Raw genomic sequence first — 110953 nt, 5'->3', positions numbered from 1 at the left:
ATGGCCACCCTTGTCATACAAAAGCTCTTCTACCACTCAGTCCGGCAGAGGGGGCGTGTTCCAGAAAGTGACGTCAATGCATACCCTCTTTAAGAGCTGTTAAGATCCACAAAATAACAAAGCATTATAAAACTGCTCCATGTTACTTGTGAGCTTATGAAACCATATGATATATTTGTGTAATTATAATAACGAGACGAGAAACAATATAATTGTAATCATTTTCAGAAAAAAAATTCCCAGCTGATGAGTGATAAAGACATTGAGAGACAATCAGAATCCACTTGAGAGCTTTAAAGCAGCAGACGACAAAACCACAGCACGCTTGGATGCTATAATTATCGTTCTTGGTGTGAACGGGCCTTTAAAAGGCATAACTACAGCACATTATCAGGCGTTTGTGCGGACACTATATAGTTATCGTTGATGTGAACGGTCCTTTAGTCTCTATTAACGATGGTTACGAGACATGCAAGATCCAATCATTGACATCAAACACTTTTGTGACGATTATGAATATGCAAATTCAAGAACTAAGGCAGAGAACATGATGTTCAATGATTATAATGTCTCGTTCTGTTTCTTGTTGGATGCTTTAGAATACAGCGTCATAAGAACTACTTTCTGGAGCTTTTTTTGTCATTTTCACAGCTTGAAAGCCCATGGTTACTGTATTTGTTCATTGTATAGGGAAAGTGCAGCTTTCTTCTTGGACATTCTTCTCATTTTGCGTTCCATCTGGGAAACAGGTTTTGAACAACATGAGGGCGAGTATAAGTGACAGCATTTTCATTTTTGCCTCAACTAATCCCTCAAAAACGTCTCAATCTCTATCAGCGCCTCTCTCATTTTATTAAAGTCCTCAGCGGCGAGATTGAGTTTTATTGCCGCCTCAGCCCTCAGACTTATTAAGAAGAATGGCCTCTTTCTCAAACGCCTGGGCTCAGGGAGCAAGTCGCCCTTTTAGCACACAAACCCAGCTGCTGTGGAGGAAACCAAATCTGGTCTCATCTGAGCATGAAAGGGCATCTACAAAAATATATACAAACAAAAAAAAAAAAGGCCAGTGTGACTTCACTCGACCTGTCAGCTCTGTGAGAAGGCGGTGGTATTTCCAGCTCTCTCCAAAGGCTGCCTGGTAAATCAGTACCCGATATCCCAGCTATCGTGGAGGATGTTTAGATATAAAAAGCAGCATCTCTTGTGAGCTTTTGTTAACCGAACTCAACATTTCACACCCCACGCCTCTCTCCCGCTAGTCCCATTAAATGGCAAACAATTCCCTACTGCCCCCTGTCTGTGATTCAAAGCACATCTTGAACAACCACCAAGAATCACTTTTTTTTTCTCCATGTGTGATCTTTATTAAACGTCCACTTTAATGTCTTTGCATTTGCTTTCACGAGTCATTTTTAGGAACACTCTCAATAGGAAACCAAAACAGAAACAAGGAAACAACAAATGAACCTCTCAATTCACTTTAATTTCTGAAGATAAAAAAATGTCAACAAATCTTTTCCATCTCAGAAGTAACACACAACACAAATAAAGGACATTGACAAAGATATCTGTCAGATTGGAAAGCGTATGCACAGGAAAAACAAGCATGGCAGTGAAATGCATAGACTTGAGAATTCGAATTACAGAAGGGGGAACATTCTGGAATAGCAAGCGCGTCCTGTGTTGGGTGCCAAAATCGGTTCCAAAGCAATCGGACAGACGTTTGGCACTCCGTACTCGGAGTTCCTCCTGAGGGGAATTATCTTCCTGATAGGACGCTTTTCTGGAACTTGATTAGCTGGAGAAGCCGGCTGATGGTCTGACTGATGTAAATGGACGTGGGCGCTCTACAGAGAGATAATCAGCCCGTGGAGTTGAAAGCCAGAGAAGTGAGAATATTTTTCTGTCATTTAAAGCAGGGACAGATTTTCCTGGGTTAGACAGACAAGACAGGCTGGGAGAGGCGAGACACGAGACAACACGATGGGTTGACGGACAGACAGCATTTTCATGTTGGAAAATTGTCAGATTTAAGCAAACCGAGGTGACAGACAAAAGCCAGAAGGGACGACTGAGATGGCTCTGCTACACATTACGAATGGGTTTCCGACGGCGAGATAAGGCCTAAATGCTTTTTCATGTGGGAAATTGCCTAAGTCTGACCAAGGGAACCCGTTGCTACCCGCAACGGTACCTTTACCTGAAAATACTGTGAGAAGGTATATAAAGCGAATATATTGATTTCCAGGTAAACTCGTAGAATGATCTAGGTCTGCATATCTTTGACATCTGACCCCGAACTGCATTGAAATACGGCTCAAACCTACATATAATATGACAAAATATAAACGCACATTCTGCGGCGTATAGAAAATGGTCAAAATAGCAAAAACGGTGTTGCAGATAATCCACAGCTAGCTTATTAAGCAGCTTTATTCATTAACAGAAAATACAATGGAAAAGGAAGGAAAAAGATAGTCGGCTCTCATCATGCGATTTGAGTCATAACCTATAAAAAAAATAACCAATGACGGAGCTATCTGAAGGCCTGACCAATGCTGGAGCATGGACGTCTTCTGCTGTCAGCGAGGTGTTGCGAGCCATCCTGAAAGAAAAAGCTGTAAATGCCGCGTCTGTTACAGCACTGACAGTCTTCGCAGGCCGAGTGTGGTGATTGACATTCATAGAAAAAAGAAAAACATGTGGCCGCCGAGCGTAGGCAGATATGTCCACAATAGAGATAAAGAAATGAAGAACTGCATGAGCTCAAACGACAATGAGACGGATTCAAGCATAGCTTCCAAGGCTTTAGGAGTCGAAAACAAATTAAATGGAGAAACAAAACGGCAAGAGAAGCTTCACATATTGCACTGAGTCCCACAATTTTGTATAGATCTAGTTGTGAATGTAGCTTTTGAGATATTTACATACAGTATGAACTCCAGGGATGACAGCATGATGAAAAGAATGCGAAACGGTGGGCGGTTCCAGCCAAAGACAAAAGGGGAAAAAAGCAAGGCGACATAGCAAACAACGGTCGGCACAGCTGGAATAAAAAGATTGTGACCGATTAGCATTCTGCCTGATAAAATCCTCACACACACAAAAAAATAAGTACGGACATTCTTATCTCAGCACCCGGACTGGCTACCAAATATGACTTTGGCTGGAACGCTCTCATCCTCAAGTTCCCCCCCTCCCCAATTTTGAGGGTTTAGTTAGCGCCTTCGTGTTGATTCAGATACATTAAGTCTGGATAAACGATCTCCGAAAGAGTCCTCTGCTCATCCAGCTGTGGTTCTCTGCTTTAGCACAGGCTCCAAGGGTCCACGCGGAGAGCCCGGTTTTGGTGCAACATCACTCTAGCACAGCTTGAGCTTGTAGGCGGAGATCTCCATTGGCTCCAGATTGATGGAGGAGTCGTTAGAGAGCGGAGGCTGAGAGTGCATTAGAGACAGAGACATGGGCTGCAGGAGTTGGAGATCCAGCCCACGGAACAGCCCAGAGACGGAGAGCTGGTAAGAAAGATCAGAAACTCAGAATGACTAAATATAGCCTTTATCAGACCTACATGCATCATATCAGTGGCGAGCGGTGACTGGTTATGCTGGGTGGTGTGTTATGTCAAAAATATGCCTGGTGCAGATCCGTTGGATGGGTTTATAATAAGCGAGTCGCTCACGTTCTCTCTAGACAGTGTGTTAGCTACTCATTTGCTTACTTTCTTGACACGTAGCAACACAGCTAAAGCTGTCCTAATATGTTTGACCTTTTATTGAATGTACCTGTTGATGCCTTCACAAGCACCCGTAAAAGCGGTTGAGTTGTGTTTAAGTCAGGCACGAAGCGCAAAGAGGGACAAAATATGCTGTTTTTGTCATTTCTAGGTGGCACTAATGTCGCTACATGCTTCACCTTTATATGGTACAGAGCATCAGCCAATGACTCCTCTAAATTAGACGACAAATAAGAAACACCAAGGCAGGTGTCAATTTAAATAAATGCCAGGAGTGTTTTTTTTATTAAAGCTGCACTATGTAACTTTTCCGTCGCCTATTCAAAACAAAGGCGTAGTTTGATGACGGCAAGTTTGAGCACGGATTCATGGGACATGTGGTCTTCACCTCACAGCGGTGGAAAAGAATCGGGATAGGACTCGAGCAGAAATCATGTTTTTGGATGAGATTATTAACGTTACTGTAGTATGAAGCAGAGCAGGACCGAGTGTTGTGGACCTGAGCAAGGCCTGAAAAAGTCCGAATAAGAAGAGCGCAACACACGCCTTGCGAGCAGCGGGACTTTTATTATGGCATAGTCGCCAGCGGGACTTTTATTATGCTGCAGTCGCCGGCGCCATTTCCGCTCTTCCGGTCATGAGTATGACGTAACGCAGCTCTGTTTATCATATTAGATCCATCTGAGTGTGTTAAATGATGTTATGACGTTACTCTGTGCGTTCGCTCGGCGGCTGCTATGACACTTGTTCACACTGCAGTGAGAGTAAAGCGTTTCTGCAAAATAAAACTGGAAACCGAGGGTAACGCGGATATGACGCAATCGACAGGCGACTCCCTCACACGTCCCAGTTCCTTGGGTAAAATAGCAATTTCTCACGATTTACAAATAGTTGGAAACATTTGGGATATTGTAAGTACTCAACTGAACAAAATATATAACACTGGCCTAGTGGTTTTTGGATATTTTACTGAAAAAAAATTTACATAGTGCACCTTTAAGAATTAAAAATAAGTAGCCTATTATAAATAAAATTTAAGTTAAATATAAGTATTCTTTAAAAATAAGTTGACATAATGCAAATTGATGACTTTAACTATCCGAGGCTGTTAATCGATAGTCTATGCGTTTGTTACAGTAGGTTTTCGTTAAAAATACATTTCCTTGTGGAGAAAATTAAATTAATAAAAAATAGTTTCAGTTATGATTTTTTTTTCACTTGATTTAGTCTATTTATTTTTGTATCAAATACAATGTGATTTCGTTGATCGAGATCTGGCAGCAACAGCACATTTTTCCTCTTGGGCGAGCGATGCGCGGACAGCTTTCCCTGAGCATAAAATCGTCTCTGTAACGTATGTCAGGGGTTTTCAAACTTTATGATGCCAAGGACCCCCAAATATGATGAACCTTTATGAGGGATCCCCTTCCTAAAATCCATCTATTTTTATGTACGAAAAAACATTTAAACTGTTCGATAAATAGTAAGTGTGACATTATAAATACAACATATTGTTTCCCAACTTAAATTGGCTATTTATGTTGGATGTATAACCCCGAAGAATATTTTCAATGAAAAATTATTTGTATAAGCAACTTTCACAATAAATGTATGCAAGCAGCTTACGTATTGTGTTAAGAAAACTGCCTTACAACCCCAGTGAGCGAGATAAAGCGGACTATAGTGAGACAAACTCACTAGAAAGATACAAAGCAAAAATATACAATTCTGGAATGTATACGGCAAGAAAGGAGAGAAACATTTAGAAATGAAACCGTTAGAATATTCAGTAGACTTTATCCATTTTTGCTTTGTCTTTTTATTCCCAGAAATTTTCTGGGGACCCCTTAGAACCTTCAGGAGGACCCCTGGGGGTCCCCGGACCCCAGTTTGAAAACCCATGACGTATGTAACCCTTGTTCCCTGAAGGAGGGAACGGAGACATTACGTCAGTGACTGACGAAATGGGATCCCATTACGCAAATATGATTCACTGAAAGGGAACCCCCATATGCCAACAAACCAATGAGAACGCGGGACTATGATGACGATACAGAACAACAGCGCGTAGGCGCCCCTCCAATTACAATCAACCAATCAGCTGTCAGCTGTTAAATTTAAGTACACAATTAGATAATAGCAATTAAGGTCAACCAATAACCAAACAATGCTTAATTTTGTTCAGACTGTGGTGTAATTACTTCAGCAAAACATCAAAGTGTCGGACTCATTTTGGTCCCAAATGTTTATCAATGGTACCAGTAGTCCACTGTATTAATCATTTTTGGGTATAATACGTCACAGTTTACTTTATTTTGCTATCCTCACTTACATCATTGAAGTGTGTGCTCAACGTTTAAAGTCTTTTAGTTAAACTAGTTTCCTCTCAAAGGACACTGACCTGGCCTTGTGTGGTAGAGCAGTTGAAACCAGGGTTCTGGGCCTCCAGACCACAGTCCAGGCCCAGTCGATGGAGAAGCAGAGCCGTATGGGGAGATGAAGAGTGAGCGTCCTGCTGAGAAAAAAAAAACAATATGAAACAAATGTCGATGAAAATAAATCTCCCACCAAACACACCCACAATAAAACCACCAGACCACAAGATCTCAAACACTCAAAGTGATTTTTTTCCTCATTACAAGCTCAAGTCCTCATCAGTTGCTCGGCGGGTGAAATCAATACGGACACACTTTCTGCTCCCCAGGACTCTCATTTACCGGGCTCTGGATGCTCCTGAGGTTCAGCAGGTGGAAGTCGCAGGGCAGGGTGCCAGCCAATGGAGCGAAGGTGCGCATGGGTGGCACGCCATGTTTCCTGGGCAACACAGGCAGTGCCAGCACCTCGTGGTTCAGGATGGTGGAGGTCATGTGACTGAGCAGCGACGGGAAGCTGACAGGTCTACTGTCCACCGGCTGGAAGACACAGACATGCATCAGGAAACACACAAGTAAAACGACATGATAAAAGTGTACTTACCTTTACATGACATACTAAGGCCACAAAAGAATTAAGATATGCCTCTACATACTAATGGCCTACTGTCTGTTGTACTTATCCACCTTATTTTGCAACATGAAAGCAGCAGGCTATTTTCTTTGAATGTGTGAGACTTTCGATTCATTAGCCACTATTTGTAAGTAACTAGAAGCAGGGCGGTAACCACCATTAACATTTAGGGGGGCAAGTCCCCCCAAATAATAAGTCATGGCAAAATTGTCCCCCCTAATATTTGATATTCTTGATGCTATTCTGCTGTACTCCATTACGCGCCGCCCTGTTTGTTACTTGGATGTAAATATTACATTTTTTCAGTTGGTCTGCCTCAGCGGTCTAACAGCGCTCATCACTGGTGACCAATCAAATCAAAGAAGGCGGGGCTTATTGTTAGTGCGCATTCCAACGTGACACTTTAGTGAAAGATACGTCGTAAGATGTAAGTAGCTAAACATTTAATATTTAACAACTGTTTTACGATAAAAACATTCAGCGACCAACAGTAATATCAAGTGATGCAAACTACTTGACATTTTGTAATGAAATTTCACCATTTTGAATTGAAAATATGACGTTATTTATGTAAATCATAACTGAATTTGACGTGACAAGAAACGTTTCGCATTTTTATATATTAGGCAGACGAAAATAAGTGAATGTGTGCATATTTTTAAAAAATTTATATATATTATTTGCAAATACTTCACTTCATAACTACAACAGAACTGGAACTTTTACCATTTTCTTATTTCTTTTTCTTTATTTCCTTAAATCCCTTTTAAAGGTGGGGTAACTGGTATTTCAAAACTGCATAGAAAAGTGACTCGGGCCGAGTACCAAAACAAACGTATAGCTAATCAGCAGTAAGGGGCGTGTCTTCTAATGACGGGGAGAAGAGAGCGCTCAGTGCGCGTCATTTTTCAAAAGACACGACACACATGACAGACATTAGCTGAGCGACGACAGAAAGAGAGAGATGGAAAAAAAAACACACGTGGAAGATGTCTGTGGAACAAAGGAGACTTCACGATCAAGCGTTGGAGAGAACTCAAAGAGTGAAGGCCAAGGTTGCTTTATTTATTCTCCATAGGCGAGTAACATTGATTTTGTTTTGTTTCACAGAACCAATATATGCTGGCTTTTGCTTGAATATGCTGATTTTGTTTTGTTTCACAGAACCAATATATGCTGGCTTTTGCTTGAATATGCTCATGTGTCATGTTCGCTTGCTTGTCTATTTGCAGTTATATTGTCGTTCACTTCAGCGATGATCATTACCCATTCATTTCCACCGTCTGTTTCAAGCGTCGGCTCCAAAAGTGTGTCCGAAAAGTAAGATAATAAACTCCTAATATATGTTTGGTTCCTCTTTTAGTGATCGATATAACCCTCTAATCTTGCCATAATTGTAATATGTTCGTTAGTTGGACTGTCGTGCTCCTGCTATCGAGTTGTTCATGAGAACTGTGTTTGTGTTTTTGGGATGGAAGGGATGAATTTTTCACTGAACATTCGTCCTGGATTACCATAGTAACACACATTGCTTTGACTTATTAATGACATCATACCCTCGGCCGGCTGGCACAGCTCGTTGCCTGGGTTATGTACGTGTGGGGCGGAGCTATCAAAATAGGGGCGTGTTTGTTTAGGTGATTTGAAATCAACATCGGTTACCAGAAAGCACTTACTTTTAATCCTTTAATAATTGAATTCCTTTAAATAAACCAATAAGACCACAAAAAAATTGGTCCCCCACACATGGTTACGGCCTTGACTAGAAGAATAAAGTGCAGTAACGATAAATCTATTTGCACTACAAACTATAACGGACTGCAAATGACACCAGAAGCCTAGCACATTCAAAGAACCAGTGGCCTCGCTTGCTCTTACATTAAAAATAAGGCGAATAAAAGGTTTGGGGGGGGGGGTCTCAGCAGCAGAGGTACAGATAGCGGACAGGCAACAACCTTTGGCCTCTTAATCCAGGTGGAAACCTGTCGCTTGTTGCTATGGTAACAAGCTGAACTAGGGCTAAAAACTGCTACAGTACTACTCCACCGTTGCAGTGATGTTACCTCTTCCTGGCCGTCTCCTAAAATACCTGCAATGATTTTGTTTATCATGTTGGTGACTTTGGCATAGGAGCCAGCAGGCTGCAGGCACGAGGAGAGAAAGACATGATGGTAAGCGATAGACAGACAGGAACAAAAAACATAAAGAGGTTGTGAAATGCATGAGGAGGGCTGTAATGAAAAGAAACACAAGGGGGAGCTCCGTTAAAGCCCATTCCTATATCATTACCCAATATAAGACACTATATCATGTATAATCTTTCAGGCGACAGCATGATTTGAATGAAAATATATATTATTCAAATCAATTCAAGTCGGCGTGTAAAATCTCTAAAGCCCATTAACTATTATTACACACTTGCCAGCTTTTAGACACTAGTCTCAGAACCATACTGTCCCTGGAGCTTTCACAACCCTCTCATGAGCAACGATAGAGAGCCCCCTGCAGGCCACTGAGTGAAATTAGAGTTTATATACTGCTTCAGGACACTCATATTTTGGTATGCATAACAATATCTCTCTTGTGAAGCTGAAATTGCAGGCTCCAATCAGATTAATCAACTGCTACACAAATCACGCCAGTCAGAGTGCACAGGTTTTCAAATCAGGCAGCCAGGAAACGTATTAAATTAAAAAAAGGTATTGGGCTGCACTTCTGAGAAAGAACCAGCCATGGTTTGTTTCATCTAATACTTTGTATATTTTTCAATTTGATTGAGGCACCCAGTAGCATGTAAACTTTGTTCAGATTTTTTATTTTATTTATTTGATTTAATAATGACTTTTTATTTAGAAATAAAACATGCCCCTACTCACATTTTTTTTTTTTACTTTAAAAGAAGATTTATTATATTTTCATTTAAAGGTTCACTTCAAAATAAAGAATTCCTGATAATTTACTCCAAGATGTTCATGTCTTTCTTTCTTCAGTGGAAAATAAATTACGTTTTTTGAGGAAAACATTCCAGGATTTTTCTCGACATAATAGACTTCAATGGCAACCAACGGGTCAAAGTTCCAAATCAAGTCAAGTCAAGTCAACTTTATTTATATAGCGCTTTTAACAATGTAGATTGTTTCAAAGCAGCTTTACAGTGTTAAACAGGAAAATAATGCAGCATAATTTTATTCAGCTGTATAGCCATTCTGGAAAAAACGCTGATCTCATCAGTTCATTTCAATTATCATACAGTGACAGTGTGGGCTTTAGATCAATAATTCGATCAGTAATTTCGTTTAAATGGTTAATTTAGTTTATTAATTAGATTTATTTCGATGTTTAGTTGAAAATCAATGCAGTTTCAAAAGGGCTTCAGAGGCTCTGCACGATCCCAGACGAGGAATAGGGTCTTATCTAGCCAAACCATCGGCCATTTAAAAAATATATATACTTGTGTCCCACAAATGCTCGACCTCGGTGTTGTGATTCTTCACGGCGTATGACTTCATCACGACCATGACGTAGGTGGAAGTACCGACCCAGTGTTAAAACGGTGTCTGACTATTTGAAAGTTGGTGGAGAACATGAGATGGAGTTTTTCGGCACTGGGTCGGTACTTTCACCTACGTCGTCACGCGTGACCTTTCCGGTGAGATGGCGTCATACGCCGTGAAGAATCACAACACCAAAGTCGAGTGTAACGCGTAGAAGCGAGGTCGTCATTAAAAAGGAGGAAGAAGGCAGGAACCGGCTGACAAAGTGAATTTGAATGAAAATAGAAAATAAAACAGTGAACAGGAAGCACACATAGTGTAAAACATAACACAGGCCTGGTCCTCTCTCGTCCTTCACTGGTGTCGCTCGTACTTATATGCCACCGAGCTCCCTCATGAGAGGACTCGCTCGCCCACCTCGCCACATCCAGCATTTGTAGTTAAAAAGACAGGAACTTGTTTTTTTTATTTTGTTTTAATATGACCGATCGTTTCGCATCATTTCGCCTCTGAAGCCCTTCGAAACTGCATTGATTTGGACCTTCAACCCGTTGGTTGCCATTGAAGTCTATTACATGAAGAAAAATCCTGGAATATTTTCCTCTAAAAACATATCTTTCTTTCTTCAGTAGAAAAGAAATTAACATCTTGGATGAGATGGGGGTGAGTAAATTATCAGGAAATTTTCGTTTTGAAGTGAACTAATCCTTTAATTTAATTTGAACTTGATTTAATTAATTTTGTTTAATGGGCTGCTTTACATGTCTGTCAGGCAATCTCTTCCTGTCTAAGTTGGCGGGAATAAGCGTGTACTAACCTAAGTCTGGGGAAGAACTAGTAAGGGATTTTGTCTTTTAATTCTTAAAATATATTTAGTTTAGTTTGAGGCATTTAGTAGTGAGTAAACTATGCGTTATAAATTATTATCATTACATAATATCATTACAGAGGACTCTTAAAGGTGCTGTATGTCATTTTTTTTACTGTACTAAAAGCACAAAAATGCCATAATATGTTTGCAGATATTTAGGAAACATGCTTCACATACTTATATTATACTATGAAATGTGCGTTCCGTGTCGGAATGTCTGTTTAAAGTTTTGGTCTGTGTGATCCCGCCAGCTGCCAATTTACCTAATAGTATTTTGACACCCTGGGTTGCCAGTTGGTGAAAAACACTGAGTATCAGCCACGGAAACCAGCAAACAAACTAGGAGTGTAACTCGTCGATGGTCTCACTATTCAGTTCGATTACGATTGTCATGTCAACGATTTGTTTCGATTAAATATCAATTTTCAATATTACTGCACATGGTTACATTTTTGTCAATGAATAAAAGCAGCCAGATATATGACCTCCCATTCTATTTTATCTACTCCAAGAAAGTACACTTCCTGAATGTAGCAAACATCAAACACGTCTGAAGACAGGAGCATTTAGAACTAAAAAACATTAGTAAATACTAAAAGCGCATGAAACTGTAGTGTACTTAAGTTACAATAACGCTCACACACATGCAGCCTTGCACGCACACACACACACACACACACGCACGCAGCCTCGCACACACACACGGACACACACTCGCTTGCACACACATACACTTATGCACACACGCTGTAAATGTTAAAATAGTGAGTGCATTTTTTTATTACTTTCTTTTGTGCTTCGTCATTTTACGCTAACGCAAGAAGCGCGAATGTGACGAATTATGTCAGTAGGCTATAATCGATTATGGTGTATTACTGCATCGATGTAGAATCGTCCACGTCCAAATTTCAACACCGCTAAAACAAACGAGGTCAGAAATCGCAGGTTCTAAAAGGGCCTAAAAGGCCTCGGTATCGATCTAAAAAGCTGACCAGAGGCATTTTAAAACTCAGATAAATCCATTGTCAGTTGCCATGCATTTATTCTGCATGTCCTCATAACTGGCAACCAGTGTGAGCGTCGGAACCGAGGAGGAGGGAGCGGAGAAACAACCCTCTCCAATAATTTGAATTTGGACTGCAGTCCCACTAGCTGTCGATCTTACATACCGCACCTTTAAATGTCATTTGTGTGATTGGATTAGTAGTACATGCTTATCCTGACAAAAGAACCACCAGCTGACTGACATGTAAATCAACCAAAGTTTGAACCTGGAAATCCTTGTGCAATCAGAACTCACCATTCCACTGCTGCTCCTCCTCTCCAGCAGAAGGCGGAAGCGGTTGGCCGTTCGTTTGTTGTCCTTCAGTCCCTGCCCTAGACCCCTGTTATCGTCTTGCATCAGTCTGCGGTCTAGGATCACCTCCAGCTGACCTGCAGAAGATGGAAAGAGCATACAAGGGAAAGATGAAGAGGGAGAGGAGGATAATAGGATAGAGTGAGGCAAAGCATTAGACAGTACACACACTTCATCTTCATTATGGGATACATTGCATCAAATCAATACAGAACCAGAGCGCCGTGTCCCACTGTTAGTGTTTTCCACCTCCCTGCCGTCTCAGCCCCTGATTCATGTTCCATCCTACTAAGAACTCACCGCTATGGACCTAAAAAGAACTGGTACTTTGGTACGAAGTCGATACTAAATTGAAAACAGCATAATGAGGCAAGTTTTTCAACAGTACTGGCAGCTCGATTTGGTACACAGGTGTAAAAAGTTTGAATCCTACTATGCCAAAGGCTCAACATGTGTATATTAATTAGGACATGATTCAGGAAGGTTACTGCGAAACAAAAGCATAAATTAATATTAATAAGCCAATTAAAAAGTTAGGCTGCATGCTGTCATTTTAAAGTTTATGTAAATAATATCCAATATCTGATATATTTTGTGCAAAATGGTCAATGATTATATAAAATATAATACAAATCAATGTGTATCAATAAAAATAATAAATAAAAGTTAATTAAAAAAAATCTATAACACTGGACAATAAGCAATATGGTACCTCTGATGCATATGGCACACTTTTCTGGAAACACTTCACAGGAGTTTCGAAGTCGTCATCACCAGTCTGTTATTGCATCGACTTTACATTTTCACGCCCCTAAACATGACGCGTCAAAAATCTAAATGTGATTGGTTGCGTTTAGAGTTGGGTACCGTTCACATTTTAACCGATATCGGTACCGGTACCCGGAATTCGGTACCGGTACCCAACGGTACCTTTTTTCGGTACTTTAGGGATTTACATCAATAAATATAAATAACCTGTAAGTCATTTATAGAAATGTTATTGACATTATGCCAGAGCTGCCCTGGTCTCTGTCTGCCATTGTCTGTAGGGTTGGGCATCGAGAACCGGTTCCAACTTGGAACCCTTTAAAAAATAACGATGCCATTGGAATCGTTTAGAAATTTTGTTTTCGATTCCGATCATCGGTTCCAAACGCGCAAGTTTTCGGAAGTGCTTGGCGCGCCCGTTTGTTCTGTTGCAGCCATAGAGCACGGTAAGCGGCGCTCAAAAGTGTGGCTTTATTTCACTTAAAAAAAAAGCCTGGGTCGGCACAGTGCAACACAAATGACAAACTTATTTCTTGCACGGGAGGATGTACTACAAATATGTGGTGTATAAATTAACGAGTGTAGCGTGTTTGAAATGCTGCAGGTCTGTCCTCCTCGGGCAACCCTGCGCTAACCAACGCTATTAAAGGGATAGTTCACCCTGAAATGAAAATAAAGCCTTCTTTTACTTACCCTGATGTTGTCCCAGTGCCCTATGTCCTATGACATTTAAAATACTGTTCCTGCACGCGCTCCTTCCTATTATGGCAGTGAATGGCGATCAGCTAAAACATTACAAAAAATAAACAAATGTATCACGCAACGATACAGGGAGACGCGCGCCGTATGGAAAGTGTTCAGGGGCACACTATAAGGTTTTGCGAGAACAAACCCGTATTATTCAGTCAAAACACTGAGCTCGGCCGTTATTCTGAGCGCGCTCCTCTGTGTACACTATGAGCCGTCAGCAGCCGCCGGAGCTCATGCCTACTATAATAACTCGCACTGTTGTCATTGCAAACAGGATAAGCACACACACACACACACACACACACACACACATAACCATGTTGAGAAATCAAGCTCAATAGAAAAAAACGCGACTCTCGTCTTTTCTATAACGTATATGATAAGAAATAATATTAATAATATAACCTCCTTAAGTGAATATTGTGTACCGGTTGTCATGAGGCTACTGCGGCTTGGAGTGTGCGCACACACAGGAACACGCGCATTTGAACAACAGCTGGGTGAGTAAAAGATGGCTTTATTTTCATTTCAGGGTGAACTAACATTATCCCACCTCGTCATAATCAGGTAAGTGATTGTAGTGTAATAACAAAGCCCTTGACCAAATTGCGAATTGTGGTGAACAACAACGTTACTGAAATTATTTTTCCCCCTCGTAGATAAATGTAGCTATACGCAAATTGCCCACCCTAGTAGCAGTCCTAATATGACTGCTGTTAATGCTATTGTAAACCGGGACTCATGTGAAACTCCATTCACCTTTGCAGCAAAGCAAGTGAAAATGCCAGCGGAGAAAGTCCCAAAACTAAAACTCATTATTGAATCAAAATGCAATTTTCCTCTGTGAAATGAGCCTGTGACATGTTGTGACTCCACCCCTCAAAGAATCGGAATCGAGAATCGAAAAGAACCGTAATCGAAACTAAGAATCGGAATCGGAATCAGAATCGTTCAAATCAAAACGATGCCCAACCCTAATTGTCTGTGATGTTTATACTGTAATATTTACTAGATAGTAGGCTACTAGGTACTTACATTTAATTAATAAAAACAACCATATTTTTTTATTTTTTATTTCATTTCTATGAAAAGATTTCCCACAAATTATGTGCTGTGTATTTTCTGGTAATCAAATGAAGCCATAAGACATTCATTAAATTTATCTTTTAATATAATTAAACTTTTTTTGTCAAAAAAAGTTCTGCACAACTGAGCTTTATACGGTTAAAATTAAAACATTAAAACAGAATTTTTTTTATTTATTACTTAAAAAATAAAGTTTTGATTATTATTATTACATTTGTGTTAGTATTATTAATTGAGACATCTAAATTCTACTGTACAACAGTGATGTATTTGTCAAGATAAACCGGACTTTTATTTTGACGGGTTGCCGTTCCTTTGAGTTTCTGTGTTTATGATATGACGGTAGTTTTTCTCAAATGAAACGGTAAAATGCTCATAAAGTGACTCTCAGTGGCTCTGGCGATGACGTTCGTGCGTTCATGTCCTCATATGAGACGGCAGAGATGGAAACATGCGACCTTCATAGTGATAGTGAGCGCGATAGTGTGTGTGTGTATGTGTGTGTATGTGTGTGTGGTAAACCACGCTTCTACAGCATTCATTCGCACAGAGACACGCAGGATTCGTATTTAAATAGTCTTTTTGCGGTTTTAATATTCACAGACACTAGTCTATATCACCAGATGCATTCTCAGGTACCGAAATTTTGTACCGATTGATTTAATGTGAATCGGTACTCTGTAGTACCGACGTAATTCGGTCGGTGCCCTTAAAAGTACCGAGTTCGGTACCCAACCCTAGTTGCATTACATGTCAGTCAAATGTCCTCTTGGGTCGGTCTTCAACCACTGAAAGCTGCAAAAGAGTCCAGACCTTCTGCCCTCAGTCTGAAGGTCTGGCTACACGAGACTATCAGTATTTGTGAACCCTACTCACCGCTGGCCAGGCTGCTGACCCCCAGTGCCTGGGCCGCGTGGAGCGTGAGCCGATACTGGCTGTCCTGAATATATGCCGTGGTGGGCATGGGGTAGAAATTAGCTTGCAGTGGAAGTTTCGGGAGGTACCGTCGAGGCTGGATCTGAAGAGGAGGGAAATTGTGGAGCGTTAGCTTGACTATCTGGTAGAGTCTAGGCCAAACTATCATGAACCTCTGCTCTATGATGCTTTATTTTAAGTTTAGTTTAAAGACTCCGAAGAACAAAGCGGCAGTTCGTTTGAACCTGACAGATTAAGAGTTTGTAGACGTGGACTTCACCTGGAAGCCGTTGAGGTCGGTGTAGAAAGTGTCTCCGCTCTGGATGTCGGTAACCAACCGCATGGCCAGCTCCTTGTTATTTTGATCTCTAATGTCCACCATGGTGGTGATGTCCACAGAAAGACCATCAACTCCTGAACGACAGAGACACAGAGTGATGTCAGGAATAATTGATCAGACAGGGCAAGATGTCCTCACACGATCGTGCTTGTGTGCGGAACAGATGGACGCCAAAAGATGGAGGGAGTACCTGGAACATTATGAATGCGGACCGTCTGCTGGAAGTGTTGATAATGTGCCACAACCTCAGCGAAGAGAGGACCTTCCACCACACGCACTATAGGGGCTTCTCTCTGCGAATAGGGCTGAGAACGAGCAGAAAGGAAGGTGTTAATTCACCCCACGTTGTTTGATAAATTGCTTTTCACCCCAGTCAAGATTACCGGAGACTACCTTGGCATTTCCGTCCGGCAGGAAGAGATAGGCCCCGCTCTTGTCCTTGGTGGGTCGAGTTCCGTATGTGAGGAACTGAATCTGTACCCTCACCTCCTGGGGATCGTCTTTACGTCGAATGCTCTGACGGAGAAAAGAGTGTGTGTGAGAGAGAGAGTGAGTTAATCATTGTAGACTTATCTGCTGACTCAGATTCTAAAAAAGGACACAACAGCATATGTACTACAAAAATAGGGCAGGGATGCGCTTCATGTCATTTGGCAACCAATAAGAAAAAAAAAAACTAAAAGTAGACTGCTGATGTCATAGCTTGGAAACTTCCTTTTTTATTAACTTGCTATATTTGCTCAGTGGAGTTGATTTTCAGCATTCTTCAGGGCATTATTCCCTTTCCTTTCAAATATTTTCAATATTTTCTAGTGATGCACAATTCTGGCTGATACCATCAAGCTGATAATTATCGTTACAATTATTATTATAATTCATATTATGGCCGATATAAATATTCAGTACTGGATATTCATAGTGAGATTTGCTAAAGATTACATTTAACAGCGTTAATGCACAATTAAGGGCCCTATTTTAATGATCTGAGCGCATTGTCTGAAGCACATGGCGCAGGTGCACTTAGGGCGTGTTCGAATCCACTTTTGCTAGTTAAAGACGGGAAAAACGGTTGCTGCATCAGGCGCATGGTCCAAAAGGGTTGTCCCTAGTCTCTTAATGAGTAATGGGTGTGTTTTGGGCGTAATATGAAATAAACCAATCACAGTCTCATCTCCCATTCCCTTTAAAAGCCAGTTGCGCTTGCACCATGACGGATTCGCTATTTACATGGCGGAAAGACTGAACGCTTCTCCAGAGAGGAATCCTTTTATTTTTAATATTACCATTTTTTTGTGTGCTGCTGCGTGTACACCCTGTGTGTGTAATAAGCAGAGTGTACGCACGTGCCCCCACCTAAAGACGCATATTACTAACACAGCCTTTAAATAACACATCAAATACTGCGCTATTGACTTAAGACCAGGATCTTGTTGGTCAATGGCGCAGTCGTTTTCAGTCGCCTCAAAATAGCAACACGCCAATAATGCGCCTGAACACACCTTGTTTTCAGACCAGCATGCCCATTGGCGAACAGATGGGTTTGCTATTTAAACAACGTGGTGCTGGATGTGAAAATGATAACTGTCGGGCTGAAACTAGCCAAAAAACGTTGTGCACCAGGTGTAGGATAGGGCCCTTAATATCCAATATCAGCTGATATATATACACACCATATAGACCAGTGGTCTCAAACTCGCGGCCCGCAGGATGATATTTTGTGGCTCCCTTCTTGACATCAAAGTTTAGTGTTAGTGCGGCCCGCGCGTTGCTCTGAAAAGCACATTTTTGCTGAGTTGTTGCGTGCATAATGTTACATTATTTAATTTCTATAGGCTATATTTAGTTCAAATACAGAGGAACAGTTCATGTTCAGAAGAAACATTCATGTTGAAGAACTGTTAATAATAAAAATTGAGAAGATTGGATCAGTTGTGCTACTTTTTTTGGAATACTTTAAACACTTTTATGTGTAATTCCAGAGTCTACCCCCAGGTAAAATGAGTTTGAGACCCCTGCTTTAAACACTTTTTATGTGTAATTCCAGAGTCTACCCCCAGGTAAAATGAGTTTGAGACCCCTGCTTTAAACACTTTTTATGTGTAATCCTTGATGCGGCCCAGCCTGACCCAGAGTCTACCTCCAGCGGCCCCCAGGTAAAATGAGTTTGAGACCTCTGATATAGACTGATGTCAATAAATAAAAAATCTCTAATATTGGCTGATAACTAATTCTATACTATTTAGCCAAAATAAATAAAAAATACAACTGTAATGAATCATTTTAAATGCTATAAGTGAATTTAGGCTTCACAACATAAATGTACGGTATATAAAAGAAAATGTGGGAAATGAGCATGCGCAAATATATAATGTCAGCTATATATATATATAGACTGATGTCGAAATTAAACATTTCTAATATTAGAAGATAACCTATATCTTGGACATCCCCGTTTATGTAAATTCACTAAGAATTAATTGTGCCATTGACTCAATCAATGCGTATTCTGTCCGTGTGGATTTAGCAGTTGATTCTCCCTTTACTTCCTGCAAGGTAAAACAAAGGCAATGCATAAAAAAAAATAATCTCACCTCCAACAGGCCTGTGGTTCCAGAGAAGCCTAGAGTGAGAGCCTGGCTCTGGATGTAGAACGGTTGGGCGTCTACCGTTTGCGATCGCACGGGCAGAGGATCCAAACCTCGTATGCTCTGACCCCGCCCCGGTATCCTAAGCAGCGTATCAGAGCGCAGGGTCATGGGCGAGTCAGCAGAGTCGTACAGGTGGAAGACGGCCAATCCCAGAGCGGGGAGGCGGGCCATGAAAGAGGCCTGAAGGAAGAAACAAGCATATAGGTTGAGGCTACATTTATGTGAGATGCTTCCAAGGAAAAAAAGACACAATTGGACGCACCAGGTAAACCTCTCCACTCATCTCAACGGCGGACATCCACTGTGCGCTGAGTTGAACCGGTAACGTTTGCCCGTCTTCTGTGAGCACCCTCACTCTTGCCGAATTCACCAGAACGGTGACCACACACAGACGCTCCTGCTCGACAGGGTTAAACAGCACTAGATACCTGAGGAGGAGGAAGGACGAAAATCATATCAGCACACAGAACAAAATGACCACATTTGAGACATTCAAGATCTGTTGATCTGTCACCTGGGAGAAGATTCCAGCTCAATAAGTGTCCGCTGCGGGAGAGAATCCTGTGTGGCACGTCTATCGTCCTACGTTCACATGAACAGAGGTCAAAGGTCAAACTCTTAAACACACTTGCTGATTTTAGAAAAACCAACACCGCTCCTCACCGTCTCTAAGAAAGGCTCCGTTTGGTAGAAGCGATAAATGTCTTTATTTTTTATCACCAGGAAGTGTGCAGCATTAATGATCACTCGTTTCAGACCGACCAGAGAACGTAATAGCCTGCAGAGAGGAAAAGAATCGAATCAAGAACCGCTTACAAATCTAAAGGCGGAAAATGGCCCATCAAAGATATCACAAATATCACCCTGAGAGACTTTCTTCGATTTCTAAACGTCCTCAATCAGTTAATGAGGATCAAATCTGCTAGCTTTTATCCAGAGACCTGTTTCCATAGTCGATGACAACAGCCTCCTTGGCGGTGCCCGTGATGGCATCATGGTGCTGGAACAGCCCTATGTTGCGCCTGGCGTCGGTCAGGAGGGAGTAATCTGAAATGGGGTAACGGCCTTCCATGCCCGCACGTCTCACATGAGCCACCGCCAAACTGTAGAGAATTTCTGCCCCTCTACAAGAAACAAAGACAAACACAAACCCAAACAAACATTCAGTCTTAAAATGCAATGGTGCATGACACTTGACAAGCTGACAAACCAATGAAAATAGAATTGAAAAAGCAAGTAATGACAATAATGACGTGCTCAATTCAGGAGAAAAACTTTCACCCAGGTGGAGAATAACTATTTAAATTATTCCCCAGTAATACCGCAGAGAACAGGCCATTATTCAAAGCATAATTGAATCTCTGGCAAATAAAACCAGACGCTTTCCAAAGTTGCTAAAATAATGGATTCAATTCAGATATCCTCAACAGCAGTTTGTTAGTGCACATTTAAATGTTGCCAATTAAAACATTAAAAGGCTTCCACAAAACCTTGTTAGCAACATTTTTGACTGAAAGCTGCTTGTTGAATTGTTAACAATGTGTTAAATAACAGCTTTATGTAAAAATGCTCTTCAATCCCAGCTTAATTTATAGACAATTATAAACAAACCATTTGTAGTTTGATTCTGTGAAACATTAAACACTATCCACTGATTAAAATTACATTTTGATAAAATGTTGGCCAATGGGGATAAATACATAATTATGTTCCATGTTATAGCCAAAAACCAAAAAATAGCCACAATTAATAATACTTTTTTTATATAAAATAAAACTAAATTATAATTTAAATGATTAAATATTTTATTACATTAATATTAATTACATATTTTAAATTCAATTCAAATAAAACAATAAAACTACAAATCAAATCATTTTAAATGCTACAAGTGTTGTTAAATTATTCATGTTTAAAAATTAATAAGTGGCTTTAGAAGACTAGTTTTCAATTAAAAATAAAACACTAAAGACTGCAATACAGTCATCTTAAATGCTACAAGTGAATTTAGGCATCACAACATTATAATGTACAATTAAAAATGCATATTAATATTAGATTTTCTAAAGATTACATTTAACAGTGTGATAAAATCATTAGTGTTTTTAACAGAATAACGTTAAGTGAGCATTAGATGATGGCAAATGTGATCTACATGTAAAAATTGGGAAATGAGCATGCACAATTAAATATCGTCCGATATCAATAAATGTAAAAAATATATATACACTCACCGGCCACTTTACTAGATACACCTGTTTAACTGCTTGTTAACACAATTATCTAATCAGCCAATCACATGGCAGCAACTGAATGCATTTAGGCATGTAGACAGGAGCTGCGTCCGAAACCTGGGAGATGCTGCCTTCGGAGGACACATTTCATGGCAGGAAGGCATCAAGGCACGTCCGAATCTAATGTTAGCTCCACTTCCTGTCTTCAGAGAGACCTTCATCTGATCGATTTTTGAAGGTAGCATATTTGTATCCTTCGCTGCTTTTGATATCCCACAATCATGTGCTTTCCATTCTGTGACAGTTGAGCAGGGGAAAAAAAAAAAGGCGTCCGAAAGTTGCGTTTGCTGGTCAGTTTGTGTGTAAATATACGTTTTTTACCAACATTTTCCACTTCTGATGTCATTTCTAGAGAGAAATTACTAATGTAGTAATTAAATATTTGTGTAGTTCTCACCAAAGCTCTCTCTATTTTGCTGTAGATCATTAAACGGTTACACTGCCTAAGAAGTCTGTCCTAAATTAGTTTTCGTGAGGTGCCTTCATGCACAAACGCTGCATTTGTCAGATAAGGCAATGAGTCAGCTGCCTAGGTTTTTGGACGAAGCCATGGTCAAGAAATCTGCTGAAGTTCAAACTGAGCATCAGAATGGGGAAGTACGGAGCCCCGCACATGACATGCAAGAAGAAGAAAAAAGTCAATCGTGCGCACAATTTGCTAATTCATTCCCGAAAGGCTGGTCTGAATATTTCAGAAACTGCTTGTGGGCAAAAATACCTTGATGTCAGAGGAGAATAGCTAGACTGGTTGGAGCTAATAGAATGGCAACAGTAACTCAAATAACCACTCGATACAATCAACGTCTGCAGAAGAGCATCTCTGAATGCACAACACGTCAAGCCTTAAAGCAGATGAGCTACAGCAGCAGATCATCACACCTGTGCCACTCCTGTCAGCTAAGAACAGGAAACTGAGGCTACGGCACACCAAAATTGGGCAATAGAAGATTGAGAAAACATTGCCTGGTCTGATGCAACGTTCAGATGGTATGGTCAGTATTTGGCGAAAAAAAGCATGCACGCTTGGATCCATCCTGCCTTGTATTAATTAAATGTCCAAGCTGCTGATGGTGGTGTAATGGTGTGGGGGGTACTTTCTTGGCACACTTTGAGCCCCTTAATACCAACTGAGCATTGTGTAAACACCACAGCCTACATGAATCTTGTTGCGGATGTCAATCCTCCAAGTTTCAGCAGGATAACACGCCATGTCACAAAGGTCAAATCATCTCAAACTGGTTTCTTGAAGATGACTGAGTTCACTAAACCCAAAAGGCCTCAGTCACCACATCTCAATCCAAAAGAGCACCTTTGGGATGTGGTGGAACAGGGGTTTCGCGTTATGGATGTGCAGCCGACCAAATCTGAGTGATACCATCGTGTCAATATGGACCAAATTCTCTGAGGCACCTTGTTGAATCAATGCCATGAAGAATTAAGGCAGTTCTGAAGGCAAAAGTGGATCCAACTCGGTACTAGCAAGGTGTACCTAATAAAGTGGCCGGTGAGTGTATATAAGCTACTAACTATAGTACCGATATAGCATGCATCCCTAGCTAATTCATCTATTACAGTTGGATGTTTCTCTGACTAACCGTAGGTGAGACTCTAACACACGGTCCAGGTTTTTATAGAAGGGACGTGAGGTGTAGTATCCACTCCAGTAATGGTCCTCTCTATCCGCATAGGCAAAGAAGTCTCCGCTCAGCACAGGGTAATCGGGTGGTCTCGTCCCCTGGGCAACTCCTTTAGCCTTGTACACCGCATTAAAGTAGTCTGTCAGCGTTGCAAACTGGGCCTGAGAACACAGAGATTTGCGTTTAGGGCAATTCCAATTAATTCAGCATTTTCCAAAATCAAAAACATCCTCAATCTTTTCTTCACTCACAAACAAGTTAAATTATTCATTTAAATTATTCCTAGTTCAATGCTGAGTTAGAGCTGTGTTTGTTTACAAAAAACTATATTTTTGACACTGCAGCGATAGATCTAGACCTAATTAAAGCATCCTCATGACAAACATACAGAGAGTTATTGTAGTTTTGCATCGATAGATAGGTCAGAGCCTGTAAACGTACCTTTACATGCATTTCTGGGTGGGAGTTCATGTAATCAAACAGTTTCTGGTAGTTCAAGTACTGCTGGTCCCACTCTAATGCTTTATCGTAGCGGAAGTCGTCCCCCAGAGGAATCAGCAACACTTTACTACGAAACAGCTTGGATTTTTTACGGTATTGATCAAGCAGAACCCCAGCTCTGAAACAGAAAATGTCAAATATGAAGTAAATCCACTGGATTGTTTTTTTAATGAAAACTATCAACGATTAAAAAACAATTAAAGCATTAAATAGAGAACAAGTTTGGGCTCAGTACATTTAAAAAACAAAAACAAAAAAAAGGTATACTTTTATTCAACAAGGATGCATTGAATTGTTCAAAAGGGACAGTAAAGGCATGTATAATGTAATACAAGATTCCTATTTCTAATAAATGCAGTTCTTTTAAACATTTTATTCATCAAAGAATTATGAAAAAAGTGTATGACAGTTTCCACAAAAATATTAAGCAGCACAACTGTTTTTAACATTGAAAATAATAAGAAAAGTATCCGCATGTTAGAATGATTTGTGAACATGTGACACTGAAAACTGGAGTAGTGATGGTGAAAATTCAGTTATTTTAAATTGTAATAATATTTCACAATATTACTGTTTTTACTGTATTTACTGTATTTTTGATCCAATAAATGCAGCATTGTTGTTTAAAATTCTCTTAAAAACAAAGATTCTTACAGATGGTAGTGTATCACCCAATGGGTCAATGACAAATAAGGTTTTTAAGATAAATAAAATAATAATTTTAAGCAAAAAACATGTATGGACAGCATTAATTCATTATTAAACAAGATTTTACCAGCCAGAAAATGTCAGGTGGTGCGACCATATATTAATTTAAAATAATATACAATATACATATGAATCATTGTAGTGGGGCGGCAGTGGCTTAGTGGTTCATGTAGTTTGTCTACAAACCGGAAGGTTGGTGGTTCAATCCCCGGTTCCACCTGACCAAGACACCTAACCCCAGCTGCTCCCGACAAACTGGATGGCACCTTGCATGGCTGACACCGTCGTTGGTGTATGAATGAGTGAATGGGTGAATGTGAGGCAATATGTAAAGTGTTTTGGGTGGCCATGGGTCTTTTGAAAGCGCTTCATAAATGCAGTCCATTTACCATTTAAAATGCATATCACATGGTAAATTCCCTTTCCATTTCTTTATGTATTGCCCTTTTAGTCCAACTCATAGAAACGGACACTTTTCTATGTGTTCAAACACCCAATTTTCCATAAGGAGTTTTTATGTTTTGTTTTTAACTGTAAAAATTATTTGTATACATTATATAACGGATTACATTATATATTTCTTATATTTCTTACTTCATTTTGCTATTGCAGTTTTATGTCGGTCGCCCTCCCTGACATTTGGAGAAGTACATTTTTCGGACAAACGTTTTTTAAGTAATAGAATAGTTTTGAAATAGGACTGATACACTATTTCCCCTCATTTAAAATCATGCCAAATTATTTGATTAAGAATTTTATTGAGAAAATTAACCTTTTTATTGCAGTTTTGTTTTCTGCTTGTACGTTCGGACGGTCGCACCACCTGACATTTTTGGTCTTTCAAACAAAGTAAATTGAATTTCAAAAAAATGCAAAGTTTTTCTTATAAAGGAAACATTGTAGATCAATTTGATATGACATGTATTTATTAAAAATCTTTTTAGGAAAATAATGAATTCAGACAAATGTATTATCATTATATTATAGTTTTCATCTTAGCAGTTCAATTTGTAGTCATACCAAAAGGAAGACAACATGGTTGATCATTTGGGAGGAAATGACTCATGAAGCTAAAAGTGTACCCATAAAACCCTTTGCCTATTCAGTAAACCTCAAAGACCTCTGAAGTGTAAGGACAGGTGCATACTAATTGCTACAAGCTTGTTAATATCCTGGTTTTCTTCTGTGGAGCGAGAGAGAGCGTGATTTGGGTTTGAGCCCAGTTCAAGCACAACCCATATAAATACAGCTGACGCCAGCTGGGTGATGGACAAATGAATTTTGTTGGCTAACACAGGAAATTAACCCACATTCATTCTTTGGCTAAACTCCCCCGAATCAAATGAATTCCCAGGTTTCATATTAATCAGCCCTACAGCCTCACCTCTCGGCCACGTTGGCATCTGTTATGGCGCGGGGCGGCACCTTCCAGGGGCAGTTGACTCGACTGCCCGGCAGCCTCTTGAAATCAAACTGGCAGCAAATCTTCGGGTCTGGGCCACACGTGTGAGGCACGTCGTAGCTGTAAAACGGCATCATGTGGCAGAACATGTCTGTGCTCGATTCTATATCTGTAGATAAAAAATAAATAAATAAACTCAGATGTGTAGGTCTCAAAGCCACTGAGATGGGTTGGCAAGACTCGCTGGCAAAGCTTTCAAAAATGGTTGCCAAGGATTTGTGTTTTCCTAAACCTTCATTAGACATTTCAAATGCCATTTCATGCATTCTGACTCACTGTTAAAGAGTTGGATTCTCATTCTAAACACGGCCAAAATGTTAAAAAAAATTAGTTTGATGTATGACGCAGTATTTCTGTGCCAAATACACTCTTTCAGGATTCGAATAAGTTTCAGAAGGTTTTTTTTTTTTTTTTTCAGGTATGGCCCTGTATGACGTCAAAGGGCGGAATTCCTTATATGGGCACTTCTCCCAGAAGTTCGGATTAGACCAGGTTGGTTAGTTTTTAGACCAATAAATCAACAATGTCACTAAAGAAGTGTGTTTTTGGTTGTGAGGGAAAGAGAACCTTGTTCAGCTTCCCAAATAACCCAGCATTAAGGGAACATTGGATGCAGTTTGTTTTTCCAGAGTAGCAACGGAGTTCTGCAAGTGTTTGTTCCCGGTCATGAGTCAAAACCGCAGGTGGTGAGTGAAACTGCATCAAATGTCTATGTTTTAATGGTCATAAGCGCATATAATGTAAACAACATGAATGTATAGTGGATCGAAAGCTATCCAGGGATCATAACTCCATGAGTTCGGCTGTTTTCGGAAAGAATCGGTACAGCGTATTTGTCTTTTATAAATATGATAAAACTAAAAACTCTTTGGAGATATGAAGGATGAAATACTACTCAATAGGTACACAAGATTAACATGAGTGTGTGTTATGTACCCACATGTAGATAATGATTACAAATGCTATATTCTAGTTATAGATTATTATATATAGAAGATTTTTAAATTTTTTGAAGAAACGTGAGTGGTACTTGTGTAACTGCTCAGAGCAGGATCCGAACCGCCCTCTCTGGCATGTAAGATGGGCACGTTAACTAAACTAGGACACTAAAGTCCGCAGTCTCAAGCGTCAGTCGCTAGTACGCCTCTTGAGATCAGGGGAGTGAGGTTTACCTGCACAGCTTTATACTAACTGGCCTCCATTACACTCACCCCCCTAAACCTCACTCACATCCGGGTCACGACACCAAAAAGAACCAGTTGAACTCGACCCCCTCCGAGCGGGATCTGAACCGCCGTCTCTGGCATGGGAGGTGAGCACGTTAACTAGGACACTAAAGACTGCATTCTCTAGCGTCAGCCGCTAGTGCCAGGGAAGTGAGGTTTACACACACAGCTTTTTACTAGCTGGCCTCTCTTACGCTAACTCATGCAAAACACACTGCCATGATGCTGGGTTAGTTGCTAAGGTGTTGCTAGGCACTTCCTAAGGTGCATATTGCTATACCGTTTCTAGGGCGTTGCTAAGCAGATAACTGGCCCAAGTCAAGAGCACATCCCCAAAGTCTCTCCAGATATGGCTTTGGTCTATTCAAAGAGAGTCTAATGGATTTTTTTGAAGTATCATTCATGTCAGTAGCATATAATTGTCAATGATCAAGCAAGTTGTTGACTAGTTGTTGTTTTTAAATATTGTCTTGCCAACTAACTGAAATAAATTAAGTTGGAGTACTAAAATGACTAAAACTGAAAAAAAAAAATCAATTAAAGCAATAGAAAAACTAAAAAAACGACAAAAGCATATAATAAAATTACTCAAATAGAATCTGAAAATAAAAAATAACACTGCTAATAAGGTAACTTCATTCATTTTACCTGTATTAATTTGATTTTGCGTGGATTAAATATCAATGCATGTTTTGTATTTGCAGTCGTTTACCCCAGGCCTGCCTCCACATGAACTCAAGGCTCCGTGTGGCAGAAAAGTGCTTCTTGATGGAGTAATGGACCCTCTGGATCAGCATGCTGGTCATGTTCGCCCGTTTCAGTAGGTAAGGCATCGTGGCGCTGTGCCCGAACGGATCAACGGCCCAGGCTGAGCGAGGGATCACACCTGCAGTAACACACCAATTAAAATATTCCACTTTTAGGATCAAACCCGCATCTCCCATATCTAGAGCAAATGCCTTAACCACTAAGCCACACCACCCGAAAAAACAATCATACCCAGATTTCTCTCCAGCCACTGATGTCCTTCAATAAGCTGATCGATCATGGCGAAATAGTGAGCGGTGGCTTCATCCGTCATGACCCAGCCTCCCGTCACCATCTCGAGCTGTCCGCCGAGGATCAGCCTGAAAGAAAAAAGGTTTAAGGAGGATTCTTAAAACTCAAAGCACAGATCGCAAGACGAGGTGAGGAAATCCACAACATTAGATCAGGCTATATAAGGAGCATCTCGCATGTAACCACACGCAGATGGACTAATTAACCTTAAGCAGATTACAGAGTTAAGAAGATGAACTGAACAAGAATGGGTGCGCGGGACCGTATCAACACAACATTGCAGAGACACATTTTTCATTCGACTATTGCAGCTCAATCAAAAATGTATGACAGGTACACTACCGTTCGAAATTTTGGGGTCATATTTTTTTAATCGTTTTTTAATGTTTTTAAAAGTCAAGTCAAGTCAAGTCAACTTTATTTATATAGCGCTTTTAACAATGTAGATTGTTTCAAAGCAGCTTTACAGTGTTAAACAGGAAAATAATGCAGCATAATTTTATTCAGCTGTATAGCCATTCTGGAAAAATTTCAAGTATCATACAGTGACAGTGTGGGCTTTAGATCAATAATTTGATCAGTAATTTAGTTTAAATGGTTAATTTAGTTTATTATTTAGATGTATTTCGATGTTTAGTTGAAAAATTTAATCTTACACTCATCAAGGCTGCATTTATTTGATCAAAAAATGCAGTAAAAACTAATATTGTGAAATATTATTTCAATTTAAAATTTCTGTTTTCTATTTTAATATACAGTACCGGTCAAAGGTTTGGACATTACTATTGGAACATTACTATTTTTAATGTTTTTGAAAGAAGTCTCTTATGCTCATCAAGGCTGCATTTATTTGATTAAAAATACAAAACAAAAATAATTAAATGTATAAAAAAAATTATATATATATATAATATAATATAATAATATATATAATATATAATTTTTATATACTTTAAAATATGATTTATTCCAGTGATTTAAAGCTGAATTTTCAGCATCATTACTCCAGTCTTCAGTGTCACATGATCCTTCAGAAATCATTCTAATGTGCTGATTTATTATCAATGTTGGAAACTTTGTTGATCTTTTTTTTTTTAGGATTCTTTGATGAATATAACGTTAAAAAATGACCAGCATTTATTTAAAATAGAAATCTTTTACAATATACACTACCGTTCAAAAGTTTGGGGTGAGTGTTATTTTTTTAAAGAAATTAATATTATTCAGCAAGGATGTGTTAAATTGAAAAAAGTAATAGTAAAGATTTATATTGTTAGAAAATATTTATATTTTGAATAAATGCTGTTGTTTTTAACTTTTTATTCATCAATGAATCATGAAAAAAGGATCACAGGTTCCAAAAAATATTAAGCAGCAACTGTTTCCAACTGACTGATAATAAATCAGCATATAATTATGATTTCTGAAGGATCGTGTGACACTGAAGACTGGAGTAATGATGCTGAAAATACAGCTTTGCATCATAGAAATAAATTATATTTTTATATATATTAAAATGGAAAACCATTTTTTTATTGTAATAATATTTCACAATATTACTGTTTTTTTCTGTATTGTTGACCAAATAAATGCAGGCTCGATGAGAATAAGAAGCTTTTCAAAAACATTAAAAATCATTTCAGAAGATAATTACATTTTAATAATAGATTACAAAGACAACATTAGAAAAAACAGTGTAAAGAATGTTTATTTATAAACAAATTTAAATGACTCACTTGCGCATTGCCTCTTGTTTATGTTCATCCGCACTTTCCCACCATTTGGCGAAGAATGATATTTCCGACCAAATGAACTTCCGACGAGGATCTTCCGCCAGCTTCACCACCATGTTGTTGAAGATATGCTGGGTCTGGTCATTGTAGTACTTGTCAAATGTTTTGATCCATCCTGTCGCAAAAGAAGTGCAGCATGAAATCACAGTTCAAATCCTCCAAGGAGAGCATACCGATCTGATGTAGTCCCGCCACCCCAGAATGAAGTGACAGCAGAATCTGTGCTAAAAACGAATGCTCTTTTGATAACACACACAGAAGAAAGCAGCCGTTTGGCAGCACTTTATTCCCCAAAGAACAACCTGTTCAGCATTCAGAGGCACTGCTGATCTTTGTGTCTGACACGGAGAATGTCCGAAAGACATTGAGAATTGCGGAAAATTGAATGAAATATATTGGAACGCTTTCAGTATTACACAATGTGCATTACACAAGCATCACCACAAAGACCAGTGACACATTACAGACTCCAATAAAACAACAGGGAATCGGGTCACTGACTTTAAAGTATTAGATTCAGCACTACAGTTATTTCAATAATAACGCTGCAAAAAAAAAGCCAACTGCAGGGGTTCGCAAGCATATTTGTTAACGTATCTGTCCTGTGGGTGATGTTGAAACTCATTGTGTTTTTCTAAAGGTGCTTCACAAATTGTGCCAACGCTGCAAAACGCAAGCCAAGCAACTGACCCACTTTACCTGCACGGCTCTGGCGGATACACATAGGTGTTAGACTGAGGATGCTGCATCAACAACTCAAATAAAATTAATGCATCCACTTAAGGGCTGTGGGTGAAAACTTTATGGGAGAGATTGAAATTTTACATTTTTAGATTGCTTAAAGTAATTTAAACTTCAAAAAAAGAACGAAAATGATCATAAAATGTGACCCTGGACCACAAAACCAGTCATAAGTCGCACGGTTATATATTTGTGGCAATAGCCAACAATACATTGTATGGGTCAAAATTATCTTCTTTTTTTTAATGCCAAAAATCATTAGGATATTGAGTTAAGATCTAGCCTGGATGCCAGCCGAATTTTGCCCCGCCCACAACCTTTGAGTTCGGGAAGTTCGGTCTGGACTTAATCCGTTGTGGAGCAACTATGCTCGAACCAGAGCTGATCGGACCAATCAAATTGTCAGGGCGGGCTTTATACGATGATAGACAGATGATCAACAGTACCGTAATCATCCACGTCACCAAAGAGCGCTTGGGTTGAATTCGTTCTAATCCTAAATGGAGAACTTGTTCGTATATGCATCACCTTTACTATTTCTCTCAGAAATGATGATCGTGTTGGTAAGTCCCCCTTGTAACCTTAAATTCTTTTACAACACCGGCAAAGATCGTTTACACTCCTCTTCTTCTTCTACTTCTTCCAGCGTACGCGCAGATGAGTTCTGTTGACAACTATGCGTCGCTCCGTTGCTCTGATTGGTTGTAGGTCTATCCAATTGAGGTCTTTCCTGGTTCGGTTGAAACACGCCCCATAATCACAGCCCAATGGAGCAGCATCAGACTCATATTCTGACTAGAATTGAGTATGACGACGTCAGGCTAGTAAAGATCATGTTCCATGAAGATATTTTGTAAAAAATGTAAAATATATTATTAGTAGTAATATGCGTATACTTCATTTGGACAATTTTTAAAGGTGATTTCCTCAATATTTCGATTTTTTTTGCACCCTTTAGATTCCAGATTTTCAAATAGTTGTATCTCGGCCAAATGTTGTCCTATCCTATCCTCCCCCAAATGGAACATCAATGGAAAGCTTATTTATACATTTTTCAGATGATGTATAAATCTCAATTTCAAAAATGTGACCTGTGTTACTGGTTTTGTGTTCCAGGGTCGCAAATATGTCTTTAACAAAATATTATCCAAACCATGCTGTTACAAAAGCTTTCTATTTCAAATAAATGCTGTTCTTTTGAAATTTCTATTAATCAAATAATCCTGAAAAATCCGGTAGAAAAATAATTTTAAATTGTAATATTTCTCAATATTACTGCGTTTTTAATGATTTTTGATCAAATAAATGCAGCCTTTGTGAACATGAGAATCAATAATGCACGTTTATAAGGAAATACGCTTACAAATAGGTGTAGTTCAAATTAATTTGACGTGTATTATAGTTTTTTTTATTATTAATTCATAATAATATTTTTATAATATTCTATATAGTTATTTTTCATGCATTTCATTTAATATAATACATTATTATATAATATAGTTTAAATTAACCAATTCATTATAAATATCTAAATATTGAATTGTTGTATTTATAATGGCACTTCCTGCCTTATTGTGTTGGATGTTGGTAATATTACTTTTTTCCTTTAATGAAGGAAACATGCACTTGTAAGAGAGACTGAACAGCTGCTTCTGTTAATAGCGTTTGCTCCAGATTTTTTTTTTTTTAATAAAGACTTAGAGATATATCCTTCCTTATAACTAGCGTTATTATTATTATTTCGCCACGTCTGCTTCAGCTGTTGGCGAACATCAAAAATAACAGTTATGCAAGCTGTTCATAGTCTTCATACCTCTCATACTCAAGTAGATTTGCATCCAAATATCGATCAGCTTTGTTCTCGTGCAAGTTGAAAGATCACCAATAGGAAGTGATTATGGGTTCATTCTGATTAGCAGTCATGTGATCGGAGCATTGCAACATAAAGGTCCATACAACTCATATGCTTCTGAAGCCAAATGAGAAATTTAATTTGTTTATTCAATGAAAACCTTCTCCAGTGGGAGGTTAACCGAAAATCTAGGGCAGATATAAAGATTATTGGTGAATTAGTGAAACCTTTGATGCTTCTATGGTGCTTTTATGTCCGTTTTGAAACTCCAGTCCCAGTTACATGGCCAACAGAAATGACAAAACAATAGTTACACTTAAGACTAATGCATTATGCATGTAGCAAGAAATCCGATAGCAGGACAACAGCACAGCTAAAGGCTTGACTCTTTCAAATTTGGCCTGGGTAGAGTGAATCCTCACCCACGTCAAAAAAGAAAACTTATACCGGAGCTTCATAAATTCTTCAGTACGAGAGGTTAATGCACCAAACATGAGTGAATGAAGTTTCAATCCCTACCTGGATCGTTGTGCGAATGAGGGACCACAAACACTTGCAGGGGCTCGTCGTCCCACTCGTTGGCCTCGTAGGTGATCTCAAAACCTTGCTTCCAAACACCTCCGTCCACATTATCGAAGTTCAGCAAGGAGTATACATCCAGCATCTATGGCCAAACAATCAATTCAGAGTCATTCCTCTGATTCATCTGGAACAGTCTTGATCCATTTCAAAAATCGAAATATCTTTTTTTTTTAAAGCCTCAGAACCTCCACTTGGAGACACAAAAATGTGATAAACATATTCAGCAATTTTCCACAAAACTGGGCATGGTGCGGACTTCCTGATAAATACCACATCTCATGGCAATTTGATATAAATGACAGATGACAAGGGAACTGTATTTAGTGTAGGCGTGACTGCCTGAAGTATAACAATTAGGGTTGGGAATCGTGAGGAATTTTCCGGTTCCGGTTCCGGTTCCGATTCCGCCTAACGATTCCGGTTCCGATTCCGGTTCCATTAAAATTATTAAACAAATAGTGGTAAAGGAAAAAGGCACAATACGCAACTCAAACAATCCTTTTTGTGTTTATACTTGCTCTAAAATTAATTTACAGGTTGGCAATGTCAAAAAAGTCCTGTACTGTACATATATTACAGTTTTAATTAAGCCATTCTTGCAACACATTGTTTTTCAAATGAACACCTGAAATTGTCTTATTACATTTTATCTCTCTGTCTCTGAATAAAACCAAGTTATAAATTATATTTATTAGTTATATTTATTAATTAGTTGTATATTAATTTAATAGTAATTCAGTTATTCAGTGAACTTGTAAATAATAAATTGCAATTCAGCATTACAAAGGTAATTGTGCTTAAACGCTTACCTAAACCATGGTGACTCAACGGTTGACAAATTATATATATATATATATATATATATATATATATATATATATATATATATATATATATATATATATATATATATATATATATATATATATATATATATATATATATATATATATATATATATATATATATAATATATAGTCCTTTCACTATAAATCTGGTATAAGCCCTGTGGCACTGTGTGCTGTAGCAAATGTTTTGTCAAATTGCTAGTGCAGCCTCCTTTGCATGTTATTAACTTTACACATGTGTTACATTTTGCTTCATTATCATTCATTCTTTGGAAATGAATCCATACTTGTGACTTTCTCTTCGCCATGCTGGTGGTTAAGGAGAAAATATCTGACGCAAAACCGTAAATGTGTAGCGCGAGGGCTTTCAGTGCTGAACTGCGTTACACTCCTGGAAGCGGCAACGTAATTAATATTCATGATGAGGTGAGCCAGGGTTGCCAGGTTTTTACAAAAAAAAACCCCACACAATTGCACAATCGCTTCAACCCGCGGACATGAAACACAGCTCGCGGCAACAGTGGAAAGCGGGGAAAGCGGGAAAACCACGGACTTGGCAACACTGGCTGTCACTCGCTATGAAAGGATACGCTTCCAGCGCTTCGCACACACATTGCACCAGAACCGTTTTCGGAACCGAAACTTAGGAATTTCGCGCGGTTCTGGTATTTTTCAAAAATCAGTTTCGGTTCTGCATAAGAACCGGTTCTCGGTTCCCAACCCTAATAACAATGCACCCAATGGAGACGAAAAGTGCCTGTTCACAACATGTCAGGTCTTAAATGTGTTTTGTGTAGATGTTTTTTAATACACTCAATAATACACAATATTTCAAAATTCCAAGTATCTGAGGATTCCAAAAATACTATTTAAAAAGGCACAATATGTAAGATTTTTGGATTTAAAATATCCAAAAACCACTAGAACAATGTTATAAATTCTGTTAACTTGTTACATTACCCCAAACATTTCCAACAATGTTTAAATCCAGAGAAATACGCCATTTTAACCGATGTCCGTTCGTCACCTATCAAAGACATCATATCCGCGTTACCCTCGATTTCCGATTTTATTTGGTAGAAACCATGGAAACACCAATGACATTTAATATATTATGTGTTTTATTAGACAGGTGAGCAACTGTTTGAATACATTTATCAACATATGTCATCATTGTTATAGCTCAACACACAGTAAGTCTTATTGTTTAAATCTGGTTTTCTTGATTTACCGCGAGTACCATGTTTTACCATGCCTAATATCGATCTAGCTCACTGCAGTGTGCAACAAGTGTCTCATAGTAGCCGCCGAGTGAACGCACAAAGTAGCATTATAACATAACTTTCAACACTTTCCCCACATACACATGACTAGAAGAAGCGGAAGTGCTCGTCTGTGGCATAATAAAAGCTTCACAGCTCTTGAGCCGTGTGTTGTGCTCATCTCTCATTAGCAATAACTCCAGCGGCTTTTTCAGCTCCACCTTGCTTCATACTACAGTAACGTTAATAAATCTTTAATACATTAGCTCATCAATGAATATGAATTCTGCCTGAGTCCCGTCGGATTCTTTTCCACAAAGTCGTTTTTTTTTTTAATGTGCTATTCAAGATGTTGTGCTGTTAAAAGTGGATCGGACCGAGCAGCACAACACACTTGTAGCCAATCAGCAGTAGGGAGCGTGTCCACTCATGATGGGGAAGGAGAGAGAGTGAGCAAGAGGGAGATTTGAGAAAGATTGTTGAAAGAGAGATGGCTGAGACATTACAAAAGAGAAAAGGTCAGAGGAATATCACTGGCAAGAGCTTTAGGGCCCGCATTAATATTAGAAAAGCTTTCCAGCGCTGGAGAGACCCAAGCGGGTAGGCCTAAAAACAGACGCAGAGATTGCGTTGTTTCTGCTCCATATGCGAATAATATTGGTTTCACAGAACCAAGATATAAGACATAAAAATAAAGACACATACATTATGTGTTCATAAGCAATGAAGGGAGGGGTGTGTTTGTTTGGGTTGATTTACATTTGATATCATGTTGACTTAACTTGTATATTATGTGTAGGATTCACTGAGCCCCACGGCAAAGCATAATAGATTACAATTGTCATTCTGTCACTAGTGTTATGGTCATATTGTAAAATACAAGTCATCACTATTAGTTATTACATGAGTAAATGGAGGAAGGCAAAGTCAAAAGTTGCCTCAAAACTGTGTGATGATTACTGATGTAATTCTTGGGAGGTATAACCAATAAACTCTTAAACAGAGTATCACAACTATTCTGTTTAAGCCTGACCCAGAGATTGCATTATTTGGATATTCTTTCTCTCTGTCAGACTATGTCTCTGTACAAAGTACCTTTATTTACGGAATGATTGAGCATCATTCTAATGGTGATGATACAAAGGGCAACTTTTTGAGCAATGTTACTAGGCAATGTTGCCATCAACAGGCAACCAGGTAAGAAACAGGGCCCATGACGATCTAAAGTATCCAGATAGAAATTTGTTGCCCATTCCCAATGGGAAAGTGGCCAAGCAACATTGCTTTGTAACATTGCCCAGCAATATTGCCCAAAAAAGTTGCCCCATGTATCATCACCTTAAGACTCTGAAAATCCGTTGATGTTCCTCAGTTCAAGACCTGGTTGACCTATATTACTGGAATATTGCACATGGAGAGAGTCCGGTATGGAATTATGGGTAACCTTGATAAATTTTACAGTATATGGCAACCATATAACCATATATTGATGTTGATGATAATTATTCATAATGTATATTATTATACTATGATTCATTGATTTGTTGAGTTTCTAAATGTGTCTTTTCTTTAGCTTTTTTGTAAAATGTAAAAATCCTAATAAAAATACTATTAAAAAAAAAGAGTATCACCGCTATAACCACAACAAGTGAATCCCAAAGCCACACTGCAATCCTCTCCCAGATAACACTGCATTAAATTTGATTCCTTCCACACACACTCCAACCCACTGAGACGCCGTTTTGATTCTCACCTGCAGGTCAGTTTGGCTCCTGCGGCCCAGTGCGAACTGGCAATCCAGTGGCTTGACGGAGAGAAAGGTGGGCCTGCCATCAAAGGGCAGCACCCAGGAGCCATTGGCGCTACGGAAGGGGAGATGTCCGCTGGGAGAGATGGCCCCCGTATCTGTGAGCTCCAGCACAGAGTCTTTGATGTGGCTGATGATCTGATGGTTCTCCTCTAGGAGCTGCTCCAGCTGCTCGATGCGGTTCTGCAACACCGAAATCTGGCTCTGAAAACAAGGAGGGGGATGGAGGTGTAATCTATCTACCACCACAATCTACAGCATCACATGACTGACCTGAGCGCTCTAGAGGGGACGGCACACCAAAGCACACAGGACTGGCTAACCTGTAAGATGTCTACAGTATCATTTACAAACAAAATGTTAGCTTTTTTCGAAAGAGAATTTGAGTAGTGTCCGCAGGTGCAAAACTCACCATCATGATTCCGATATTAAAATTCTTCCCGATAATGTATTTGTAAAGTTATGGCTGAAATCTGATAGGGCTGCCCACTAATAGCCGACTAAATGTTAGTCAATGAGAAGAGGTTTGGTCGACTACATTTTAATAAGAAAAAAACGTTACAGGTATTGGCAAAGTCATTATCACGGCTGGTTAATTCGGTAATATGCAGTGCAGACAATCCAAAGTACTGTGGGAACATTTCGAGAGGGTAAACAATGACCACAAAAAGGTGACTTTTCATTTGGCCGCTCGCTCTAATGTTAACCTAGATAAATGTGCGCTAATATTAGGCAATACAATAGTTGCTGCACAACATGTTTAACTTCCACATCCACACCATCGGAGCACTTCTCAAATCATCTCAAAGGCCGTCTTCATTGTGAGCAAAACACGGAGCTCAATTCTCCCCGAAAATGTGGTCGAACTGGTTTTCCGGTCTCATAATATGAGAAGATTGAAATTAGAGGAAATAAATAGTCAAGTATAGCCTAATTGTCCACATTGTTGTTTCAGTTGCCGCTATACATTTTGTTTATTAGTCATTTTTATATAATGTATATTTATTTTGTATCTGACCTCTGAAAAAAGTTTAGTTGTTATAGTTGTGGTTATAGTTATAGTTGAAATAAGGATAGTTCACTCAAATGAAAATGAGAATGTTTTACGCCTCTCGCAGTTCTAAAAGCTTACGCTACGTCATACAGTGAGGAAAAGAAGTATTTGAACACCCTGCTATTTTGCAAGTTCTCCCACTAAGACATCATGGAGGGGTCTGAATTTGTCATCGTAGGTGCATGTCCACTGTGAGAGATCTAATCTAAAAAAAAAAAAATCCAGAAATCACAATGTATGATTTTTTTAACTATTTATTTGTATGATACAGCTGCAAATAACTTTTATTCTGGATGTGATTCAATCAATTTGACAGCACTAATATAGTTTTTCTATGTGCACTTATTTATTTGAAGCGTTTCTTAATAGACAAAGTCAAAAGAAATGATATTCTGGTCTGTCCTAAGATATGTCTCAGGGATTTGTCTGGCATTTTATCATCCCCCAGGCGGATCATAAGTCTGATGGCTTAGAAAAATAATATCACACCTCTCCCCAACAAACTGCATGATTTGAGGCATCATTCAGATCCGTAGTACAAAAGGTGAGGGATGAGTTACATGTTAACATATAATACTTAGGAGTGGGAGTTTGTTAAAATCCCTTGCCTTAGCAAGTATTACTAATATCAAGCGTCACAGCAGCTGTAAGTGTTCGCTGGTGCAAAGCTCGCTGACAATCATATTGAAAAACGATTTAGTACAGGCTTTAAATACAAACAATATCTGCATTTGCATAATGTGCGTTATTTTTCTTGAGGCTTACGATATGAAGCACATCAAATGTGCTAATTCCCACACCATCAACTATGTGTCATCCAGCATGCAATTTCTAGAAGAACACCAACACATTTTTCTAATAATTAGGTTTTTTGAATTTTAAAAAAGCCTTTGGTTTGTGATAGAAAAAAGCCAGCGCGCACACACGCACCGAGTCATTCACTAGCTAATTTAGTAGTTAATTAGCTTGAGACAGAGCCAGAAACAAATTGGTCACATCACTAGCTTTACACTTGCTAGGCTGAATAAAAACCCCACCGAAGGCTTTTGACAAATGGAGCCATTCAAACGGACCAACACAGCAAAAAAATGTAATCCAGGACAAAGAGAATTCATCAAGAAATCACAGACTCACCCTCGGAAAGTTCCCGGCGCTCTGTCTCCTGGCGGGATCGTGCTGGACACGGTCCAGCATCAGGTAGAGCGAGAAGACGGCCACACAGAAGATGGCCCCACCGCAAACGGTCACCTGCTTCTTCAGTTTCATCCTCCTCTGCTTATCTGACGGATGCTAATGTCGAGGTCAGGGGAGCGGAGACAAAAGAAGAGAATGTTAACATGTACAAATGAGGTGTCCCAAAAGTGAAAAAGTGCAGTGTTGCAGGAAAAAAAACTCAGCAGGATTGTCAGCGCTGTTTAAAGTCCACCTCTGCTCTCCAAATTCTAGAGCAGGGGCTCGTGGGATTGGGGAGGGGAAGGGGAAGTGGTGTATATACACACGGGGGACGCCGATCAGTGTGAGCCGAGCAGCAGTCTGTCAACTGCGACCAAACCACAGCCAATTTCAGCCTCCTTCAAAGTGCCCCTTGTCCTCAACCATTCAAACCCAAGAAAGGGGGGGGGGGGGGGGGGGGGGGGGGGGGGGAATAACACAGGTTCTAAACAGTGGGAGCCGAGACAGGGATCTAGTGTCCCTCCGGCAAAGCTTGTCTATCTGTGTGTGTGTGCATATAGATGTCGTTAGGGTGAGGACATGTCCCCAGCACTTTATCAAACAGCTTTCGACAGGGGTGGATGTAATACGAAGGACACATCTCCAGTTCTTGAGCAGTTTTCGTTTTGTTAGTAGGTTATGTTCTCTCCTGCTGTGCTCTCAGACGCGCATCGCTAGACTGAAATTACAAAACCAAATGCAAACAAATGTGCGGCCACTCATGAAATCCATCAAATGATGTTCAGCGACAATTTGAGTTAAAATATATATATAGGGGCAAATTAGAACCCAGAACCCTTAAAATAAAGTTGATGAAAGGATATTAATATATTAATATTAATACACATAATACATTTTTTTTATAAAATAATAATAATAAATATATATATATATACATACATACATACATACATACATACATACATACATACATACATACATACATACATACATACATACGTGTGTGTGTGTGTGCGTTTTATATTATATATATATTTTTTTTTTTTAAATACATAAAACACACACATGCATACATAAATATACAATGTGTGTGTGTTTTTTTTTATATTATATATATTTTTTAATACATAAAACACACACACATACAAACATAAATATACAATGTGTGTGCGTGTGTGTTTTTTTATATTATATATTTTTTAATACATAAAACACACGCATACATATACATTATATATCGTGTGTGTGTGTATGTATATATATATATATATATATATATATATAAATAATGTGTGTGATTGTTTGTGTGTGTTTTATATTAATATTTATATATACAATTATTTGTATTTTTTTATACATAAAACACACACATACACATATGTAGGTGTGTCTGTGTTTTATATATATATATATAATGTATAATATATATGTGTGTATGTATGTGTGTTTTATGTATTTAAAAAAAAGCATTATATATATATATATATATGTTTTTTTATACATAAAACACACGTGTGTGTATGTATGCATGTATGTATGTATGTATGTATGTATGTATGTATGTATATATATATATAAATGAGAGAGAGAGAGAGCTGTCAAGTGATTATCGCGATTAATTGTATCCAAAATAAAAGTTTCTGTTTTCATAATATATGTGTGTGTACTATGTAGAATTATTATGCATGTATAAAAATACACACTCATTCATGTATATATTTAAGAAATATTTAAATGTATATACTGTATATAATTGTATAATTTATATCATGTATAAATATAACAAGTATTTATATATGCATAATAATTCTACACAGTACACACACATATATTATGAAAACACAAACTTATTTTGGATAGAATTCACCGCGATTAATCACTTGACAGCACTACACACACACACACACACACATTTATATTGTATTTACTGTATGTATGTAAGTATATATATATATATATATATATATATATATATATATATATATATATATATATATATATATATATATATATATATATATATATATATATATATATATATATATATATATATATATATATATATATATATATATATATATATAAACAAACTTTTATGTTACAATGCGATTAATCGATTCGACAGCACTAATTTATATTCATTAAATACAGTTTTAATATTGTTTAAACAGTGTTGTTATTAACTAAAACTCAAATAAAATATAAAAGAATTGGTTATTTGAAATAAAGGTGAAATTAAATAAAATATAAATATTAGGCATATAACTTAAATGAAAATTAGAAATGGTGCCTTGCCGACTAACATAAACAAGTGTTTCAGATTAAGGACTAAAATTTCTAAAACTACAATAAAATAAAATAAAAAAAATAAATAAACATACAATTGGGGGGGGGGGGGTATTTATTTATAAATACTATAATATTATAAAAAAATAATACTAAAACAAGATTAATGTTTATTGGATTTATAATTATACTATTACTTTTCCATGTACCGTTGCCTGTTTTGGTTTTGACTTGGAAATGAGCAAATACTTAATATTCAATAGCGACATCTTTTCCAATTCATGATGTCACAACCAACACATCAGTCCCACCCAAGTGTCTTCACCTTGTGATGCTCGTGTGTGTGTGTGTGTGTGTGTTTACTCACTCACAGGGTTGAGCGTAGTTCTTCACACGGCAGTGGTCGCTCCTGTCTGAGTTGGTCGAGGAGCCATCGCAACGAATGCAGGTTTCCACCAAGCAGAGAAAGGACCAGAGTGGAATAAGAACGACCTGGCTCAGTACGCCCCCTCTTTCTTAAGCCTTTTTTTTTCTTTCCAGCTTGGCTGATGGGTCTCCTCAGACACTGATGATGCAGATCAGCTTGTCCACTATGCTTTTAACTCCATAATGTATCCAACAAAGTCCCTTGCGTTATTATTTTGCAACCGAACACGAGCAATGTCCCTTTTCTGCACTCAAGGACGACTGACCTTGATTCTGAATGATTTTGGATTATGAAGTCCTGCAACAGGAGGCAATTCTGGGAAGTGCACAAATTGTGCCAAATTTGACAATGGAAAGTGGTGTCTCGCATACAAGATTCAAAAAAAGCAAGACAAACCCAGAGCAGCGTGGATCTGGATTAGCTAGTAAAACAAGCAGGTGTTCTTCCTCCTTTGTCTCACAAATCTAATATGAAGGTAATCCTGTCAGCTCCGAGTCGGGCAGTGTCTTAGCGCTCTCCAGAAAGACTTGGGATTAAGCCTTTCCTCCAGCACTGCTAAACGGCTCAAACGATCCCACGTCCAAAATGGAGAAGTTCCAGGAACGGCTACAAAAGGGAAATTAATGGAACAGCTCTTGATGGAAGATAGTAAACCTAGTTTGAGAAAAGTAATGAATAGAGTTGGTTTGAAGGTCTTTCTTCCATGTTTCCTATTTTGAGCTCAGATTTCCACAGTAAGTCTCAGAAACGGAGAGCCGGGCACCTGTGAAAACAAACAATCTCAGTAAACAGTGAAGTTTAATGGTTTTCCCAAATATACATGAAATGCATCGATTACATGCATACCTACTAAAGCGTAAATCTAAACAACGGCAGTCAATCAATAAAATTAAAAAACACACATTATTCCCAATACAAAAGTAGGGAAATTTCATTGACTATAGCCAGTATTCATATTTTTACATTATATTACATTACTTTTTTCTTTTTTATAATTGCTGAATTATCCAAGTCAAGAAAATAGGAAAATATTAAATATTAAATAACATCATTTATAACATATTTTAAGTTATATATTGAAAACAAATCTATTTTAAATAATATAATATGACAGAAAAAAAACATACTATTATTTGTTATTGCTGATCTACCAAAATTTCAGCAAACAAAAAATGTTTTGCCTAAAACGGCCAAAAAATTGTTTTAAAGATTATATATATATATATATATATATATATATATATATATATATATATATATATATATATATATATATATATATATATATATATATATATATATATATATATATATATATATATATATATATATATATATATATATATATATATATATATATATATATATTCAAAATTGTTTTTGTTAATTGAAATAAAGCTGAAATGGACTAAAATATAAATATTAGGAACATAAACATAAATGTTTAATAAAATAAACTAACAAAAATGACAAAAAGCACAACATTTGAACAATAAATGTATAAAATCTATAATATAATATAAATAATAATCAATTACCCAAAATTAATTACAGAAACTTTATTTTCCTTCCGTTTCGGTAAACTCAAATAAAAATAAATGTAATTAAATATTTTTAAAAACTAATAGAAATTACAAAAAGCACAAAAAAATAGTACAAAATAATGAATAAATACTATAATAGTATAGATTAATAATAATCACTTACCCAAAATTGATTACATAATCTTTATTACGATTTCTGTTTCGGTAAAAAATACAACAACAAAAAAAAAACATATTTTGATGCATCACTAATAGTTATCCGTTATTCATATCATACATTAAAATATCTGAATAAAGCATGAACAAATTATTGATTGATTTACTTCACTGTGAACTATAAGTCCGATATATTGGCCAGGTTGATTGATTAATTGACTGCTATTCGATAAAGTTGCCTCATCAATGGGTAATACACATTTTTAACACATTTTGAATGAATATTGTGTAACATGGTTTTCTTTATATTGGTCATCCATTACCATCCTTCATAAAAAAAATCCCACATTGTTAATATAGATAAAAACAAATGATATTTGTGCATCCCTGAATCACTGACTGCTTTAAAATAAAAATAGGTTTAAATATATACAGATACAATACAAGATAAACAAAAAAAACAAGTGAGGAAAGAGATCAGCAAAACTACAGCAGTCTGATCTTGCCCTGAAAGTCCCAAAGACCTCAACATGACTGCAGCAGAATTGCTTGCCTACTTCCCAGGAATTATGCCGGAAATATCGTCCTGTTGTGTGGGAATGTTATCAGCACTGATATCACACAGATCATTTAAACACACAGTTCGTCATTAAAGCAGCTTGTTGCCATAGACAGATCCCCTGATATCCACTGCAACCCTTAGCCTAGATCTGCATATGCATATGGAGGCAAGTTACTCGTTTAACGCTTTAGATCCGATCTATCCACCTCTAACTGACATTCCCACTCGAGATCAGGCATGTATAAGAGTTTATCAGCTAGATCCGCAGCTAAGATCGCATAGTATTCGCGTGCAGCATGTAAATACATTGCCTCTGGTCTATTCTTCAATACAAACGCGCGATCAAGCTACAGAAAACACCTTTCTTACGTTTAAAATCATTAGAATGCACTTCTATCGCCTTTTGAAACGTCTTACCCGTTCGTGGCAAGGATTTTAAACGAGAAAGCAGTCACGGGACATCATATATTTACCCGTTATTTCCTCCCGAAAGACGTCTGTGATCCTGTGCGAGAGCTTGAGAATGGAGCAGAGCATTGTGGGAAATGAAGTTTTCCAACGGATGAGGCGCACTGGCCTCTGATTGGTTAGATTATTGGTGGCGTTAAATTGTACACATATACAATTCAGATGATTTATCATTATTTGAAGAAGTGTAAGTTTATTTTTTGTCAATTTCTGTATAGACAGACAGACAGACAGACAGACAGACAGACAGACAGACAGACAGACAGACAGATAGACAGATAGATAGATAGATAGATAGATAGATAGATAGATAGATAGATAGATAGATAGATAGATAGATAGATAGATAGATAGATAGATAGATAGATAGATAGATAGATAGATAGATAGATAGATAGATAGATAGATAGATAGATAGATAGATAGATATTCAATGGAATTCTAACGTTGGATGTTACTGGACTTATATGGGCAAGACGAGCAAATGAGGCGGGGCGTCGAATCCTACAGCAGTCCAGAGGCGTTTCTCATGAATATTAATGAAGTAACAAGACCGTTCGACCAGTAAGATTCGGGAGCGTCATCATCGCGCATCAAAACCAGGAAGTGTACAGGCAGAACAGTCGAGAACAGAGTGAACAGAACTACTGCAAATATTTGGACCATTTGAAATATTTTACGGCGTTTTTTAAAAGAAACAAACAGTGTAGACTGTATTAAAAATACGGACGTTTTTTTTTATCTGAAAAGTGAAAACAAAGACGCAGAGAAAGGTGAGATTGTATGAATGTATGGTCACCATAGTTCACCATAGTTACTGTTACAGCTCTAGACACAGATGTTATGATGCCTGCATATTATACTACACATAAAGCAATGTGTATTATTTGCTAAAAAAAAAATTGTCACATAATTCAACGCTTTTGTGTATTTCCTCTTCTTGTCCTTTATTTTTAGATGTATTTGTGTTGAACAACTGTACCTATTCAGTATGGTATGATTTCAGTAGTCCCAGTCAAGTGTCAAAAAAGACCTGTTATATTGTATTGTATTCTATTCTGTTTCCAAATGTAATGTGTTTTTATGAACATTTAGATGACCCAGGACTCCTCTGCGCTGAGGGAGGAAGGAAACAGCCATTTTAAAGACGGTGATGTGCAACAAGCTCTCAGCTGCTACACCAAAGCTCTGAAGATCAGCGACTGTCAATCCGAGAGTGCAGTTCTTTACCGCAACCGGGCAGCATGCTATCTTAAAATTGAGGACTATACCAAAGCAGAGGCAGATGCCGCCAAAGGTAAAAATGATTTTAGGGGTGGGTATTACCTTCATCAGCAATCTCATGTTCATCACTCTAACCGAGTTGTGTTCCTCAAGCTTTGGACGTAGATCCGGGTGACATCAAGGCACGATTCCGTCGAGCGCAGGCTCTGCAGAAGCTCGGACGGTTGGATCAGGCGTTTATGGACACTCAGAGATGTGCACAGCTGGAACCCAAGAATAAAGCTTTCCAGGATATGCTTAGACAGCTAGGAGCACAGATCCAGCAGAAGGTGGGAGGTCGTGAGGGATGCTTGCAAAAAAAAATATCACTGCTATTGTTTATGATCTGAAAATGAAAACATATATTGTGTTTATACATAGGCAGCACAGCTCTCCTCCACAGACTCACGAGTTCAACAGATGTTTAAACTCCTTCTCGACAGCTCCGCACCGATTTCAGACAGACAGAAGGTGGGCGAGATCACCTTTAAACTTATTATGATTTTTAACATGCAGTCTTTGAGATGTTCTCTGCTTATATTCCCCTTTTTAATCAGGCTGCACAGAATCTGGTGTTTCTTTCACGGGAGGACGCAGGCGCCGAGCAGATCTTCAGGAATGATGGAGTCAAACTTATCCAGAGGCTTCTTGAGTCCCAACAGGAGGAACTGATCCTTTCTGCGCTCAGAACTCTGGTTGGCCTGTGTACCGGACACCAGTCGAGGGTGAATAACTTCCCGTTATAATCAAGTTTGATAGTTAAGCCCACAGGTGTCATATCTGAAGCTTCTCATATTATTTTTGTGTTCGTAGACCATGGCCATTGTGAACGAGCTTGGTATGGACCAGCTGTGTGGCGTCATGGGTTCTGCAGCTTCCACCGTGTCTCTTTCAGCATGCCATCTGCTCCAGGTGATGTTTGAGGCTCTTACGGAGGGCATGAACAAAGAGATAAGAGGGAAAGACGAAGCCATATTGCCAGGTGAGACCGACCTTCACTTTGATAGCTCAGTTCAGCGACCTACTTTAAGCCCATGACAAGACCAGAAATAATTTCCTGCAGAGAATTTCTGTTCTACTTCTTTAAGACTGGGTTATGGCAGTGTAAAGTCTAAAATGAGTGTTTATGGCCGTTATTGCAATATAATAATAGGTGGATCAGACCCCCGACATGAAACAGAGGTGGATTTGTATCACCTCAAAGGGGTTTATTTTATGAAAATGATTAGCTTACAGTACATTATCACACTTATTACTTATTACTACTCAAATAAGTAAACGGGTGAATGACGGATAAGGATTTAAAATTTGAAGAAGAAAAAAAACTGGCAAAAATGTCAAACTTTCTATACTTATTAGAGGTTTGTGTGTATATAATGCAATGGCATGTACTCATTTTAAGAATGTAATTAAAAAATGTTTTGGTGAATCAGCTCTTTTTCCCCATGAAAATGTCATTCCTGTGTAACGGTAATCAGTTTTGAAATTACTTACATTTCTACCATTGTTGGCATATACAAATGTACTGATATCCATAATTGGTGCTCAACAAACAATTAAATGTAATCACAATTAATATAATCAATTTGGGATTTAATATAGACATGGGCTCATTTTTGGCTGATGTTGACTCAAAATTCAGAACCAAATTGGGAAAAAAAAAACTGGAATATGTTTAAAAATGTTTTCCAATAAAGTAAATAAGACTTGTTTTATCATTAACTCAACAAAAAAATAGAATTTTGTAATCTAATACACAATTGTTACAAACATTGTTAGCCGGAATGACATGCTGTTAGACGGAAGGACATTCTGCAATATTTGTCAGGATTACCATGAAAACCATCCTCATATATATACTTTTCAAAATAATAGATTCATTTCAAGATGTAACATTAACATGACGGTAATTTTAACGTAGCTCTTGTAAAAATATAAAGCAAAACATTAAATTGTAAACGACTAATATTTTCCAAGTCGACTGACTAGCAGCATCACTATCGTTTAAATTGACTAGTCAGCAAGTCTTGCACATCCCTAATAATAACTATGCTGAAAATGTTACAAATATTATTTAAAAACTAGATTGATATACAAATGTCATTCTGGATAATGGATGTCATGTCCTGGCTAACAGGTTTTTTTGTTATCCTAGAATGAGAAAACAAATATTTTTTCTTTATAATCAGGCACTAACTTAACCTGTGGAAAACTACAACTTAGCTATCATCACTTTAAGGTAATCTTAGTAAATCGTTTTTTATATAAATACATTATAAATGTTTCATTAGGGTTATCCAAAAGGACACATGATATTGCTACAAAGTGCACCAGTGACCGAAAAGGTCAAAATATCAACATTTTAAGAGACGCTTACTGGTCTTTGCATGTTTTTGGGCTCCTTGAGGGTCTTCTTTTTGATACAATATTATGTCATGATATACCAAAATGCATTATGGTCCAAAATAGTCATTGATGTCTGTTATCCAGGAGTGATATTGGAGAAATTACAATTTGGAGAAAAATTTATTTCTGTTATAAAAATGTAAATAAGCTTAGTAGTATCACTATATTTGTAGGTATCATTGAAAACATCAATACAATTATGCCCAAGTAGATTATACATTTATCATAGATTATAAATTTTTTTTTATTTTTTTTTATTATTTTTTTACATTTTTGTGGTATTTTTGTATTCAGATTTGACCCGGAATGACATTTTGGTACTTTTGAGCTCAATAGTTCCTTAAAGATTGATTATTTATAATGAATACTCACATGAGCAATTAAGAAGGGGAAGTTGAGTCATTTAATGTAGTGTATTTAAAAATGTAAATCTATTTTTAATATTATGAATATGCTATGTCATTGACCCATACAAACATAAACACATAAATATTGATGAAATGTTGATAAAATATAAATGAAATATTGATTTTGAGTTTTTTTTATTGTATTACACAAGAACAAATAGTGATATGAAAAATAATCAAATGAAAAACTAGCACGGCTGGGACAGCAAAATTTAAAACATTATAAATTTATATTTCTTCCAGTCTGCAAACCTTTTAAACAGTCTTTAAAACTTAATATAAAATAAAACCAAAAAAACGTATTTAAAGAAATAGGAAAAAACTCTAATAATACATGAAAAACACCCCTTGGTATTATATTAATACTATTAAACATTTCTGTTTTCTTCTGGATATGAAATATGAAAATAACTGAAAGTGCATACATTTTGAAAATGCTTTGTATGTGTTGCAGAACCCTCCCGCGAGCTGCGTTCCATGTTGCGTCATCTAATTGAGATGCTCCCTGCATCCAGCGTGTCTGGAGGCGGACGGGACAGCGCCATCAACCTGCTGGTCAAACAGGTGCCGCGGAAATCTTTGAAAAACCCAGACAACTCGCTCACACTGTGGGTCATCGACCAGGGTATGTATGACCACAAGATCTGCCCTCATTTGAGATTTAAGGACCCGATATACTCACTGCAAAATTCTTTTCTGTTCTTCGCTTAGGGGTAAAACGGAAGTTCGAAATACGGGACCTGCAATATACTGTTAGCGAACATCCGACAATGCCCACACTAATGAGAACAGAGTTTAGATGAATATGTAAATATATGTGCTGCACGCTACCCTCTCAATAACAACAATAGAATTTGTTTTAATAAAACATAAGAAAAGCATCTGATCATAGCGATGTGGGTATGTTTGCACAAGCTCTGCAATTCGGCACTCTAGTAAAGTCACATCACGTTTATTTATATAGCACTTTATACAATAGATTGCTTAAAGTCAAGCAGCTTTACTGTATTAAACATGAAAAAAACCACCTAGGATGGCTTGAGGACGAGTAAATCATGGGCTAATTTAAATTTTAACATGAACTACTTTTTTCAACAAATGATTAAGATGTATGGAAAAATGTAACATTGGTGCAGAGTCAACAGCACTGTATATCGGATATCAAAGTACTGTATATCAGGGCCTTTAGTGTAGACTGGTTTTTCCCTGTGGACGTCACTGTTGTTAAAAATTCTTTGACACCTGAACAGATTATTTCATGGTTTTACTTTTCCTATAAGGGCTAAAGAAGATACTAGAAGTAGCAGGAACTGTTCCTGAGGTCGAGGGTGGGCCGCCGCTCACGGACAACACTCCCATGAGCTGCTCCGTTCTACTTAATAAGCTTTATGATGACCTGAAGAGTGATAAAGAGAGGGAAAACTTCGGCAAGCTCTGTGAGGAATATGTCCAGTAAGTGACATAAGTTATGTAATATATACTGTATTGTATTATATCTGTTATTGTATGGTAGAAACTAGTTCCTTTTTACCGCCCATTCACGTTTTCTACAGGCATCACTTTGGCAGCTCAAACATGGAGAGGAAACTGCGAGCGATACAGACGGTCTCTGTACTGCTGCAGGGCCCCAGTGATGTGGGAAATCTCACCCTGGAGCTGAGCGGGATCATGGAGGCCGTCATCTCCCTTTGTGCGTCTGAAAACATCACTCACCAGCAGGTGGCAGTGGAGGCGCTCATTCACGCTGCGGGCAAAGCCAAGAGAGCGTCCTTCATCACAGCCAATGGTGTGGCTCTGCTGAAAGACTTGTACAAGAAAAGCGAAAATGACCGAATACGCGTGCGAGCGTTGGTGGTGAGTATTCAGACTCAAAGACATCTGTGTTTTGAGTTGTCGTTTGTTTGCTGAATTCTGTATGGGGCCCCTGTGTGTGTGTGTGTGTGTTTTCTAGGGGTTGTGCAAACTTGGCTCTGCTGGAGGCACCGATTTCAGCATGAAGCAGTTTGCAGAAGGTTCAACACTTAAACTCGCCAAGCAGTGCAGGAAGTAGGTTTTCAGCTTTGCTAATAGCATCAGAGCGATCAATTTTGCGTATAGAGACAGAGTGTATTTAGGCCACGCCTACACCGGGGGGGGCAATCCAACGCTCTCCATTGACTTTGCATTGCGTGAAGCTGCCTCCTTGTCATTTCGGACTTGTAACAAAAAACAGAACAATGTTTAAAAGCTGATATGTGACAAGGTGTACAGCAAACAAGCTAAAAAACACAGAAATACGTTTTTATAAGCTGTCGACCCAAAAAAACGAGCCTTTAAAGGTGCACTTTGTAACTTTTCCGTCCACTAGAGGTCACCTGTTCAAAACAAAGGCGTAGTTTGATGATGCCACGTTTGAGCGCAGAATCTTGGGACATGTGGTCTTCACCTCACAGCCGGCGGAAAAGAATCGGGATAGGACTCGGGTAGAAATCATGTTCATGGATGAGATTATTAACGTTACTGTAGTATGAAGCAGAGCAGGGCCGAGTGTTGTGGAGCTGAGCGATTGTTAATAAGAAGAGCAAAACATACGCCTCACGAGCAGCGGGACTTTTATTATGACACGGTCACCGGCAGGACTTTTATCATGCCACAGTCGCAGGCGCCATCTCGGATTTTCCGGTCATGAGTATGAGGTAACGCAGCTCTGTTTATCATATTAGACACATCTGAGTGTGTTAAATGATGTTATGACGTTACTCTGTGCGTTCGCTCGGCGGCTGCTATGACACTTGTTCACACTGCAGTGAGAGTAAAGCGGTTCTGCAGAATAAACCCGAGGGTAACGCAGATATGACGCAATCGACAGGCGACTCCGTCACACGTCCTGGTTACTTGGGTAAAATAGCAATTTTCTCACGATTTACAAATAGTTGGAAACATTTAGGATATTGTTAGTACTCAACTGAACAAAATATATAACACTGGCCTAGTGGTTTTTGGATATTTTACTGAAAAAATGTTACAGAGTGCACCTTTAAGGAGACAAAAGGGGATACAGGCAATAAGACGTGAAGCTTCAGGAGGAAGAATGGGTACATTTTGGGATCCTGACACTCAGTATGCCTCGGTATGCCTATGTGTGCAGTAAACATTTTGTCAACTTTAAGTCAAATATCCAAATGTCAGTTTTATATATTATATTTCCTGTCACTGATTACGTTCCCCTCCAGTGGGTGTAGTTCTCAGTGTAATATAACATGTCGCGCTCTCTCTCAATTGCCTGTATCCACTTTTTTTTGTCCTTAAACGCTCGTTTTTCGGGTCAACAGCTTATAAAAACTTCTGGGTTTTTGGTTCTGGGTTGTTTAGCTTGTTTGCTGTACACCTTGTCACATATCAGCTTTTATACATTGTTCTGTTTTTTGTTTTAAGTCAAAAATGACCAGGAGGTGCTTCACGCAATACAAAGTCAATGGAGATGGTTTGATTGTTTTCCCCCCGGTGGGCGTGGTCTTCAGATTATGACGCGTGTCGCTCTGTCTCTATTAAACAACCACTCGCATTTCTTTCAATGGAGTAAAAAATCTAGTTTGAATGAGTTTTCAAACTGATGTCAGGGGGCTGAAAAAACTGATTTATCAAAAGGTTTTAGGCACTGTCAATGTTAACATGTTTGCTTTATATATTAATATGTTTAAAGAAATAATTTATAATATTTGTTCATTAATGTATTATTTATTGTTATTCAGCAAATATTTAAATTGTTTTATTATTTAATAATTGTTTTTTATTCTATTTTAATGTGTTATTTAATAATTATTTGATTTATTATTTTAAATATAATAATATCATATAAATTAATTAATATAATTTATTTATTTATTTTATATTATATTATATGACAATATAATATAAAATACAAAATATAAAATTATGTAATATTAGAATCTATATATATATATATATTATATAATATTATATATATTTTTCACACATTACCATATATTGTTTCCTTTATATTTTAAGAAGGAGGTCTCTCGTAATTGGGGAGTTTTTACTAATCAGAATCTGCTCTGAGCTGCATGTACCAGAAGCATGAAACGCATGCAGACGTTTTAGTTTTGCAGCTGCAGCAAAAGCAATTGTTGCATTGGAGTACATATGTAAATTTGACCCCTTTAAAAAAGCAGGTTGATCTATAATTGCAAAGGTGTTATGTGCAGGTGGCCTTTAGCTGTCGTTCTCTTCCAGGTGGCTCTGCAACGAGGCACTTCCTCCAACATCCCGGCGCTGGGCCATCGAGGGTCTTGCCTACCTCACGCTGGACGCCGATGTGAAAGAGGACCTGGTGGAGGATAAGAAAGCCCTTCAGGCCATGTTTGAGCTGGCTAAGGTACAGCCCTTCCTGCTGTTTTGGAGATACACATCCCCCATTATACTAATGCTTGACAGCAACTGTATGTTCTCGTTTTCTTTGCAGTCTGAGGACAAAACAGTGTTATTTGCCGTGGGATCTACGCTGGTTAACTGCACTAACAGCTATGATGTTGAGAAACCAGACCCTCAGATGGTGGAACTAGCGAAATATGCTAAACAACACGTACCTGAGGAGCATCCAAAGGTAACACATATAACCACAGAGATGATAGATGCGTCCACCGAAAATGAACATGTACAATCAGCATTTGTGTAATCTGATTCCACTTGTTATTTCAAACCCATATCACTCATTTTTTTGGTGTTCACTCTGCTCTCTTCTGTACAACAAAACTAAAAAGCACCATAAATGTGGTCCTTGCAACATATTAATTTGTGAAAACAGACCAAAAGTCATTATTTGCTCATCTCTTTCCTGTTGTTTTGGAAGAAAGAAATGACATGAGGGAGAATAAATGGCCAGATTTTTAAATGTGTTTTCTCAATGTGTTTTCGTGTAGGATGCCCAGTCATTTGTAGAGAAGAGGGTGGTGAAGCTCTTGGAGGCTGGTGTGGTGTCAGCGTTGGTTTGTATGGTGAAACAGGAGAGTCCCGCCCTCACGGAGGCCTGCAGAGAGTGTATCGCCAGGTCTGTCCAATTTGATGCTCAATCAATTAGGAAAATCCTGGCACAATTCAAAGGCTGCTACTGTAAAAGTACTTTAATTGCACTCCAGTTTTGGCCCTTTCCTACTGCTGGCACAACTACTGTCCCAAATTCATATTAAGCCTTGGATCAATTTGCTCCATCAGGGGAGATTGTTTGAAAATGGATTTTAGTGTGCAAATTGGTTGATTTCTGTCCAAGGAAAGGGCCCCTTTATCAAATGAGCGACTCTCTTTCTCTTCCTGACAGGGTGATTTTGGCTCTGGTAGAGAGACATGAGGACAGAGGTTTAGTTGTGGCACAAGGAGGAGGAAAAGTAAGAATATTATCTCACCATGCCTGTTAAGCTTCAGTTCCTCCCAGGACCAGAATGAGAACATATCACACCATTATTTTAATACATTGCAGTTAAAGGTTACACTTTATTTTAAGGTGACATGGTTACATTGTTCTTACTTAAATAAGTACTGAGTAAAATTGATGAACTACATGGATTTACTATAGAGTTAGGGTTTAGTTTAGAGTTAGTTACTTGTAATTATGCATAATTTACTGTACATGTAGTGAGTTATGTAGTAACATGTAACTACGTCAACTTAAAATAAAGTGTTACCCAGTTAAAAAGTTTGTGGTGAGGTAAGATTATTTAATGTTTTTGAAAAAAGTATCTTATGCTTACTCCATTTATTTGAGCAAAAATACAGTAAAAGCAGTAATGTTGCGATTATAAAATATTACAATTTAAAAATAACTTTTCGGTAACACTTTACAAAAGCGTTCATTAGTTAACATTAGTTAACTACATTAGTTAACATGAACTAATAATGAATTGCACGTTTAAAGCATTTATTTATCTTTGTTAATGTTAATTTCATCATTTACTAATGCATTATTAAAATCTTGTTAACATGAACAGCTGTATTTTTATTAACCAACATTAATAAATATTAACTAATGCTGAACAGAGGTGTTGTTCATGGTTAGTTCATGTTAACTAATGCATTAACTAATGTTAACTAATACAACCTTATTGTTAAAGTGTTACCAACTTTTCTATTTTATTTGAATATATTTTAATGTTATTCAGTGTCACATGATCCTACAGAAATCATTCTAATATGCTGATTTGCTGCTTAAAGGAACACAGCAACTTTTTGGGACTTTAGCTTATTCACCGTATCCCCCAGAGCTAGATAATTCCATACATACCATTCTCATCTCCGTGCGTGCCATAACTCTGTCTGACGCACCCACCGCTAGCCTAGGCGCTGCGTAATATCATTGCACCGCTGCACTCATGGTACGGCAGCAAAGTTCCTTGATTATTACGCAGGAATGAGAGTATAGTTCCTAGCCATATCGGTCTAGAAAATCACAACTTTTCATTTTCCATCGGTCTTATGGTGCGTTCACACCGGACACGAATGACGCAATTCGTGCGAGTGATTTACATGTTAAGTCAATGCAGAGACGCGAAATGGCATTCTGCGGCGCGAATTGAGCGTTTTGAACGCGCGATTCGCGCAAATTGCTCAATTTGAATTTTTTTTACTTTGGCGGATATTCGCGCCGCATTAACCAATCAGGAGCTTGCTCTAGGAGTGACAACAATGAGGAGAAAATCTGTGTATTAATATCTGGTTCAGACAATATGATTATCACTGTGATAACATTAAATGACATGAAACACAACCCAGTCTCTTTTTGTTAAATGCAAGTTTATGTTTGATCAATAATACAAAAGTATAAGTAAAAGGTATAATAAGCTATACATGAAATAAAGCAAACATTTCAGTCAAACATTCAAAGTCAGTGCTAGTCGGCTACAACTGTAACATAAAGTTATAGCCTAAAAATAAAAAAGTAATGAAACTTCACTTTACCCTCAGCCTAAACGATTTGCCAGGGAACAAATTATAGATCCATGAGACCAAAGATCGGCCGTTACATATACACAAGATGAATTATAGCTCGAGACACCACAGAGACATCAGAGGCAGCGGCAGACGGCAGAAGGACTAGCTGAGGAAAGGCTGCTCTCGCCGGAGTTAATGAGCGCGGAGCGCCGCTGATCCACTGGAGTTCACAACTCCGAAAACGCCAGATAAAATGTTCAAATAGTCACTCTTTTTATAAATAAACCACAGATTTGAGCTTTAAACAACTACATTATTGCCTGAAAAAGTCTTAAAACTAAGTTTTGTCACACATTAACAGTAGATTTTAAGAAAAAAAGACGTGTAAACACAGCCCATGTCAGCCATTTCTCAACGAGACGAGCCGGCTGGCAGAAGCCCCTCCCATGATGCGAATTTGCGTCTGTTGTGCAGTGAATGTCACACGCAAATGAAGCGAATTTCACACGCAAATGAAGCGAGTAAACTCATAATGTTCAAGCGTCAATCGCGTCCGGTCTGAACGCCACATTAGCACACGATGTAACTATACACATCACAACATGTAAATAGGAAAATGTTGGCGTTATTTTGTCACTTATTGAGCAGTAGGCTAGCTGGAGCCGTTTACCTCCAGTCTTTGTGCTAAGCTAGGCTAGCGGTGGGTGCGTCAAGACAGAGTTATGGCACGGAGATGAGAATGGTATGGACTTATCTAACTCTGGGGGACACGGTGAATAAGCTAAAGTCCCAAAAAGTCGGCGTGTTCCTTTAAGCAACTTTTCTTATTATTATCAAAATATAAAACCGTTGTACTGCTTTATATTTTGGTATATAAAGCAGTTATATACCAAATTTTATATTTTATATTTTTTATATTTTATATTATATTTTATATTTTACTGGTCACTAACTTTTGAATGGTTCGCTTGTTTTTCTTGATGCAGGCCTTACTACCGTTGGTTTCTGAGAGCACAGATCGGGGTAAGATCAAAGCAGCCCAAGCTCTAGCCAAGATCACCATCACATCCAACCCAGAGATCGCATTTCCGGGCGAGAGAGTACGTCCGCACCCTATTTAACCTTTCTCACTGATTTCAATCGGGAATTAAATGTATAATATGATGATTTATGTGTTTGTGCAGGTCTATGAGGTGGTGAGACCCCTGGTCAGTCTTTTGGCGCTTGACTGCACGATGCTGCAGAACTTTGAGGCTCTGATGGCCCTCACCAACCTGGCTGGCTTCAGTGAGAGACTCAGGTTAGCTGTCATCGACTAAAATGGATTTGTGATGTATATCAGAGTGAAACTGCTTCTTGCACAAGAAAAAATTAAGGGCGAGTCCATCAGGAATTGATTGGATGGTTGCGGTTTGCTATTGGTAGATCTCATGTGAGTCAAGTCAACTTTATTTATATAGCGCTTTTAACAATGCAGATTGTTTCAAAGCAGCTTTACAGCGTTAAACAGGAAAATAATGCAACAGAATTGTATTCAGCTGTATGGCCATTCCGGAGAAAACGGTGATGTCATCAGTTCATTTCAATTATCATACAGTGACAGTGTGGGCTTTAGATCAGTAGTTATATAATTAATTTAGTTTATATGGTTAATTTAGTTTAATAATTAGATTTATTTGGATATTTAGTTGAAAAAATGTAGTGTCCCCAACTGAGCAAGCCAAGCCAGAGGCAACAGTGACAGGTTTTCCCGCCCTCACACCAGTAAACACATCCTCAGAGAAGAGAAAAGATGAGCTGCAAGAGAAAGTTTAGTTTGATTACAGATTACGAAGGCACATGAATAAAAAATAATAATAATAATCTGCACAGATTTATAATAAACACTGCAATATTCCATTTAAAAAATAAGAATGATGCATTTTGCTTACATGGTGACTTTAAGAACAACCCCCAGTCAAACCACATTTCAACCCCACAGGCAGAAGATCATTAAGGAGAAAGCCGTGCCTAAAGTTGAGGGCTACATGTTTGAGGAGCATGAGATGGTCCGTGCTGCCGCCACAGAGTGTATGTGCAATCTGGCCTTAAGCGATGAGGTACGTCATTTGACAGTATTCAGTTTTTGGACCTAATTTTGAGCTAATTCCTTCTGAAAAGACTGATTGTTATGGTTTTGTTTGATGCATCAGGTGCAGAAGGGTTACCTGGTTAAGGACAGTGACCGTCTCAAGTTGCTGGTGCTGTACAGTGGTGAAGATGATGAGCGACTGAGGAAGGCTGCGTCGGGCACGCTGGCTGTGCTAACAGGGGAAATGTCCGAGCTGTGTACACGTATTCCTGACACAGTGAGTACCGCTTTGAGTCTTACTTGATTAAAGTGCCTCTATTATGTATTTTTTTTATTATATACAAAGTCTCCTAACTTTGTTTTGAAGTCTCCTACAATAGTTTTACATGCATCCAAGGTCAAAAAACGCACAAAAAAATTCATAATATACATTGCACATAATTTCTCACAGTTTCTGAAACGGTTTGATCAAGGATCCGGTCTCTCTAAACCCCTCCTTTCCGAGAGCCTGCTCTGCTCTGATTGGTCAGATGGCCCAGTCTGTTGTGATTGGCCGACCGCTTGCAGCACGTGTCAGAAACGAAATACCCATTACCATAACTGAACTTCAGCTCTGGATCTTCCTCAGCACTTGTAAACACACAAATAGTGAGATATGAACAGTAACGACGGTATCGGTTTTCCCATGTCAATTCGAGTCCTCATCCATTGGACAGGCATCACAGCATAGAAAACAGTGTCTTCTCAACATGTCAACAACACAAACTAAACTCTTCCAGGCCTCAGCTACAGCTACAGTGTTTGAGGGTCAGAGTAGACATTCATGGGCAGCCAATGAAGACCATAGGCATTATGCAAATTTGTTACAAACCTACATAGGTTCAAGCAGGAAGTAAGACTGGAATTACTGAGGACTCGTTTCAAGCAGTTCAGAATCTGTTCTTTTTTTGTGATACAATAGCTGCCTTTCCATTACCCTTAGAATTGCGCAAATTAAAATAGCGTGCTGAAAATACGCCTAATGGAAACATGTCAATTTCGCAAAAAAGTTTTTGCGCTCGCATGAGGTGGTTTTTAAGGCAATTCGAAAAAGGAATATTTCGCAAAACTGTAATGGAAACAGTTTTTTCCGCGTTTACAGGTCGCTTGGTGTATGTAAAAGTCACATGATCATTCTTTAAAGGTGCAGTGTGTAGTGTTTATGAGGATCTATTGACAGTTTTCAGTGGTGTATAAAGACCATAATTAACAGTTATGTATTTATTATCTTAGAATGAGCCATTTCTATCTACATTCACCGCGGGTCCCCTTACAGTGATGTCGCCATTTTGCACCGTCATGTTTCTACAGTAGCCCTAAACGGACAAACTGCTCTACAGAACACTAGTCACTCTCTGCTCTCTCCGATGACGACATTTTTGTCCCGTGTCGGCCACCGTAGCTTCTCTATGTGCTTCGAAAGGGAGGGGTGAGCAGTGGGTGATTGCAATTCACAACCTCACCACTAGATGCCGCTAAAATCTACACACTGCACTTTTAAAGATGGTGTTTGGACAGAAGATGGATAACACACCTACGTCTCCTTCGATTAAAAATAGAGGCTAGTGCGGTGGCTGGGATATTTTGGGAATGACTTATTGCGAGAGGAAAAAAATATGTTTTAGTCGCATAGCATCGTTTAATGGAAACACTGTCATTTCGACATTTAGAAAATATCGCAAAAGTTTTGCGCAGATCTGTACTGGAAACAAAGCTATTTTACACACTACATGACAGGTAATATCCGAAATGGGCACTTTAAGAATTCTCCCATTCTTCATCTCAATCCACTTTTTCCTCCTCCTTTTCTCTAGACGAGTCACTGGCTGGAGATCTTCCAGGCTCTGTTGCTCAGCGAAAGTCAGGACCTGCGGCATCGTGGAGCGGTCATCATAATGAACATCATGCAGGCCGACAAAAGTTTGGCAGAGAAAGTGATTGAGAGTGAGGCACTGGAGATCCTGTCTGTCCTGGCTAAAGCAGACGATGCCAAGCAGGACTCCGTTCGGAAAGCCGCCCAGCGCTGCTTGGATCTGGCCATTGAGTACGGCCTCATCCGAGACAACGAGGGAGGAGCTAATGGTAATTCCATGTAATGCAGTCTAACGGGGAGGGTTTGGAGCCTTTTATCCACTGCGGATAAAAACCTAGCACACATTTCATACTGTCTAAAGAGACCAAATATTGAGTTTATTCACTTCCATTCCATTACGTGCACTCAATTTATTTCACAAGCACATTCCAAGATATTATACGATTATTCTACTTACATGTGTGAAGAGCACACACTGAAAGGATTAATCTTATGTTATTTATGCTTTGGCACATTTGTTGGACCGCCATGTATAGTCAAGTCTTAATTGTTGAATGTGAAATGATTTATTCTGGTTTTATATAAACACTACTTTTGTTTGAGGTGTGGGGGTCTTGTTTTTATTCTTGCTTTTGTTTACAGATTAGATAGTAGATTTGCTTGGGTTTAACCATGTTGACTTTTTCACACTGTTTTGCAACTACCAGACATTATGTGTAATGTATGTAATATGTAAATAATAGAATTTCTGTATTTCCTCTTACATGGGAATTGGTTTGAACATTTCAAAGGCCATTTTCTCGTGGAAGTTTGCTCATATATTTTACCTAATATTTCATGTTTCATAATGGGTGAAATAGGATAATAGGTGAAAATTCTTGATTTTTAGAGTGATATTGCTGTTAATTTAGAGGGGTTTTCATTAAAAGTGAAAAAAAAAACATTAATTTAATTTACATAAAACATATTTTTAAATATGTTGTTGAAATAAACATTTTAACTGATTTTCTGATAATAGAACAAACAAACAAAAAACTTTTCAGTGGGGTCACTTTTGATGTTTTTTGCAAATATATGCATATTTAACTAAATTATTATTTGCATTCACTACCATTCAAATCTTTGGGATCAGTAAAATGTTTTTAAGAAGTCCCCTATGTACACCAAATCTGCATTTATTTGGTTAAAAATACACTTTAAAAGAACTGTTTTCTATTTTCATATATTTTAAAATATAATTCATTCCTGTGATGCAAAGCTGAATTTCCAGCATCATTACTCCACTCTTCAGTGTCACATGACCCTGCAGAAATCACTCTAATATGATGATTTGATACTCAATAACTATTTCTGTATTATCAATGTTGAAAAAAATATTCTATGATTAACAGAATGTCCAAATGAACAGGATCTGAAATAGAAATTTTAAAACATAAATATCTATACTAGTTCAATGTAATGCTTCTTTTCTTAGTCAAAACTTCTGAACAAAAGTGTAAGAGAAATTGAACTTGCTAAAGCCAAAGAGGTATAAAACTACAAATCGCGTTAGAAAAAAACGGCACGAGCCCTCTCACTTTCCTTAGTTCCCAATTGCGTCATGTGACTCTTCGTGACCAATCGTCATTGTCATTACTTCTGCACACGTGGACGTTATTGGCATAACGGAACGATTGTATACAAGTGAAATGTCACTATGGCTGATTTTGCCATGTTCACCTACACTAACAAGGACTTTATAAATGATATTTGTTCCGAAAACCAGAGCCGGTCAAGATTTGACATCGCGCTGCGGTCCGGGTGGACCGAGAGGAAGAACGCCGGGTTGTTTCGGTATCAGCTGGACGAGCTGGAGACGCGGATCCTCCCTGGTCCCTGCGGCTACATCGCTCAGCTGAACATCATGAGAGGCGTCGAGAGACGAAAGCCTCAGGAGATCCTGAGCGTCCGGCAGAACTTTGACCCAAAGCAGTTCAACTTCAACAAAATCAACCCCAAAGAGCTGCTCTTTGAACTACAGTGTGAAGGCCATCAGAATGCTTCAAAACGGAAGTGCAAAGTGATAATAAACGTGAGTCCGCTGGAATTCGGGCACTGTCTGCTCCTGCCTGAACCGGACCGGTGTCATCCGCAGATACTGACCCCTTTGGCGGTCCAGATGGGGATAGAAACGGTTCTTCTGAGCGCTGATCCAGGTTTCAGGGTTGGCTTCAACAGCCTGGGTGGGTTTGCCTCAGTTAACCATCTCCATCTCCATGGCTACTACCTAAAGCACCAACTGAGGATTGAGACCTCCCCAGCAGAACTGGTCCTGCCCCAAAAACACTTGCATCGCCTCCTGGACTTCCCAGCAGGCTTTCTGTTCTACACCCAGGGCCCAAACCTGGATCTGACAGTCAATGCTGTATGCAGTCTCACTGATATTTTGGTGGACAGGAACATCGCACACAACCTCTTCTTCACCCGAGGTTGTCCTCCACGGAGGGAGTGTGACCCGCCTTCATCACGAATCGGGGTGAGGGTTATCGTATGGCCCCGGTTGTCTTGTTTTGGGGCCAAAGAAGAGTCTGCCTTCAATGTGGCCCTATGTGAGCTCGCCGGTCACCTTCCCTTCAAAAACAGAAAAGACTATGACACAGTGACTGAGGACGGAGTACAAGACATCATCCGCAAATATCTGCTGCCCCAAGAAGAATTCAGTGAATTGCTAAAGCACGTCATGAAATGTTTATAGACGACACTTTTATTTTAGGCAAAAAGTCCTGTATCAGAATTTCAGGGAATATATAATAAATGTTGATGTATTAGCCTAGATCAGATTGTATTAACACATGTCATTCTGCCACTTGAAGTTGCTGCTACACTTACATCTACACTATACATGAAAGAGTGTGTATATGAAAGAGTTTTATGAGTATGCATTAATTATATGTGTATTTTTTCGTGTGTGTGCGTGCGCGGTCAAACCAAAATGTATTCAGAGACCTTCCACATTTTCTCACATTATCACAGTTCATTCGCTCTAGTTTAGAAAATGGTAATGAAATATGACAAGAACTCACAGTTACACTGTCACAACAAATTCATCTTGATAATGTCAGATACCTTTGATAGAAAGGGATTTAATGGATTACAATTAACCAATCAGCTGTTGAATTTAAGTACACAATTAGATAATGGCAATGTAGGTCAACCAATGACCAAGCGATGCTTCATTTTGTTCAGTCTGTGGTGTAAAAGGTCGCATTAGCAATTAAAGAATAAACACTTCAGCAAAATATGGTCAGGTCAAAGTGTCTGAATCATTTTGGTCCCAAATGTTTATCAATAATACCAGTAGTCCACTCCACTGTATGAAGAATTTTTGGGTATAATACGTCACAGTTTACTTTATTTTGCCATCCTCACTTACATAATTGAAGTATAGTGTCCTGCACCCACTAGAAAAAATATATATTTGGTTTGACTATATAATATATAGGCCTGTATATAAATTATATATACAATTGCATTTAACATAGATATGAAATGTGTATATATATGCAATTGTATTCTGTCTACTGTTGTTTTAGAAAAGGTGACCGTGCCATCTACAACAATAAAACAACAAACATTTCAAACAGTTGTGTGCTACGTTTGTTTATTTTAAAAAAGAAAATGCACATGAATTAATATGAGCACTTGTGTCCATCATGTTTTCATCTGCAGTCCCTATTGTGTGACCGAGTCATCACTTTGTGTGTTTAATTCGCAGACAGGCATTCAGATTCTTGCATAAAAACATACATTTTGCCATTTATTCCAATTTTGTGTAAAAAAAATATATATATATCTTATTTGACTGTCAGATCAAATAATGAGTCAAAAATAATAGCATTATACTACTATTTCTGCCATTGAAAGATATGGTAAAAGTAGTACGCTGTCCCAAATTCAGAATTTATTTGAGAAAATATAGCCTATTTGGGAGATCTGGGTATTCTATACATCCAAAAAAAATATGTGCACAACATGCATGGTATATTCTACAACAATAGTAAAAGTGGTATCTATGCTTCCACACAACTCAATACTTGATATGCTTCTCTATAGCTCTCTCTAGTGGTCTGTGAGTTTGAATCGTGGTTAAAATATTTAGACTTGAAGAATAAAATAAGCATTTGTTTGCTTAGTAGTATCAAAGGGATAGTTCACCCAAAAATGAAAATTCTGTCATAATTTGCTCACCCTTATGTTGTTCCATACCTGTATACATTTCTTTGTTCTGCTGAACACAAAAGAAGATATTTTGAAGAATGTGGGAAACTGAAAAGCTCTGGGGCTCCATTGACTTCCATAGTATTTTTTTTCTTTCTACTATGAAAGTCAATGGTCCCCCAAAGCAGCCTGGTTACAAACTTTCTTCATATCTTCCTTTGTGTTCATCAGAACAAAGAAATGTATACAGGTTTGGAACAACTTGATGACAGAATTTTCAGTATTGGGTGAACTATCCCTTTAAATATTTAATTTATTTAGTTATAAAATGACATCAACCATATATATATATTAATATATAATTAATAGCTAGTAATATATATATATATATATATATATATTACTAGCTATTAATTGCGTCTTCAACAGTGTAATTAGATTACTGTACTAATTACTCACTCTAAAAAAGTATTGGATTACTTATTACTAACTACTTTCTAAATCCCAGTTGAACAATACAAGGATATACAGAAAACTACACTTTTGCTTTTTTCAAATAAGCAATATAAAATTGCATAAATTATTCTTGAACTGACCAAAGTGTGTAAAGGGAGATGGTTACATTAAAAACATACATTTTAACATTACAATTATGTTAAATCCACTATTGTTTTATACAGTATTGTTGTTCTATAGTCTAAACAGTATTTACTGCAATTACATCAGAAGTAACATTAATCAAGAGTAATCCGTTACTTTACTTTGTCATGGGGAAAGTAATGAAATTACTTAATACACCCAACACTGTTTAGGATTAATACGCTATAAACATGATTTCTGATAATATCTCGGTTCCATAACAGAATGTTCCATCCCACAACAAAGAGCCTGACGTCTGAACTGTACACAATGGCAGGCAGCATTTCATAGAAACGACAGGTAAGTGGACACTATTTTGTCTGAATCAGTAGGCCTATGCTTGATCAGATCGTGATGAACACGCACCGCCCCAACTAACGCGCATTCAGGCACGCGGTGTGTGTTTCTTCGTTACAAAAGGAGCCTGAAAGAGATGCTAGTTTGATGGTGAAAAGATATCAATCTTCCCTTGTGGCTCGTTATAGTTATTCAACAGGAATTTCACCACAAAGCACAGTTTGACTGCCCTGTTTACAGCTCAGTCAGTGAGGTAGAATATCCCTCCCACGTGTCGAATCGAAACCGCACGCCCGAGAGGATCCAACCCAGACAACGTAAACCCACTCTGGCGTAGTTTAAACGCTCGGTGGCCTCGAATACCTATTAATTCCAGGTGATGGTCGCTGTAACTAACACTAAACCGGTCTGAGGAGACCTGTGTCATCTGTTTCACACCACAACAAAAGCCCTGCTGTGCATCTTGTATAGCTACAGACCCTTTTTATCTGCCATCTAACCTGGTACCACAAACAAAACCGAGAGGTGATACATTAGCCTTTCGAATTTACTGAACTGATTCAACTGTGAGGTTTGACTCAACCAATAGAGGTCAAACCCGGACTTGATTTCAACCTCATTCCGCTTCAATCCGTGAGACAATGATGACTAAACATTCAAAGTGCAAATAAGGGTTCGATGGCCCCTTTTAACACTTATACAGAGGGCACAAATGCTTATAATTATGTGAGATTTACATAAGTATGATACAATTCAATATGATACAATTCCAGTCAAGCCTACTAAAAAGGAACTTTATTGGCCAGTACTATACTGAAACAATGCAAAATAGGTTGAAGTCTTGAAAGAAAAAAAACATTTCTTATGTAAACAAGGGAAAACAGACATTGAATTCAAATGGTGTGAGCATACTTGAACCTTAAAAGCAAATAATAATGTTTTGCTTTTACATTTGCAAAGACAAAGAATTAAAAAAGAAAAGTCTTGCTCATGCATAAAGCCACACTCCATGAATCAGTAACAAATATTATTCAGCCCTCAGAGATCCAGGATCACCAGCACGTCCACTGAGTGACGCCTGCAGACAGAAGAACATTGGTAGAGCGTGACGGATAACATTTACATTGCACATATGAGGACGCTATGTACCAATTACTGTGCACGAAACTGGTGGAGGTTTAAACCTTCCAGCGAAAAACGTCAAAATAAACTGTCTGGATCTAATGAGAGCATAAACATGTCAATGTCTAGGCAGGTTAGAGTGGCTACAGCAATTCCCTGAACCATATCTAGTCCAGTTTGTGGTGCAACAGACGAGTTCCTGAAGTACAAACTGAAAATGTATTTTTAACGTTATAGACCTTCAAAGACAGACCTACTGTGAGCTACGAGGTTGTTAAATAATGGTTGCTTCTGTGGAAGACATCAGCCCACATTATTTCAGCTTATTTTAAAATAATCATGTTTAACAGCTGAATTTGTGGTCAAAAACTACATTACCCATGATGCTGTTGTCAGTCTATAATTCAAAACAGTCTTTAATACATTTAAGCCATTATTACATATGGACTGAGGAAATTAAGGGCATAATACACAGGTAACTGAATGAACAACAGGTGAATATAATCAGTAATTAAGGGAAAGTAGGAGCCATTAACGAAGGAGGGAGGAGCCATGGTGGAGACTTGGCAGGTAGACCCAGGGGGAAGCGGAGACCCAGCCAATGAGACCACGTGACACTGATGCATCTGGAGACCGAGAAGGAGCCGCAGCAATGAACATCCAAGTTGGAGCCGGGGTGCCAGAGGACTGAGGCGAAGCCGGTGGGACTGAGGACCAAAGTGGAGTCAGCTGGAAGGCAGAGCCTGACGGAGCTGAAGGGGTGAAGGGACGAAGTGCAGCTGAAGGCCCGGGAGTCTGTGGCGCAGGTAAACAAGTGGAACTCACTGCAGAGTCAAATGTGTCCAGCTCTGCCTCTCCAGGTAAAGCAACGACTGACCAAGGTGAAGCCAGGATGAGGGAGCCCGGTGAAGCTGTAAGGACGACGGCCACAGGTGGAGCCGATGGAGGGAGGAGCCGACTGGTCGACGAGCCGAGGTGTAACGACGGGCTCGGCAGCTGGAGGTGGAGCCAGGGAAGATCCGAGTCAGATCTAAAAAAACAGACTAGAACATAATCCTGACAGCTGTACAGAAGATTGCCCCAATCAGAATCGAAACAGATGCAAAAGGTGCTAAAAGATCTCTTTAGCTCGGCCCACTCACATGAAGCACCGCAAATGACATATTTGAATCAGTCTCCCTACGTCTCAAAATATATTTTAATATATGCATGTTTTGTCATAAACTGTTTTCATATAGCCTATAAAATCGACAAGCACTGTTGCACTCTATAACCTCTGCCAAAGGAACATTTGACAATCATCGTAAGACCACAAGTACACAAATACACTTTTCTAAAAATACACCACCATGTCAAAGTTCTCAAACTTCACAATTAATTACAAGGGGAAACAGTGAAAATTAATGGTCTCATTCATGCCTACAAGCACATATTTTGTCAGATCAATCATTGACAAGTTCAGTCCACTGACGTCCAACACATCCAGTCAATGCCTGGAGAAAGAATGTCTTACCAAGCTTAACAGTAACATACAGTCACATTGCACAAATGCGTACGGTGTATTACCAATGATGATATTAGTTTAAGTTTAAAATTGCTCCACAAATGAGTGATAATTACCTCCTTTAGCAAAAATCCTAGGAACAGACAGAATACAGTATTTCCAAGCAAGCTAACTATTTTTCATCAAAGATACAGAAAATGAATACAGCGTCAGCATTTATTTTCTATTAACATAAAAACGGTTGCAAATTCAACCTACAGTAAATACATCTAGCAAGATCGTTTGAACAAATGTTAATTTGTAGGTAATTAAAAACATATAATTCCACTAAATAAAAGGGGGGAAATGCTAGGTTAATTTTATGTTGGATAATAGTTTGTCAAACGTATCTAATAGTTCTCTCAACAAAACACATGATTTGTATATTTTTTTTAATGAAATAATGCTTTTAAAACTACTTGTGACACCTAAGTGTATATGGAATACAGGAAGTAGCCTAGCCAGAGCGTAGCCAAATAATTTCCCGCGCTCATTACGACATCTTGGTAGCTTTTGGCGTATGGCGTCGGTGCAATCGTTTAGCGAAAAGCCAACATTCCTGTCAAATTAAAAGTTTTAAGTCGAAATATTCGAATACACCAGAACTAAATTGACTCCAAATTTCCCTGCAACAAAACAGGTGCTTTAAAATCCTAAGCATCCTCAATTAGCAACATGTGGCATGTCTCGGTAGACATTTCTCCCAATTTTTTTTTCCTGAGGAAGGGGGCGAGAAATGGAGACGCAGACACACCTCCCGCTCCCAATGAGTTTAAAAGTGACACTAATGCGCGTCCACGTCTCTTAACAACACCACCAGTCCTCTCAATGATCAGCTGCAGACATGGGCAACTGCATTAGGAACATGTGCGACCGGCCAAAGAATACTAACATCAAATTCAGTTTACCTGCCGTGTGTTTCGTTTGGCAGTTGTCTATGATCATTCTTTTTGGCGTATTTGTGCGATATAATGAGGAGGCAGATACACACTGGGTTGATATCAGAAAGGAGAAAAATATCTCAAGCGATATTGAGAATGACTTCTACTACAGATATCCAAGTAAGTGTATAAATCTAAGAATCTATATAATAATTATATACAATGTGTGTGTGTGTGTCTATATATATATATAATATATAATATATATATATATATATTTATTATATATATATATATATATTTATTATATATTTATTATATATATATATATTTATTATATATTTATTATATATTTATTATATATATATATATATATATATATATATATATATATATATATATATATATATATATATATATATATATAAATTCCGTATTATATTAATATTTGTTAGTTTAATGTTGTGGTTTATTATATATTTTATATTATCTATCTGTACATCTTTCTTAAATCCAACAAATGCATCACATTTCACTGATTGTGGTATTAATGTTTATCAGTTGCTTCATCTGGGAGCTTTTCTTTTGCTGTGGTATTGAAAACATGCATACCTCCTTATGCACATGGGACTGGTACGGGGGAGGTCGAGGGTTTGATTTCTCTTTTATTATGTAAGGATCAGTAGCCATTGTCATCTTTTGAATCTTTGAAGGTGTGGTTGAATTTTTCAGTCACTTATAGATCTTCTGTCTTCTGGTCAGACTATCCACCGTTCTCCAACTAACAGCGTTTCAAGGTTTGGATGACAGGTGGTGTATGTATGAACTCGGACACAAACTATTGTTTGCAGACTGCTCAGATGTCATTGGACGTGTTTTGTCATGGTTAAGGTGTGACTGTCAGTGCAGAAGTCTGTTGGAGTTCTAGTAGTTCACTTGCAAGACCGGTCATGAAAATGTTCACTGATCGAGCAAGGATTGGGTGGAGTGATTGGTATAAACACAAGATAATGATAATGAGCTAATAACCTAAAAATGAAAATTCTGTCATTAATTACTCACCCTCATGTCGTAAGACTTTTGTTAAACCACTGAACTGATACGCAGAAGGTTGCTGGTTCTATCCCAGCGGTCACCAACAGTGTGTCCTTGAGCAAGGCACTTTACTCCACGTTGCTCCAGGGGGATTGTCCCTGTAATAAGTTCACTGTAAGTCGCTTTGGATAAAAGCGTTTGCCAAATGCATAAATGTAATACGAGAATGAACCTTGTGTTGGTTCTTGTGGAAGCTCAAATGTGATGCGTAACACACGAGAACAAACTTCATTGGTTCTTGAGGAAGTTCAAATGTGCTGTGTTACATGAGAATGAACCTCATTGGTTGTTGAGGAAGCTCAAACGTGCTGCATTACACGAGAATGAACCTCATTGGTTCTTGAAGAAGCTCAAACGTGCTGCGTTACATGAGAATGAACCTCATTGGTTCTTGAGGAAGCTCAAACGTGCTGTGTGACACGAGAATGAACCTCATTCATGGGCGTCGGAAGCAAAAAAAATGTGGGTGGGTCCTCAGAAATTTTTTACTGGAGTAGATGCCAACTACATTAAGTACAAATATACCACTTTACTTGGTTAACGTATAGGTGGGAAAGACAAATTTACGTAAATCCCCATACCATTGAAAACGACAATAGTGTAGGGGTAAGACGCACGTCATCTAGTTTTGACACAAACCGACCCGCGGTTCGAGTCCCGCACTCGCCGAAATCTATCTTCTCCGTTTTCCCATCACATATCAAATCGGAAAGGCATTTATTTTCAATACAAATTAAGAAAATATTAGAAAAGTGGAAATAAAGCGTCTATTATGTGTTTAATAATAAGTGTGTATCGATTAGGGGTAGGTAAACAGACATGTGCTAAATGTTAGAGACGATAAAAGTGAGTGGGTCCAATATCATTGATCGTAAAAAGTGGGTGGGTCTTGTCCCGACGCCCATGACCTCATTGGTTCTTGAAGAAGCTCAAACGTGCTGCATTACACGAGAATGAACCTCATTGGTTCTTGAGGAAGCTCAAACGTGCTGCATTACACGAGAATGAACCTCATTGGTTCTTGAAGAAGCTCAAACGTGCGGTGTGACACGAGAATGAACCTCATTGGTTCTCACAGAAGCTCAAACGTGCTGTGACACAAGAATGAACCTCATTGGTTCTCACAGAAGCTCAAACGTGCTGTGACACAAGAATGAACCTCATTGGTTCTCACAGAAGCTCAAACGTGCTGTGTGACACGAGAATGAACCTCATTGGTTCTTGAAGCTCAAACGTGCTGCGTAACACGAGAATGAATCTCATTGGTTCTTGCAGAAGTTCAAACGTGCTGCGTAACACGAGAATGAATCTCATTGGTTCTTGCAGAAGTTCAAACGTGCTGCGTAACACGAGAATGAACCTCATTGGTTCTTGCAGAAGTTCAAACGTGCTGCGTAACACAAGAATGAATCTCATTGGTTTTTGAAGAAGCTCAAATGTGCTGCGTAACACGAGAATGAACCTCATTGGTTCTTGCACGACAAACGAACATGTTTGAGCTTCTGTTTACAACAACTGTTGTGTGTTGATGAATTTGAATAAAAGCCTAAATTCAGTCTGTTCATCATATAAAATGATCGAGTCTCTTCAGAAAATTTGGACTAAACCACTCAATATGGATACGTTTTACGAAGAACTTTTTGAAGTGTCAAAGTGTCTATGGAGTATGGAGGGACAGAAAGCTCTCAGATTTCATCAAAAAGTTGTTCATTTGTTTTCCAAAGATGAATGGAAATCTTATGGGTTTGGAATGACATGAGGGTAATTATTTAATTTTGGGGTGAACTATGGCTTTAATGTTCCTGAAAATGATTGTATCACACCCTCTACATCTGAATGAACCTGAAGTTACTTGGCACAGAAAATGTTCTTTGTGTATAAATACAGTCCACACAGCTTATGACTTGTAATTGATCCATTGAAGTAACTGATCCAGGCAGCTGCTGGTTGTTCTGGTTGTTGTGTGTGTGTTTTTTACATCGACCTGAAACCTAGAGTTTTGTATCTCCTGCATCGTCGTTTGAAAAGGATTTCAAGGTGAGGCTTCATGCCAGGCCAAAATGAAAGGATAAGTGTTATCAGTTTCTGGAAGAGGTTTCATGGTGACAGTGACCAGCAGGCTCTTTTTCTCTCTGCAAATAAGGGCTTGATCAGAAACCACAGCACTGTCTGTTTTCATAAGCAGTTTTATTGTGGTGTCGCCAGCATCTAGATGTCCTTGTTGTGCATTTCTACTAGAACATCTTCACAATAACCAGCCCTGCCCTCTTCTGAGAAATTGATGTATCATTACTTTCCATCTCTGCTACATTTAAGTCAAATTTGCGGCTGCTTTGACCTCAGTTATGTCACCAAAAGGCTCAAATTACAGTTTGTGACTTGCTAAAACGCATATTTTTTTCCATAGTCATCTGAGGATGAATTAAGATACTAATAAAATGTTTTAACATGTTTTTTTATTTATTTATTTATTTATATATATATATACACATGCATACACATGCATACATGCATACATACATTTTAAAGAGCACCTATCATGGAATTTTGAAATTTACCTTTCATGTAGTGTGTAACATAGATTTAAGTGAACAAAAACATCCTGCATAGTTTGAAATATGACAGTGCACCGTATATATAGTTATTTTCTTTCAAAAGTAAGAGTCGACTCCGAGTCATTTTTAAGAATCGTTAGAAGACCGAAGCTTTTTCTCTGACTAGATGACGTCAAGTTATTTGAATACGATACGCCCACTTATTGCGCTTCAAGACGCCAGTGAAAACTAGAAAACATCATGGCGACGAGACGCTGTGTTCTGAAGTGCGACTCAAAAGCAAACTTTTTTCATCTGCCCAAGGATGAGCATTTGAAGACTAAGTGGCTTGAAGACAAACCATACATCGTCGCGATTGAGTGTTTATTAGTCGTCAAATGTATGTTTCGCGATCTCAGGAAGCTTTCATTATGGACTTCTATTATGGCACATGGTATCTTCTTCGTCTGTCTGTACATGGACTACATGTGCACAGAGCGCCCTCGGGCTGCCAGTATGAATTTAAAACAACACATAAGAGACTCAATCGCTCATGATTAGGCTTAGTGCTGGGCGGTATACCGGTTCATACCGAATACCGGTATTTATTTTTGTTATGATATGAATTTTGATGATACCGCAATACCGGTATGTGTTGCATTCGGACGCTCGGAACGCGGCGCAGCGCGTCACTGTTCGAGGGGTCACGTTTCACTGATGCACTGTAGTGAGAGCACAGCTGATATTGCATCACAACCTATGGTAAGTCCGAAATCACCCCCTAAAGCCTCATTCACTATTATTCCCTACGTTATCCACTTATATTGTTCACTTAAAAGAGTGAATGAAAACTAGTGAGTGAATGCGGTCAGCCGTTGTGTGTACATCGGCTGTATGCACGTTATTGCGGTGCAATGTGAGATTGAATGAGTGCACTCAACGTCCACTATGGTTTCGGACACCACTACAGATGGCTGTCCCCTCAAATAATGCCCTATTTAAGGTTATAGGGGGCGATTTCGGATTCAGCCCTTGATTACAACGGAGTATTCAAACTACACGCGGGGCGCGCGAGAGAGAGGTTTCTGCGCGGAGCTGAGATTAACGTTCTCCACATGGATCATATTATAGCACATATAGACCGGAGCGAGCGCATTTAAGTTTTTTATGGACATAAACATAAACCGGCAGCGTGTATGCGCACTTATTTCATAACGTCTTCTTCAAATGAAATGTAACGTTATGCAAAGGACACTGAACTGTCTGATCACGACCGCGATGACACGATATGGGTTATTCTGCTACACAGAAGACGATGTAAGTTAATAAATAGGCTGACAATTCAAACAAGAATGGGCAATAATTTTACTTTCTTTCTGTGTTAAACTTACGTGTGCCATTTGTTCAGAGACTGTGCTCTTAAAAGTATTGCAAATATCCTTCGACCTTTTAAATGTTACGCGTTTCTCCCTCGTTTTGTCAGTTGTTGTTATAGGTTAGATTTTTAAAATGCTTAAAGTGCCCTCAACTCTTTTTTTTTTTATATCTCCATGGTCATATTTTAATATTCATGTGTCTGTAATGAGTGTGTTGCATGTGTTTTATTGGTTGTTGTCTCCCCACAGCATCATTTTGTGGGGCTTTGTAAACCTGTAGGCCTGTTAATTCTCTTGTGGAATTTTTCTACAATATTCACTCATCATGACAGTAAAATAGGGCATTCTAGTCAATCTACTGCAGTATTTCCTCTCTCCATTAGTAGAAAATGTGGTTAACACCTGGTCATGCATATGGGAAAAAAAATACCGCCATATACCGCAAAACCGATATAATTTTGAAAAATACCGTTATATAAATTTTTGGTCATACCGCCCAGCACTAATTAGGCTATATCTGCGCATTTTGAGGAAGTATTGAATAAAAAATACTCCTCTGTTTAGAAATTTGACACAGACATATGAGAATCTATCAATATATCTCCTCATCTGCACACTTTTGAACTAAAAGCCCTGAGGGATGTTGATTTGTCGCGAGTCTTCGTGAGGAGAATAGAGGAGTTTTTTTATGAATGAGATCAGCTCAGGCTCATATTACAATCAAACGGTACAGACGCGGTTTTCATATTCATAACTCCTGACACATATTAACAAATTACTGTCACTATAAGACTTTGATGGGCGTTCCGTTTCCGAAAATATCTGCACAGACTATACCAATCACAACTGACTGGGTCGTCGGACCAATCACCGCAGGTTAGCGTCACGTAAAGGCGGGGTTTTGAAAAGTGAATCACTAAAGGAATCATTTGAGAATCGCTGTCAAAACAGGTAAAAATAAATGCATATTATAAGAAAACTAAAGTCTTTTTTGTCATTGCATGCATGCAAAACTGTTTTTGGGGACTTCTAAAACAATATTTGGAACATTTTAAAGTTCACAAAAAAATGGTTAATAGTACCATTTTTGATTAAGTTTATGATGGTAACTTAAGAGTATAAAAAAAAAATTCTGATATTTAAAATGTTTGATTTAGTACAATGGCTGTTTGTTTTATTTTTTTTATTTTTTACCTAAATTTAAAATGATTTGGTATTTTCTCACACACTATTAATGTTTTTTTATAAACTACAATTGAATTATTATTATTTTTTCAGTAAAGTTTTTTTGTTGTTAATATTTTTATTCAGCAATGATCAAAAGTAACAATGAAGACCTAAAAAATATTAAGCAGCACAACTGTTTTCAAGATTAATAAATGTTTCTTGAGCATCATCATATTAGAATGATTTCTGAAGGATCATGTGACTGAAGAATGGAGTAATGATGCTGAAAATTCAGCTTTGCATCACAGGAATAAAATGTATGAAAATTAAAAAAAAGTTATTTTTAAATGTAGTAATATTTCACAATATTACTGTTTTTACTGTATTTTTGATCAAATAATTACAGCCTTGGTGAGCATAGACTTCTTTCATCTTACTGATGTGACTTTTAAATGGTAGTCTACATAAAAATTATATAGCTCTATATGTATAATATGGCTGCCTCTATATTTTAGGATGGAGATCATAATTTTTGGGTGTCCTTGCCATCAAGAAAAGGTCTAAAGAACATCCGTCCTATAACCACCATAGACCCAATATTCTGTTAACACCTTTGACCCATTTCTATTAGGCCGAATTCTTATGATTCGCGCTATGACTTTTTATGACTGAATTGGAAATATTTTGTTTGTTTTCCTGCAGGTTTTCAGGATGTTCATGTCATGATCTTTGTGGGCTTTGGGTTTCTCATGACCTTCCTGAAGCGCTATAGCTTTGGTGCCGTCGGATTCAACTTCCTGATTGCGGCTTTCGGCATCCAGTGGGCTCTTCTGATGCAAGGCTGGTTCCATTCTCTGGACCCAGCTGATGGAAAGATCAAAATCGGCATAGAGAAGTATGTTGTTTCTCTTCTTTTGTGAGTTATTGCAGTTGCCAAGGGGGCCAAACAAGTTTGATTTAAAACCAGAGACATTTATACTCTCCTGTAATTAATACTGATATCTGATTCTCTCATTAGTTTGAGGATTCATGTAGAAAAGCAGCAGGTTTTGCGTGTGAATCTACTGTTGGTAATGTAGATGGACACCATAAAGACAAACCAGTTTGCAGGTGTCACTTCCCTGTGGGAACGAAGGATTTGTTTTGCATTTAAACAGTAATTAGAAAAACAGCCTGCCCAAACTGGAAAGTGAATGATCCCGCTATGCAGATGCAGGCGCTGTTTATTTTGTATTCAGCACTGTTTGCTACTTTGTATGAAGGACATGAACCTAAAAAAAAGTTATAAAAATGCCAAATTTATGATCATTTAACACTTTGGTTTGTGTACAAAGCACAAACTCTTGACACTCGACTGCTTCAAACTGACATAATGCAAGTTCAGAGCTGAAAGGAACGGTACAAATGTTTATTGGAGCGCTATCCCGTGTGTTCAGCTTGATCAATGCGGATTTCTGTGTGGCGGGGTGTCTGATCGCCTACGGTGCCGTGCTGGGGAAGGTCAGTCCTGTGCAGCTGTTGGTGATGACGTTGTTCGGTGTCACGCTGTTCGCCGTTGAAGAGTTCATCATCCTGAGCGTCCTCCTTGTGAGTCTTATCGCTGTTCTACTAAGATATTATTCAAATGTTTTAACATCAATAAAGTGTTTTTATAGCCTACATTTACAATCATTTGAAAGTAGCGCTGTCAAATTGATTAGTCATGATTCAATCTCATCGAACTTAAAGGTTTTTGTTTAAATAATGTATCCCATTCACTGAAAGGTGAAGTGAATAACACTGATTATCTGTTCATCACGGCACCTGTTAGTGGGTGGGATATATTAGGCAGCAAGTGAACATTTTGTCCTCAAAGTTGATGTGTTAGAAGCAGGAAAAATGGGCAAGGGTAAGGATTTGAGCGAGTTTGACAAGGGGCAAATTGTGATGGGTAGACGACTGGGTCAGAGCATCTCCAAAACTGCAGCTCTTGTGGGGTGTTCCCGGTCTGCAGTGGTCAGTCTCTATCAAAAGTGCTCCAAGGAAGGAACAAGGCTCATTGATGCACGTTGGGAGCAAAGGCTGTAGCTCAAATTTCTCCAGAAGTTAATGCTGGTTTTGATAGAAAGGTGTCAGAATACACAGACATCGCAGTTTGTTGCATATGGGGCTGCATAGCCGCAGACCAGTCAGGGTGCCCATGCCAACGCCAAGCGCCAACAGTGGGCACGTGAGCATCAGAACTGCACGGAGCAATGGAAGAAGGTGGCCTGGTCTGATGAATCACGTTTTCTTTTACATCACGTGGATGGCCGGGTGCGTGTGCGTCGCTTGCCTGGGGAACACATTGCACCAGGATGCACTATGGGAAGAAGGCAAGTGGCCGGAGGCAGTGTGATGTATTGGGCAATGTTCTGCTGGGAAACCTTGGGTCCTGCTATCCATGTGGATGTTACTTTGACACATAACACCTACCCAAGCATTGTTGCAGACCATTTACACCCTTTCACGGAAACGGTATTCCCTGGTGGCTGTGGCTCTTTCAGCAGATAATGTGTCCTGCCACAAAGCAAAAATGGTTCAGGAATGGTTTGAGGAGCACAAGTTTGAGGTGTTGACTTGGCCTCCAAACTCCCCAGATCTCAATCCAATCGAGCATCTGTGGGATGTGCTGAACAAACAAGGCCCCACCTCGCAACTTGCAGTACTTAAAGGATCTGCTGCTAACATCTTGGTGCCAGATACCACAGCACACCTTCAGGGTTCTAGTGGAGTCCATGCCTCGACGGGTCAGGGCTGATTTGGCAGCAAAAGGGGTACCAACACTATATTAGGTCATAATGTTATGCCTGATCGGTGTGTATGTGTGTGTGTAGCAAATATATTTCAAATATACACCAGATATTTTTATATATATAATATATTGCTTACAATGATATAAAATCTATTTTTATTTTATTTATTATCTGTCAGTATTGTTGGGGTAACAGCTTAGGACCCAGGACCAGTAGTGAAAAATGAAGACCAGGAGTCAGGAGTCAGATTAATTAAAGAAAATTTACTGAAGAATAGTTTGCAGTTTCATCAGCAGAAGCCAGCTTCAAGAGGAGTTCGTAGGCCGCGCTCCCTCTAACAGTCTCCCCGCCTCCGTCTAACGTACATACAATTTTCTGAACAGTTATACGGTTTTCAAGGTCTAGACACGTCATTACTGCCATGTGGAATGATTCTGATTGGTTCTAACAACATGCATTGTAAGCAACTTTCCACACGTAGACAGATAGGAGCATATATCTCTAAAAATGCGTAGACTTGATGTCGCCCAGGCCCAGATTAATCCTCAATGACCTCGGAGGTCACAGAAAAGACGCCTCAAAGTCGGGAATCGTCTGCAGAACGGACCATCTCCAATACTGGATCTGCACAGAATCATGAGACGCACACACAAAGTTTCCCAGAAAAACAGTCTCCATCAAGGTCGGGACATCTTAACTAACTATCAACAAAGCACTTCTCCAAAGCATACTGATACTACATTTAGTACAGAAGTGACTTTATTCTATTCTATAAAGAAAGAAAAGTATATCAGAGAGGTACATTTCTGTTACATTTTGAGTCCCCAAAAGAGTCACATAGCTGTAACATAGATGACCCCGGGGGTCGCTTTAGGAAGACATACAGTTAATACATGCTGAGCTCTTCTCACTTCAAACACCAAGGACATTTGCCTGTCAGCACATCTTGACACAGACATCAGAGCTGGATTCAAAAGCACAGAGCAACTAAAACACTACAATATCCAAAATCACTCCTTGAATATAGAGAACTGATTTATCAAATGTAGGACACTGTTATAACATTGATTATCATTCATTCATATTTTAATATTGATTAAATATTTAATATTTAATATCATTCTTGAAGGATATGTGTCTGATGAAGAGACAAGTGATGTTTGGCTTGACCCTTGACCCTTCAGTATGTTTATGTGTACACTGTTGATGAGCTCAAAGCTAAAGGAAGTATTGAGTTGAGATGAAGGACGTCAAATGGCTTCATTCTAACCTTTGTTCAATGATTCGATCCCTGTTAGGTCAAAGATGCTGGCGGCTCCATGGTGATCCACACTTTTGGAGCTTATTATGGTCTGTCCATTTCATGGGTTTTGTATCGGCCTGATTTGGATAAGAGCAAACATATGAACGGGTCTGTCTACCACTCGGACGTGTTCGCCATGATTGGTAAGAGTCCATTAAATCCATTGTTGAGCTTAAGTTTATATTTTAGGATTAAACATGAATTGTTTCAGAAACCAAAAGCAACTTCAACTAAAGCTTGCTTTTATTGAAGGCTCCGATAGTGTTTCCATTTATATTCTGGTGTCTTGTGCAGGAACCCTCTTCCTGTGGATGTTCTGGCCAAGTTTCAACTCTGCCATTGCTGATCATGGAGACGGCCAGCACAGAGCTGCCATAAACACATACCTGGCCTTGGCCTCCACCGTCCTCACTACAGTCGCCATTTCCAGCGTGTTTGAGAGAACAGGAAAACTAGACATGGTAAGCAACCGTTTTATTGTAATTGTTGGTGTTCTTATTGTTATTCTTCAACTACTCCACTAGTCTATGGCAGCCCATAGAACGGCTTGTGGTAAAGTTATGAAATGAACTGTCCAAATCTTCACTTTTCACATTTATGCTAATAACTTTGAACCGTGAGGTCTAGAAACGATTTTTTTCCCTCTGATTCCTTGCCTCAAGCCGATTAGATTGTGATGTCATTTTTGCCATTTTATTTTTCCGTTGCTCCGATTGTCACAAAAATGGAACCAGGTGATCTTCAGACGATGCTGACAAAAAGAATTCAAATTGATTTGTCAAACCATTCTCGAATAACCTGCAAACTTGATGAAGAGCATGCCAAAACGAACGCTTTATTTCTGCAATACTTTAGCATATTCTGAGTGCGTTATGACCATAAATATCCATAATAAAGGCTAGATGTCTCGTCCGTGCTGCTGGCCAATGGAGGTCGACGTCGGCACCTTGTCACAGTCAGCTCGCTCACTCGTAACATTGTTTTCATGGTGCTTGCCCTTTTTAAAAAACCATAACTTGCTCAATTTTCCACCGATTTTCAAACTGTTTGGTTTGTTATAAACGTCAGAGATGTAGTTATGACACTGCATACTTATAAAAAATTATTAATAATTTGTTCAAGCATCCATAATTATAGCCATGTTAATAACGTTTGTAAGAAACCAAACCATTTGTAAATCCGTCAAGATTTCAGCGAGATAAGAGTATTTGTGTTCATGCAGATCTCTCGCCTTACATCAGGTACCACAGAGCCCTGCCTGTGACAAGATGGCCGCCAGTGATGACGTTAGAGACTCCACCGTAAGACATCTAGCCTTTATTATGTATATCGATGGTTATGACAACCATGGCCTGAGGCTACTTGCACAGTTTTGGTACAGTGCCACCGAGTGGTCAGGAGATAAGAACTTTTGCTTATTACTTCTGAATGGTTTGGACAAAACTGGTCTCTTTAGATTTGATCCAATTTTTCCATATTGGTCATTTTGGGTGTCGGCCATTTTGAATTTTGTCATATAATAGATAATAGACAAATGACTTAATTACCAAAATGATCTTTGACAGCCCTAGATTAGTTAAAACATTTCAAAATGCTCCTACATTGAATAAAAGACTATTTTTCCAGATCTATATTTTGTCATTGCAGATTTCTTTCAAATAGTGTTAAAATATCGTCTCATTCTGGTGAACCCAATTCCGTGTATCGTCTCGTGGGCTAAATGTGTATTGTCACACCCCTAATTATTACTATTATTATTTAGTTTTATTATTATTATTCGGTAAATGCAATGACTGGACACGCACTTGGAAAGTCATTGGTGGTTGACTTGTCCAGTCAGTAATTCAGTTGTACAGTCAGTAATGCACATGCAGTGCTCGAAGTGGTCCGGTACGCAGTAGCATAGTCTCACTTTTTCTTCTCACATGTTGCCAGTACTCTGACCACCCCGACCCGGAACGCAACCCTCGGGAGCATAGTGCATATGTAAAGGAACCCAAGTCCTGCTAGACGTTGATGCCGTTTTAAATGCCATGTTTTTTCCCCTTCCAGGTTCACATCCAGAATTCCACACTGGCAGGCGGAGTTGCTGTGGGAACAGCAGCTGAGTTTATGCTGATGCCATACGGTTCTTTGATCGTGGGTTTCTTCTGTGGCATTATTTCCACGATGGGTTACATTTTCATTTCGGTGAGTCCTGCCTCTCAGATGAATTATTCCAGCTATTTCTTCCAGACAGTGACCTTTTAAACCATCTGTTTTTCTTCAATTATTTATTTACCTGGATTTATTTTATCAAGAACATTGTGACAGTAAAAACTTGAAATTGTCTTTTGTTATAGGGATAGTTCACCTAAAAGAATTGTCATCATTTACTCGCCCTCAAGTTGTTCCAAACCTGTATAAGTTTCTTTCTTCTGCTGAACACCGAAGAAGATATTTTGAAGAATGTCGGTAATCAAACAGTTGACGATAACCATTGACTTCCATAGTAAGGACAAAAAATACTATGGAAGTCAATGGGGTCCATCAACTGTTCGGTTACTGACATTCTTCAAAAAGATCATCTTTTGTGTTCAGCAGAAGAAAGAAACTCATACAGGTTTGGAACAACTTGAGGGCGAGTAAATGATGACAGAATTTTCATTTTTGTGTGAACTCTGTTTATGATTGCATAAACCTCTCATTGGTCTCTGCTCCTCAGCCGTTCTTGGAGGAGAAACTGAAGATTCAGGACACGTGTGGCATCCATAACCTGCACGCTATGCCAGGGGTCATTGGAGGAATTGTGGGTGCCATCTCAGCCGCTGCCGCCACTAGCACCGTTTATGGAGATTTAGGGTCAGTAAACAGTAAAAAACAAATTACAATATATGCATTTCATGTAAGACGTATAAGTTTCGGGTTGTATTTAAAAAAATTTAATAAAAAAACCTTTGCATAATAATAATACGTATTTTTCTCAATAGTATATAATACTAATATTAATAATATGATTTATTATAATTAAATAACAATATTAATATGATTGTTAAATATTATTTGTATTATTATTAACAATGGTATTTAATACTAATATTAATGTTATTGATTTATAGTTATTAAATAACAACTATTATTATTAGTAGTAGCAGTACTAGTCTTTTCTTAAATAATATTAAATAATCATGTTAATATTGGTGTTAAGTAGTGTTTTATAAAACATTTTTTTATAATGCCTGTTAGTTCACTGCAATATTTGTCCATTTCAGATTGGAAAACACATTTGACTTTACGGGATCTATTGCGAAAAGGGTTCCCACTGTCCAGGGAGGATACCAGGCAGCAGGACTCTGTATTGCCTTGTGTTTTGGAATCGGAGGCGGCATATTAGTTGGTAAGAGTCTTTTGAGAGATTAATCCGTTTTAAGTGCATATTGTGATGGCTTCTCGTTGTGTGCAGCAGTACACCATACAATGCTTATGAAAAGCTTATGGGTCTAAAGAATTTTGTTGCAATTGTTTGTCGTGTGGTGTTTGTAACATGAAAATTAGATGGGACAGTGTAGGATGACATTTGGCAGTCAGTCTACAAAGGGTCTACAAACACACCTGATCTTCACCTAACGTGAATGGACAGGCGTATTCGATTTCAGTCTGTAATGGAAATGTCACATTTATCACGTTGACATAACTGTATTGTTGCACCAACAGGCCTGGTTCTGAAGCTGCCCATCTGGGGAGATCCTGCAGACGAAAACTGCTATGATGACGAGATCTATTGGGAGGTCAGACAATTAATTTTGTCTTTTGAAAATGACACTTATTTTAATAATAATATTATATAATTTTTCACTGTGGCTCTTTTGGAAAAATGCATTAACCAAAAATGAAAAAAATAAATAAAATAGGCTCTTTAGTCAAAAAAGGTTCCTGACCCCTAGTGTAGAGAGAGAGTCATTCATTCATAATGGATTTACAGAAATGGAGCAAGCTATGCGTATTTGTGATGATTATCAGGACCAGTGTGTGTGTGTATACAGATACAGTGAGGAAAATGAGTATTTGAACACCCTGCTATTTTGCAAGTTCTCCCACTTAGAAATCATGGAGGGGTCTGAAATTGTCATCGTAGGTGCATGTCCACTGTGAGAGACATAATCTAAAATAAAAAAATCCAGAAATCACAATGTATGATTTTTTTTTTAGCTATTTATTTGTATGATACAGCTGCAAATAAGTATTTGAACACCTGTCTATCAGCTAGAATTCTGACCCTCAACGACCTGTTAGTCTGCCTTTAAAATGTCCACCTCCACTCCATTTATTATCCTAAATTAGATGCTCCTGTTTGAGGTCGTTAGCTGCATAAAGACACCTGTCCACCCCATACATTCAGTAAGAATCCAACTACTAACATGGCCAAGACCAAAGAGCTGTCCAAAGACACTAGAGACAAAATTGTACCCCTCCACAAGGCTGGAAAGGGCTACGGGGAAATTGCCAAGCAGCTTGGTGAAAAAAGGTCCACTGTTGGAGCAATCATTAGAAAATGGAAGAAGCTAAACATGACTGTCAATCTCCCTCGGACTGGGGCTCCATGCAAGATCTCACCTCGTGGGGTCTCAATGATCCTAAGAAAGGGGAGAAATCAGCCCAGAACTACACGGGAGGAGCTGGTAAATGACCTGAAAAGAGCTGGGACCACCGTTTCCAAGGTTACTGTTGGTAATACACTAAGACGTCATGGTTTGAAATCATGCATGGCACGGAAGGTTCCCCTGCTTAAACCAGCACATGTCCAGGCCCGTCTTAAGTTTGCCAATGACCATTTGGATGATCCAGAGGAGTCATGGGGGAAAGTCATGTGGTCAGATGAGACCAAAATAGAACTTTTTGGTCATAATTCCACTAAACGTGTTTGGAGGGAGAAGAATGATGAGTACCATCCCAAGAACACCATCCCTACTGTGAAGCATGGGGGTGGTAGCATCATGCTTTGGGGGTGTTTTTCTGCACATAGGACAGGGCGACAGCACTGTATTAAGGAGAGGATGACCGGGGCCATGTATTGCGATATTTTGGGGAACAATCTCCTTCCCTCAGTTAGAGCATTGAAGATGGGTCGAGGCTGGGTCTTCCAACATGACAATGACCCGAAGCACACAGCCAGGATAACCATGGAGTGGCTCTGTAAGAAGCATATCAAGGTTCTGGCATGGCCTAGCCCGTCTCCAGACCTAAACCCAATAGAGAATCTTTGGAGGGAGCTCAAACTCCGTGTTTCTCAGCGACAGGCCAGAAACCTGACTGATCTAGAGAAGATCTGTGTGGAGGAGTGGGCCAAAATCCCTCCTGCAGTGTGTGCAAACCTGGTGAAAAACTACAGGAAACGTTTGACCTCTGTAATTGCAAACAAAGGCTACTGTACCAAATATTAACATTGATTTTCTCAGGTGTTCAAATACCTATTTGCAGCTATATCATACAAATAAATAGTTAAAAAATCATACATTGTGATTTCTGGATTTTTTTTTTTTGATTATGTCTCTCACAGTGGACATGCACCTACGATGACAATTTCAGACCCCTCCATGATTTCTAAGTGGGAGAACTTGCAAAATAGCAGGGTGTTCAAATACTTATTTTCCTCACTATATATATATATATATATATATATATATATATATATATATATATATATATATATATATATATATATGCTGATAAAGACACAAAAGTAGTGTTTCCATTAGGGCTGCACAATTAATTGATTACATTTTATTGAACGATTACATAATTGTGGCATCCGTAATTGTAATCGCAATTGCAAAAAAAAGTACACTTATAATATTCTGTGTACTTTAATGTTTTTTTTCCCGTTTTTTTCTACAGGTTAAGTTTTTTCCCCATTGTTTTTATTATTATTTTTAGTATAGCATTATAATACCATGCATATTTTTACTTTTTTTTTATTTAAAGAAACCAAACCAATGTATATTTGACTTGAGGCTTAATGCTATAGAATAATCGTAATTAATAATCGCAATTACAATTTTAAGGGAGGGAATTTACATTTATGTCTTTGCGGTTACTTTTTTATATTTTCATATTTAATGCACTTCACTCCAAGATTATCCTTAAAAATTAAGGTTAATTATTAAAATCAATGTGATTAAACGAGTTAGGTCAAAAGAAACTTAAGGTAATCAAATATTAGTCAGATATAGTACCTTAAATGTGTAAGAAATGTACTGTAATAAATTACGTTACTAACTACACATTACAATTATGTTGCTAACTACAATTTTGACATTTGAAATCATTAACCAACAACAATTTGTAAGTATATATTTATTTATATATCAAAATAAAGATTACACACTTTTTTGTTTTTGTTTGGCTGTATGTCATGTGAACATTAACCGACATCAGAGAAGCATAAACTTATTTGAAAAGACTAGTACTAATTTTGACAAATGTTTAACATAACGTTTATAATATTTTATTTCATTGCAGGTTCCTGAGGATGAAGAAAGTGCTCCTCCCATCCTGGCCTACAACAACCACATGATCCCCAACAAACATGCAAACATGTGAGTACAGAAAAAAAAGAAAAACTGCTTGTTCTTGTCTTCAGGTAGTCAATACCTTTTCATCTCTGCCTAAGAGAGTACACAATTATTTCTGATATCCTATAACAATTTCTTGTTATACATATAATATCCACAAGGGGGCACGTGAGGGCTCAGAATGCCAATAGTAGTATCGGTAAAGCATTTCAAGGTCAGGGTGCTTTGCTTTTTGCACTTTTGTACACTAAACAATTTTTACATTTAAATGATTACACCGACCTTTTTAAAGCTTAATTATGAAAATGCTAAGCATGCATGTCAGCCACTGAATTGAAAATGCACAGTGAATTTATACATACATTAGTAATGGTTGTTGGTTATCTATCATGATAAAATTAATAATAATAGAAAATAATTTGAATAAATGCATTTATTTTATAGAAAGAAAGAGAACTTTGAGATGCATAGGATTTCTATGCAGCAATCTCCGATCATGTGATCTCTCCACCACAAGGTGGCACTTGATGACCGCGATGAGTTTAGGACCAGCTAAATCAAACTGAAAGCTGAAAGTAACACATGGTTTCTCATACAGGACAGAGACTAACTTCGTGGAGCAGCGTTAACACGTGGAATCAGATCTGCAGTGATGTGAACCGTGTCACTGGGAAAAACATCTGCTTTCCTGAAGACTCACTACCGGCCAAAATGAGAAGGAAGGAGCCATGAAGCACAAATCCACAATATCTTAATGATACAGAGAATACATTCATTTTTATCCAATTTGCAGATCCAAACATTTGCAGATCCAAATATCTACTTAATATATTTGCATATCAAAAAGATGATCAGATTTATCTGAATTATAAAATGAAAAAATATAATTTCTTAAAAAAAAAAAAAAGGGGGATGATTCTAGATTAAAGTGACTTTCCTGTGACTGTGTTCAGAGAAAATGTGACCAAAAAACCCACAACCTCTAAACCTCCAAGCTGTTACATTTTTAATGAAATACATTTTTCAGGTGTTCATTTAAGCACTTGTTACTCAAGCATTTCTTTGGTCATTATGATGTAATTATTTTGTTTTATAAACTTAGAAAATGTTTGTCTTAATAATTTAGGTGAGGAACGGCACATTGTATTCACATGCTTAAAAGCTAAACCCAATAATTTGCATGTCCATGTCAATCAGCATGCGTGCATAACATCTCTAAATCAAACATTTGTCATTTTTCTTAATGCTTTAACAAATTGTATCAAACGGAAACGATGTGCAATATCTGTTTGTAAATATTCCTACATGTTTTTCCTGTCTCTAATTATGTAACATTTCATTTGTTTTGACCTTTCAGTGTGTTGTCTTTATTGTAAGATTATTAAAAAAGTAAAAGAGTAAAAAATAAACTAATATTAAACCTTTCACTACCAGATTAAATTATTGAAATGATTCTTACCTCAGGATAATGTGTTTCTTTTTTTGTCTCCTCCATTCCACACTCATTCATAGAACACACACGAAATATAGCACATTAGAATCATTTTTAAAAAATGGTCTTAAAACATTTTTTTTTTTTTATGTGATGTGCTCATTAAAGGGTTAGTTCACCCAAAATGTAAATGTAATTTATTACTCGCCCTCATGCAGTTCCACACCTGTTAGACCGCAGTCCGTTCATCTTCAGAACACAAATTAAGATATTTTTGAAACAGTACAGTGGTTTAATATTATAAATTTGGTGCGTCAAAAAAAAAAAAACTTATCTAGTGATGGCCGATTTCAAAACACTGCATCATGAAGCTTCGGAGCTATGAATCAGCGAGTCGAATCAGCGGTTCGAACGCCAAAGTCACGTGATTTCAGTAGTTTGGTTTGACACATGATCCGAACCACTGATTCAACTGATTCATAGCTCCGTTTTGAAATCGGCCATCACTAGATAAGTCGTTATTTTTTTTTTTTTGGCGCACCAAAAATATTCTCATCGCTTTATAATATTAATATTGAACCATTGTACACACATGAACTGATTCAAATATGTGTTTAGTACATTAATGGATCTTGAGAGAGGAAATGTCATTGCTGGCTATGCAAGCCTCACTGAGCCATCGGATTTCAACACAAATATCTTCATTTGTGTTCCGAGGAGGTCTTACGGGTGTAGAACGACATGAGGTGAGGAATAAATGACATTATTTTCTTTTTTGGGTGAACTAACCCTTTAAGGTTGCTCTCTTATGCTATGTTTGTACTGCCAGCAAAAATCAGATTTATAATTTTTTTCACATATCCAGATTTTATCCAGATGGGTTTTTGAATGTCTGGACAGCAACAACAACAAAAAAACATAGTATTTTTTCAGATTTTTTACAGATGTGTCTGATTCTGGACGCTCTGGCTGCTCGAATTGTATTTTCAAATTGTCTTTTGCGTCGCTCTGAACTCGACACACAACGATAACATCAAAATCTTACATTGACTTTGTTTGAAGTTTGATTTTAAAAAAAGAAAGAAAAAAACATCAAAACCGGTGACAGAAATGCCGGAAGTTTTCGAACGCTATTCAAACAGTATGTCCAAACACTTCGGCCGTGATTACAGCACAGGACATCACAATATATACCAGTCTCCTCCATCGCTGAGTTTTTTTTCTTATTTGGAGAACAAGATGATGCACCTCCATATTTAAATTCATCCATTTTGAAAGCCGTCAAGTCAACCTACGTTGTTACGATCGCCCCCAGGTGGCTGGATGCAGTATAGCTCGTTAACCCCGCCCCCTCCATATTTTTTTTATTCATTCAAATAAAAACAAATTACAATAGTGCAAACACACATCTCTTATAAATCTATAACTTTCCAACAATGTACTTAATAAACAAGTAAGATAATTTTGCACAATCATAGGATAAAAATGGAAAGAAATGGAAAGAACGGAACATACAGAAGAAGAAAAAAAAACAGCAACCAGAATATAATCATGTTACATGAAAGATCTCATCATATTTCTTCAAAAAAGAAGTACATTTTCCATTTTCAACCGCCCTCTCCATGTAATCGAATGGAGTGGTGCAGGTATGACATCACTTTGTAGGCCAAAACGCAGAAGCGAGTTAGCATTTTAGCACTTCCGGTTCCCTTCTCACGAAGTCAATGTTTTTTTTGAATGGGGTTTTGGTGAAATGGCTGTCTGTGATGAACACAAGCTCAAGACACTTTAACGTTTTATTCTACGACATAAAATATATCAGTATTACCCCACTCAAGATTTTTCATAGTTGTTGTCACGTGTCTTGAAAAAGGCGGTTGCTAACAAGTGGCTAAATGGGACTACAGAGGCTGTCGAGGAGATTAGACATCATCACGCCGAACAGGTAAACTCACTCAGTCCACTTTTACAGCCTCATTGTGCTCTTATAAACTATTCTAACTCAAACTTTCTGGGAAAATGTTTCTAGATAAAAACGGAAAGAGTTGTTAGATGCGTAGTGACGTTGAAATCGTGGGACCGTGGTGTCGTTGGTTGGTTTAGCTTTTTACTTCTGGCGACTGCATTTAGCTTTCAGAATTCATACAAGTTGTTCATCTGTGAAAAATTATGTTTTTAGCAAATGTGTAATAATGTTGATTACGGAGCTTGTTTTTTGCGATAATACTAAAGCCTATGGGAAAATCCTATTGGGTTTTTCTTGAGGGAACCGTTTGGCCTACAAAGCGACGTCACACCTGCACCACTCTTTTTTTAGGTCATTTGTCATTTAGGTAGTTTTTATTACGGTGACGTAAGTTCAAGTGTTTTAAATAAGTTTGGTTTTAGTTAGTTATTTGATGTTATAAAAACGGGAGTGTGGCCGCGTCATGATTGACAGTTGAACGAAGTTGGGATCTTCGTGAGGAGATTGGAGCTTCAACTTTAATTTCTACATTTCCATAACTGTTTATTTCACATCGACATGAGTTGTTCTGCGGGCGTGTGGGCAGGGCCTTGATACCGCGACTTCACACTCACTACTGCGCAGACTCAGATTCCAAGACGTCAGCACCATACACCGATCAGGCATAACATTATGACCACTGACAAGTGAAGTGAATAACACTGATTATCTCTTCATCACGGCACCTGTTAGGGGGTGGGATATATTAGGCAGCAAGTGAACTTTTTATCCTCAAAGTTGATGTGTTAGAAGCAGGAAAATGGGCAAGAGTAAGGATTTGAGCGAGTTTGACAAGGGGCAAATTGTGATGGCTAGACGACTGGGTCAGAGCATCTCCAAAACTGCAGCTCTTGTGGGGTGTTCCCGGTCTGCAGTGGTCAGAATCTATCAAAAGTGCTCCAAGGAAGGAACAGTGGTGAACCGACGACAGGCTCAAATCTGGCCCGTGTGGTCCGATCAAACAGACACGTTACTTTGTTTTGGCAGCAAAAGGGGGACTAACGCAATGTTAGTATATATTTCCATATCACTTGTGGTTATTATTGCAGACAGTCTGCCTGAAAAGATCAGATTTTTGACAACAAAAAAATCTGATTTGCCTGCAGTCTGAACACAGCCTTTGAAGAAATGGTTCTTTTTTCAATTTTTTAGAGTCTTTTAGGGGTTCACATCATGGGATCATTTTATGGATCTCGTAAACCTAGTTTATCACTACAAAAAAATTAAAATAACCTGTTAAAAATGAAAGTACAATCCAATAATTTAAAACATTTCCCCTTGTATAGAACCTTTTTGGCATAAAGTGTTCTTTAAAATTGAGTTAAGAACCGTAGGGTTCTATATAGAACTCCATTAAACGTTTTGTTCTTAAAGTTTATAAATGTTAATTGGAGAAGAACGTGCACTTGTTGAAATACAGTTTCATCCACTGAGCACTAGAGGAAGGACGTTCTGCTGTGTAAACTTTGTTTGGACCCTTTTTTGAGGATTCCAGTCCTTTTTTGGCCAGTGACCATCTTGATGTCCCTTGTAGACACACAGTGGGGTGAAAAGGTCATGACATTTGCTTGTCTGGGGTCGATTGGTTGATGTCAGAGGTGATTGTGCCACATGTCTGTCTCATTAAACACAAGACCAAACAGATATCTGGATGTTGGAGGTCAAAGGGTAGATGAATGCCACAGGTGAATGCAGCTTACAGTATATTATTATTTGTACGTTTTTGCTGGAAATTATATTCAAAATATTTAGCAACATATTAGGATGATTTCTGAAGGATCATGTGACGCTGAAGACTGATGCTGAGAATTCAGCTTTGCATACACAACAGGTATAAATACATTTTTTAAATGTATTAAATGTTATTTGAATTTGTAAAAATATTTCACAATATTACTGTTTTACTGTTTTTTTTTATAAATGCAGCCTTGGAGAATTTTCTATTTGATTTTTCCAAACTTTTGACAATTTTGTTTTATTTACAAAATTATATTCTGGCAAATGTGGCACTTGAAATGAATGAAACGAACAACAGCCGAAAGTTTGGAGACACTCTAATGAATTTGCTTCTCGTTTTGAATTGAAGGTTTATGCTTAAATGCTTAGTCTTATAGACAAATATACATTGTGCTGTATACATTTATGAAGCTTTTTTTGTTTTTAAAGGGATGAAAAGGACAAGGTATTTAAGAAAAAAGCCAACAAATGCCTTCCGCGTCAACTCTTTCCTGAAGTTGGTTGTTTCACATGTTGGACCACTACACGATTCTCGTTCCGTTTTGTGTGATTTCACAAACACGGTCAAATATTTAGTCATACGCAAACCGTCTCCCTGTCTATCCATGAACACAAGCCTTTAATTTCCCCTCTCTGGGAAGTCAGCATGTGACATACTTAGATCTTAGCTCCCATCTCGTCAAAGGACGCGAGGAACAAACAAACGGTCCAATTAACTGCTTTGGGTTCCTGCGGAGGGAAGCGGGAAACCCCCTCCTTTCTATTTGCACTCACACACCCCTTCTCCACCTTCTCAGCATTCAGAGGCCTCGCTCTCATTCTCTCTTCCCTGCAGGCCTTTCGCGGCTAATGTATATTCATTTACCACTTAAAGGACGGACACAGCACCCTGTTAAAACTAAATCAAGCTCCATTCATGACATGATCCTTTTCGCCAGGCTCAAAGGGCTCCGGTCTCAGGGGGGCCGTGACCCTGAAGACGCGGAGCGGGCTATAGAGCGAGGGAGGGGTGGGTTTGATCCTATAGCCCCCTAAAAGAGACAGCAGTGTCTGCCTCGACGGTGATTAAGCCGACCAATGGCGGACGCGGCGAGCACGACGGCGGGAATTTAGAGGAGGCGTGCTGGAGATTAAATTATGTCACGCCCATTCAGAGGCGCTGGGATAAAGGAATAAAGGAGCGTTATAGGAGGGAATGAAGGGATAGCGGGACGAGGTCTTTTCACGGCTGATGACTGATTGCCCGTCTTTTGATTGACAGCCAGTGTGGAGCTGAAGGGTGGGAAAGTTCTGGGTGGGGTTGATGTTGAGCTGTGAGAAATGAAGGTTAGGACATTGTGTGCGAGAAGAGAGGCTTTGGTGAGAATCTCCACGCCGGTAATTAGCTGTGACCGTTACAGACGCTCAGTGAGCACGCTGAATATTACAGAGACATGTTTTACCAAGATTAGAAAGGATAATGTGGAATTAAATGTGTGCTTTATGTACAGCCGCCCCAAAATGTCTTGGGATGCTCAAACCTCACATGTGTTGAAATGCTCAAAATGATGTATGTAAGGTTACACTATATTTTAAGGTGATGTAGTTACGTTGCACTTTCTCAAGTGCTGAGTAGTATTAATTAACTACATGTACTTACTATAGAGTTACGTTTAGGGTTAGATGCTTGTAAACAGTAAGTTTGCTACATAATTTACTGTTATTACTATAGTAAGTACGCAGTAACGTGTAAATAAGTCACCTTCAAATATTTTATTTGTTACATATTATATGTTTATCATAAACGTGTATAATCATACACCGATCAGGCATAACATTATGACCACCTTCCTTATGTTGTGTTGGTCCCCCTTTTGCTGCCAAAACTGCCCTGGCCCGTTGAGGCATGGACTCCACTAGACCCCTGAAGGTGTGCTGTAGTATCTGGCACCAAGATGTTAGCAGCAGATCCTTTAAGTCCTGTAAGTTGTGAGGTGGGACCGCCATTGATCGGACTTGTTTGTTCAGCACATCCCACAGATGCTCGATTGGATTGAGATCTGGGGAATTTGGAGGCCAAGTCAACACCTCAAACTCATTGTTGTGCTCCTCAAACCATTCCTGAACCATTTTTGCTTTGTGGCAGGGCACATTATCTGCTAAAAGGGCCACAGCCACCAGGGAATACCGTTTCCGTGAAAGGGTGTACATGGTCTGCAACAATGCTATAAGGTAGGTGGTACATGTCAAAGTAACATCCACATGGATGGCAGGACCCAGCAGCACATTGCCCAAAGCATCACTGCCTTCGCTGGCTTGCCTTCATCCCATAGTGCATCCTGGTGCCATGTGTTCCCCAGGTAAGCGACGCACACGCACCCGGCCATCCAAGTGATGTAAAAGAAAACAAGATTCATCAGACCAGGCCACCTTCTTCCATTGCTCCGTGGTCATGTTCTGATGCTCACTGTTGGCGCTTTCGGCGGTGGACAGGGGTCAGCATGGGAACCCTGTCTGGTCTGTGGCTATGCAGCCCCATACACAACAAACTGCGATGCACTGTGTATTCTGACACCTTTCTATCAGAACCAGTATTAACTTCTAGAGAAATTTGAGCTACAGTAGCTCGTCTGTTTGATCGGACAACACGGGCCAGCCTTCTCTCCCCACGTGCGTCAATGAGCCTTGGCCGCCCATGACCTTGTCACCGGTTCACCACTGTTCCTTCCTTGGACCACTTTTGATAGATATGGTCCACTGAACACCCCACAAGAGCTGCAGTTTTGGAGATACTCTGACCCAGTCGTCTAGCCATCACAATTTGGCCCTTGTCAAACTCGCTCAAATTCTTACGCTTGCCCATTTTCCTGCTTCTTACAGGAAACTTCATCAACTCCATCAACTTTGAGGGCAAAATATTCACTTGCTTCCTAATATATCCCACCCACTAACAGGTGCCGTGATGAAGAGATCATCAGTGTTATTCACTTCACCTGTCATTATGTTATGCCTGATCAGTGTATATCTGTCTTGAGTGGCTAATTTAATTGTAGTATTATTATTATTATTATTATTATTAGGTTTTAAAGTGTTTATAGCAAATGTGATGGTTTACTACAACAATGTGAATTTGAGGAGGAACTGACTTCATACATCCAATAAAAATCACGATGACACCAGTTGATTTAAGGGGCGTTTTACACAGTTTTCAACTAAAGTGGAAAACTTTTTATGCGTTTTGGCTGTTCATTTACACGACAACAATGTTTTGGGGCCCTGAAAATGCAAAGTCTTGAAAACGGGTTTGAAAGTGAAAGTTATCGTCTCTGTGTAAACTACAAAAACGTGAATTTGTGAAAACTCTGACGTCATGCATATCACATGTTCAGTCTATAGGTGCTTTGTATTGTGTTTCTTTACAAAGTGACGTCCCATCTACTGGCCTGGCATGAATAACAGCGTTTTAGACGATTTTGCGGATCTATGTGAACGGGGAATGTTTCGGCAACATTCCCCGTTCACTCTGTGTTCAAATACTTGTTGCCTTAATGTAGATTCATAATAGAAATGTATAATTATTTAATTATTTATTTAACTTTGCATTTAACGATTTAATCTTACAATTAGAATGTTTTCCACTGTGTTTCTGCTGGTGTTTTAGGAGCCCAATAAGACTGTGAGGTCATGAGTGTTTCTGTGCTCTCCACTCATAAAACAGCCTGTAAATCCAGACACGGCTCCATAAACACGTTTACAAAGGAGACAAGCTGGTCTTGCCCTGTCTTCAGTCTGAGCCCTTTGCTTGTTTCATTGAGGAATCTGTTAGTATTATGGGGTGTTGGTGTAACTCTCATTCAGGAAAAGCTGCAGTAAAAGCTTTTACTGATTGCTGGCCCGTGTTCGGATGCAGCTCTTCGGTGTTGTTTGAGGTAAAAATACCTTATAAGTGTTAGTTTTAACAGTCCTTTACTGAGGGTGACTGAGTGATAGACCAGTATATCGGCCAGCCTGATTATTTGGCCAATATTTGTGTATTTTGAGCTTATTTTTAAGCATTTTTCCATTTAGAGAGCAACCGTCATTTGTAAAATGCAAATTTAAAGTAAATATTTACTCTCTTTGATTGTTTTATGAAGTTCCAGGCAACCTGAAGTGAAGAAACTAGAGCATTTGAAAGGAGGATAAAGCTTCTATGCAAAGGGTCGTGGAGTTGAGAAAGACCAATGTATAGTTTAAGCTGAATTATTTGACCATATTCGATCACATTGATAACCGATTGGCCAATAGACAATTTCCTTGTGTTAGTGCCATCTCAGCTATATGGTCTTAGAATGTTTTGCTAACATTCCCATTAAGTTATGAAAGCGTTGAATGTTTTTTAATTAAGAGGGTTTTTTTCTTGGTTAATGTGAATGTTAATATTCTATCATTTTGAAAACGTTATGAAAACATCATTTCTGTACATTCAAAACATCCATTTTTGTCCTAACATCTACATAACTTTTAGAATGTCAGTGAAAGTTATGGGAACGCTCCTTGTTAGCTGGGATTGAACCAGCGATACTGAAAGTTTGTTCACAACTTTGAGAGAACATTGCCAGAACATTCTGCGAACGTTCTGCTAAATGCGACTATAAGGCATGAAGATTTTAAGATATTATAAACATTATAACATCATGATTTTCTGTAAAGCTGCTTTGAAACAATGTGTATTGTGAAAAGCATTATACAAAAACAAGACTTTTGACTCAAAGGATTTTTCAGTAAAATTGTTCTAATATTTTGTGCAAACATTTAGCAAATATTAATAATGTCATAAAGACATTCCGAGACTGAACACATTTTCTCGCAATGTTATGAGAATGTTCATCACGTAAAAATAACATTGTAACACAATGTTTTCTCTTTCATTAATATTCATCGAGTACAAATTACATCATAAGGAAGTTATGAATGTTAGAACGTTTTATGAAAACATTTTGCAAATAAATATAACATTTATAAGGATGGTCCGTGAATGTTATTCTAAGAGTGTTTTCTCTCAACATTACGAGAACGTATCTTAAGAACGTTCCATAAACATAATTTTAAGCACGTGTTGGCCTAACATTTACATAACATTTAAAGAACGTTAGTGAAAGTTATGGGAACGTTCCCTGTTAGCTGATACGTTTGTCAAGAGATAATGCATTTTTTGTTTTCATTTTAGTGAATTTGAAATTGTAATCATTTATTTGCATGTCATTTGCAGTTTTATGTACTTATAAAATATAATTTATGATTATTCAGTTTTTATATAGATTGTATACTAGTCTCTTATGTTCACCAAGACTGCATTTACAGTATTTGATCAAAAAATACAGTCAAAACTGTGATATTGTGAAATATTATTACACTTTAAAATAGCTATTTTCAATTGTAATATCTTTTAAAATGTAATTTATTCCTGTGATTTTCAACATCATTATACTCCAGTCTTCAGTGTCATGTGATCCTTCAGAAATCACTCTAATATGAGGATTTGATTATTATCAATGTTGAAAACAGTGGTGCTGCTTCATATTTTTGTGGAAACCGTGATAGAAAGCTCAAAAGAACAGCATTTATTTGAGATATAAATCTTTTGTGACATATGAATGTCTCTTTTGATCAGTTGAATGCGTCCTTGCTGGATAAAAGTATTACTTTCTGAATACTATCTACACTTTTGATCCTGTTTTGACGTTTCTTAGCAAGATCATATGTCCCTGTATTATTATGAAGGTGTTCGATGCCACTGATCCCATAAGCTGAGGTGTTCCTGCTTGATTTATTTATTTATTTGTTCAATGGCCTCCTGATCTGTTCCTGACACTCCCCCCCACCTGTCATAATTGGCGACCCGCCGCCGGCTGCGCGCCTCACACACTCCAGGTATCCGGTGACTCAAAGGGTCGGTAAGTGCCCCTGTCAGCACACCGTGGTGAGGAACAAGAGATTAACCCTAATCCAATCCACTCAATCCTTCTCCTGCGTTCCTCTCGCTGTTCCTTCAACCTGGAGGAGGAGCCGTGGCTTTCAGGTCAGCGTTGGAATCCCTGGCCTGAATAGAAGCTCACCAGAAGAAGAAAAAAAAGCCCTCGCTTTAGCCCGGTGACTACGGCTGGTTGGCTTCTGAATGGCGCTCTGTGACAAAGGGTCTCTTTCACAGGACGCTGGCTGCCAGCAAAGGCAGAATAAATGAGGAGGATGCCACTGCAGATGTCTGAGACGTCTCTGTTAGCGTTTGATTGACGTGAGGCTGCACACTCGGCTGCCGGCCCCTCCAGACCAGCGGCACCTGTCCAGAGCGTGTTGCATTGTCTGACCTGAAGATGGTGTGGATGCCATGTTTCCCATCAGCCTCTGTGAGGCTGCATCACACACACTTGCATTTGAGGGCATCGCCTCTGTAATGGTCATCGCCTCCGGCTTGATGATCTGATACTTTTCTGAAAGCACAGCCATATTAGGTTTAGTAGAAGGTGCCACTTTGGTTACTTTTATAGTGGATCTTCACTATTGTGTTTGTAATGCATCCTTGTGGATACTGATACTGAATTCAGTACTGCATGTATTATTTATGGCTTGAATTTTTTCTCCTTTTTTTTGGCTCAAAAAGCCAACCAAGCTGAAGGCGAATGCTCTGGTAGTTCTGAACAACTAATAGGGGAGGTACAAATGTAGGCCTATAATTTATAAATGATAATAATAAGAGAACAATAGTGATGCAAGCACCACTACTCCTAATAATGTAATAATGATGATAATAATAATAGATAGATTTTATATATATATATATATATATATATATATATATATATATATATATATATATATATATATATATATATATATATATATATATATATATATATATATATATATACAAACACTCAGATAAACGTAATAATAATAATAACAACATTAATTTAGAAACGTTCATTTAAAAATGTTAAAATATTTTTTTTCTCAATGTTTTAATATAATATAAATGTTCAATTATGGTCAATATACATTTTAAGTCAATCTATTATTAATAATATAAACCTTCATTTAAAAAAATAATAATGTTAAACTAATATCAAAATACACAAAATAATAACTTATAAATATTCAGTTCAAATAATCATTTATAGATTTGAATTATTCTTAATATGGTAATAACAAATAACTCAGATAAATGTAATAGTAATAATAACAAAAATTTAGAAAAAATTTTAAAAAAATTCTTAATATTCTAATATTAAAACATTCTGATAATTTAATACTACTACTAAAAGTAATGATAATATAAATATTCATTTTTAAAAATAATTAAAAAAATTATTTGTCCTAATATCTTAGATAAATATAATAATTTTAAATAATATGTAATATTACAATATTAATAATATTTAAAATAATTTATAGATATAAGTTTTTTCTTAATATCTTAATGTCAAAAAATCATCATCATTTGATAATAATTATATTTATAAATATTCTTTTTTTTTTAAAATATTATATGAAATATCAGAAACAAACTTGAATTATTATTTTATTTTTTCAAAAAATGTCTGAAACATTATGACATCAAAAAAGCCAGACCATTTACTTAAACATCTTTCTTTTCCTGTATACTGTACATTTCAGCATATATTTAAATGATGAGATATACAGTATTTTTTATGTAATGGATGTTATGGATGCATAAAAATAGCACACAAAAAATTAATGCATTGTTATTTTAAAACTTTCTACCATTTTTAGAGAGCATGTGCACACTCATGACTGCTTTGTAAAACAAACTAGTAATACTTTATTATGTCTTATCATTAATATTACAATAGCAGTCATGCCATGAATAAATGTATCTGGTTTCCCATATTGTGTCAGTGTGTGTTTGCTCTTGTGCTCTCCTGTGTTTGTGTATGCTGATCACACTCATGCTGTCTGGCCCCCGCGCCCCAGTCAGAGCCCTGAGGTGGGGCGTCTCACTCAGACTTTGGGATATATGGGTACCACATTGTCCCAAACATGTCTCCTCTCTCCTCCCCATACCCAGGCGTGTTCTAGGACTGTCTGGATGGCTTTTCCCAGACAGCCACCCTCCCGAAAGGGGCTGAGAGAACCGTGACCCCCTCTGTCACCACAGCCCTCCAGACAGCAGGGGTCAGAGGTCAACACCAGCTGTCACTTCACCCCACGGCTCCGACTCACTGTTGCATTATAGTCCCGATTAAGGGATGGAGGAATGCAGACGTACATTCCTCGGGACGTCTCATCAGAGAGAGACAATAATGCAACTCTTATATACGGCGAATAAGCATGTATTAAAACTCACAACTTGATCATGAAGCAACGGAGCCGTCTGGAATATATTTATTAAACAAATGTAGTTAGTATGATGAATAGAATAGCTTTTTTATAAAGTATGTTTCTGATATGTAGCCTGTTCATATGTGATTTGTTAATTTTATAACATGATGGATGTAAAGAGCTTTGAAAGCACATTTGCTCTGTGAAGAGACAGATGTCCTTGAGCTGAAGTTCAAGTCCAAAGTCATTCAATTGTCTGACAAACATTTGTTCAGTCAAAGTTGTATGTCAAATTGACACGATCTGACACATGATACAGCAAATAAATACACTGTTGTATAATAAAGTATAATCTGTGAATTTTTCTACACTGCAATGTGTTTGACAGAGGAAGGTTTTTCTGCAAATATAAAGGTTTTTAGTCAAAAGTGTGTTTTCTACAGCAGTGAGTTGTTGGTTTCAAACACCTTATTTAAAACCCTATTATATATATTTGTAATCACTTTGTGAATTCCATACAAAACTAAAATTCATGTCTATACACTAAGAAATACTGGGTTGTTTCAACCCAAATTTGGGTCAAATATGGACAAACCCAGCCGTTGGGTATATTGAATGTTGGTTTTAAACACCTTATTTAAAAGGTGTTAAAAAAATTATTACATTTTTAACCCAATGGTGGGGTTTGTCCATTTTTGACCCAAATTTGGGTTGAAACAACAGCATTTTTTAGGGTGTAATGAAGAATTGTAATTGAAGTTCAACAGAAGTATTTTCATGTCAATGTCAAGCTGGGGCAAGTTGTCACAGTTGTATGTGTTTTAAAGGTTGTTTATTCAGTTTATCAATTACAATATTTGTTGAGCAGAGCAGAGCAATGGATTAATATGTTTCCTTTCACATTTTTGCTGTTTCTTGATTATTATTTTTTTGTGTGTGTAGTTTTTATGATTGTTGTTTGTTTGAATCTTATAATATTCGATGTATATTTATATTTTTTCTGGGCTTTAACGGTGCAAATTTCCAATAGCTTTTTTAGGCAAGACTTGCAGAAAATAATATAAACCCACGCTGAAAAAATTCTTCACTGGAGTAAAAGTGTGACACCCAGCCACGGTCTCCCTTATACAGCGAGGAGAGCTCAAATCAACGCGTTTTTTTTTTTTTTTTTTTTTACATTTATTTTTTATATATATATATATATATATATATATATATATATATATATATATTCCCTTTTACCGAACTCCTACTAGCCTTCTTGTTTCACCTACAATTTTTCTTTTTGATTTTTTTCCCTTTTCTTGTAGGCTACCTGGTTAGCAATAAGTAGGGGGGAAATGTTTTTCGATGTTTTAGTTAAGCATCAGCTGAACTGTGGAAAACGAAAGTTTTGACATCTGACCATTTTTTTTCGATCTCTAAATACATCTTGCTTCTCTAATCCTGCATGTATCGTCATTTGTTTAACGAAAAAATGCTTAAGTTCTGTTTTCAGCACAACTGTTGCACTTTTTCGTACAATCTAAACTAAGCATTGTAAATGTAATGCTGATTTGATTGAAAGGGAAACACGTGTAAGCATATAATATAATAATATTATATTATATAATATAAAATAAAATAATACAATAGGCTATAATATAATGATTCAACCGAAAACTAAGAATAACAACAACAACGTTCAGAAAAAAAGAAATAGATATATTTACGCACAAACTGTAAAAATGCTGATAGTCATCGACTTAATAGTTCTTATCATTTTGCGTCCTATAGTTGTTTTTAAAGGTTACATTTTATAAAATAAAATAAAAAAATAGACACTGGTGTTTTGTGTTGAATGCAAATGAACTTTTAACAATTCATCCATTTCAGACAAAATAACCCCTCACCATCACCCAACCATGTATTCTTTTCCTTTTTGGAAAACAATTAAAGCAGATAAAATAGTAGATTTTTAAAATGTAGCCTATAGTTGAGTAAAAGATTCGCCTATTTTTACACAGTTGTTAAAATCAGCATGCTTATCTTCTGTTTTGATGTTTTAATAGCCTAGGTTAGCTAGAACCATTTTTGTTATTCCGATTTGCTTTGAAATGACACAATCACAAAGTACTTAGTAGACTATAGCCTGTATTTTTTTGTTTAAATCATTGGATTAATACGGGAATTTTAAAATAGGTCTGATTTTTCCAGAACATTTTAGCCCCTTCGCGTTTTTTTTTTTTTCATAACCTATAATTTGCGTGTTTATTTCATAACCATTTTTAAAGTCATAATAGTCAGTAAATGAATAAGCGAGCTAATCAAAGCCACATGTGTTCATTAAGAAACGTGGCATCGGCGGAGCCTCGATCACATCTTCTCACACCCGGCGCACAAAAGCGACTTGCGTCCTCGCGCTCTGATTGGCCAGTCCGCAGCACGGCGCTCAGCCGAGGCTGTGATTGGCCGGTCCGCGGCCCACGTCACTGCAGGAGAGAACATACTGGGCAGGATGCTGAGGACTGGTACCAGAGCTGCGCGACCAGCATCAGCGGCACCACCATAATCAATATAATCAATGCTGCTTTGGAGAGTTTGCCACCTGTTGTAGATGTTCCAGGCAGCACGCGCACAGAAAGAGTCCAGCGGCTTGTTTTGAGGAGAAACCCGTTGTTTGGTGAGCCTGAGAGGCATTTAGGGAGCAAAGGAGACATTGTGGATTACAGACATGCTGCATGTTTCGTGTGTTCCATGTGCAGTTGCACGAGGATGCTGATGCCATTTGCACGGAGGGATTCGTGAGGTAAGCTGGGCACTATTTCATCTGAAATGTCTTTTGTTTTCAGTCCATTTGAAGTAAAAAAAAAAAAAATGCAGAAATATATAGCCTATTATAACATCGTTATCGATAGATTTATCATGTGAAATATGCTCCTTATGAATTTAGTGGTTATAATTAAAGTGGATTCTTTATAAACACCCCTAATTTATTTACATTTGATTACATCGTTCATCCTTGACCGTTGAGCCAGTGTGAGATAACCTTCTCTTTTTCTCAGACATGAAAGTTGACTAATCTCCCACATATTGATGATGGTAGCCTATAATAAACGTTATATTTGAGCCTAAAGAGTATTTAATGGTCAGAGGTTGTGTAAGTTCATCATCAGATCATTTAATATTTCACAGAAGGGAGTTTGCTTGTGTTCTTGATGAAAGGCGTAATCATAGCATAAAGAAATAAAAGTTTCCAAAGGGGTCTAAATCACTGAATGATATGTAATTCTAATTCTGCCTTAAACTCAAAGTGGGTGTATTAGAAACACAATCTTTATGACACAAATATGGTGTAATATTTCCATTAAATGTGCTAAGCATATAGCATTGAAGATTTTATGGTGAGAGGACGTGCCATATAAGAGAGTGTAAGTTTTTAGAAATGTGCATGTTATATTCAGAAGGCATATCTTTTATAGTATGAATTTTGTTTGATTATAGTAGTGGTTTGTTGTGTTATATGTATTTAAAAAGGCTTAATTTCGGATTGCAGGAATTGGCATTAGATAAATGTGAGATTAGATTTCAGTAGAATTATATAAAAATACATACATGTCTTATCAATGAGCACCATAGAAAGAAATTGGAATCATAATATCAAATATTGTTGAATAATATGTTTAGTTTATTTAAAGATACACACACGTTTTGCAATTGGTTTTTAAGTAATTTAATATTTAAAGTACAACAATATCTATCTATCTATCTATCTATCTATCTATCTATCTATCTATCTATCTATCTATCTATCTATCTATCTATCTATCTATCTATCTATCTATCTATCTATCTATGTTTTAATATAAATGGCCTGCTGATGTGTTTCTTCTGCTTTCTTCATTTTCTTTGTAGATGTGTTTCTGCAGTCGGACGAGTGATGTACGAGCACACGGCTCGGGCCTGAAGCCTCTTTCTGAGGGTTGGTTTCTCTCTTTGGTTATCTAGCTGTATGAGTTTTAACACTTTTCATAAAGCTAGATAACCGAAAGTAGAAATAATTCTCAAAATCTGTTGAAAATGACCTGAAAGCAAGAGTGAGCACCTGCTTTTACCACAGGTAATTTCACATAAAATTAAAAATAAAATCACAAAATCAGAATTATTCCAAAATTGTGATTGTTTTTTCTCAAGTTGCCAAGCTAGTCTAAACCAGTGGAACATCGTCTCTGCATTTGTAATGAGAGTCTTTTTGTTATTTTCTCTTGACAACCATTTTAAAAGATGGACCTGCACAATTAGTAACAAAACCATGCAAACACTTTGAGAGATTCCCATTTTGCAGATTTCCAGCTCATTTTGGCTATATTGTCAGGTGAAGGGCATTGGATTGTGACTGGTGAGATACTCACTATAGTTTAGCATTAAAAGAGGTACTTGAGGGCTATTTGTTGTGGTGTGTAGCCTAAACGGAGGCTTTAGGATAGTCCTGCAGTCCTATTTAGGCTCTTTCTGCTGGATTTCCCCATGTGAAAGACAGAAACAATGGCAGCAGTGCAAACACTTATTCATTCTCTGTATATACACACAGGGAAAGCGGCCTATCATCGCATTCAGTGGCTGCCTAAATGAGGCTGCATTTAATTGTTTGGGAAAAACCTCTCGATAGAACAGAAATCCATTGCAGTAGGTAATGATACACGCTGCTGGCTAATTGGTTGACTCAATGGAGTGCATTTTATAGCTTTAAAAGCCATGAGGATATTCCCATGCGTTTCTGCACTTTCTGGATTGGACATCTTCAAAAGCATGCATATAAAAATGCACATTTGTAGTTATTTTTTAACAAAATGAGCCTATATATATTCCATACAATTATATATAATAATATATATATATATAATAATATATATATATATAATAATATATATATATATATATATATATATATATATATATATATATATATATATATATATATATATATATATATATATATAATAATATATATATATATATATATATATATATATATATATATATATATATATATATTATTATATATATAGTATTTATATATTAATTATATGTTTATTTGTATCTAATAAAAGTGTTTTTTATTTAGTAAAACTAATATATATATATATATATATATATATATATATATATATATATATATATATATATTAGGTTACATAATATAAAACATTTTAATAAAAACCACTATATATGTATTTATATCTAATAAAAGTAGTTTTTTTAGTAAAACTAATAGATCAGAATATATATAGTTATAAAGCAAATATAATATTAAATATTATTTTATTTTGATATATATATATATATATATATATATATATATATATATACATATACACATTTTTTGTTGCTATATATACTATATATAATATGTATATATATAATAACGATATATAATATTGTTATATATAAGAAAGAAAAAAATATATATATAAAATAACGAAGCATGTTTTTTCAAAGCTGCTTTTTCATGTTGTATCTGAGTTCTTGCCACTTTCCATTTATTTTTCTCTCTCTCACTCTTTCTCTCTCGCCTTTCATACAGACTCTTATTTCCATCCACAATATGGCACAATAAAGACAACAAGGGCACAGCCATCAGTGAGAGAGATGCTTGGAGGAACATGGCAGTTTCCATTTGCTACATCTTCCTTTCTCCGCCTATACCCAGAAACCCCCAGTGCCATCTGTACCACTGTGGGGTGCGGGAGAATCCATGCCAGTGCCAGCGGCGACACAAACCTCGTCAGCGTCCTGGAGCCCCGGCACAGACGGCACAGGGAGAGAAGGGAGGCCATCTTGACGGAGATCTTACACGAGAAGCTAAGATGGCTGGGCTGGCACATGAGGTGAGTTGCATCATGGTCTTTTTTTGTGATTGTGTGTGTTTATGGGGGATATTATAGCCCCCTTCATTTGCCCCCCCTTGTTTCTAGCCTATCTGATCTTACTACACTAATTAGCGAGAGGGTTTTGGCGGGGGCTTGGCGAGGAAGGGGGGGGTTAAAGAAAATAAATTAACTGGCAATGACTGTAACAGCGACTGCCATCTTCCTTTGTTAAAGCTGCACTCTGCCTCCCTAATATATTAACAGAGATCTCAGAGTCTTCATTAAAGTCTATTCAGATTCATCGCCAAAAAAACAAAAACTCTAAAATTACGTTTGTCTCACATATATAGCTATATATATATATACACACACAATTAATTTACTAATGTGCTGTTATCTTATAAAAACATATTTACTTGTTTAGGATATATATACACATATATCTTAAGAAAACAACACATTATAGGGAAGTAATTGTTTCGGATATATTTTACAAATGTGCTGTTATCTTATGAAAAACATATATTTTTATATAAAAAAATGTTTTATACTTATAAAATATATATATATATATATATATATATATATATATATATATATATATATATATATATATATATATATATATATATATATATATATAATGTTAATTGTATATTAATATATTAAAAAATATAAACAATTGATTCACTAGTGTGCTGTTATCTTATGAAAAACATAACATTAAACATATATATTTTATAATAATATAACAAAATATAAAATAGCATAATTTTTTGTAATTTTAAATATGTACTTATCATTTTCTGATAATTCTTATTAAACTTACAAAATATATTCATATACATGTATATTTCAAATTACTCTTTCTTTCTTTCTCTTTATATATATATCATTTGAATACGTATTTAATAAGAATTATCAGACAATTATAGGTGTAATTAGATCTTTTTATGAATTTGCAGGGTGCTGTGTAGTTCAATAATCAACATTAAATCCATCTGATGTACCTACAGAAGTGAAAAATGATGCTACACTTTTGTTTTTGTCCTTTTTATCCCCCACAGAAAGAGAAATGTACTTCTATAGCAGGCTTATTTACAATTCAGATTTTTTCCTTATAGCAAATAGTTTAGTAGCTGAGGACGGATAACGAGGGGTGGGAGGATAAAAAGGAGAAAAATAATGAAACTAGGGCTGCTAATGAGAGGCGCTAAGCTAAGATCCTCTTGACATAGAGGCAGTGAATGAGAGCGAGGGTTTAAAGAGACAGGCGGCGTCCCGGCATTCTCGTGGCTGATGAATCCTGTTGCATTTATTTCCATTATCACACACACTCGAAAGTTTTACAATACTAAATCAGGCTACATAAATGTGAACGAACAAATGCATGAATGATTGTACGAGTGAATTTATGTCATCTTTGGACATGTAGATAATTCAATTAAGCCATCAATTAAGAATGGCTTTGAACATTTGTCTCTCATTCAAAATACATAAATTCCTATTGCCAAAGCAATAAGGAGATATTCTGTTAGTTGGTGTGAAATACCTTTGAAAACTTATACATTTGGTTCATGCTTTTGTTATGACTCTAGAATATTTGACTGTAAAAATGCATGTATCATACTTAAAATAAACTACAGCGTAAAAAGGATTGTTTTAAAGGTAATAATACAAAGATTATTGAGTATGTTTTACAAGAAAATACATAATTTCAGTCTTTCTTCTTTAAAATGGTAACACTTCACAATAAGGTTTCATTAGTATAAGTTAACATGAACTTACAATGAACAAAACTTCTAATCTTTAATGTTAATCTCAGCATTATTACAATGAAAAGTTGTATAACATTAGGCTAATGCATGTGGACATTTGTATTCAACAAAGGTTAATAAATGCTGTGCAAATATATATAATTCATTGTTTGTTTGTGTTAGTTATTTATTATTTCACTAATGTGACTAAATGAGACCTTATTGTAAAGTGTTACCGTTTAATTCAATGTGTTACTTGCTGTTTACTAGCAATCTCGGAGATAAAATGTTTTTCTACACGTATAGCCCCGGTTTCACAGACAGGGCTTAGATTAAACCAGGATTGGGTCTTAGTTCAATTAGACTTATGACTTATTTTAAGATATGCCAGTGCAAGTTGCTTTCAGTTAAAACAGCTCAAACATGCATTTTAGTCTGGGACTAGACTTTTAAAGGCCTTGCCTTTAAAACCAGAGGATAAATACTTTCCCTTATATTAAAATCAGTTTTAACCTCAAATCTTCATAAAAAGCTGAACTTGTGGAAGTCACAGCATCTTTGCTCTTTGGCCTTGACACAGACACAATGCAATTTTCCGAACAGCATGGGTCTCCCCTCTGTCTCAGGCCCTGGCAGAAGCGGCACGTCGTGCCCCTAGCGATCTGGTTCGGGGGTTTTATGAAGGGTGAAGCTGGTATGAGGGCCGGCAGCTGCAGCATGCGTGGCTTTAATGAACAGAACGTGTTGTCGACCATTAATATTCTGCCCAGCTCGCGGCCTGTCCCTCGCTCTCAATGGAGGCCCCCCTCCTTTATAAAGAGCTCCGCTTTCCCACCATTGTCAGGGCCGCTGCTCCTGCGGCACGACTGGAGAGGGGGCAGGGTGGGAAACACTGATGCAGACCAGACACCACCAGATGCCAAAGACACGAGACGGTTATGCAGATCGCAGGGCCCTTTGTGTGCGTGTGTGTGTTTGTGTGTACAGGGGTGTGTATGTTTACAGACGGAGGCTGTACACCACCTGATCATCTTAATTAGTGTGCATGTAGTTAATGTCTGAGTCTGAGTGGGATGCAGATGCAAATGTGCCAATGTGTGTGTGTGTTTTTTGTTTTGTTTTTGCCTTACAGAATATGCTGAAGGTTGTCATTTCTTCATTGCATCCAAATGTAGCTTTTTAAATAAACACTCAATTGTTTTAGATGTTTGCATTTGATACATTTTTTTAATAAATGTAAAAAATCTATGAGCTATTATTTATAAGTTCAAAAAGTTTAGGGTCAATACTATATATTTTTTAAAGAAATTAATACTTTTAATCAGCAAGGATGCATTATATTGACCAAAAGTGCAGTAAAGACATTTATAATATCCCAGAAGATTACATTTTAAATAAATAAATAATTTTTATCCCAACATTCATAATAATAAGAAATGTTCCTTGAGCAGCGAATCAGAATATTGGAATGATTTCTGAAGGATTTCTGGATTAATGATGCCGAAAATGCAGCTTTGAATTACATTTTAAACTATATTAAAATAGAAATAAGTTATTTCAAATTGTAATATTTCATAATATTGCTGTTTTAACTGTATTTTTGATAAATCATTAAAAAATCGTACCAACGTACCAAATTTTTCAACTTTAGTATGTGTGTGTGTGTGTGTGTGTGTATATATATATATTATTTATACTTTTAGTCAGCAAGGATGCATTACATTTACCAAAATATCAAATAAATGCTGTTCCTTTGATTATTTTTGTTCTCTAACGGTGATAATAATAAGAAATGTTTCTGGAGCAGCAAATCAGCAGGAATGATTAGAATAACTTTAGTGTGTGTGTGTTATATATATGTGTGTGTGTGTGTATTTCATATACTGGATTTTTTAAATATAGAAATCCAACAATATATGAAAATCAAGATTTTCAAGCACAATATTTCACAAACTTATCAAACATATTTAAGTGTGACTTAATATTTTTGGGGACACTAAAAATCATATTGGCAGTGTATATTATATGTTTAACAAGCACCCAACAATATAAGTTGATTACAGTGCCAGTGCAACTGCAGTGATGTGCTTATTGTACTTATCGCTGGTGAAAATAATTGAGGAATGTCCTCAGATATCAGTCTTTTCAGATACAGTAAAGAGCGACACTGTTTGTTGATGAAATTAATAGACCTCTGGGAAACGTACATGGCTGCATGGGCTGGTGATTTGCATCGGCTGCGTGATGAAGGTCATATGACATCAGAGGCGGGCACCTCGTGCTCCGTGAGCTGAGCAGAGTAAAGAACCCACCAGCACACCTCATCAAAGACAGGGCAAAGAGAGGCAGAGAGCGCAGAGACAGAGGTAAAAGACAACCATAATGCTGATAATACGCCATTTCAGTTATAAAGGTTTGAAAATTAGGGACGGGTTATAGTGTTGCGAGATTGATAGATTCAGAGGATGGCAGGAAGGAGGGGCGGACATGTGACGAGGAGCCATGTTTTACTTCCTCTGATGCTTACGGATACTGTAGGCTAAACCACAGGTTTAGTGCTGAGGGGGAAAAACATTTATCAGAAATTATTTTATGTGTTTGTTAAAGCCACACTATGTAACTTTTTTGTGCTCAAAATGTATATAATGAGTGAGTACATCATGAATACATTTTTCAAGTCGTGTTTTTGTCTTATCCTGAATCACTATGTTACATTTATAATAAGTGTTTATATTCAGACTATTTTAGTCCAGTTCGGGTCGCCCCGCTGCGGAATAGCCAAATACCCGCGTGACTCTCCATAGACATAAACAGAGAGAAGTAGCTCCGGCTACAATGTTCTTCCGCGAGACGCATGCAGTTCTGTTCGTTAACCGATAGAGCGCCAAAACTTAGTGTTGATTTTATAGTTAAACCATTTTTAATGGTTAAAATTACCATTAATTTACCTTAATTTTAATTTTTAATAGTTTGTGTTTGGTAATAATGTTATAATGATATTTCTGAAAGATGTCTCATGCTTACCACGGCTGCATTTATTTGATTAAAAATGCAGTAAAACATTTGACTATTATAATAACTGTTTTCTGTTTTAATATATTTTATTGTGTCATTTATTCCTGTGATGCAAAGCTGAACTTTCAGCATCATTACTACAGTCTTCGGTGATCCTGCAGAAATCACTCTTATATGCTGATCCGCTGCTAAAAAAATCAATATTAAAAACACTTTTGCTGCTTAATATTTTTGTGAAAACCATGATACATTTACATTTTCAGAATTCCTTAATAAAAAAGAACAGCATTTATTTTATAAAACAAGTTTTTGGTAACATTGTAAATATATTTATTATCATGTTTGATCAATTTAATGTCTCCTTGCATTATAAAATAACTAGTTTCTTTAAAAAAAAATTACTAACACTGTAAGTGTGATATTTAATATCTAAAAATAATGGTAATCTTGTATTGAGATTGATTTTAATGGTTGGGTTCCCAGAGACTGCAGTGATATATGACTTAAAATAATAATAATAGTAATTTTAAATGAACCTCTTATTTGGCCTTCAGATTCTTATTATAAGTTCCTCTGACCTAATTAAAACCCAGCAGGCGGATATTATTAAAGCTTTAACCCTTTGTTTAATCACAGCAATCAGAGAATCTTAGTGGGTGAAAAGAAATACAAAGTGTGAAAAAGGTTTGTGATTGGTTTATATATTTCATTAAACATTAAACATGCTATTTACATTAAAATGTACATGTGATTCCGTGGACTGACTGATCTCTCTTTCCTATATCTAAGAAAAGAAAAAGGAAAAAGTCCCAAAAACAAACAGTGGTTTATTTCTAATGTAAATTATTTTAGAACTTGTTTAGCATTTTTCTGTTAACCTTTGCTAAAACATGCCTTTCGACAGAGCTAAGCTTGTATTTAACAGAAAAATCTGAAAAATCCACGCGTCGCCTGCTTGACTGTAGACAATCGCCATGCCTTTTGACCGTGAGCTGGATTAAGAGAAGCGTCTTGCTTTATCGGTTAACACAGTCTGGTAAGATTAAATCAAGATCATGTCTGCTGTGTATTTAGGTCAACAGCCATGAGCAAAAGTCTGCCGTCTTTATATGTCTTTGACTGTGTGCTATTAAACTGGGCTAAAGTGGCTCTCTGTCAACTGTATCTGCTCTTAAACAGTAACGAGGGATGCTGTTCAAGTGTTAAAGTCATAAACTGTAAGACGTAAAGTTACTTATCACCAGAAAATAGTATTTCTAATAATAATAATACAGGTTATATTGTGCAATTCCTTTATATAGCCTATTTATATCATCAGATCTTTCTTTTAGGTGTTTAAAATGTAAGATATATTGTGCGATAGATAGATAGAATAATAGAACAATAGATAGATACGATAGGATAATAGATGGATAGGATAATAGATGGATGGATAGATAGATAGATAGATAGATAGATAGATAGATAGATAGATAGATAGAATAATAGAACAATAGATAGATACGATAGATAGATAGATAGATAGATAGATAGATAGATAGATAGATAGATAGATAGATAGATAGATAGATAGATAGATAGATAGATAGATAGATAGATAGATAGACACAGTGTAGATAAAGATAGATAGAACGATAGAATAATAGAACAATAGATAGATACAATAGAATTATATAACGATAGATAGAACGACAGATAGATAGATAGAATAATAGAACAATAGATAGATACGATAGAATAATAGATAGATAGATAGATAGATAGATAGATAGATAGATAGATAGATAGATAGATAGATAGATAGATAGATAGATAGATAGATAGATAGATAGATAGATAGATCGATAGAGACGGCGTAGATAGATAGATAGATAGATAGATAGATAGATAGATAGATAGATAGATAGATAGATAGATAGATAGATAGATAGATAGATAGATAGATAGATAGATAGATAGATAGACAGACAGATCGATAGAGACGGCGTAGATAGATAGATAGATAGATAGATAGATAGATAGATAGATAGATAGATAGATAGATAGAT

The 110953-nt window shown here is 37.5% G+C and overlaps 4 protein-coding genes across 9 annotated transcripts; 3 read left to right on the top strand and 1 right to left on the bottom strand.

The window, feature by feature from the left end:
• Nucleotides 1–1462: 1462 nt before the first annotated feature.
• man2a2 (mannosidase, alpha, class 2A, member 2) lies at nucleotides 1463–44480 on the bottom strand. Of its 6 annotated transcripts, none has more exons than XM_079808724.1 (25): nucleotides 44363–44480; nucleotides 41624–42446; nucleotides 38932–39087; nucleotides 36690–36947; nucleotides 32764–32908; nucleotides 29595–29766; nucleotides 27799–27926; nucleotides 27512–27685; nucleotides 25496–25682; nucleotides 23344–23521; nucleotides 22861–23063; nucleotides 19913–20095; nucleotides 19635–19749; nucleotides 19486–19553; nucleotides 19234–19399; nucleotides 18915–19151; nucleotides 16717–16839; nucleotides 16514–16628; nucleotides 16264–16397; nucleotides 15945–16086; nucleotides 12408–12541; nucleotides 8806–8883; nucleotides 6454–6648; nucleotides 6138–6251; nucleotides 1463–3515 (listed from the first exon to the last, which is right to left on the bottom strand). In XM_079808724.1, exons 3-25 carry the CDS (start codon nucleotides 39061–39063, stop codon nucleotides 3363–3365), a joined length of 3534 nt encoding a protein of 1177 aa, XP_079664850.1. In that variant the 5' UTR covers nucleotides 39064–39087; nucleotides 41624–42446; nucleotides 44363–44480; the 3' UTR covers nucleotides 1463–3362. The 6 variants fall into 6 exon arrangements, with proteins under 6 accessions (XP_079664850.1, XP_079664851.1, XP_079664849.1 ...); XM_079808725.1 differs by having other exon boundaries at nucleotides 44419–44480; XM_079808723.1 differs by having other exon boundaries at nucleotides 41628–42446; nucleotides 44363–44473.
• Nucleotides 44481–45001: 521 nt separating this feature from the next.
• On the top strand, nucleotides 45002–60264 carry unc45a (unc-45 myosin chaperone A). Its single transcript, XM_079808967.1, has 19 exons — nucleotides 45002–45186; nucleotides 45509–45710; nucleotides 45791–45966; nucleotides 46058–46147; nucleotides 46234–46401; nucleotides 46490–46658; nucleotides 48944–49114; nucleotides 49770–49941; nucleotides 50043–50343; nucleotides 50441–50535; nucleotides 52723–52864; nucleotides 52952–53092; nucleotides 53409–53536; nucleotides 53804–53870; nucleotides 56397–56510; nucleotides 56595–56710; nucleotides 57392–57509; nucleotides 57603–57758; nucleotides 59335–60264. Exons 2-19 carry the CDS (start codon nucleotides 45509–45511, stop codon nucleotides 59614–59616), a joined length of 2808 nt encoding a protein of 935 aa, XP_079665093.1. The 5' UTR covers nucleotides 45002–45186; the 3' UTR covers nucleotides 59617–60264.
• Nucleotides 60265–60994: 730 nt separating this feature from the next.
• On the top strand, nucleotides 60995–62944 carry gdpgp1 (GDP-D-glucose phosphorylase 1). Its single transcript, XM_079808866.1, has one exon. The coding sequence runs from the start codon at nucleotides 61030–61032 to the stop codon at nucleotides 62065–62067; it is 1038 nt and encodes a 345-aa protein (XP_079664992.1). The 5' UTR covers nucleotides 60995–61029; the 3' UTR covers nucleotides 62068–62944.
• A 4989-nt stretch (nucleotides 62945–67933) lies between these two features.
• On the top strand, nucleotides 67934–86276 carry rhcgb (Rh family, C glycoprotein b). The gene is made up of 11 exons (XM_079809474.1): nucleotides 67934–68192; nucleotides 74887–75079; nucleotides 75621–75771; nucleotides 78257–78404; nucleotides 78556–78722; nucleotides 80314–80451; nucleotides 80966–81102; nucleotides 81513–81637; nucleotides 81955–82028; nucleotides 84760–84836; nucleotides 85411–86276. Exons 1-11 carry the CDS (start codon nucleotides 67976–67978, stop codon nucleotides 85439–85441), a joined length of 1458 nt encoding a protein of 485 aa, XP_079665600.1. The 5' UTR covers nucleotides 67934–67975; the 3' UTR covers nucleotides 85442–86276.
• The last annotated feature ends 24677 nt before the right edge of the window (nucleotides 86277–110953 follow it).

This window comes from Gobio gobio, assembly GCF_949357685.1.
Source record: "Gobio gobio genome assembly, chromosome: 25".
Taxonomy (NCBI): Eukaryota; Metazoa; Chordata; class Actinopteri; order Cypriniformes; family Gobionidae; genus Gobio; species Gobio gobio.
The sequence above is the reverse complement of the archived record's forward strand: the minus strand, read 5'-3'. Positions and strand labels throughout refer to the sequence as shown.

Bases quoted from the DNA above. Each gene is read 5' to 3' on its own strand.
- man2a2 (XM_079808724.1), bottom strand. From the start codon at position 39,063: ATGAAACTGAAGAAGCAGGTGACCGTTTGCGGTGGGGCCATCTTCTGT. The intron at 19,400-19,485 runs GTGACAGATCAA...CCTCCTCCTCAG, and splicing joins GAGCTGGAATCTTCTCCCAG to GTATCTAGTGCTGTTTAACC. The intron at 19,152-19,233 runs GTGCGTCCAATT...TTCTTCCTTCAG, and splicing joins TGAGTGGAGAGGTTTACCTG to GCCTCTTTCATGGCCCGCCT.
- gdpgp1 (XM_079808866.1), top strand. From the start codon at position 61,030: ATGGCTGATTTTGCCATGTTCACCTACACTAACAAGGACTTTATAAAT.
- unc45a (XM_079808967.1), top strand. From the start codon at position 45,509: ATGACCCAGGACTCCTCTGCGCTGAGGGAGGAAGGAAACAGCCATTTT. The intron at 46,402-46,489 runs GTGAATAACTTC...TTGTGTTCGTAG, and splicing joins GTACCGGACACCAGTCGAGG to ACCATGGCCATTGTGAACGA. The intron at 56,711-57,391 runs GTTAGCTGTCAT...TCAACCCCACAG, and splicing joins GGCTTCAGTGAGAGACTCAG to GCAGAAGATCATTAAGGAGA.
- rhcgb (XM_079809474.1), top strand. From the start codon at position 67,976: ATGGGCAACTGCATTAGGAACATGTGCGACCGGCCAAAGAATACTAAC. The intron at 78,405-78,555 runs GTAAGAGTCCAT...TGTCTTGTGCAG, and splicing joins GGACGTGTTCGCCATGATTG to GAACCCTCTTCCTGTGGATG. The intron at 81,638-81,954 runs GTAAGAGTCTTT...TTGCACCAACAG, and splicing joins CGGAGGCGGCATATTAGTTG to GCCTGGTTCTGAAGCTGCCC.